We start from the raw sequence: 140,666 nt of genomic DNA on the forward strand, positions 1-140,666 counted from the left end.
CCAATGCAGGACAACAGATAGTACCAACTGCGGATGAGATTCTCGCGTGGACAAGAAGAAATGTAGATGCATTGTGTTCTATTATCTGTAGTGTTAGTGATTCTATCATGGCGTTAATTCAACATGTCACCATAGCGGAGGAGGCATGGACGGTCTTGAAAAATCAATACGAGACCACGAATCAGACATGGATTCAAAATCTGGAGACTCAACTCGTGAACGAGAAGTTGTCTGAGTCTGAAACGGCAGAGAAGTTCATCACCAGGGTGAAGAATCTGCACGATTAGATGACTGCGATTGGCATCACCATCACCAGCGAGAATCTAGCACGAAGGTGCATACGGATTCTCCCACCAAAGTACGACGGTCTTGTTACGGCACTGAATACGCAGAATAAAAATCCGCCCCTCAACTTTGAGGATTTCAGCATGATGCAGATGCATCAAAAGACGAGGACTGGAGAAGATTCGGCTTTCTGGACCGGATCAAAGAAAGGTAAGGGTAAGGACTCTAGTAACCCATCTTCTTATGATGATAAAAAGAGAGAGAAGAAGATCAAGTGCTTCTATTGCAACAAGGTAGGGCACAAGCAGAATGAGTGCTGAAAGAAGATTGCAGATGAGAAGAACAGAGTAAAGAAAGAGCCCGGCAACAGCGCGCAGGCAGTACTAGTAGAGGTGTTCGTCGCAATTGAGGAGATTTGCACAGAGGCAGTTCATGTACCTGTGGATGAACTGTGGATCATTGACAGTGGTGCATCGCACCACATGACCAGTCGGAAGGATTGGTATACCTCTCTACAGCCAGTAGGGAATGACATCCTAGTAGCAGTCGGCAATGATGCAAAATGTCCAGTAAAAGAAAAAGGTATGATTGCTCTCAAGTCAGATGGGGTTGTAAAACACTTGTCCGATGTTCTTTATGTGCCAGATATCAAGAGAAACTTGTTGTCCGTTTCTGCAATGACGGATCGGGACCTCAAAGTTCAATTCGATAAGAATGGTGCATAGATCCTGGATCTTCAAGGAAAGGTCATTGGTAAAGGTACACGGTGCAACAACATTTACAACTCTCAGCTTTCAGTGCTCGAGCGGATGTGAAGATCACTAAGCTGTGGCATGAGAGGTTGGTCATCTAAACCTTAGTTTTTTGAAGGAGATGCATAAAAGTGAAATGATTGCAGACCTACCAGAATGAAGCTTGCATGATGGGCAAGTAGCATCAGCAGCCCTTTCCTAAAGAGGCCAGTAGGGCAAAGGCTCCTCTAGAGCTCGTTCACATGGACCTCTGTGGAAAGATGGAGACGGAAGCTTTGGGTGGTTCCTACTACTTCATGACACTGATCGACAACTACAGTAGAAGGATATGGATATACTTCCTGAAGACTAAAGACGAGGCTTTTAGTAGGTTCAAGGAATGGCATGTAATGGTCGAGAAAGAAACGGGGAGGAAGGTGAAGAAGCTGAGATCAGACAGAGGTGGAGAGTTCACATCGACTGAATTCGAAAGTTACTGCAAAAGTCATGGGATCAAGAGGCAGAAACCCCTGCCACATACATCACATCAAAATGGAGTAGCAAAACGCAAGATGCGCATCATCTGTGAAATGGGCCGGAGTATGATGAAAGGGAAAGATTTGCCAAAGGCTTTCTGGGCTGAATCATGTAACACTGCAGTTTACATCCTCAGTCATAGCTACACGAATGTTGTGAATGGGATGACTCCACTGCAAGCCTTTTCTGGTAAGAAACCTTCAGCTGCACATTTCAGAGTTTTTGGATGTGACTGTTTTGTGCATGTCCCTGATGCTACCAAGACCAAACGGGAACCGAAGAGCCGGAAGTGTATTTTCTTGGGCTACAATGAAGAGGCGAAGGGTTATCGTCTCTATAACCCTGTTACCAAGAAGGTAATTGTAAGTCGCGATGTGGTCTTCTTAGAACAGCCGCATCAATTGGAGGAGGATGCTTCCTTCCCAGACAACCAGGACCAGGATATCCTTTCAGTACCACTACCAACAGCAAACCGAACTCCCCCAACAATGCTTGGGAGGATTCAAGACAAAGAAGATGAAGAAGAGCCTATAGAACCACAAGGGCAACGGCCATTCCCGAAGTGGGTAAAATAGCTTTTGGATGGCAGAGAACCTCCAGCCACTGAGGAGGAACCATCCGAACACCATCGGTCCAAGAGATTAGAGGAGCAAAGAAGGGCGCAAGAACACTTGGTCAACTATGGTTTGATGATAGAAGTGATCCGTGCTGATGAACCCAAGTGTCTTGAAGAGGCACAGGGCGATGATAGGTGGATGGAGGCTATGCAGTCGGAGTATGGCTCCATAATGAAGAACAACACTTGGGACCTTGTGGATCGACCACCAAAACGCAAGGTAATCGGAACCAAGTGGGTGTACAAGACCAAGGACAAGTCCGACGGCACGTTGGATAAGTACAAGGCTCGGCTCGTGGCAAAAGGATTTGCACAGGTACATGGTTTTGATTATCAAGATACTTTTGCTCCCACAGCTCGACTAATCACAATTCGCAGTGTTTTGGCTTTAACTGCCCAGGGAAGTTGGCCCGTGTTTCAGATGGATGTGAAATCCGCCTTTCTGAATGGAGATCTCAAGGAGGAGGTATACGTGGAACAACCACCAGGTTTTGAGAACAAGCCTATGTAGTTATCATGTGACAATCAGAGTTGCATGGTGATTGCAAAGAACTCGGTGTTCCACGCTCACACAAAACACATTGAGATTCAATATCACTTTGTACGCGAGCTCATCATGGATGGAGAGGTTGACTTGGTGTATTGTCCGACTACAGAGAATGCTGCGGACATCTTCATGAAGGCTCTTGGAAGAGACTTGCTTGAGAGGCATCTTCATCGACTTAGCATTGGGCCAAAAAAGTAAGTTCACTTGCAGGTGGACATTGAGGGGGGTGTTAGATATCAATGCTCCACTCTCGTGTAACTACGCGGGAACCAGCTAACTCTACTTGTAAGCCCCCCATATGAGGAGAAGGCATTTGAGTAGCTCGGTTATCCGGTAGGTCCTGGTTTGGACACCAGATGGGGGCCATGTGTGGCCTGATGCTTAGACGGCTTCAGATAAAGTTGGCACACTGCCAACTAGGCTACATGCAAGTGTGGGAAGGCATCCCTTGACTGACTGCACTGAGGGTAGATAGTGCATTTCCCGGGGCAACCCACTCTCGAGTTGCGGGGCCCATTTGGAGCCTCAGATGATCCCGGATGGCTCTGGGCCGAATGGATACCGTACGTTAGTTGCTCTGTTTTGCACACTGGTTCTATCATATGGTAGGTGGCCTATTTCGAGACTAACCCCCAGTCGACCGTTTTGGGCAGACTGGGTCGGTCACCCAATTGAGCCTAACCGACCACGACTGGTGGCTATATAAGAGCAAGCCCATGAAGCCCATTTCATCACTAGCTACAGCAACCCTGATTCCTTAGCATCCAGCCTCCGTCTTCTACTATTTCTAGCATGCCATTGAAGCTTCTTTCACAGGAGCGCATGGTTGGGAGGCAGTGCCATCTATTGTATCAGTTCTACAGTAATCAAATTTTTTATTCTCCATACTATCTTGTTTTCTCTCTTGCGTACAAGATCCTCTTATCTGTTGAGCACAGACGTTGTATTATTTTCTTACAATTTCGAGCACCTCCAAGTCATATCCCAAAACATTGAATGAATCAGCTAAAGAACTTGAGTGGTTTTTTTTCTCATAGAGACAAAAGGGAAAACAAGATTGTTTGCTTGCATGGCATATCTTGTAGAGTGATGAAGTTTAAATATACTATCGTCCCAACCAATGATGAGGTTATGGTGCTGGAGCTCTACTACCTTTGTATCCTTGCATGCCCAAGGCATTGATGCCAAAGGTGTCCCATCTGCTGTTCATCACTGTAGATGCCACTAAGTTTGTTGGTCATCTATAGTTCATAGAGATTCCCTTTGCGTTGGGTGAATGATTAGGGCACCTTTGGAATTTTGAATAGTGCATCTCCCTTTAAAGCACACAATGATATACCGGTGGTCGTTAGGGCTACTGATGGAAATTAGTTTGCGCTTCATCCTAAGGGCAAGCAAGACATTTTGAAAATGAATGCGTCTCCGACCAATGATATTAATGGTAATGTTTCCCATACCCAGTCCCTTTTGAATGTTAGCATCTCCCATTTCGACAAGTCATGGTTTGGGAAAATTCCTAGTCTGAGTCCCACATGAAAGACATGTGGTAGGTGTTCTTGAAGTCGATGAACCATTTGGTATGGTAATTGTCCTCTGCTCTACATGCATCATTCATGGTCATCACATCATCTTTAGCTTTAATTATGGTTTTGTCAACGTCCTATGGTGGCTTGACATTGGAAGTGCATGCATAGTGTCTAGAATGTCCACAGTTGAAACATTTAAGTGTTTTGAGTCACATTGCTTGGTGGGATTCCTCTCTCCAACATTAGAATTCTATTTTGGGGCATACTTCTTACTCCTACCCAAGAAGAAGGTCAACTCACCATCTTTATTTTTTTCTTCCAAAGTTCCTCCTCAAGAAATCAAGCACTGACCTCATCAAAGGTCATATTTTCCATGGCATTATCAATGGTAGTCACTAAACTCTAATACTCACTAGGCAAACTACTAAGCAATGTAGATGCCTGATTCTGTTCATTGATGGGAACCCCTATTGCTACTAGCTCATACAAGCAAAAATTCACATATTCAACTACCTATAGCAATACCCAAATGTATACAAATAATATGTGGCAAGTAAATTCTTTTTCTTTTAATATTGGTTTCCTTACTTCGCTACACCCCACATAGTTATGTGTTGAGAGCATACACATGGACCTCCATGGGATGAATAATGTGTTTCTTGGCTCTTTTTTGGTTTTCTTTATGCGTGATTGCTTTTGGTATCTCTTTGGTTTTGTATTCTATTTATCTTAGTGTAATTAAGTTGCTACCATTTTTATGAGATCTACTTTTCTTCTTTGAAAACAAGACCGCAACATGAGTACTACCTCTAATATAGTGGTACGCATGCTTTTGGATACAAATATATTTTTTGAGTGTGTTGGGCTATTAAAAGGTTGTTAACTTCCACAACAGTTACTAGTTCATATGTCAAACCAGAGATGTAGGAGAGGGTGTGAGGATTAGCATATGCTATCTATTCGAGCCATATGGACCCACGTGGTTGTAATATGAGAATGAGATAGGTACAAGAGAGTACAAGGGTTAGCCCTCCCCTCAAAAGGTGGAATATATTTAAGGCCAAAAGTTCAACTTTGGCCTTCATTGGAAATAGAAGCTCTCTCTTTCTCTACATTCTCTTCTTGCACTTGAGTCTTCTTGTTTCCTTGCTAGTTGCATTGCAATTACCACTGTCCCCCTTCACCATTCTCTCCCTCCTCTCATCCCCATTCCCCTCTCTCATTCCCCTTCCCCCTTCTCCCTTCTCTTCTCGTGGAATCACTCGAACACAATCCCATAGATGCTTGGGTGACACAAGTGCAAGGCACGAAGCTCCTACAAGGAGTTGTTTAGGAGTCGAGGCTCTGACGAAATTCTTTCAAGATCCCCACGACACATGAGTCACCGCTAGACTACACAAAGGTAGTTTTAGCCTCAATGTAAAAGCTTTGTAGAATAATCATAAAAAGCAGCCCAACTCAATTAACTTTACAACGAATTTACACATGGAAATTCACAAAGGAGAATCCACTTCCCTAGTATAGCACTACCTCTAATGGGTCAGCACTAATAAACTAACATAAGTAGCTTAAATACAAGATACAAGGAATAACAGCATGGCAAAACCACTATGGCCCTGCTTTCTTAAATTTTATATTTTTTGAAATAAGTAAAGTAATCTAGTTTGTGTTTGGTAAAAAGGAAATCTTGTAAGAGCCTGTGTAATATTTTCATGAGTATATGTAAGTTATGGAGTGATCTATCTAGTATGCATATGCGGTTTGAGCTTTGTTGTTTTCTTTTGGTATGCTCGTCCATATGTGATCTAGTTGTGTTTGATTTATTGTTGTAGTGTCCTTGAATTATATCTTGCATATTGAACGTATCCATTTGATTATTGCATTCCTTTTTGAGACATGTTAATATTACAGTCACCTATTAATATAATATTAATTTTATTTGGAACATTTAGAATCACATTTTGTAATAATGCAATGAACATCTTATTGTTTCTTGACGCGGTGGTCTGTCCGCCATTTGTATATGTTTAAAATTATGTATGTTTTATTTTATAACATTAATGAGCTATTGTTATTTCCATACCATAATGTGTAAATTTTCACATGTTTCAATATTGATGAATTTTTGTACCAACATGAAAGTGGAGTGATTACCTATACATTGTAAATTACCAAGAACATATGGATCACAATTTTTGGTTTCGGTTTGTGTAGGTAGATTTATGCATCTAGTCATGTTTTGTATGTCTTCCTTGTATTTTGGTAACAATCTAGTTTTCAAAGATTGTATGAATATAGCATGGTTTTAATTTCCCACTTTGGTTCGTTTGTTGCTCCCTGTGGGATCACTATGTGAAAACCCCATATAGAATGTGTGATCGCTCAAGGGGTATATAGGGTATATATATACTCCTTATACCCCTAAGTTATGTATATTTCTTGTAAATTTAGAAGAAAATTAAATCCCTTCTATTGATTGCATGTACTATCTTACATATTTCTTAGTGACCCGTGGGTGTTACTCTTTCCATTTCTTTGTGGAAATCTTTTTCTACAAAGAAAATACTCTTGTTTAAGTGGTTGAATCAAGTAAAGGCCATCAATATGAGAGTATTGTATATCCATGTCCATGTGTATGAATTCTCCTTGTGCTCAATCAATTGTTTTAACTGCAATTGGCTGGATAGGAAATTGTTGTCAAGTTGATATGCTTGTTCTTGATGCTTCCTTTATAATTTAAAACGTCAGTGTCTATTTATTTTTATGTTTTTGGTATATGCATCAATGTTGTTATTGTCATATGTGGTAATAGTCATAAAGTCTTCATTTGCACCATTTACTAACCCACTTGTTGTTTAATATTTCTTTAACATAACTCAACCAACATCTGTTCTTGGACCGTCTATTGCTTTAGTGTCTTCTAATATTTCAAGAGATTGATATGTGTTGTTTCTAAATTTATCGATTGCTTTAGGATACCTTTTGCCATGTTGATTTATATTTTGTTATGTTTATGCATGTCCAAGTTAGTATAGTATAGATGAGGGAAATTATGATTGTATGGTTGTTTACAAAAGCATTTTTTATTAAGGTATTGTATCAGTCTTCTATATGTGTGCATTTCCTCAAGGAGTTTAATGCTTCTATATATTCATTATAGTTTTGTCTCATTGTATTTTAAAGTTCATAGCATAGAGTTTTTGTCAGCCACAATATGTGTACACCACTATTTCTAATGTGTCTTTTTCTATGAGCCAGCAAAAATATGTGGATACTCTACTAAAGAATTTCATATGGCAAATTGCAAGATGCAGCCACTACCATGGAGCAGAGTTTGAAACTTACACAAGATCTAGAAAAGCCTATAGTCCATGATAAGTACTATTGGCAATGTATAGTGGTGCCATTTATGTTATAATTCTCTTTTCTTGTATAGGCCAACATTAAAACATGTAATTCGTACTTGGAAAAATTTTATTATAGAATGGAAGTAAACCCTAAACTATGAGGAGTAGGAGGTATGCCTTTCTTGTTCCTACTTACCCTATTGGATCCTTTTTTTAATCATGATATCATCAAATAGTTATATTTCTTCTATATGTATGGACTAAATTCTTTTAAAGAAATATTATTTTTGTATAAGGATTTATTTTTTATGGGAATAATCAATTTCTTATTTGGTATAAAGTTGTCAATTGTTTTCAATATAATGTGATATCATAATTGAAAAAATGATTTTTGTGTGTATGACGAAGGCTATCAAATTCTGTGTGCTCATGTATATTCATGTCTTCCATGTTATTGTCTTCCCCTATGAAATCATTGTAATAATATGTATATAGACTCCTATTTTTAGGAGTAATTTCTTTTTTATAATAGTAAGGTTCTTGCCATGTTATGGGTTTTAAGAGTTCATCGCTTTCATTGTTCTTGAAGGGATATTTTGATAACAATTGTTTGTGGTAATAATTCTCAAGGTCTTTTGTTACATTAAATTTAAAAATCTTATGATTTTGGCTTTGATCTTTTTTTTGTTATTCCTTCTTTATAGTCTATTCAGATGCAAATATGGCAAGGCAAGTATTATCTATGTTTTATCTTTTTATATATATTTCTATAATACTTTTGTGTGATATTTGTTGATTCACTATCTAGCTTGGTAATTAATCTTTTTTTGTTAAGAATACTCCATTGTCTTGTCTGCTCGTGTTAATAAATTGGGATTTCCTTGTCATTTTATGTAGTGATAAAGATAAAATAATGAAGCGTGCTACTTGTGCACTCACTTGTTATGCATGTAGATATCCATTTCCCATTTTTCTTAGTCTCTCTTATGCATTGGAGATATTTTGCATGCATGTTCTCATTATTTCTTGAAAATCTATTGTTATTGTGTTATCAAATTTTGTGATGTATGAAGTATAATATATTGTTGTTGAATATGGATCCATAATGAATTGTATGTCCATGTCTAATTCCCATAAGAAGCGTATTAAAAGTGTAGTGAAATGATCTTTTGGTTTTGAACGCTTTTGAAACAATGTTGGTTTTGTTATTCGTGATCATATGAACAATATGTATGTTGGTATATCTCTTTTAATATGGTTTATCCATTCTTCAAAATGTCATATTTGTTTCAAGATCAATAGAGTTAATTTTAGTAAGGATATTTTAATATATTTTATCATAAGACTTTTTAGTATTATCTTGTAGTGTTGTTAATAACATGCTCTCATGTACTAGAGGTCTATTACAATGAAATCTACAAAATTTATACATTCTTTTAATGAAAGTGTATTTGATTTGTATGTTTTAACAAATATTTTTAACCTATTACGTGCATATCAACAAAAGACATTAATTTATCATTCTTGTATCTACTATATATAGGTGCATTATCTAGCCACAAGATTCCATGTTCATGTTGGCTTCCTCTATCTTTTAGTTTTGTTTCCAAGCAATAATCCAAGACATTTCCTAGTAAAGTTTTGTCATGTGGTAATAAAGTTAGTAAATGTTGAAAGCTTGTGAATACAATATCATACACAAATTGTTGGGTTGTCTCTTATGAATTGCCTTACTTGAGTATTCTAAAGTTCTTACATGGTGGGAGTGTCCATTTTAGATGAATATTTATTTATTAAACTTCTCATTAGGGTCCTCAAAATCTTTTTGTCCATGATAAGGTAACAAAGGCTAACGAAGATGTCTTAATCGTCTCATCCAAGCAAATGACTCTTTTTTTTGCTTCTCTTTATGACCAGTCTAGAGAAGTTCAAAGTTTTAAACATCTATATATCCAATTCTAGATTTCAAAATGTTTTCAATATTGGTAATGTTCATGGTATCTTTCTCATGAAGAGGCTTATTTTTTCCCACTCCTTTTCATAGCCATACCCAAATAGATTGCATTATTGAATTAATTAGAACTATGATTGATTTGAAGAAAATATTTTGTATGTTTTGTGAAAATTTTAAGGATTTATGTATTAACTAATATCATGTTATGTCAACTTGGGGCTCTCATTTTGTCTTTTCAAACCAAAAAGAAGTGTAGGGATTTTTAGCTCTTAACTATATTTGTCTTTGTAAACCAAAGAAAAGTGTAGGGAAGGTTAACTCTTCACTATATTTGTCTGAAAACCAAATTGCAAACCAAAGAAAAGGGGATGGGGTTGAACTCCATGATCAACAAGTCAAACACTTGATCTATAAATGTGTGTAGGTTGGGCCAAAGACTATAGACTGGTTGGCTAGTCTACAGACTGAGTCAGGCAGGTTGAGCAAACTCCAATCTCATAAAAAGGGCCCCTAGGGAGGGAACTATCTATTCCATCAAGCAAGGACTCTAGTGCCTCAACTTGGACTACCATTGCTATAGTAGGGAGGTCCAAAAGGCCTTCACTTTGGGTTGCCTACATAATAGCAAGGGAGGACATAATTATGGGAGTCTTGTGCCTCACCGTTGGGCTTCCTACATAGTAGAAAGGAGGTCAAGGCTCAACACAATAGATACTGCCTTATAATAAGCTATCCAAGGGAGCAGCAAGAAGGTGTGTTTGTAGGGCACCATTACAAAACCCACAGAAGCTCTAGGGAAGCAATGCAAGTTGAAGTGTTTTAGAGGTGCCACAAGGGGTAAGAGAACAAATAGGGATCCACCTCTATGCAATGCCTTGCTAGTATTTGGTGGCACACTCTACCATACTTTGAATATGATTTGTTCCATCCTTGGACAAGAATATATTATTGCTTCTACTATATCTCTATATATAGCATTGCTTATTACCATTTACACCTCTATCTCTCTGTACACTAGCACATACCATGGAAATAAATCGGATTTGAAAATAATACTCTGTGATTTTTGAGCACTTTCTCTTTGGTTAGGTTTTTCTTTGGGGAGTGTTCGCATTAGCAAGCAACCTCCACCAGTGTTTTTTAACATGGTATCAAAGCCATAAGAGAGATTCACAAGTGTTGGGTAGGCAAGAAACTTGGGAAAGGAAGATCTTGGTTGAGCTTGTGGAAATTAGCTTCTACATTTGAAGAATGTGTTCCCTTGTAAGGAGGGAGATACAAGTTTTGGTAGGTGTATAAGACCTTCACATCCTTATCATGGTGGCTACTAATAGACTGATCTCTAGCTTTAGTTAGTCAAGTATGCTCGATGGAGCTAATTACCCATTGTGGAAGCTGAAGATCTAGAGGCACCATGTGGTTTGATGATTTGGGAAATTGCAACAGGAGGGGAGCTAAAGCCACAATCAACCACAACTCCAGTTTGAGTGGTGACATTGGCAGATCCCATTAGAGTGAGGGGTTGGGAATTGTGTGATGCAGAGGCTCTTGCCATAGTCATTGGCACGACTCCAAATTTAGTCCTTTTGAACATTTAGCTTCTAAAGATAGCATTTGGTGCATGGACCATTCTCAAAGACGTGCACAAGATGAATAACGATGTGAGGACTCTCGACCTTGAGAGAGAGTTGTATAGCATGCACATGGATGATGAGGACATAGTTTAGAAGCACATCACCAAGATGAAGTTTGTGAGGGATCAACTCTCTATGGTTGGTCAAAAGATGGATTCACCAAGGATGAATATACTTTTTCTTTGTATTGTCCCTAAGAGCTACAAAGGGTTTGTCACAACCATGATTGCATTGTAGTGGTCGACACTAATGACTTTTAAGAAGCTATTGCCTCTACTTTTGCAAGAAAAAGACTAGTAGTAGAAATATGAGATGACAAGCCTTGAATGTTAAAGCTAAGATCAAAGGCATAGGGATGGGAAATCTCATCAATGACAAGCCTGGCAACAACAAAAAGAGAAGCCAAAAGATTGATCATGATGATGAAGACTCTTTCTGAGAGCAAGAAGAAGAAGAAATACTTCTATTGCAGCCAACTTAGGCATTCCTAAAAGGATTATAGAAGGATAAGGCTGAAAGAAAGTGGACAAAGCAGTCTAATCAAAAGAGTCAAAATGGCCACAAATGTGGTAACAATAAAGTAGTTTTTCTTGGTGATAACTTTGAGTGTTGCTAAGGTGAAGTATGTAGCTCTCAATATTATATGTGTAATATTAAAAGGTGGTTTGAATCAACAACCTTCATGGAGGTGAAGAACAACAAAGAATACATAGAGTGCTCTAAGTGCAAGGCTATTATCATTTGCATGAAGACAGTTTCTTTGAAATGACATTAGGAGTCAAGGTAAAATGGAAGATTAGATACTAAAGAGAGTACTAAAGAATTATACAAGGAAACTATGAGTGACTCCATGATATATGTGGCTTGTTCTTAGAGTGAGCAAGCAAGTGGATGGTTATGTATATTCTCTATATATACATTTAGGCCTTAGAATGCATGGTATGGGCAAATTCTCTGCTTTATGTTTCTTAGGATTTGAGGGACTAGAAGATGAAAGTCATCCTAGAAGGTAGTGGGGGAAGACTTGGTATTTCTTTGAAGCTTGGATGTAGGTTGCTAGAACGTGGATATGTTGAACCTATTAAAACCTTGATGGTTGATATAGAGACATCTACGAGTGGAAGGAGTATGCTAAGACCAAAAGATTACGTACTTGAGAGATCATCATGAGCTCATGGCCTAGGATTTTTGGAATTACACTTGGCTTAGAGATCTGTATGGATCAACCATTGCAATCTCATTGCTTATATTGGCTACCTAGGTATGAATACTACCAGAGCGACCTCGAGAATAAAGTGCTTTTAAGACTCGAGGACGTCGTCCTCAGATTATGAGGGGAATACCTAGATGATGGTTGTAATAGATTTTCTCAAGATCAATGGTGTGTTTGTGATTGAATATGCTGATGCCATGGACTTGTGGTATTGCAAGGATTGCACCTTGCATACTAATATGGTTCAATTGCATGGGACCGGACCCAGAGGAGGAAGAGCTATGGGTTGAAAGACCGATGAACAAGGTGACTCTAACTCATTCTAGAGGGCTTCTTCATGGGAGTCAATGAAGCATCTACACTGATGTGTAGGGATCACCCCACGATGGGTTGATGAGAGGGGGTGTTGGAGTTTGGTAGGTTATCTCCCCATCTATGACCCCCCGAGAGCATGGAGGAGGTGCACCAAGAAGGTATTAGAGATGCCATCGGGGCAAATTTGAGAAGGTTTTCAAGGATTCCACCTGGTTATAATGTGGGTAGCATATACAATATCACTAGGCTACCATTGGATGTTGCAACAAGTAGTGAAATATTGTGCAACATCTTGGACCATTTGGAGCAAATTTGGTAGTCAGAACAAGAGAAAATAAAGGCACAATGGTCAAGACTACCAATGCTAGTAGGTAGACACCATGTCGGAACATATTTTATAGGTTGAAGTAGGCTGGAAAGAGTCTACAAATCGAGGAGCAAAAATGTGCAAGGTTGGAGCAGAGTGGATGTGTTTGAAATAGAAATATCATGTAAGAGTGAAGTTCTTGATCTAGGACCATTCTATAAACATCTGCAAATCAGGCCAGTCGCCAGTATCGTTGTCGCGACAATTTATAGACTTGGCTAGGCAAATCTGGTAGACTCCAAGCCTATTAAAAGGGCCCTCTGGGAGGGGGGCATTATCTATTTTATCAAGCAAGGACTTTGTTGCCTCAACCTAGGGTGGCACCATTATAGTAAGGAGGTCAAGAACTACGGCAAGAGGTCTTCACAATGGGCTACCTACATAGCAGCAAGGGAATATGGAATCACAAGAAATCTATGCTTTACAATTGGGCTACTACACAAAGTAAGGAGGTCAAGGTTTAACATAGTAAATATTGCCTTACAATAGGTTGTCCAAGGCAGTAGCACGAGTTTGTGTTTGTAGGGTTCTATTATGAAGCCCACAAAAGCTCTAGGAGAGAAATGCATGATAAAGTGCTTTGGAGGTGCCATGAGGAGGTAGGAGAATATATGTTGGGAGGTAGAGGGGTCCACATAAAGGCAGCACCCTATTGATATATAGTGGCACACCATGCCCATATTTTGTATATGATTTGGTCCATCCTTGGACAAGAATATATTATTATTCCCTCAGGCCTCTCTCTCTCTCTCTCTCTCTCTCTCTCTCTCTCTCTCTCTCTCTCTCTCTCTCTCCCTCTCCCTCTCTCTCTCTCTCCGTGAATACAATATTTTACTCCAAATTTTCTCTTCTCCAAAATCTCATATTGAAGACATGTACAACAATTGTAGAAACAATGATTCCAAATAGACAATGAGTGAGAAGAAGCTCTTGCTCCTCCTCATCTTAGAGCTCCCTCCTCCCCCTTGCTTCTCTCTGCTCATTCCTACCTCCATCTGCATGTCCCCTTAGCTTGCTTGCTCTTCGACTTTTTGCTTTCTCCCCGCCTTGCTTTTCTATTTCCCTACTTGCTTTTAAGAGCTCCGCCTCCTTCTTTCTTCCATGCTTGCTATTTTCTTGCTTTTGTTGTTGTTCTTGCTACGCTTTTTCTTCACTTTACTATTGCTAACCTACTACTTCTAGCTCCCCTACATGCTATTAAACTTCTTTGAACTCACCTCCTTCCTACTGCTTTCTCCTCCCCTCACTACTACTAGCTTTGCCTCCTCAACTCCTTGCTTTGTTTGTGTTTGACTATTGGGATGAGGTTTCTTCCAAGTACCTTTCAATTCTCCTAAGGCCATGAGCATAGTTCTCAAGGTTGACCTCTTGTCACTTGGCTCCAAGTGAAGTTTTCTTTTACCCTTTATATTGGGCTTTGGTCTTGTAGAGGAGGACAAACATGTCACTTCTCTCTTCATTATATTTCTCAATCTTCCACAAGTTTATCATTGACTTGTTGCCCCACAATTGGAGCCACTTTTGGTTTGATTATAAAGATCCCCCCTCTCTAGTTTGTCTTCTTGTACATCAGAGGTGACCATGTTTGATGGGATTCCATAAGGGGCATTGTGTCGGACGGCGGACCCTAACATTACACATGACCATATTATGCTTTAGTGTCCAGATGGCTCTCTTTTTTGGCAGAGTTCCAAGATTGTGAGCAGGCAAGGCTACTGTAGGATTTGCAAAACCTTTGGTCAGTTTGTGAGAGATTGCTAAAAGAAGAAGAAAAGACCCAAGAAGTCTTCTAGTGTGGCTCTTCCTTGTAGTGATCCTTAGTGCCTCTTACATGTCTAGCACCAGTGGCATATCTCACTTGCCCAGTATTAGCTATGCATACAACACCTACTCAACCTAATTGGGTTGTGATTAGAGTCCTTGTTCCTCCACTACCTTTAAATTAGGAGGTGCCTTATCTTACCTCAGATCCCACTCTGGTTGGGGTGAATGATATTCTAGTTTTAGTTGCAACTACTGTTGTTGGTCGCCCTGTTAACACTGTGGCTATTGATGCCCCAGATCTAGCCTCAAATGAGGCTAGTAAGGATAAATGGCTATTGATGTCACAGATCTAGCCTCAAATGAGGCTAGTAAGAATATTCCTTTAGATATTATTTCAAGTTCTGATATTCCATTTGAGTAGTCCCCTTCTACCTCAATTCTTTAGTCTCCCATCATGGATCAAGTGAAAGGATGTGGCTCCTGCCTCTTCATCTCCTTTGTAGGTAGGGATATTATGCACTCTAGTGCCATGTTTGGCTCAAAGGAACTCCTTCACTCCACTAGTTGATTTTGGAGAGATATAATTTATGTCCTCTACCTATAATGACATGGTTATTAGTTTCTCTATTTATAGGCCACCATCTTCCACATGATTGAGTGTGCTTTCCCAAGTGGATTTCCCTCCTCTACACTACTCAAGGAGATCTACACACATGTGGGATTTGTTTTTGCACTAGATTAGGCAAGATTTCCACCCTAGTTTCTCCCACCAATGAGGATTGTTAACTAGGATATCCGCCACCATAGGTAGTTGATTTGTAATTAGCTTCATCCAAATGTTACCGAAAAATACATTGAAATCCTTTTTATTCAAGAAACAAGCTAGAGGGTAGATATTGGTTAAATATTGCCATTGGCATTCTTTTTATTTAAGAACACAAACTAGATGCCAGAGATTACTCATGGTGCTTTTGTTGGTCTCCTGCTTTTGGCACTTGGGGTGGAACAAGCATTTTAGTTTCAGATTCCTTTCCCCCCCTTGTGGTCAGATGTGGAATCATTATATTCTCTAAAGCACATTGGACCATTTTGTTGATTTGAGGATGTAAGTTTGGTCTCCTCAATCTATGTGCCCCTATCAATAGAGGGGATCAGGTTTGAAAGGACTTCTCTCTTAGGGCCTTATTGTAGAGTCATGGATTATTCAAGGGGACTTCAACATGGTGGAGTTGCCTTCAATAAAAAGTGGCAAACAGAAGGTGCAATTCACTCATTGGGAGGCCTTCTTATTCCGATTCAATTGTTTTAATACTCTCATTGCTCTTATTCTTATGGTTAAATGAGAGGTTGCGGATGCCCATCCATGCGTAGATTGACAGATTTTATGTTGACAATTGGGCATTTAAAATAGAATGAATTGCACAAAGGGTTTCCACCTCTGATAATTTTTCAATGGTTCTTATGAATTTTAATCCTCATGTGGGGCTGCGCTCTGCCAATATCAAGATCTCAGATGCCTTGTACGTAGAGGAGGGATCACAGGATGTTTTGTGGGTTTAGGTTTCTCATTTGTACGGTGGAGTGTCATCTCCTTTGCATGTGGTAGTAGCCCTCTTTGGTGTTAGTGAATTTCATCATACTATTTCTAGCACTAGGAAAACGAGATTCTCAAATAGGAGATGGGCCTATGGAGTCCTATAGAGGGAAGAATAGAAAAGGCTTATGGATGCTTGGATTTAGGAGTGGCTTGCTATAGGAAGGGCTCAATAGTAATTTTGGTAGATCAGAGAGCAGAGTCTACAATTTCATGCACGGCAGTCCTTTTGGATTCTAAAAATTGCAAAGAGGATTAGTTATTGTATCGCCTTATTCATGCATTTGTTGGACTTCAGCTTCCAAAATATGGACACCACAAAATCAATAATAAATCACCACCCCTAACATTTGTAAGGAGGATCGGGTCCTAACGGACCCTGTGTCGCGTGTGATGTCCACTATTTTACTCATTCTCTTTTTTCCTTAAACAATTGATAAAATAGAAGGATTCAGCTTCAATTTTGAGTTAGTAGTTACTTGCTCCACGATGGAAAGACTCCTTACCGCAAATCTAGTTTTGTTTAGAAGTATTGTTCATCCTCATGCTTTGAGCCTTTGCTTGAGGAGAGGTGATAGGGGGAGGTTCACAAAAAACTTGTGCTCATGGATAGGGTAAATCTGGAGCAGTAGGACTTCAAGTGAAGATGACTGACATAGTATAAACAATAATACGGTAGCATATAATTGTCTATTCTTTGACTCTACACTTCAAAAGAGGAATCCAACAGAATTTTTGAATTGAACATGAGCATTCCTAGATTAAAAACAAGTGTGTGAGAATGTTTCAGCTATGGAAGGCCTATTGCCCATCTTGTGATCTCTCTTCCTAGGATTGGATAGAGGAGAGCCAATACCACTCCTACCACAAAGAAATACGAGAATTGGTACTAGTCGACCAAGAAACTTTCGGTGAGGCCTAGATGCATAGTTTAGAAAATGGAGCTTGGAAGTAGTGGGTGGGAAAAATGGGCGAGATATTTTGATACTTTTGTGATTCATGCTGCTAATCCTATTGATGCATCTCTATAAAGCAAATGAAGCTCCCAATGATATGACAATGGATGTGCTCAGTCTCATATTGGATACAACATAAGCTGCGGTAATTGGCGAAGAGATGGCAATAAGAACATCATTATTTAGAAGTTCTTTCACATCCATGTAGTAGAAGGCATGCTTATTTTCTATGTTTTAACTTTATCTCATATCAACATGTGCCAATCTCGTGCCAATTCGGTGTGATAATACTTGGAACAAGACAACTAGTTTTAAACTTGAACACTTTTTTGTGACCCTTGAATGCATAGTTAAAGCTCGATTGTTCACATTGCTGAAGCAATATATTTGCTTTCAATTTCTTTTTCTTTTTTTTTTTGGCAAGAAGAAGTCAATTCTATTAATGCTTGAAAAAAACATACAACCAGCTTCCAATAGGAGTTGTTGATGAAAATAAAGAAAAGAGTTGGTTGCCAGCTACAATAGCAACCATCCATTATCCGAATCTCATGGCTCATCACCTATAGAGAGTCCAAAACGGGAGCCGACAGCCATGTTGGTAGTCTATATGCCCAACGAATACCCCTCGTAGAAAGGGTGTAGAAAACTCCTACCGGCCAAGTCTGGCAGAAATGCTCTCGCCTTTCGATGGTCACTCTCGAGCTTGGAGTATCACGCTCCGAAATGGTGCGCAATGTGAAGATGATATCCTACCAAATGGCTACTAGAGTAGCTGTCGGAGGGATTGACTGGCCCCCCATTACCCTTCTACATCTAGCTCCCAGAGTAAGGCCTCTCACAACTAGCTTGCCCAAGAGGGCTCTGCTCTGCATCTCTGGGTTGATAATGCCAAGTCCCCCTAGCTTTCGTGTTGCGTGTGCCATTCGATCCCGACCAAAGGAAGTTATGTACTAGGCATCATAGCTACCCCATGCAGTCCCGATGAAAATACTAACATGAGGTGATGGACTAGGCTATGGCTAAGAGTACCTGGTTCACCACTAGTGCACGACCCACAAGCAATAGTTTGGTAGAGCTCCAGTATAAGAGCTTCCACCTGACACTCTCTAGGACCAGGCTGAACTGCTACTCCACCAAAATGTCAATGCAGCCTAGGTAATGAGCCGTCTCTCCTCTTGGGATCCAACAAAAGCCAAAATCAACTCCCCAACCTCGAACCTCTTGGATGTCCTTCGAGTCTATGAAGAAACCAATGGATTTCATCCAATTTATGTGAGCTCCAAAAGCCTCGCAATAAATGGCTAAGGCCCCTCTGACCCTCTCTAGGCTGGCCGCATCCACATATAGCGCTATGTCATCTGCGACCTCAGAATCAAGGAGCTCCTCCTCCTATCTGATTGGAAGCCACATCCCTGTAATACCAAGAGTCTGGGACCAACAAAGTTTGTCCTACTATTTCAACTGATTTGTACAAACCTTTCTTCAAGAAAAGATGAACGTGATAGTAGGAGTTGGATGATGCTCACAAGTCTTCTTACTCCACCTGAGATGCCTTCTGAGTCGATCATAACATATTAAACAATAAACCTTGTATAAGGGCAAGACCACCAAAGTTAGGTGTGCCGTCAATCACTAACAGAGCTAGGTGAGAACATTCTCACAAATCCATCGTCTGCTCAGGAGCAAGCAAACCATACACAATCCCACACTACCAGATATCGAAGCTGATTACTAGGGGGAGGTGGTATGCAAATCAAAGTAGCCTTCACGAATATATCGAATAGCATGTGAGCTATGCATAAAGATGTTCATCGCGATCACTTATGAAGGTAGACTCTCCCGTGAGCCACTGGCGCACAACCTTGGATGGCCTTCACACAGAGACCGGCCAGCAGCAACTTGGTCTCTATGTTTTCTCTCCAGCCTATGAGGTTCAAGCCAAGTGCCTCTCCACGTAGCAGCTCGCTAACAATCGAGATCTTCAGCTAGACACCGGCTCTCACAATGCCTATTAGCTCCTCTACCTTTAGCCCACCAGCTCACACGTGCATCATACGACCTCCAACTAGCCTATGTCCCATCTCTCCATCGTTCAGCTAGCCCGTGCCTACTCATCGACCAACTAGCCCTGAGATCCGTCAGCCTGTTCACTTTCGCTCGACATGCGGACCTGTACCAAAATGAAGAAGAATAAGAAGAATAATATATATATATATATCTCTCTCTCATATAAATGAATGAAAGAATTATTTTAAAAACAAAAAACTAAAGGAACTGCTCACATGCACACTCAGCTTAACTCCTTTTTCTAAAACTAAAAGTAAAACGTGTTGTTCAGCTCGCCGCTTTTTGTTTTCAGCCTATGTTCTATCATTCTAAACATGCCTGAGGCCCATACACAGTAAATAAAAGACTTCATATGTAAGATTGTGCATGCTTTTTTCATTGTGCATTAGCGAAGTTATTACATTGAGTGATAAAAGATTCCTTAGTTGTATAAAGGTGGGTAAATCTATGAAATTGGGAAGAAATGACTCTCGTATTTTGCCATATCCAAAATGTTTGAGTCACTGTGAGGCGTTTTTATAATGTGTGAACCACTATATTCAGGTTGTTGACGTTTATCATATATATCAACTTCTAATCCTACGACAAATCTAGAGAGTCTAAGTTTCTAAGAAAACACAAGAATCTCCTCTTGCACGAGGACAGATTCCTTCTCCAAAAGCACATGCATCTTTGTACATAAAGTCTTGAAAGTCGGGAACATTTGGTACAAATAAATCATCTATAAAGCGCCTGTCACGCGGACGTGAAATTATGGGACTTTTGATTTGCAACTCCTGTAATTTGCGCGTGACTACCTTGAGCCTCTCGGGCACGAGGGTCCGACCATGGGGCGGGACTTGGGGAATTAAAATTCCCTAGTGGGCCCTTGGAAATTGAGGGGACGGGATTCAAAAATTCAGTTGCAAAACAGACTGCAAGTCTTCATTACCCAAAATGAGTACATATTGATGCATTTAGCTACATTACATAAGTCTCTGTCTTTGTCAGTCAAAACTACTACATATAAACTACAATTACATAAGCACTACCAAACATCTTCAAGCTACATTTCTACGAGAAGTGACAAGAGGAATATAGCTAGGGGGAGCAAGAGGCACTGTGCTATCACTCGATTCGATTGGTGAGTCAATCAGAGCAGGCTCTTTGCCAAGACGCCTAGCACAAACCACTGGAGAGATCTCTACATCGATTGGTTCTGCCACCTCGTTTGCCCTTGTGTCTGCAACAACATCCATCAGATCAAGCGCTCCTGTGTCTACAGTAGCATCCATCGGTTTAAGCATGTCGATAGGTTATGGGGTCTTCACGCTGTCGAAGGAGAGAGGTGCAGAAAAATCAAAATATCTCCCAGTAGGCTTCAAGAGGCCCTTCACGTGCGAATCTACTCGAGGGATTCCAGGCATGTAGTCACTGGACAAGAAGATCGCCAAGACGTCACTAGCTATAACGGAGAAAGAAGAAACCATTGCCTTCCACAATGACTGAGCACGCTTGCTATCCATACTACGACCATAAAAAGTAATAACCCAAGACGCCACGAGATAATATTGCCCACTCTGTAGCATTCGAAGCACACACTTGCTAAAAGGAACACCAATCCTGCAGTGCATCTTGTATTTCCAGAACATAGAACAACGATCAATATATATTTAGGCTATTCAAGCAAACTCGATTCTTCACCTCATCTGCACCATATCTTACACACAACTCAACACCCGTCTGCATATCTTCCGCACTCACGTTCTTCTGGACACTCTTGAAATGTGGTAGACCAGCATCCTTCAAACAATAACCAATCATGCCGTAAAATGTATGCAAGATTGGACACTCCCCGCCATGATCCAGCAGACCATTTGCAAATGGAGATGATGCAAAGCCCCTCCTCTCTCCAATGAGCAAAGACCAGCCACACAACAGCTCGACAAGAAATTGCCAACATGCACTATCAGACCCTCGTCCACGTCTCCTCCCCCAATCCCGATAGTCATGCTCAGCTCCATCAGCTTCGAACCTTCCGCCTTCTTCTTATCCGAGCCTAGTGGCCTACTTCTGCCTCTCTTTCGAGGCTCCTCCCTACAGAAAACAAAACCACAAAAAAACACTCAGAACAGCGAAGACTTTACCTACGAAGACCGTTTTACAATGAAGACCTTACTTGCGATCGTCCACACCACCATCAATCTGTTCCGAATCCATCTCGCGCACCACGTCCCTCTTCCTCACTCTGCATTATCTGTCAGAGACATATTTGCTGATTTTCTTCTCGTTGTAATTCAATTACAGTGGGCAATCTTTCACTAGAGACAAATCATAGGCTCACCTCCTTAAAGAAGATGGTGATGTCCCGGCAACGGAACCATGAAACCAACCTCAAGACCAACAAGAGAGCGGTAAAGACAAGTGACCAGCCTCAAGACATCACACAAGAATATTTAGCAAGTAACCCCAACACAGACTGGGGGATTTAGAGTGCTCCTGCTCAATAACAAGGACACAGATTGGCCCCAAAACCTTGGCGCCTCTTTCAGTATTTCTTTTAATAATTGGAAAGTCCAACAAATAGATTACACAATGAACTCAATCTCACTTGCATTCAGTGCTCTTCCCACTCTCAGTAGGCATCACAATCCCAAACATTAGCCCTACTAGGCCCTACTCTCACACCCCAATGACAATGGGCATCCATTCTAGTGCAAATATCTGCATAAAAACTTGGGAGCTGTTACTAGCAACCCTTGCGGGGTCACACCACTCCCCAGACTGCCTCAACTGTCCACTGACTCACTAGAGTGTGCCCACAAGTCCCTCCAAAACTGAAGGCAATCACAAGGAGACCTCTGTGATCTCTTCACTACCAATCTGATAGACCTCCAAGTGCACGTACCCTCCTTCTGACCAACTCATAGACGCTCATCATACCCCATATCATGACTCTTGGTATTCACATCTCTTGAAGCCTCCAAATCAAGAGGGCTCATTGACTATGTGAAAAGCTTTCCGAAAGCCTACGAAGTAAGCATAGACTCTCTAGGATCTAGATCTCTCTTCCTCAATGACTGCCCATAAGGTGAAGATATGATCAAGGGTAGAATGATGTGGTCGAAAACCAACGTATCTTTGCTAGTGTGTGGCCTATCATGAGTGTGTGGTAGTTCTCTGTGTCCATAAGGTCCCCTTCTTTGTGTATCAGTACAATAGTAGTGGTGCTCCAAGCAGGAGGGGTGTGGTCTAGAGTTTAATCATCAATGGTCTTGTTGATATCTTTGTCTTGCCTACCCTCCAAGCTGGCTCACATGAGGTTAACACCAATCTTAGTGAACAAAGTTTGGGCATCTTCCATTGGGGTATCTTCCATTGTTAAGCCTCTTACCGAGACATTCAATGCCTTGTTGGTCCTTGTGGCTAGTGAAACCGGCCTTCAATAAATTAAAGGGTAGTTGAACTAGCAAATAACCAACCAACACTATTATATCTGCGATTCAGCAAACATGCAACTAGCAGATTGGAAGCTAGAGTGCCCGTGCACCAAGACAAAGACACAGATCGACCCCAAACCTTGGCGCCCCTTTCAGTATTTCTTTACTTAAGTGAGAGCCCCAGAATTCCATGCTACATAAAGGATACATTCTTTCTTACATCTGGCATTTTACATCTAATTAGGCATTCACATAGCCTGCATAGCCTTTATTGTTCACTGCTCTCACTAACCCTGGTAATAGGCCTCCATTCCTTTTCCAAAAAGCTTGCACACAGCCCGGAACTGTCACTAGTAACCACACTTGGCACACAATTCCCAATAGTCATCACTAGTGCCCAAAAAGCTAACTAGCTGCTCAAAGCAAAAAAAGAAAGCAAATAGGAGCTTTCTCCATGGTCTAGGACTGCCATGACCAATAGTAGTCACCCTATTAGCAGCATACATCCTAAGACGTCAAATTATTTCTTCCTAAAGAGAATTGGCATCACAACACAACGAACACTCTGGCAATTACACATGTACCATCCCTCTCTGGGTTCCAGGGATACTTTCCATCTCAAATATGGATTCCCAACCCTTGCCTATTCAGCAAAGAGGCTGTACCAAACATGTGCCATGCTTGAAAAACAATTGCCTATATGTGAACTATCGCCTCAAGGAACCAAGAAGTATGATTCTACAAGAAACAAGATACTTGCTAAAAAGTTTTGGCCTCATTCACTCATGCATCAGCCCTGTTGGGCTCTGCTTTCACAAGCATAACCAAAAGGCATCTGCATCAATGCACCCTTTTGTGAAACCCATTGCCTTACCAAACATGGTAGCAAGTAGCCCATTCCCAAAGCATAATCCTCTTCCAAGATGACCTAGTATTCATTCAAGGCATTGAAGACCTCGATGCCCAAAGTTGCTATTGGCAGCCACACTTGGCAACACAACTCCCACCATTGCTGTCAAACTAGTGCCTTCTCTTGACTACCCATTTTGACATGGCTAGAGAAGGGAGAAAACATGAGCTATTGCACATACCGACCCACTGACTCAGGTTTTTCGGAGCAGCTAGCTCGTGTGGAGAGAGATAGAGAAAGAGGCTCAATTGGGACTCAAATACCTAACTCACATAACAGCCCAACGTGTGCCTCAGCAGCCCGCACTTAGGTCCGCATACTAGCCCATGCCCCTTTTCCTTGGCTCAATGCACATCCCTTGGCCTAAGCTTGGCCCACGATTGGCCCAAGCTTAGGCGCTTCAATACGTATCTCAGGTCTGTACTCAGGCCTGTACATACTCCAACGCCTCTGCTCGACCAGCCTAGTGCTCAGCCTGCACCTCGTCCCTTCATCCTTTAGCCCACGGCTAAGACCCACATCTATCAGCCCATAAGCTCATGTGACGAGCACATGATCCCAAAATTCCTAACAAGAGATCCCTCCAACAAGCACATAGCTACCGTGATGCCGAACGCATGTTTGTCCTCAGCCTCCAAGCTAATGCATGCCATCTGACGTCCATCCATCCCACGACGTGCTCCACACCCTCGCCATCAGCCAGCCCAGGTGGTTCCAAGCCTCTCCTTACTTAATCCATCGATGCACGGAGGCTGGCTTGATGGATGCCACGAGGCATGCCCACGATTGTGTACCAATTCTACATTCTCATGGATGCCGGAAGATGTCTTGGATAGCCATGGGCTGTCATCCACATGCATCCCCTCCCATCATGGTGATAAGTGGCTGCCATATGATGCATCTGCATGCTCATCGCTTCTCCTCATGTGAGGGCCTTGCAGATGAGCAACTAAGCTATAGTGACGGCCATATGGTAAACCATTACCATCATCAATCTTTGTCTCGCTTCTCTTCAACCTTGATGCTTGCTTCAATGCGTTGTGGACTTGGCTTCAAGCTCCACGAATTCTAGCAATTTATGAAGTTACACATATTTCAAGGTGTGATATATGAATGTCTCATGCCTAGTTTTTGTACGAATGAACTCTAATTGGCATTACATCTGTTCTATCCATGTTTGGGCATAACGTGGCTAGTATTAAGTTAGTTATCTTAACCTAGGTTTATGTGACCTAATGTAGTTAGGACATGATGTACCTTTGGTATAGTTAGGGTAGTCTTAGGATTGAGACAACCAGGACACCCTATGCCTATATATAAGTGTAAGCCTTGAGGGTTGTCCGACCTCTAGCTCAGGGTTGATCCTTGTGAGGATCTACAATTGGGGGTTGACAAACCTACACCCTGTGTGTCCCTATGTGAATGTTCTAGATTTTGTCAATGTACAGGTAGCTTGTCGACAAGGATCAATGTAGTACCTTGAAGTTAGCAAATGCCAACCTTGTAAGGGTTGTCTCTTTTCGTATCAGCGCCTAATTTTTCTTCTTGCTTTTGGTCGGTTGCTTATTTGTCTCATTTTTATGCTTGTCGATGCAACCTGCTTTTGTTTTGTATGTAGAAATCATGGATGTTTGAATCAAGTGCGATTATGCTGGAAATTGCAAATTGAGTTGAGCTCATTGTTGCTACTCATCATCTGTAAAGCTTTCTTTCAAGTACATGGTTGACACGTATGATCACGTTCGATGCATACTGTTCGATATTAGTGTGGTACTAAATGAACTACAAAATCTTAGGTGTACGTCTGATGGTACGTTCAATACCCCAAAAAAAAGACAAAGATTTTAGAGTTTTGGAGTAGGTACTTGTACAAGCTTTAAAGATTGTACAAACATGTTATATAGGTGCTTAATGGAGATAGAGGGAGAGAGACGAAGATGCTTGATGCAGCTTGAGCCTCGTCACTTGTTGGAGATGGAGAGGGGAGAGTCGAGACTTAGAGTCAGAGGTAGATGCTTAGTGTGAGATCATAGTAAGGAGAGAGGGGGTTTATATGGAACCTTGCCATTTGGGAGGCCCAAAATCAGTTTGGCCAAATTCAACTTGATCTAGGGGGAGGGGCAAAAAGGGTACAAGATGATGATGTGGACACTGTGTTCACATGCATGGGTGTGCCTATGGGGCATTGTGCTGAGGTGGCAACCTGGTTCACATGTTGTGCATGACAAGGGATAACAGTGACTGCCAAGGGACTGCCACGTGGTAGTGTTGAGGTGGCAAGTGAGGTGGCAGTGCTGATGTGGTAGGTGAGGTGGCAGTGCTGATGTAGCTATGAGGATAAGGGTGCCACATGTCACAATTTTGACCACTCTTCTATGTGGTAACCCAATCAAGGGTTATCCTGACCCAAGGTTAAGGAAAGTTTACCAGGGCTAAAAGCTTACCTGCCATGTGGTAGAAGATGAAGCAAGGAGACTTTGTGAAGCTATGGCTAGCCGACGAGTTCACGACACATACTTTGTAAAGCTATGGCTGGGTTGACTCATCGAGGATGGCAATTGAAGATGCTATGGAGGTGGAAAGAGTCACGGGACAAGTCGTTGATGGCGACCTGTTAGAGAGGCTCTGTGTATTGAATGTTTATTGGCGGCGTTGTAGAAGGCTGTGTGCTTGCTGAGATCATTGATGGCACAAGAGATGTTGTAGTCCGAGCTCCTTGGGAGACGGAGATCCATGGGTGGAGAGGTCGGTCACGAGATGTCTATGTGCATTGATGGAGAGGCGAGCGTCGCTTAGTTGCATAGTTTCATTGAGAGCTACCTCATTTAGGAGCTTGCCATTGTAGTTGTTGGATGGAGACGCCAGTTTGCCAGCCGTATTGAGGATGTTGGAGCCACTTTAGTCGCCTTAGCAGGAGAGATAGTCAGCTGTAGCCCTGTGTCAATGGCACTATGTGTAGAGGTCATTGGAGCTGGTGGACAACCTGAGACATTGCAAGAGGCTATTGTTGGAGTAGCCTAGCTGGTAGGTGCTTGCAGTCGTGTAGTAAAGCTCATGAGATGGTCGTCAGTTGATGAAGAATCCGCTATGGCATTTGAGGTTAGCCATGGAAAAGAGCTGACAAACAGCTTAGGGCTCTTTGTTAACGAAGTCTTTTGAAGCTGGAGTTGGCCAACTATTGAGAATGCCACGTTAGAGAAGCAAGTTGATGCTGGCCAGTTGCTTGTTGAGTGCCAGGGCTCTACCTTCTCTGTTTAAGTCTTAGAAGCAAAAAATAGCAGAATCTCTCTCTCCCTCTCTCTCTTCTCAAAATTTATCTCTCATTCTCTAGAACAAGGATCTCTCTCAATCTACCTTTCTTTCTCTCCCTATCTCTTTCTGACACACAAAAAAAGAACAATGGGTGGAAAATCTCTTTCATCAACGGAATGAAAGGATGCTCACTCAATCGATCTCAATCTCTCGATCACTCACAAATCCACTTCTTGCATGCACATTAGCCTCTACATCGATGCTTTTGCCCAACACCTAAAACAAACAAAGAAAATGAATTATTTGATGTTTTTATATCGCTCGACGGTTGGTCTAGATCTAGTCAGAGTAGATTAGATCATCCATAGCGGAGAGAATTCCAAAGTAGTCAATCGAAGCCATGCCAAAAAATTCCTAAATAGTTCCTACTCGGATTCAATCCCTTTGCTCATGGTTTCATAGCATCACATTACCTGAAACCTAGCGTTCGACAGTTCAATGAGAACAGACTTTCAAGTGTTCATAGTCATTTACCAATTGATTGGTGGATAGATAGCACATGAATTAATTTCAGACACACATGCCATCATTGTAAATCCTATGTGGCCATTTTTCGGCATTGTGCACTTTATTCAAGCCTTGTAAAGCCTCTTGGCTATTCCCAACATCATTTGCCACAGGCCTTGTAACAGATTGGATTATATATTGCAGTTCTATCTTCACCAACAGTTCAGATTTCACTTTGATATAGTCAGTGTATTGCAGTTGATTTAGACAGTGATTTCACATACACTTTGAGTACATTTCTTGCACCATGTCTATGACTAGCAACCTCAATCTGGAGGTATCTTCTAAGCTAGACAACTCCAATTACGACAAATGGAAATACCAAATGGAGACCATTCTTGTACTTCAAGACAAATGGGAGTATGTCGATGAGTCTACACCTAGACCATTGCATATGCTAAGAAAGGCAAAGCAATTCAAGTTGAAACCACCAATTATGCTCTTATGACTACCATCATGGCTACATAATAGCCAGTGCACCCTTCAAAGATGCAGTTGACAAGCCAGAATGACAAACTACTATGAATGAAGAAATGGAAGCTTTGTACAAGAATAACACTTGGGAATTATGTGACCTTCCACCAGGCAAGAAGGCCATAGCAAACAAATGGGTATACAAAGTGAAGTACAATCTAGATGGAAGCATTGAAAGATACAAAGCCATACTTTTTGCAAAAGAATTTGCATAGTTGTACGGTCAAGATTATGATGAGACTTATGCTCCAGTAGCAAAGATGGATTCCATACGGTACTTGATATCACCAGCGACACTTAGCAGATGGAATGTGTACTAGCTCAATGTCAAGAATACTTTTCTTAATGGTTACCTAGACGAGGAAGTCTACATGCAATAACCAGCAGATTCTGTTGAACCAGAGAAAGAGAATCAGGTTTGCCATCTCAAGAAAAGTCTCTACGGCTTAAAGCAAGCACCCAAAAGTTGGTACAGCAGAATAGACAAGTATTTTGCTAATCTGGAATACATAAAGTCCAATGCAGATCATACTCTCTACTATAAAATTCAAGGGGAAGACATTACTATTGCACTTTTGTACGTAGATGATCTGATTGTGACCGGAAGCAATGATAGCTTAATCAAGAAATTGAAACAAGACTTATCTGCAGAGTTCGACATGAAAGATCTTGGACTTATGCACGATTGTCTTGGTATTGAGTTCTGGAGAGATTCAGGCAGCACCTTTATGAGTCAGTTGAAATATGTTGATAGTTTCCTGAAGAAGTTTCATATGGCAGATTGCAAGATTGCAGCCACTCCCATGGAACAGAGTTTGAAACTTACAAAAGATTCAAAAAAGCCTATAGTCAATGACAGGTACTATCGGCAGCCCATCAGATTTCTTATATATCTGACTATCACACGGCCAGATATTTGTTATGCAGTAAGCTCACTAGCACAGTTTATGGCAAATCCAAAACAGTCTCACTGGAATGCAGCCAAAAGAGTCTTGTGATACATTAGAGGTACAAGATATTTTTTTTTTTTTCATAAAAGGTACGAGACAATTTGGAATAGAATACAGACGAAGTCATTCAAGATTGCATGGATACTATGATAGTGACTATGTCGAAGATCATGAGACCAGGAGATCCACACAGGGATATGCATTTTTCCTTGGCCAAGGTGCTATAGCATGGTTGTCAAACAAATAGCCAACTGTTTCTTTGTCTTTGACTAAAGTAGAATATAGAGCACTGACTACAAGTGCATGTGAGGCTATATTGCTCAAAAAACTATTGTTAGAAACAGATTACTTTGATGAATCACAGCCAACAACAATATATTCTACAATTTCAACTAAATCTAGTGTACAGTTAGTCATTTGTGGTGTGCTTTGTAGCTGTGCCCTCTCTCCTCATCTCCACTCTTCTCCTCTCCCCTCTTCATATTTTGTCATGACATTTACAAACTTTCAGTTACTATTTTTTACTCTCTCTCTCTCCCCCCTCACTCTCTCTCTCCAATTCATCTCCCCCCTTCTCTCTATCTCTTTGCGCTTTCAGCCCTCTTTTCCATGCTATGCATCCAATTCGTTTTCTTTTTCGATCTCGGGCAGGCCTTATGAATGTTTCTCATCATTCAACTTGCTATACCCTCAAAATTTACAAAATTTCTTATTTTGAAAGGGAAAGGGCATGCTATTGGTCAATATTTGAATAATTACACTATAAGTAATTTGCTGTACTTAAGTAAACTAATGAGCTCCGAACCAACCATCTCTTTTTTAATGGATGTGTTTGATGGTGATCAACTGCTTCGGTATTGAAAGAAATGACCATGGTGGATGCAAAATCGAAGGACGATAACATCAAAATTCGTGTGATTGTGGTCGAGCTTAAAGGTCACAACCATATTACTTCCATATCATCAAAGACAGAACTTGCAAGCTCATGGAAGTAATGCCTTATTCATGTATTTATTCAACTGCATTTATAAAAAAGAATCATTTTTGTCTATCATAAATAATAAAAGCACTACCCTTGATATTTACAAAGAGGATCAGATTCGATGGACCGTCTCATGTCTAGAATGCTCCTAATTCGTTTGCTACCTCTTTTTAAAATTAAAAGTCTTCCAAATTAGCAATTATTGTGTGCCATAAAAAAATTAAAACTATAGACTCAATCTTTGGGATTGCGAGATGCTAATATACAAGAAGAAGTAGGTCATAGCTTGCAAAAGCTTGATAGATATATCACAACTACAATTTCTATGTTCAAATGGTAATGAGTAGCTACAATATTAAATTAGGAGAATTGTATATAGCTACATTGATGGCTCCCAAAAAATTCTCAAAATAGAACTATTTGTGTTTCTTCAAAGACATTCAAAATGTAAACATATTGTAGGGGAGGCTGGTCATGCGCTACTAGTTAATCAACACTAATTGAAAGGATTACTAACCCTTAAGACAACTAGAACTAGATAGAGCATGACACGTGGTTGAACCTGCCTAAGCAAAGTAGTATTCCCGTTTTTAACCGACTTCCGGACACCGTTTGATGAGGTGTCAAAATTTGGTTGGTGGGATCCCGTGGCGAGGGAAGACGCGTGACACGTAGGAAAATGGTGCACTCTGCAAACAAAAGAGTATTTCTTCTCTCGCCAGCAACCGCAGGACGCCGGATTCATCCGATACAAGAGAGCTCACGATCATCTTTAGAATCTCTGCGATAGCGCATGGAGAATGCTTGCGGCTCACACGTCCGATCAGCCTTCCTGCTGCTTCTCGTACTTTTATTCAGCTATGCTATCGAAGCGAACGACTTATATAAAGTAAGCCTCTCTTCGATCATTTGATGAGATGGAAAGTTTGGAAGCTCGCTGTTTGTGCTCGCTTACCGTGCCCGCTCTGTCGCGCTTTCAAAGTGTGATTGTAGTCTGAACGCGAAAGCTTATTTGGCTGGCAATGGCATGCGACAGCCCCTGGCCAATTTCCAATTCGGAATGGCCACTCTCAGACCTGGAGCCAGCTCTCAACGTTACAGCAAGGAGGAAGAGTGTAAAGGCACTTGGATCAGTTTGGGTCATCCTGCTCCAAGGGGAAGCTTTGGTGAGCCATGGCGCCGATGCCTAGGGTAGGGTTCCCAAGGCAAGCAACGGGTCAAGAGCACGATGATGAGTCCCCCTCGCCCCCTTGCTTGCATCACGATGCCATCAACCCAACATTCATCATCAGTACATTGCGTCAAAGCTGACCAGCAAATCTCGGCTTTGTATATCTCGGTTACCACTCAATCTTAATAAACCTGCTAAACACCTGTGACGCTTACCGAAGCCATTGTTTCGGGATCCCCGGGTATGGGCGTGGTGATCATCCGGTATCCCACATGTGCGTCGATCTTTGCGTGTTATTGGCTCAGCGACCGCCTCCATTTTTGGCTACTCCCGGATGTGCCATCAAAGGCACAACACCATGGTAGGTACAAGAAAATGTATTATCCAAAGACCAGGGATGCGCCGAAAAAGAAATCTGCTTCATCCTCCAATGCATCGAAAATCACTAGGAGGGCCTTGAAAAAAGGTGGCTTGTATGTCGATGATGAATGCATAGCGCCGATGTTGTCACTCCTTCGACATACCCTTAGTCGGATCGGCCAGACTCGGCTTACTCTCTTGATCCTGACTTGATTAGCAATGCCCTGTTCAACAATTGTCTAGTAAATCAGAGAGATCTTGAAAGACTTGTTTTCTTATAAAGCGTAGCTTTGCTTATGAAGTTCTTATTTTTTTCATTCTCTTCTACTCTTAGTTTTGTTTGTTATCAACTCCTTTTTTGCCTTGGCTCTTTTTTCTCTCAATTTCTCAGTCCCATTCATACCACCTAAGTAATCTGTGTTAGCTAACAATATGCATAGTAGTAGTATGCTTTATGTAGGTTAGACTTATTATATTGCTTTCACAATTTTCAAGAGCGTTTGGGAAGCTAGGAAAGTCCATAAACGGGATTCTTTGATTGGAGATTTGAAACCTTGCGATGACAAAATCTGGTTTTGAATCCTTGTGTTGCACTAAAAAGTTTGCTCTTTTCGTTTATAATTCTTCAGGACATGTTGTTACTGGTTATATTGCGGCTCTTCTTATCATTTTCTAAGGGAGCTTTCTTAAAAGGCACTAGGTTGCGACTTTCTCTTCTAAGGATTCATGTCTATTAAAAGCCATTTATTTATTTATATCATACACACAAGCACGCTCACACATATAGAAAGATCAACATCAAAAGATGTCATCAAAAGATAATGCAGATCGCGCACGCAGAGAATCAAATAACGATTGTAGCAGAGATTTCCGAAAGAAATGGAACTTAGCTAGGTAGGGATCACGAGACTATTATTTTTGTCTTTCCATAGAGTCCAAAACTATGCCTGATAGGGTGGGCCTCGAATAACTAGAAAAGCAAGCAGTAGGGAAATGTGCTCATAAAAGCTACTACAGCAAAACGTAGAAGTTACGAGTCAAGGGTAATGCTAGAATAGATGAGCCATGGACTCTCTCTGGGCCATACATCTGGGACAAGTAGTAGGAGCAATACGTTGACATACCAGTATCTTGCCAAACGAAAGGATGCCAAGTGTATTGCACCATAAGAAAACTTGTTAACGAAGCGGGAGTTTGGAAGCCCAAAGTTGCTGCAATCATTTTTGCCACCACGATGCACTACGAGTCATATACCAAATACGGTTTGCATGTGCTCAAATCAAAGGGGACGGCAACAAAACTTTTACAACTTAGCAACCGTTATACCAGCCAATACTGAGGGAGAGTAGCCAAAATCATCTGAATGAAGAGCCTAATCTTTGAGATGATGTGAGAGATTAAGACAAGGACTGAGTGAAAATCATGAAGCATCTGTGACAATGTATGCTTAAGGGATCTATAATACTGTCCCAAGCCAAATTGCCTGACTGCTGCTGCAGGAAAAGACATCACCATACCAGTTTCATGAAGCACATCTCCCACAGCGTGAATCCCTTTGGACCAAAGAAAATATGAGTGTTTGGGCTCCTGCATGGCCAAAGATTTGCAAACACCTTCGACCAATGCATGCTCGCTGCACGTAAATAGTTACTATCAAGAGCATCCCAACCATGCTATTTAAGATGAGACAAAACGTGCTTCTAGTAAAAATGGCTGAAGGCAGCAGTAGTCAAATGCAAATCCACACATGATGATGATCCATGGCTGATCACCTTGCATAAACTCAAGCATCATTTTCCCTTTGTGGGCCAGAATGTGTGAATATTAAGAATATTCAGTCCCCCATGCATCCTGGGTGAGCAAAGGTGCTCAAAGGAAAGTATTCTCAGGCCCTTTATAACCAAAATTTTTTCAAAGAACCCCCTTGGAAAAGGAGCGCGTAGTTGGGCCATGCTATTATCCTCACCCTTGCAAAATGATAGCCTTAATTGGGTGATCATGCTCTAAACTTGGTCGAAAAAATTAGCCATAAATTCATAAAATGCTAAATATCAAAATTATGCCTTGCCATTTTTTTTGATATGCTACATGACCCCATTTGGATTTGTCAATCAAAAGATATAGGTTGTCAAAATTTGGCAGGTTTTGGCAATGAACGTAGATTTTCCCAGAAAAAATGAATGCCAAGGGCGCCCAACTCACCTGTAAGTATATCCGCACCATGCATTTTATATACCAGATATCTCGAGGGGATCTCGAGGAGGTAGTACTGCTATATTGGAGGGATTTGGCACTTCTTTGTCCCAAATGAGCGCCTAATTTTCTAACATTCGGCTTAAAAAAAAAACAATGCATATGACCATGTTGGAACGTCAAAAATCCTTCAGGATAGTAGACATGAAACAAGTAATATCTTGCCTGGTAAACATCATCAGCGGCAAAAAGAGCTGTATATATGCAACTAAAAAGGGTTGGACATGTAATAGCCAAGTGGCTAACTTTTAATATTCCAACTTCTTTTTCAGCTTGGTAAAAACCCAATCTGTTTGCCAACGGTTAGTAACTGTCCACCCCAATGGATAACCAAGATGATGCATGAGGTGCATAGATGAAATAGGCCATAGAATGCTATGCCAGTCTTTTGCATGTAGTGGTAGAAACTTAGATTTTTGAAAGTTCACTTGCAAACCAGCTGCCAAAGCATACAATGATAAAGCACTCATGAGCTGAGCAAGATCCTTTTCTGTGCTCTTGGGAGTGAAGAAACAGTCATCAGCATATGTGCAATCATCGACCTCCCTCCATGCATCTCTAATCCATGCAAGCTCCTTGTAGCAACGAGGTGATCCATGTAAAGAAGCATGGGATGAGTAGCTATTGCATATAACAATGCACGGAGAGCCCCCCTTGGAAATACTGAACGTCGGAGAGTCTAATCATCAGTTAGATCTCGAGAAAGAATGCCAGCAGCTTTACTATCATGATATAGCCAATAACTGATAGCTGCATCATTTTCTCAAACCCACATAGTCTGATGAAATCCTATTGTACAGAGTCGAAAGCTTTAGCAATATCCACTTGTAACAAGAGAACATCTTCTTGAGTATACTTTGCATATTCTATCCCAACATAAGCATTAGCAATATTATCGGTAATATGTCTGCGGGGAATGAACCCATACTAGGCATCATGTAGGAAACCTTTGAAAGTCGACCACCATCTTAGCAACAAGCTTGTGGAGAACTGGCATAAGTGTAATGGGCCTCTAGTCAGCACAAGATTCACTCTGGTGTTTCTTAAGGAATAATTTGACCAACTCTTTTCTCCAACTAGCTAGCATTTACTGAGTTTCCCAGGTATAATTGATCGTATGTAACAATGTAGGTGAAAGGGCATCCCAATCCTCGAGAAAAAACTCTACAGTGAGTCCATTCTAGTACAAAGACTTCCATTTGCCACATGACCTTATTGCATCTGTCAACTCTCTTTCTTTGAAAGGTGCCTCAAGCTGCATGGCCTGTTCCATGTGGCATAATTGGACACACATGTCGAAGAATCTCTTCTTGTCGACAATACATCCTGTGATAGGAAATAAACATGCCCGAATCGTTTGGCATAGTGGCTCATACAGGCCTGGCTTAATTGTGCTCATGAGGTGGTCCAGTTACCATCAGCATTTTTAACCCGGCAAATGTTTTCACATTGTCTTTTATGACGTAGACTTTTGAAAAGTTCCTTAGACAAGCAGTCTTTATCTGGCTTTAGCTTCCCATTTTTCAAATTTCTTGTGATCATTGCATTGTAAAAGATGCCTAACCTGACATAGACGAGCACCCTCAATTGGAGATTAATCCTTCAAGGGACTGATTTCTTTCAAAACCTGACATATGTTTTTAGCCTTGGCAACATCTTCCTGAATATGGTGCATGTAGTTCTTCCCATATTCACAAATTACATAGTGCATATGAGTGATAAATGCAGGCCATGCATATTCAACATTTATCAGACTCTGCACTGAAAGAGGTGCAATGGCATTCCCAGCCATGTCGTTGTATGCCTCATGCTGCGAATAACTTATTTACAATAAGCAACCTTTGGTCAGGCAGCCTATCATTTTACAACTCATGAAATGATAGTTTTAACCAAAGTGGAGAATGATCTGAGTGTGGATATGCATAGTCCTTGGCAAGTGGCAAGTAGTTGCACGTACACACGCGTGACGCGCACGCACGCACACACACACACATGCGCGCAACAATATATTAAAACTAAGACTAGTCCATTGGTTCGTAACTTTGATAGTGATAGCTCTCTCTTTTTGGAGGATGAGGCATCCATAGTTGCATACATGTTTGTACTTATCGTCATGGACCATATAGAACGTATGGTATATGTGGCACGATTACAATTGTACCAAACCTAAGAACAAAATCAAAAGTCCTAAAATAGAAAATGTTTAAACTCCAGTCGCCTGAAATAGTTGATTGTACTACACTCTATATACTAAGAGAGGTTTTAGGATTTGAAATCATCCATATAAAAGCTTGTCAGCCATGCATTTTGATTTCTATTTGCTAAAATCTAAAAATCAAGACCTTGATTTTTAAAAAAAGGTACACAAAAGTTTTGCTGAAGATGTCCTTTGTTGTTAAACTCTCTTCTGTTAAATTCGTTCATAACTCTAGGGGACTCTTTATTCAAAAGAACCATTGGATTCCCATGAGCATTAATTGTGTTGTTTTTTTAGAAAACTTCTATTTTTTACTTATGAATTTGAGTTTATGCAATGATTGATCTCCTTTTAGACTTGTCCAATCGTTCTTTATAAGCTCAATTAGGTTACGAGGTTAATAGATGGCTTATGTGTCCTAGACGTTCCAAATTTAAAGATTTCATGTACAAAGATTCAAACTCTTTTGGTGTCCTTGTGAATTTTGTGAACTTAACTTTTTAGCTATTGTGGCTCATTAGATGCTAGTATTCTTATGGTTTAGAAGTTGCTATCTATGATAAATGAAAACATACCTCAAATTAACTCAAACATCGTTGATGTGGCTAAGTATGGAGTGATCACTTCCCAATTTTATAGGTTCTCTTATTTTTGGACAAGTAAGAGTGCTTTTATCCCTCAATTTAGTAATTTAATCCTCCGGAAGGGCTATAACACGAGCAGTAATGAAGAAACCCCCGTCCGTTCTATGTTGTAGTCGTTATATCCTTGAAATTTGGGCTTTGGTTTGTTTACGATGCTTTTTAGGATCCTTGAGCATAGAATTAGAATCCAAATTGGGGAATTCTCTTTTAGTTGTTAGATTTCTACTATTTTTGGAGGTCATATGGATTTAAGTACTGTTTTTAGGATCCTCTTTTTCTCTCCTTTGTTCTTTTGCTCATTTTTTAGAGAGATTTAATTTGTAAGATTGGATATATTTAATTTCATGAAGGTATATCTTGAAAGACATGTGATTGATAATCTTGACACACTATTCAGATAAGATCTTCATAGAGCATTGCTTTTTTGAGGCTTTATGAGAAGTGTGGCAGATTTTTGTCCAGAATTTTGTTTCAATAGCAGATGTGAGAAGTACGCTTGGCAAGGTCTCTGAGGTGGACTCTTGGTCAGATCGTGGTCATATAAACAATAGCTGTTGTTTCCATGCATACAATTCTGTGACTAAGTTTTAGGATAATAAGTGCAATGATTTTCTGAAGGGCAGGTTGGAAGGTCTCCAATGTTATGCCATCATTTAAATAGACCTGGATCAAGGCATGCCAGGGAATGGTCCTATATTTTCATTCCTCTGCTGAAAATGCCTGTTTGATGATTGATAATCTATACATATTTCCGTACAGACTCGTCAGTTTTTCACAAAAACTGTAAATGTAAGCAGTATGATTGCACAACAATCGGACTGAAAAGAAGCATAGTGTCGTTGATTATACTTTTGTATTTTTGTTTGATTAGATATTGGGTGTTGAAAAGGGTGCCAGTCAGCGGGATATCCAGAAGGCATTCCACAGGTTAGTTGATGTATGCCTGTATTTTCCTTGTTTAATGCGTAGCAGATTTTGAGTAAATCTAAAGAGGTGGTGTAATTTTTTCTGTTGTGTTATGCCATTCTGTGGTTGGAAACATATTCAAAGAGCTTACAGTTTTGTAGGATTTGACATAAAAGGGACAATGTAAATTGATAAGATTAGGGATAATGTGCTGAACTAATCACCTCAACACCTACGTGTACCCCTAGTATCTCACAAGAATAATTTGCATCATGGATTGAGTTTCTATCGATTTTACATTTGGCTCACTAAAGAGGCAATGAGACTGAAGCAGCAGATAAGACCTTTTTTTGGGCGGGGGGGGGGAGGTGAGAACAGGAGGTTGTATAAACGTGAAACACTATCTTTACAAGAAGGTAGGGGGAACTTAGACCTCTAGGAGGTCCAAACAAAGCAACGAACCAGTCATCACTAAGGATGAACTCCAGCAGCTCACACCTCGACTCAGAGGGAGAGCACATATCCAGCAGCACCAAATAAGCACTCCTATTGGGGTAGAGCATGTAAGATGCCACACAATGTGTAGTACATCGTGTTTACCTCTGATTGAGACTGGAGAAATTATAGTATCTCTTGTTTAACCTCTGATGGGAATATAGGAGATTGTAGCCTTCTGATAGGAGGCCAACAGCTTGCAAAAGTAGAAGAGAATCCATATGTATCCCCCAGAATACATTGTCTCCAGATAAGAGTTCCATTAGTTTATGCTTTTCAATCTTATGAGTGACTATCGTGAGATTGAAACTGCACTATGTTGTGTTTTTAGAGGATGAGTTTGGGAATCTTCCTGGATTCATCTAGGGATATAAAAACTCATGCAGTAGAATATCTTGACCTAGAGAGATTTAACTGCAGCAGATGCTAAAGTAAATGCAGATTTGTCTCCACCTGACTTCTACAGAAAGGGCATAGGGGGGGAATTTCTGACCACCTACTCAGCTTATCTCTGAGCTCATTCCATTGGAAACCACAGATAAGCCTTTTTAACAAATAATATAAAAAATTTGGAAGGTGATTTACATTGGATTGGTCTCTAATGAAACACCGGTGCCCAACAAGTATAATCGGGATATCCACAGATCCACATTGGTTTTCATGATGAACCTGATTGTCTCATAATAACAAGGATTTGGGAATCTAGTAAATTGCGTATTTCTACAAGGAGGGTCTGAAAATTTTGTCAAGACCTTCATTTGATATAGTTTCTCATCTCAAAGTAGGTTTAATGACAGCAGTGTTTCTGGAGAGAGGATTTTGAGTACCCGTACATATCAAACACTCCTATGGGAATCCTGAATATGTAAACATGTGGGCCTTTCTGTTGCCAAAACAAAAGGTCAATTGTGATTTGTGTATATTGAGATTGAAACTAGATGTCGTTGTAAAGGTGAGGGCTTGTTAGATATTGATATGAAACCAGCCTTCAGATAAACTAAAGGGCGGTAAATAAATATTGACCAGCAAGTACCATTATTTCCGCCACTTAGAAAATAATTTCAGTAACACAAAGAGAACACAGAATCCACAATGGGGAGCTAGATTGCTCATGCTCAGAAACCGGACACCCAATTGGCCCCAAACTTGGCGCCCCTTTCAGTATTTCTTTATTTCTTTATTCAGAAGGCAAAATTACAGCAAGGCTAAAGCCTTTGCACCTGTCCAAACACAGCCCGACTGAATCTCAACACTGTCAGGCACAAGCAACCTAGTCAATCCCTGGCTCAAAAAGGCATCTAAATCCAGTACATAATCCATGGCCAACAGTTTCAAAAATCCCATCAACACCTACAAGGGAGAATCTTTGAGAACGGAGAGAGGAAGATATGAGAGCAGGAGAGCAAGAGTGAGAGTGCAAGAGAGCAACACACAGCTGAATAGAAAAGGATAAGAAAGCTTACAAGATTGGGGTTTTTGTCTTAGTGACAAACCTAACCAACCCACGAACTGTGGTTAGGGGGGGAAATCTCTAAATGAGGGAAAAGTGGCCCTAACCCACTTATTAGTCATACATTGGTCACTGCCATGAACTATGGCTATAATTCTAACACCCCTTTACAGTGCGAATGTGATGATGTACGAGTAAATGATCAATCACCAAAAGGAGATAAGTTCAGGGCTCTGCGAAATGCCTCAAACTTCTCACGAGGAAGTGCTTTGGTGAATATGTCTACAACATTGTCATGTGTGGACACGTAGATCATCCCCGCAACTTCTCTCTGACATAGTGATATCGACCACAAAGGTGGGGACCTGCAATGAATGCATTAATAGATAGAGCATCGCAGATGCGAATAGATCCATTTCAGCCAATTAGCAACATCTTGAATAAGATAACATGTAAGATGTTTTGTGTCTTGATTGCATAGTTTCTCTAGGATTTGGCAAGTACCTTCTAGATTCTAGAGATGCTTGTAAGCACTATCATCTAACAAGATGGTGTTTTTTCCACTGTACTACGGCTGGATTGCCCAAAGGGTTGTCAATTTTTTGTAGAACACAGGTTCATTGACGGTGAATCACAAATCCTCGCTCTTTCACACAATCCTCCTATATGTACATTGCATGGAACCTATGCCATTGACATGGGAAGCATCTTTCCAACAATGCCAATGCCTTCTTCCTGATGCAACAGTTCCAAATAAACACATCAAATTGCAAAAACCACCACTCCACAAATTTTATAGAATCATGTCGTCCTTCCTTCCCCCTTCTTTGCCTCCGCCCTCCCGCATTGTCCATTCCCCCTCGCCCCACCTCCCCTTTTCCCTCCTTTCTTGACCAGCAGCAGGAGCATTCGCGTTTGTCAGAAGGAAGAGGATCTTGGTGGTGACCTTTGGTCTAGCCAGAGGGGCTCTATGGCAGCACCCTTGAAAGAATTATCCACTTCTCTCGTGGTGTTTCCACACTCTTCATATTTTGATAGAACATAGGTATTTTTTCATGCTTCGTGTGCGCAGATGTTAGGAACACACCACTAACAAGCCCAGTAGGGATGAGCATCTGTTAGAGTGAGTGGAGTGCTTTTGTATTGTGAAGCTTGGAATAAAGAATTGCCATCTTTTGTGTTTATCTTTCTCTGTCAAACTCCAATTATTGCATCATTCCAGCACATATCAGCTCCAGAACCCAAAGCAATGGGTAATAAACCTTCAAAGACATCAGTGGAGGCTGAAGTAGGTGGCATATCAAATTCAGCATGTGTATGAGCTGAATTTCAGAAAAAATCACATCTCTACTTACAAAGATCTTGCATGTAGTAGGATCATAGAGACGATATCCTTTGCATTCCACGCTATACCCAACAAAAATACATTTGAGTGCCTTGTCTTCCAGCTTATGACAAAACTCTTTGGGCACATGGGCATATGCAACACAACCAAAAACACGGAAATGATTCACTGAAGGCTTCTTTCCATACCAAGCTTCATATGGTGTCAGTTTTCAAAGCCTTCATGGGAGCACGATTCAAGACATAATTGGCACACATGAGACCTTCAAGCCAAAATTTGTGAGGCAATTTCTTGCTCGTAAGCATGCATCTATCCATCTCTATGAGAGTGCGATTTTTCCTCTCAGCAGAAGGATTCTGCTGAGGAGTAAGCCTCACTATAAGTTGATGATGAATGCCTTTTTCCAGCAAATAAGCCTTAAATGCATGAGAAATATACTCCCCTCCTCTATTTGTGCGGAGTGTCTGTACCTTGAGCCCTGTCTCATTTTCAACTTTGGCAACAAAATGTCAAAACACATCAGATTTTGCCTTTAGACCATACACCCAAGTGTATCTCGAATAGTCATTAATAAAGGAGACAAAATACAAGTAAACCCCCGGGCCCTAAGGCAGGAGTCCTCATGGGACCACATACATCACTGTGAATGAGCTGTAACTGATGGGGCAGCTCTTACTGCACCATCTTTCTTGAAGGGAAACCTATGCATCTTGCCAAGTATGCATCCTTCACATGTATGAGGTGGGGGTTACTCCAAAGGAGGTAAAGCATGGACCCTTTGAAACTTTTGAAGTGTCATCAAATTGCCAAAATTCACATGTGTCATATCTAGCATGCCATAACTCCGCATTCTGCATAGCAAAAGTGGGAGTAGAAACTGCAAGTGCATGATCTGGTCTTTTCTCAAAAACATCAAGCTGAAAAAGACCACTAAACAGTGTGTCAGATTGTCTCAAGGCATAATCATCTTCTCTGTGTCGAACTGTACTCTTGTCATCCTCAAAGACAACCTGAAATTCTCTTTTATTGAGAGAGGACATTGAAAGCAAATTTTTCTTGATTCTAGGCACATAAAGCACATCATGAATTCTGAAATTTGTGCCATCTGGGGCTGTAAGCACAATCTCACCAATACCAGGAATTGAATAAGAAGAATCATTTGTAGCGGGTGGTGGATGTAGAGAATCAAACTAACACTGCTTGGGAGTGATATGTTTGGTGGCACCACTATCACAATACCAATTATTCAATGTCTCATTGACATTGAAAGTGCATGCATCCTTAGAAGGGTCATAACTGCAAGTCAAAAAAGCATAATCATCCTCCTCAAAAGTGGCTGTAACATTTGGGACAGCCACACGACTATCATGACTGCAAGTCAAAAAGGAATGTTCCTCTTCCACCAAATTGGCTGTAGCATCACCTTCATGTGCATGAGAGGCTGATGTATCCGAGACAGCCATACCGGAATCTTTCTTTCTTCTCCTTGGCAAGCCTTTTCTTACATTCATCAATGTAAATGACAGGGCTTTTTGCAGTAATGACATCTACCCTTTTTCTTGGGCTTCTCTGCATCACTCTTAGCCTTTTGTGAAGGCTGTCCGGAATCAGCCTTATACTGATTTGCATGCTGATTTGTATGCTGCTTCCCTTTTGCCCTTGGCTTGAACTTTGAAAACATAGCATGTTCACCTGCCCACGTGGCCATATTTTTCCGTGTCTGCTCTTCCTGCAACAAAAGCCCTATCAACTCATTAAAGGTGAGATGGTTGCCACCCCCTCTCAAAGACAAGTTAAATGAGGTGTGAAAACCAAGGTAAGACTCAAGAAAGACAAGTTCAATGAGGTGTGAAAACCAAGGTAAGACTCAAGAAGAGAATTCAAAGTGGTAGTAACCATATTTGAATATGGAGTGATCTCATCAGTATTCAGCAATTGCTCTCGTAAATCTTGAAGTTTGGTGAGGTGCTGAGAGATCTCCTCCTCAACAAGGTCTAGGAAGAGGTAGAGGACAAGCACAGGGTGCAAGCACTACGTGCAGTTGCTGCTAGTTGTCGCTCCCACATAGGAGTAGAAGAGATGGGATTCTCGTGATGCACAAGCACTATCTGTGGTTTCTCTTCCTATTGAGAGGTTTATTATTCCGCATATTTCGTCATGTATGACCTCTAAGGCAGCTTGGGATATTCTTGAGAGGATGTTTGCAACCCGCAATGATGCAAGAGTTTCATTCCTGAAGAGAGACTTGACTCATACTCATATGGATGAGACTCCATAAAGAGTAATTGGTACCATCCAACTTATCCTCCTGTGTGAGGACACCAAAAACATCGTTGGGATTATTTCGGGCCATGAATGCCAAATAAATTGCAGCAAATTCAGACAATTAACTTCCCTTCCTGGGAGTAGAGATGCACAACACAAACCCCTTTCGGGATATAGATGCAAGCTGCAAAGAAATATCTGCCCACCACTGACAACTTGGTGTCAGCCAATCAGAGGCTAAAAAATGCAACAGCCCCAAAGCATATAAACCCAACACAAACTCGGCCAAATCTACCTGCAAAACACCTGTACGGATGAGCTGTACATAGTACGAATGTGAGCATGTATGACAGAGGTACAGATTGTGTACAGTGTTGGTGGCGCTGGTACGGAATCAACGAGCAAGTACGGATTGGAGCAGTGTACGGATACTAGTACGGAATGAACGACCAGAAGCAGTATGGCGTGTAGCGGGTATGCAGTTGTAGGGCCACTGTACGGTGAATTGGATGACGCTGTACGGGTACTAGGTACGCCAATTGTACTAGGTATGGCACAGGTACATATTGTGTATGGCGTTGGCGGCGTTGGTAGGAATCAGCGAGTAGGTACGGATTGGAGCAGTGTACGGATACCGTACACTGTACGGCATGTATGACTTGTACTACGCATACCAGTACGAAATGAACGACCAGAAGCAGTAGTAGCGGGTATGCAATTGTACGGCCACTGTACGGTGAGTTGGACGAAGCTGTACGGGTACTAGGTACGTCAATTGTACGGGCGAATCTGTCTGTACTATGTATGCCAGATCTGTTGCAGGGCAACACAAGTATGGTATGGACAGGAGTGGCGGCTACAGGCTGAGGGAGCTGGTCCGGGAGATGGTCCAGGATTTCAACTTGCTCTGATACCAAATGTGAGAACGGAGAGAGGAAGAGGTGAGAGCAAGAGAGCAAGAGTGAGAGTGCAAGAGAGCAACACACAGTTGAATAGAAAAGGGTAAGAAAGCTTACAAGATTGGGGGTTTTGTCTTGGTGACAAAACCTAACCAACCCACTAACTGTGGTTAGGGGAAAAAACCTCTAAGTGAGGGAAAAGTGCCCCTAACCCACTCATTAGTCATACATTGGTCACTGCCATGAATTATGGCTATAATTCCAACAAAATCACCCTCTTCTTTCCTGTCCAAGCATCAATCCCTCAGACACACAAAGTTTCCACACAGACTGGAGCTTTTACTAGTGGCCCAACTCAGCCACACAGTTCTCACAGTGTTACTATTGCCAAACCTTTGCTGTCTTCTTGGGATACTCTAGCTGACAAAGAAAAGGAGGTGACTCCCCATGCAACCTGTCTGATAGAGAATTTTGGAAGCAACTCTCTCGAGCTAACAACTGGCCTTGGATGAAAAATGATTTTTTCTAGAGGCTCCCTGACACAAAAACAAATTCGTTTTGGAACTTTTGGCAGTCCTTGCAGCTTTCAAACAACACACGGATTGCTGCGGCAGTCAAAAATGAGTAAGGTGATTTGTTAGAATACCCTAGCCCGTGACCTGCCTCTCTGCCTTCCTTTGGTTTAGAAAATTGCCTCCAAGTGAATTTTAACTCCTTTACTTGCTTCCCAAGCCAGCTTGCCAAACGTGGCCCACGGGGCCTTTTTTAGTAGTGGGATTTTTACCCTTCTCTTGCTCTTCATCTTCTTGCCTAGGCCCCTGGAATTAATACACTAGATTGAGGCAAAAGGTATTCATAGATCTAGAAAATTCACATCCCCGTGTCAGACCTCCTCTTGAAACCTTGGCAAGCCGACCTTGTTTTAAGACATCTGATCTCTCACCTTGCCCCATGCTTTGCATAACTCTGTACATGCCCATTTGGTTGCTCGCTAATAACATTAGGCATCAATCCTGCGATGGGCTTAGGGCTTCTTGCCTTTTCTGGTTCATCCCTACCATCAGCTTTTTCCTTTAACTTGCGCTTTGGGTATTCCCGTGCAATATGTCCCTCTTTTTTGTGATGAAAGCATTTGTTGGCATTCATTAAGGTCTTCTTTTTTCATGTGATAGCCAGTTAGAACCTGGCCTATCACGTTTCTTCCCTCTTTTGAAAGGAGCCTTGGAAACATTCCTTGGCTTCCTTGCTTTCTTAAAATTATCATTTTACTGCTCAGTCTTTCCAAGCAACAAAGCATCAACTATGGTTGCATTTTCAATGAACTGTGACATGTGGGTTGCTTTGGTCTTAGTGCAATAATCTCTAATTTCAAAATTGTCCACAGCTTGACCAGCCATTTCCTGGAACACTGAACCACCCCCAAATATCTTGGATGCACCGTCGACCCCCCCCTCCCCCCTTGCTTGGAGGAGTACCTGGTGCTATAGGATCGAGATGGGCCTCATCACATGTAACATAATCCCCAATGCCCTTCTCAACCAACAGATTGCAAATCAAAAAACTCCAAAGAGCCAACCGATCCTCTTGGGCAAGCAACTAAAAGACATCATTCAGATTTTGTAGTGTCATTTAAGCAAACAAATGTTCATGTGCTGTGAACACCCTACTCAAGTAACAAATATCATTGCCAAAGCCTATCGTAGGCTTCGGCAACAAAGAAATCTCAACAAAGTCCACGTGTTGTGAACACCCTACTGAAGAAACATATATCATTGCCAAAGCCTATACTAGTGCCCCTCAAATATACCAAAAAGATCCCGTGCTGGGGTATGTGCTACAATCTCAGAATTTCCCCTCAAAAACCAGCCAAAGCTTTGGTTCAACAAGGCATAAACCCCACTGAATGCTTGATTGTACCTGCAAAGGCAAACCCTAGTGGCACGAGGGCCAACAAACGCAAACAATGGAGAGGGAAAAGAACTCCCAATGCAAGGAGTAACAAAATTGAAAGTTTACAAAACCAAAACCCAAGCAAATTGTTAGAAATGACCCAACAGAGGGTACATGCAGCAGAAGACTTATAGTAATGCCCAGGAGCTCACACAGTGCGCAGTGTGTGTGGAATCACAAACTTCTTTACTTATGTGCATTCAATAGGTGTGCAGACTCATCAATAGACAATGAACCAAACCAGATAGAGAAACCACCAAAATATATATTTCCGTCCACAACTATGGACACAATACAAAAGAGACAGATCCAGAGTCCCACCAATGATGTGGTCCTCTGATCTTACCACAAGGTCCTTCTCCTATCTGCTGGCTATCTCTAGACTCGAGCCCGCGTGCTCCACCTCGAGCGTAAGTAGACTTTCCGTCTAGAATGATCCTCTCCACCTTGCTGTCTGGAAACCAGCCTAGATGGGCAGCCTCCTGCAAGCTAGGTCTGCAGCACAAGGTACTTCTTTCTCCTCCTGACTATAGGCCCAAAGGTAGCCCTGCTGCTGCTCCTTCTGCTGGTGGATTGGCTGCTCCATATGATGATGATCTCAGCAACCTTCTGCCCTAGAAGACAGTCTAGGTTCAGCCTCTCCCTGAGCTAAGTCTGTAGCTCCTCAGCACAGTTCACCTCCTGGTCATAGGCCCAACTGCTGCTGCTCTGCTGCTCCTTCCTGCTCCCTGAAGTGCTGCTAGGCTGGATGATGAAATGAGGCCTGAGCCTCTCCTTTTATAGGCCCTGAGGCCTGCTGTAGAAAACTGACCAGCCAGCTTCATATTGGCCGACCAGACTGGCCGACCAGTCTGCTGCTGGTCCAGCCCTTTAAGGGCTCACAAAACTAGGCCTTTATGGCCCACACTTTTAGGGTCCTTTGGCCCTCCATCCTAGGCAAGGGCCCAGCCCCTAGGTCAGCCCTATATAAGGCCTGGTTGGCTGCCTCAAAACAGCCCAACCAGCCTCTCTCCTGGCCGACCCATGTGCTGGTCTGTCCCGCCTTTGCTGCGCCACTCTGATCTGCCTACATGCAGGCTCATCTGTACACGCCTTGTCACGTGGCATTGCGCCACTGGTCCAGGCCCTATGCGCCCTATTGCGGGCCTTCCTCCAGGCTCCAGCCTGGCCTCAAGGCACGCCTCTGCTCCTGCTATGCTGCGCCATGTGCCAGGTCTGCTTGCAGGTCGTGTCCCTGCCTGTAGACACCTGCCATGTTAGACGCCTGTACCCCGGGATACCCCGCCATCTTGTGCTGCTCCAGATATGTCTCTTCCAGGCCAGATCTATGCCATGTATGCATCGCCATCTACCATGGTCTCGACGCCATGTGTTGCAGCCACTTTGTTGCGTCCAGGTACTTTCCTTTTTCTCTCTGATCTCTGCCCCCATGGCAGCCATCTTGCTGCCCATGTGGCCATCCCTCAGAACCCAGGTCCACCTCCCCCATGCTCTCCTCATATGGGGGCTTACAGATGGGGAGGTGACCTTTCCAACACAAATGGGCTGCAAAAGAGCTGCAGGATGAACTGAAAATGATCTCCTTTGAGTATGCTTGCCTTAGAAGGCAATAAATAACTGATTTTTCTCTGTTTTGAAAAAAAAAACAGCAAGTCCACAAGTGTATGGACTATGCAGCTAAAAGTTTAAAATTGGGCTGTCCTTGCACAGGACTACCTGAGACGGGTTCAAAATAGCAAGGAGTGATCTCGAGAAGCCCCAAAACAGTCCCAAGAGTGATGGAAAAGCTTCAAAACAGAAAAAGTGTCCTGGGAAACACCTCAAAAAGCATATCCAGCCCTCAAGAAACAAGCGTCCAGCCTAGAAATGAATGCTACGTTCGAAAAACAGCAACAAATCTCACAAAAAACAGTCCCTAGAGTGATTGAAAAGCTTCGAAACAGCAAAAGTGTCCTGGGAAACACCTGAAAAAGCATGTCCAGCCCTCAAAAAACAAGCGTCCAGCCTAGAAATGATTGCTACGTTCGAAAAGCAGCAACAAATCTCACAAAAAACAGGTTCAGCTGGCCGTTTTTTTCAAAAATAGGGCTAAAATGAGGTCACCCAGCTCAGGAGTCAGAACAAGCTGCTAAAGTGCTTAAAAAGAGGCGCTCAGCCTTGGACTCGCAATAGGAGGTAGTGGCTGGTCCAAACAAGGGCGAAATCAGCGAAGAGCCCTCCAAAAACTGGTCGCCTAAGTCCAGAGCAAAAGTAGAACTCCTCAGAAGTGGCACCCAAGCAAGAGGACTCTGTAGGAGGTGGCTGCCAGAAAAAACGAATTGTATTGGCCAAGTTCTTTGCGACAAAAGTGAAGTTTCGACAAAATCGATGCTAGAGGGTGTGGGAGGCACAAGGAGAGGTGAGGGGGTACCTGCTTTGATACCACATGTTGGAAATGGAAGCGAGAGAATGGAGCTGAAGTAAGCTGCAGCAACCACAATGAACTACAAGGCTAGGGTAGGCATAGAAATGAAACACTAGGATGAACCCTAATTGGGATCAAAAGATGCGTGGTGACTAACTCACCCACAAATCTCAACCTCTAACTGAGGTTAGGGGTAAAAGACCTTAATAAAGGGAAAAAGCACCCATAGCCCCTTAGTACATAGCATTGGCCACTACCCTTGCACTCAAGTTGGATTTTAAACGACTTTGTAGGAGTGATTCCTGTCGTCAAATTTTTTTAATTCCTCTCGAAGCATTCAGGAAAAAGAGTCTCCTATTCTCCTTCAAATCTATGATTTTACCACGCTTTACACGAAGATCGAGCTGGAAGACCTGAAGTTTAGAATCAAAAAGCTAGTGGCTGAAGTTTTCAAGCCGAGATTTGACAAAGATAGATGCAAAGTGCTAAAAGTTGAGAAAACAGCTTTATGCTTTGACTTTTTGTGGCTAAATAATAAAGATCATGACATCGGTTCTAAAAAGAAAAGATACACAAAGGTAGTAAGTGCTGAAGATGTTTGCTCTTGGATAGATTTGCTTTAGATAATGTTTACATCACAATAGGTGATTCTTTGTTTCAACAAATTATAGGAATCCCCATGGGCACAATTAGTGATTTACACATTATAAAAATGCCTTACAATGACTCAAACATTTCTGATTTGGCAAAATATGGAGTCATTTCTTCCCAATTCCGTAGATTTTCTCGCCTTTGTACAACTAAGAAGTCTTTTATAACTCAATGTAGTAATTTGATCACTTTACTATGACACAAGAGGTATAATCCAAGGAAAATAATGAAAAAAGTATGCACAATTTTAGATATGAAGTCTTTTATCTACGGTGTATCGGCCATAGGTATGTTTAGAATGATTGAACATAAGCTGAAAACAAAAAGCAGGGAGCTGAATAGCCCTGTTTGTTTGAGTATGCTTGTGCTTTCTAAGTTAGGAATGTAATTTTGCCGCTTTGTAGGAAGCGATACATAAGTGTAAAGGATCCATTTAGCTTTTTATGTTTTACATAAGAGAATGAGAGAGAGAGAGAGAGAGAGAGAGAGAGAGAGAGAGAGAGAATTCTAGTTTTTTGGAAGATTTTGTTTCTTGACTTGCTTGTGTATTTTTGCTTAGTCACTTCTTCCCTTCTTCTTCCTTTCTTGTTTTCTTTCCCTTTTGTTTATTTGCTGTATTTTAGTAAGCACTGGGTTTGTTCAAGAGACTCCGCGGGTCTTTAGAAACCCAGTATAGTTGCTTATGCTTGGGCATTGATGACAACATAAGTATTGCTTTGCTTGCTAAAAGTATGTCTTTCTTTTGTTTTTCATAAAAGTTTTTGTTTACCTCTTTTTTCTTCTCTTTCATTTTCTCTTTTATTTTCTGTGTAGGATTTTGGTCTTTAGAACAACAAAAAATCTAAATTTGTATGATTGGACTTATTCTAGTCTTACAAAGATATATATAAATATCTAAAAATTGTGCATACTTTTTTCATTATTTTTCTTGGATTATACCTCTTCAATATTTTTTAAAGAGAAAAGTGATATATTCCATTCAAAACGAATCATACAACAGGTGGGAGAGAAAGTACTCTATCCCTAGCCTCAACAATGTGGCAAAAAAGCCATGGTGGTGGTCTAAAATGCCACGACATCCCAAAAGGGGTCAAATGAAAAAATAATGAGCAGTCCCATGTCCTCATGAAGGATAGAAGTCTCTTACGAGCTGCCAAAGAGGTGCCTGTACACCGCTCCCACTGACTCCTGAGAGTGAAGATAATCTCCGCCCAAATGGAAGCGAGAGTGTCAGCCTTTGTGCATAAATGGCCCCCAAGGACAAAAGAACATTGTGAACACCATATCCGCCATAGAGTAATGCTGGAAATCACCTCCCAGGTTGACCCTGCAGGTGAAGTAGGCATGAAATCCTGAGCAGGTATAGGTACCAAAAGTAAATCCTGCGGCTCCATGATGCTGACGTCTGTGGGACCCCGTCTCTGGCGACGTTGCATGAAGAAACCGTGGTCTCCTGGCTCTGACTCAAAGAGAGCAAAGACTCCAGATCCTCTCCCCCAAAGGGCAGCACCCCATGTCATCAGAAGGGACTCGGATGTAACATATGAGAACATGAAAATACTTGTCCATACCACTCTAGAGCTGGGGCAGCTCCATAAACAATGCTTACTAGATTCCTCTGCAAGCTGACAACGCATACACAAGGAGGGTCTACCCATCTGCTGAAGCCAAGTACCCACAGGTATACCCCTATGTATAGTGAGCCAAAGAAAATAGGATACTTTCCTGGCTCTACTGATGCCCCAAAAGTGAGTCCAGTAGCTCAGCAAGAGCTATGCAGTAAGTCCCTGTGCGTGCCAATGCTGTGAGGCTGATGGTCGGTGATGAGAGTCTCTCTGCTAAAGCCTGTAACCTGCCCTCGTCGAGTACTGGAAAAAGGGAAGAGGACGGCCGCTTGCCATCGGAGCAGGCCACGTCCACTCACCTGGGTCCCAGTCGAGGTCCGCGAGAGGTCGACCCTGAAAAATCCAAAGTCTCCATCTAGGATCCTCTGCAATGGTCAACCTGGAAGGATTTGTGGCCCATTCCTTACCCAGGCAACCAATGACCCTGACCCTCTGCCAAAGGAGCTCCTGTTGATCCAGGGGCTGAGTGGGATACAATCTGTGAGAGGAGTCCGACTCAAAATAAGTAAACGGTGCCGGTCCTAAACGAGCTCCAATGCATAGCCCAGCCTCACTAAAACAACCTGACCAAGTAGAGATGGGATGAACATAGGCTGGATCTGTAAGCATATCCCTCCACTCCTGAGGAATAGCTCTCATGATGAGTAATCTGGTGGCAGCAATCTATCCAAGTGGCCCGTGTCTATCTCTGATCTCCTCCTCTGACATCTCCACACCTCCCCTGAACCAATCTCCGACTGTCACAACCCCCTGAGCATGCCATCTGGCCAAGGGAGTCCTAAGTTCTGTACCAGGGGAAGATCCCTGATACCGAACTAGGGGGTTATGATAAAGTGGCTGTCGAGCAATTTTCTTTCTGGAGGAGGGAACTGCTCTGATGAGGTGTTGTCGAAAATGATCCCATATCTGAATAAGCCTTTTCACAAGAGATGAGGAAGGCTAAGAATGCTGGTCCGTCAGGAAGATCCAACTGACTCTACGTGCCCACTGGCTTGCCGCTCTAGGGGTGCACTGGTGAATCCCATGCAGTAAGAACTGCTTCCACAGCTAATCTCCTGGAGTCAAACCTCTAACAAGAAGTTTGACTAAAAGGGCTCTGCTCTGCATCTCAGGATCAAGAACCCCAAGTCCTCCCTGCGAGGAGGGTAAAGTGATAATATCCCATGAAACCCTGGCCCTAGTGTCCTCAGAATCGTCGCCACCACTCCACAGAAAGTTCTGGAGCAATCTCCTCACCTGACGGATCGAGTCAGCATGAAAGCACCAACATGACGCAACGTACCACATAGTCGCTAGTAGAACCTGGTTGAGTACCAGCGCTCTTCCGGCCAAAGAGAGTCTAGCCGTACTCCAATAGGCTAGCTTTCTTCGGATACTCTCAAGAACTGGGGCAAACTGTTGCGTCGGGGACACCTCAATGCCAACCTGGAAGCCTAGATATCTCGTAGAGGTGCCTCTGGGAATCCAAACAAAGCTCTGTCTGCTGGGGTATCCTGCTGAGCTCCAGTCCAGATGCCTTTTGATTTGTTCCAATTGACAAGTCCCCCTGAGGCTAGGCAGAACTTGTCAATTGAATCCGCGGCAGTAGCGAGACTATACGCATCTCGTCTGACTGTCAGTGCCGTGTCGTCAGCAAACTCAGTGTCCAGATGCTCCTGCTCTTGCCGGATAGGTAGATGGAGGCCCAAAGTGCCATGACTGGTAGCCTGCATAAAGTATCCCATAGCCTCCGCTACGAAGAGGAAAAGGTAAGGTGCAAGCGGGCAACCCTGTCGTACCGATCTGGATAACTGAAAAGGCGGTCCTTTGCCTCCACAGACCACCATCCTGCTAGAAGAGTGAGAGTAAAGTGAGGAGACCCAGGAAATCCATCTATCACTGAAGCCTAGCCTCCTCATAGTGCCCTCCAAGAAACCCCAGTCCACCCTATCATAAGCCTTCTCAAAGTCGAGAAGAAGAACTGCAATCTCCTGCTGACTCTCCTTCGCCCAGTGAGTGGCCTCCCAAAAAGTAAAGATGTTATCCAAGATACTCCGATCTTGGACAAATCCTGTCTGAGTAGCTCTGATGATATCTGGCAGCATAGGCTTTAGGCGAAGAGCCAAGGTCTTCGCTAGGATCTTATAGGCTGTCCCTAGAAGTGTAATGGGTCTCCAATTACGTAGGACTGTCTTGTCTCCCCCTTTCGGGATGAGACAAATCATACCTGTGCATAATGTCTCGCCCAAAGATCCTGTATCGAGAGCCTCTGAAAAGGCAGAGAGTAGATGAGGCCCAATTGTATCCCAAAGAGCTCTGAAAAGAAGTGGCGACAAACCGTCCTCCCCCGGGCATCTTGGACAGCTCATGTAACGCGTCCGTGTTCTCCACGAGTGATCGTGGGCTATCCAAAACATGACTCATCTTGTCTGAGACCATCAGGGGGATATGGCTCCAAATCTCCCTCTGGCTCTGATCATCTCCTCAGTGATTGGATCGGCGGTGTAAAGGGTGGAATAGAAATAAGAAGTGATCTCAACAAGACGGTGAGGGTCCGTCTGAAGAGCACCGCCCTCATCCACAAGTCTACGAAGACTGTCCGAAGAGTATCTCTGACCCACTGCCTTGAAGAACTCTCTAGAGCATCTATCCCCGTTCTGAATCCAGAAAGTTTGCTGGGAGTAAAACCTGAACTGGGCCCTCCTGCCCTGAATCTCCTCTAGTCTCTCCTGAGCCTCCGAAAGCTGCCCTCTGATGAAAAGAGAATGAGGAAAACTTTGAATCAATCTCTGAAGTGTGGATACCTCCGCTCTTGCGTTCCGATCTCTGATTCTGAGCTTTCCCTTCTCCTCTTTTGCCCTCAACTAGCAGGCCATGTTGACTCTAGCCAAAGCCCCCTCTACCCACATCAACCAGCCTTGATCCACAGGAGTGTCCTCTGACAACCAAGCCTCTCTCAACCATTCCACGAACTCTGTGTCCTGAAAAACAAAATCTGGAACTCTCACTGAGCCTGTGCTCTCCAATCGAGAGGTAGGAAGAATTTGTAAAAGGACTGGAGCATGATCAGATAAAACATAACCTGGGCGGATCCCAATCTATCCTCCTCTGGCCTGGCCCCATTGGCCAATATAAAACCTGTCAAGTCTGACCAAAGAAAGAGAGCCATGGAAAACCCCGGACCAAGAGAACTGAAGACTGTCATGTCAGCCAAGTGACGAAAGTCATCCAATCAAGCTGCATCATGAAGTCCAGCATGCAAAACAAAACTATCCCACTCCACTCTCTCCCTATTAGAAAGGCCACCCTCTGTCTGACCCGCCTTGTCTTCAGAGAATCCAACCATGTTGAAATCTCCTCCAACAATCCAGGTGTCTGCCTGAGGAAGGGACTCTCTGAGCTGTCTCCAAAAAGCACGTCTACCTCTTCCATATTAACAAATTGATCAAATTGATACATTGAGTAATAAAAGATTCCTTTGTTGTACAAAGACAGGAAAACCTATGGAATTGGGAAGAAATGATTCCATATTTGGCCAAATAAGAAATGTTTGAGTTGATGTGAGGCATTTTTATAACGTGTAAACCACTATATTCAGGGTGTTGACACTTATCTTGTTGGAATGGTCACCACCCCATCTGTGAGCCCCCAAATGAGGAGTGCATCGGGGGGGTGAACCATAGGTGGAATGGCCTGCCACATGGACAGCATCTTGGCTGTCATGTGGGCAGGAAACTCATGGTGGAAAAGGGGCTGCCACATGGGCAGCACCTCACAGGAAAAGGGCTAAAGTGGCTGCCACATGGGCAGCACATGGGCTGCCATGTAAAGCGTGTGTACACGGGCTGCTGCAGGGCAGTGTATGGAAGGTGTGCAGGGTGTGCAAGGGTCCGGACAAGGGCTGAGCAGAGGCGGAACAGTAGCAGCATGGAGTGGCACTGTTGCAGCAGGTATTGGGCAGGTCTATGGCCTGCAGACAGGGCTGGCAGGTGGCGGGATAAGCAGTCCAAAAGGGCTGGGCCCTGCATGGAACAAAGGGCCCTGGATAGGCATCCAACCAGCCAACTATCTGGTTGGTTGTTAGCGCTGCTACAGACCAGCCAGTCAGCGCAATTAGGGCTGGCTGGTCGGTTGGTTCTAGAGGGCCTTGTGCCCTATATAAGGAGGGCCTTTGTGCCCTCATGTCTCATCACTTGGGAGCAGCAGTTCAGGGAGCAGAAAGAGCAGCAGAACAGCCACCTGTGGGCCTCTATCCAGGAGGATTCAAGTGGGCTGTAGAGCTGCAGACCTAGCTCGAGGTGCTGCCCACCTAGGCTGGTGCAAAGACAGCAAGGTGGAAGGGATCTGGATGGAAAGTCTACAGAAGCTCGAGATGGAGCACTCGGGCTCGAGTCTAGAGATAGCCAGCAGAAAGGAGGAGTACCTTGTGGTAAGATCAGAGGACCACACCATTGGTGGAACTCTGGATCTATCTCTCTTTTGTATTGTGTCCATAGCTTTGGACGGAAATATATTATTTTGTGATTTCTCTATCTGGTTGGTTCCTTGTCTATTGATGAGTGTGCACATAGTTTAAGAAGTTTGTGATTCCACACCCCACACCACAGTGTGTGAGCTCTTGGGTAATTCTATTAGTCTTCTGCTGTTCGTACCCTTTGTTGGGTCATTTCTAACATATCATATATGCCAACCTCTAATCCTATGGCAGATTGAGAGAGTCTAAGATCTTATCTACTCCTAAAATGCAGTTAAGTCCCAGTAGTCACGAGGATAGATTCCTTCTCCAAAAGCACAAGCGTCTTTGTACATAAAGTCTTGAAAGTTAGGCTAAAAAGACTACACAATTAGTGCCCATAGGGATTCCCATAATTTATTCGAATAAAGAATCGCCTATTGTAATGTAAATCTAAAAGAAAATCTATCCATGAGCAAACATCTTCAATGCTTACGACCTTTGTGTATCTTTTCTTTTTAGAATCAATGTCATAATGTTAATATTTAGCCAACAAAAGTCAAAACATAAAGCTATTTTCTCAACTTTTAGCACTTTGCATCAATCTTTGTCAAATCTAAGCCATTGGCTTTTTAATTCTAAACTTCAAATCTTCTAGTTTGATCTTTGTATAAAGCATAGTACAATCGTATTTCTTGAATGCTTCGAGAAGAATGAAAAAAATTTAACAATAGGAATTATTCCTATAGAGTCATTTAAAATCCAGCTTGATTGTGAAGGCACATCTGTCTCCTTTAATAACTCCCGCCAAAGTTCAATGTGACTTTCAAACCCCTCCAAAGACAAAAGAAAGCCTCTTGACTTTCGAACTTCAATAAAACACACACATGGTATTCCTAAAGAGGCATGGAGTGGCAACAATCCCTCTTACTCTCATTTGCATATGTTTGGATGTGAGGCATATGCACATGTGCCAAAAGAGCTTCGGAAGAAGCTAGATCCTAAGTCTAGGAAATTCATCTTTCTGGGTTATGGTGAAAGTGAAGAGTTGGGCTATCGTCTCTAAGATCCAGAAGCAAAGAATATGATACAAAGCCATGATGTGGTCAAGTGGGAGCAAAAGTCTCCTCAAAGTCAATACCTTGCTGCTGATCATAGCCTTGAGTAACAAGATGGGCTTTGTAACGGTCCACTGAATCATCATCTATCCATTTAATTTTATAAACCCAGTTAGTTCCAATGGCATTCTTGCCAAGAGGCAAGTCACACAACTTCCAAGTGTTATTCTGATGGATAGAATCCAATTCAGCTTACGTAGCCTTCAACCAACAATCATTCTGAAAGGCATCTTGATGACATAATGGCTCTTCATTGCATGCCGTAGTAGCAACCAATGCATAAGCAACAAAACTAGCATGCTCTTTCCGGACAGTTGCTCTAGTACAGGATGGCAAAGGAGTATCTTGTTCGCTGTCTTTTAATGTGTCAAGGAGCCAGCGGGGGACCTTTTTGGGCTCCCGGAATTCAGCTCTTTCCTGGTCAAGAGCCTTGTGCACATGGTCTTGATCAATTAGAGACATATGAGGCTAAATATCTCGCTGCACATGTGGCTGCAAATGACCAAACAGATGGAGGAACATGGACATAGGCTAAGCATTCTAATGTCCTCATGTGAGAAATGTGGGACTCACGACATGTCCAAGCCTCATAAGGTGTGATAGTCTGCAATGCCTTTGTGGGACATTTGTTCAAAATGTAATTAGCACACATGACGGCATCCAACAACAACTTGTTAGGCCAATGTTTGTCTTTCAACATGCACGTGGCCATCTCCATCACTGATGTATTCTATTGCTCAGACACGGGAGGTGTAACTTGCATGGGTCCACAAACATCACTATGAACCAGATAAAGCTTGCGTGAGACACCAACTCTTCCATCCTTGGGAAACGCATCATGGTGCATCTTACCAGGCAAGCATGGTTCACAAACATGCTTTGAAGGCATATGCATTTTGGGAAGATCAACAACCATACCATCCTTATATAACTTCCCCAAAGCCCCAAAGTTGAGGTGTCCAAACCCCTCATGCCACAAATGGGTATCTACCATGGTAGAATCAAGAGCAAAGGCATGTGCATCTGCAAGTGCAGCATTATCCAAACATCTGTCATAAGCATCAAGTCTATAAAGACTTCTAATCAATGTGCCAATCAAGACCATGGTAAAGGCATGTGTAGCATCATACACTGCACACCTAACGCCATAAAAAAGAACTTGATAGCCACATGTAGCTATAGCTGAAATAGAAATAAGGTTCTTGCGAATGTCTGGAACATAAAGCACATTTTTTAGAGTGACAATACCACCAGAGCTAGAAGTAAGAGCAACTTGCCCAATACCTTTCACAGTATATGATGCATTATTGGCACATGTGACACTGCCCTCCTTAGATGTATGCTCTAATGAGTCGACTACCTTCCTGTAGGAAGTGATGTGCTTGCTAGCACCACTATCAAAGAACCAGGCACCATGAACTTTTGAAACTGCCATACAGGCATCATGAACATCAAGATTATACTGACATGTAACCAAGAAAGCCCAATGCTGGTCTTGTGCAAAATGAGCTGACTCATGTCGATTTTTTGCACTAGAAGAACTAGATACTGCAAGACCATGCTCTTTCTTCTTCTTTTCAAATGCAATCCGCTTCCTGCATTCAGTAATTGTAAGAAAGAAGGAGAGCAAGAGTGAGCAAAGAGTGAGCTGCGTAGGTCACTCAAAAGGTGGACTGAATTAAGTGTAGTACAAAGAAGAGATGAGGGGTTTTATCTAAGTGACAAAACCCTATCTAATCACTAACCGTAGTTAGGGGAAAAAACCTCTAACAGGGAAAAGTGCCTCTAACCCCCTGATTACATTACATTGGCCACTGCCTAGATTATAATAATAATTCTAACACCCCCCTACAGTGCCAATGTGATGTACAAGGTAGTGATCAATCACCAAAAGGAGAAAAGTTTAGGGCACTGCAAAATGTCTCAAACTTCTCACGTGGAAGTGTGCAACATTGTCATGTGTTGACACATAGATCATATTGATCTCCCCTGCATGCAACTTCTCTCTGACATAATGATAATGAACCTCAATGTGCTTCGTGCGAGCATGAAACACATGATTCTTTGCCACTGCTATAGCACTCTGACTATCAGTGAGAATTGGAGAAGGGCCCTCCAATAAGAGACGAAGATCAGCGAACAAACGTCGCAGCCAAACACATTCAATTGTTGTTGTGAAAGTTGCCTTGTACTCAGCTTCACATGAGGAAGTAGCCACTGTAGATTGCTTCTTGCTTAGCCAAGAAATGCAAGCTTTGCACAAAAAGAAACAATTACCACTAGTGGACTGCCTGGTATCATAGTCTCCAGCCCAATCTGAATCACTGTAAGCATGCATCTGCAAGTCAACCCCCCGGGAAACATCAAGCCATAAGACTTTGTGCCTTGGAAATAACGGAAGATGCGTTTTACAACTTGCCAATGTGTTGTCTTTAGGCTGTGCATATATCTGCTCATGCATCCCTAGAATCCCATCTTTTCAGTTTTGTTGTGGGAGCCCCTGGAGCAGCACCTCCAACTACTTGTGCTGCATTTTGAACCCATCAAGGGTATTAGAAACAAGCTGAGGATCAGGCATAATCTCATCAATGTTGGCCAATTGCTCTTTCAAATCCTTCACATTAGGAAGATAGGCATCCATGTTACCACCCTCTTCAAGCTTCAAGTCCTTCAATTGCTTGCGGAGATAGGCAACCCTCGCCTCATTCCGCACCTGGCACAAGGATGCAACCTGATCCCATGCTTGCTTAGCTGTCTTGCAAGACCGGATATGAGGGATAATAACCCGTTTCACTGAAAGAGCAATCAAGGCATGTGCTTTGGCATCACGACCATCCCACTGAATCTGCTCCTGAGTAGGAGGCAAAGCATCTGTAGTAGTATATGCAGCTGCTCTAGAAGTAGCATGAGACCCATCACCTGAGGAACCTGAAGCGGTACCTGTATCACCAGAGGCGGTAGGTGTAGCACTAGAAGCTACATTACGTGTAGGCCTGACCTCAGAATGTGAAACAATATGCCATAAATTCTTGGCAGCCAAAAATGCCCCATCATGTATGACCACATGGGGTAATTGGTGCCATCAAGCTTGTCATCAGCCCCAAGCATTCCAAAAAGGTAATCTTTGTTGATAGCCATTGATGCAAATAGAGAAGTATATCACAATGGACAAAGGTAAAAAGGAGAGATACAACTCTCAACTGCAAGAACTAGTGACTGCACAAGCCTCTAAGGTTTTCAATTGCACAAATATCTTGGTGTCCCAAATAAGATGCTGAGTGGACAGCAAATATGTGGCTTCAAGAGTGCAAGAACCAGTCCCAAATGCTAAAACTGGTGACCTTCAATGCTCCAAAGTGTAGCAGCAAGGCCCAAACTCCAAAGTCGGTGGAAATAGTCACCCCAAAATGCTGTAGCAAGCTCCAAATGCCAAAGTTGGCTGATGTATGTACTCCAATAGCTGGCATGCTTCACGAGGCAGCACCAAATTGCTCTGAACTGAAGAGAAATGCAGAGAAACAGCTTCAAATGGATGGCACACACTTCAAGACAGTACGTACAACATTCAATGCGCATACAACCGGTCCGTACCTGCAATAAATGCTGCTGCACAGGTCCCGTACAAAGTGTGCGGACCACACGTGTGAACTGTCCTGCAATAAATGTGACTATACAGTCTTGAATGCCTCCATACACAGTTCGTACAGCTATTTATGACATGACAGCAGTCCGTACAGCATCTTAAATGCATCAGTCAGTTCATACAGCAATTAATGAGGCTGTACAGCTCACACGTGCGAGGCCTACAGTCCGTACAGAGTGTACGGACTTTCGTACAGACTTAAATGGCTTCACCAGGGCAGAAAAAGAGCCAAAAAATGCAGCAACAACTCGAAAAAGATGTTTTCCCATGATGAAAAGGCTGGCATCAATGCCTTGGGAAATGTGCCCACCAGCAAGTAAATGAGCTGAAATGAGGTTGGAACAGGTCACCAACAGCTTGGAGAAGCTGGAAATGGCTAGAGGATGGAACCCTGACCTGCTTTGATACCACTGTTGGCTTTGGCAGGCAATGGAAGCTCATAAATGAGAGGGAGAAAGCCAAAAACGAGCTGCTGTATTGAAAATGCTGCTACAATGAATGGTGTCTCAAGAGGGAGCCAATATGACAAAACCCTAGGGCTAAATGCCCTAACTGGACTAAGTATCTTAACTAAACTAGGTGGTACATGAACTAATTGTACCAACAGTCCTAACTAACTGTAAGTAGGCCTACAAGGCACATACGAAGGAATAAGTGGCACCTATGGATAGCCCATAGAATGGCCTACATTTTCAACAGAAATCCACTATACCCATTGGCTCCTCTTGGCATATTTTATATGAATTCCAAAGACTACTTCTAACAATCAATGGAGCTTGGAAACAAGCCATTCGATAAATAAATCTGGTTTGATCACTGGGACCTGAATTTTCTAGACCTGTGAATACCTTTAGCCTCTCATTGATTAGAATTGTAAAAAGGGCTAATCCAGTGTATTGATTCCATGGGCCTAGGCAAGGAGCTGAAGGGCAAGAGAAGGGTAAAAATCCCACTGCTAAAAAATAGCTTCATGGGCCACGTTCGGCAAGCTAGTTTGGGAAGCAAGCAAAAAAGCCAAACTTCACTCGGAGTGATACCAATGAAACCTCATTCAAGCAAATTCAACCTCTGCTTCTCCTATCCTGCGCTCAATTATTACACACTACCTGCAGATTTCAGCACACTCTCTGTCTGAGCTTCTCTCACAATCTCTGTATTCCTCTCTCTTCTCACTCTGCACAACATTAGGCCCGAGAGCTTGTTCTCTATTGTAGAAGGTTTCTTCTATGTAAGAGTCCTTGTACTTCTGTAACAAAGACTTTGAGATAATGGATTGGAGAGCTGTTGTGCTCTACGAATGAGCTTGTAATAGTAGTGTCAGTTTTCTAAGAGCTCTGTGCTTTGATCAATAAAGATGGATCAGTTTTCTAACAGCAGGGCAAGTCTCCGAAAACCTCTTGTAACAGCAGGGCAAGTCTCCGAAAACCTCTTGTAAGGGACAATAGAAGCTACTTCAATCTTATACTAGGTGCGATCACAAGAGCCAATGATCCTCACTCTCTATGTCAAGTTTTCCATCTTGGCTTTGCTTGTGTCAGATTTCAGTCACAATTTACCTGTAGTGTCTCTAATGTGTTGTATAGTTAGATCATCTTTTACAAGAAACAGTGTTCCCTGATTAGCTAACAAATCTATACAAGTATTAGAGCAGTTATGGATTTTGCAGGATGTTGATCATTAAGGCATCTTTTATACTAGTTGCCCAAGACTGGTGTGCTTATTTCTTTTCCCCAAAAATAATAATCACATGTATTTTATTTAAAAAAATATACTAAATCATAATGCTACTTAGGGTTGACTTTGATGTGCTTGGCTGCTTTGGTGGGCAGATTATCTTTACAGTACCATCCTGACAAAAATCCCTCAAAGAGCGCCCAAAATAAGTTTGCAGAAATAAACAATGGTATAGTCTTTACTCATGTCTCTTTTGTTGTCCTCTCTGCATGCTGCCTTTGCCTTTGCTATATGTAATGTGATGCAAAGCCTTTGGGTTATGGTTTTACTCAATTTTCATGGCTAATATATCAGCATGGTTGTTTGGAGCTTGATCCTTGTCCTCCTATCTTGATCTTTCATTGTCTGAATATAAGGTGAATTTTGTGCATTTTCCTTCAGGACAGGTGATGTTATTTTCAGTTTTCAAGGCCAATTGTATTGCAATGAAAATGTCACCCGCCAAGTATCCAAAAGTATCATTGGCTTTCAAAGTAAAATTTCCTGACTATAATGAACAGCATCCCACATTGTAGTATGTAAATGCTGTTTTTATGGATGAATAGGGTAGACTTGTATTGGAATGATTATAACAGTTGATTGTCAGTTTTGTGTCATTTTGTTTGGTACACGGTAGCATTCTCAAGTGGTTCATTAAACATGTGGCTGCCCTTTAGTTGAGTGGTCTATTAGGTATGTCTCGATAACACTACATTGTGTAGACATCTTGTTATGAGTCCCAATGGGATGCTGAAGAGTCTCCACCCAAGGAATGGTAAAAGACATGGAGCTAGCTGAAGGAAAAGGCAAGCAGTACAATGGGAGAATTTTGGTACATTCATTAGATCAGTAATACGTCCTGGATTTTTTTTTTGACAAGAACCCGAAGTCCTTGAGCTTGTATATGTTAGACTTTAGCAAGTATAGACCTCTTAAAATGTAGTGATGCAATCATAAGTCACTTGAAGGAACGAGGAGCATCTTCCCATATAAAAGCAGTGGCTACAGTGTCTGTTGTGTTTTTCTGTATATTTTGTGTGTGAATTGGTGTAACGATGGCATGGATGTATGACCTTTGGGGCGATGATGAGGTTGGAGCTTGGGTTCAAATATGGAAGCATATTGACAACAATATCTATTCTAATATACCATATAGGTTAGAAAGTGACTTTAACGTTTTAACCATGATAGATGCCCCATATCATGTTGAGAATGAGTCCTAGTGAGGACCTCTGAGATTGGCACATGCATTGTCTTAGTGAAACCTAAGAAGTGGGGAATCCCATCTGGAATTGAGGGGAGAAGAACACCGGCTTCTGGAAGGTTGGTTGGTGTGGTGGAAGGGTAATGTTATTATACAATAAGAAAAAGCTTTTTGTTCATGTGGATCTCACCATTATGTGGATGAGCCAAAAGAACAAACACAATGCACCCCTTATGTGGGAGATATTTTAAGCGAGATATATATTGATATAACATCTATGAGGGAGGGCATGTGGGATCAGTAATGATGCAGAGTAAGATAATACATTTTGTGAGGCAGTATCTATCGTTTCATGTTCTATCTGTGTATAGTTTCATGATAGAATTTTTTGATTGGCAACACACTAGCAAATTGGAAGCTAAAGAGATTTGAAGAGACTACCTTGAAGCTTTGTGCTAATAATAAAAATCCTTGTGGAATCTTGTTGCTTGAAAAGGATGTTATGAGCTAACAGCTTTGGGTCAATAAGTATTAAGCACACACATTCTATTGGGTCCCCGATACATTATGTCGTGCCAAACTTATCTTTGGATTAGCACACTAGGAGAGACTTGAAGACTAGCTCAGGAAGCCTGTAGAGGCTTGGGACTAGGCAGCCGATTCTCGGGTTGAGTTGCAAGGGCACATATGGATTAGGGTTCAAATTATGGTTTCTGCTATTTTGAGCGCATTGGGCTCGAGCCTATATAAGGAGTCTAAGGGTTCCATTTTTAGGGGCTCAAAATTAGAACAAGCTAAGCTCTTCCTTGTTGGCCTGGATCTTGGATTGTGTTGCAGACAATTGCTTGCTTCCTAGCATAATCCAAGACCCAGCAGCTGATCCAAGGCCATGGACGCCAGGCTGGTTGGGAGATGTGCTAGTCACTTAGGTTGTGGCTTGGAGGGGACGTCCTAGTTTCTCGAGTCTTTTCCGCACGGACGTCATGGTGAGCTAGCCTTGTTGTTTCTACGGTTGTTTTTTTTGTGCTTGTTTTGCAGGTCCGGATTTCAAGAGCATTGGGGTCATGCCACAAAGTGTGGCCAATCATAAGAGTGCGGCAGTTCCTAGTGTGCATGAGATCCCCTTTGTGTATTGGCACAATGGCGGTAGTATTCTAAGCAGGTGGGAAGCCGTGGCATACAGTGTGGTTGAACGCCTAAAATCGGAGCTGCCCATGCGCGAAATGTGATGGGAAGAGGCGGCTTCCCCTCAGATAGAAGCCCCTACCCAATGGTAGGATCTCCCCCTCGAAATGATCGGATCACCTCATCCATCCTGTGTGAGGAAAGCTCGCCTCTTGTTGGCGTGAGATCCGTTGGCGGCTCAGGTGTCGTCACATGGCCCAAGTCTCGCTCTTGTGTGAGGTGAGATCTCATGTCTCTGCACTCGTCATCGAACTAAGAGTTTTGAGGCATCTTCCAAGCTGGGACATGTGCTGCAGATCGAGTCCTGGGGAACAATCTAGTAGTAGTGTCCTGTACAAGTGAGACAAGGGTGTCTGAGGCCCGAGTGAGGTCTGCTTCCCAGAAGCTCAAGGGCCAAGTGACTCACGTAAACTAGATCAACAGCACGATCAAAATGGATTTGGACACGGGTTGGTGTGGGAGGGGATCTCCCTATGACTGGCGAGTAGTAGCCGAGACGCTAAAAGCTAGGTATAAGTGGGTGGGGCCAAGTGGGGAAGGAGGCTTAATAAATATGTGTATCCGTGATACAATGGCTAGGGGATAGTCCACTGTGCTTGTCCCCCACCATGTGGGAAACAAGTGATCACGTCAGATGATGGTCATTTCTGGTGGCTGTTATATATAATCAAGTCATGGACAGCCGCCAACTCAAGTAGATGTCGCCCATCTCGTGTTACATGTGGTGCATCTACCCAACGCCTCACTATCCCAAGCTTTGTTGGATGTAGTTTTGGTACTATGAGGGATTCAGATGCAATATCTAACAAGCCCACCTCTCTCTCTCCAATGCGTGCATTGAAGTCACCAAGGAGAAGGATGTCTCCCTATGCGGAGAACTCTGTGATGTCATTATATATTGTCTCATATGGGTTATGTCCCTATAGTGACCTCATGCACGTAGGATGATGTATTTGGAGGGAAATAATACACTACAATGAAGATTGGCTGTGCATCCAATAGCTGGACTTGTATCTACATATGTTGTGCATGCTCCTCTCTCTGTATCACCGATGTAAGCAGTCTCAGATGTTATTTGAAGGAAATGCTACTCCTCCAGAGCCTTGTATCCCGCTATCTCTCCTCATCTCTCTCCTATAGGCTGACTCCCAAGTGTATCCTGTCATTGTGGGCAGGCCCCTCTTTGATCTCTCTTGTGTCTCAGTGTAGATCATGTCTTTGTTGGTGTAGGTCTCTAAGAAACCCCTTGGGTCAGACCAGGGAGTGCCATTGCAATTCCACACTGCCATCAACAACCTATTTTGTGCTTGGATGTCACTTCCCCATCTCTATATGCAGCCCATATCCCTGCTTGTTGGGCTGCACGCGTACCATTCCCTCCCTCCGATGCTTCTGCTGTAGGAGTGTGAGCTCATTGTCTAAGTAAATCTTAGTTCCTTTTAGAGTTGCCCTCATGCTCATGATGGTGGACCTATACATCGTGGTCCGGAGTTTCACTACTAGTGGCCTTGTTGGTGTATCAGCCTTGCCCATGCTCCAAGCTGCTCACATGTGAGATTCCCCTTTGGTGATTTTCTGTGTAAATTCAGTGTGCTCACCTTGCATGGTGGCTTGCAAGGATGCCAAATCTTTTCTGAGTTTTTCATTCTCAGAATTCAGTTCTTTCATTGCCTTGTATGTCCCTTCCAAAGCTCCTTGCGTATGTTTCTTCTAGAGCTCCTTGCGTATCGCTAACCTATCGTAGTTCGTGAAGATGCAAGACATGGAATGGAATGGAAAGGAAAGGAAAAGCAAGACTAGGAAAGCATAATGGAAATGAAATAATGCGAGAAAGAAATATACAACTAAGCAAAGTACTTACATGATCAAGAAAGGCATGAGGCTTGATGAAAATGACAATGAAAGTACAATGCCTTTATAGGATAGGCACACACACTCAAGTGTCAAATGTGTATGGGATAAGTCCCATGGTGACACATGGCACTCTAGGATATAAAGTAGTATAGTACTACTCTAGAACACACTAAAAGTCACTCAAATTGACTCCATTTCCTAACACCCCCCCATGGATGAAAGGTGAGGGATTACTAGAATGGAACCAAGAACAGAACATGATAATGATGGTCATCAAAACTGTGCATGCTGGTTTAGAACTAGACATTGCTCCCACACAATCTCAGAGGCAAGTGAGCATGGCTCAGAGGCTAGTGAGCATAACATAGAAATCTCATCTAGCATGGCTCAGAGGCTCATCATGCATGGATGCATGATCAACTCAGAGATCTAGGAGGCCAATGCACCAACAAATAAACCTATCAAAGCCAAAAACACATGGCTTCCACAGTACATCCCCTCTGGCTCCAAAGACTAATGAGAAACATGGAGCCACACACCAAAAATATAAAAGAAATACATCATTTTAGGAGGACTATCCAAGGCAGAGGACCTTGATTGACTCAACACACATGATTTATTGCATTCATTTTTGGGAAACATCCCCAGGGCAGAGTAACCAAAATATATTATGCTTTAGAAAGCAAAATCATGATCTCCATCATCCTCTAGATGCGGGAGACAGACTGTAAGAGCATGATCCTGTGTCGGCGGTCATCTTTGTCTGCATCATCACTAGTGGCGGATGCCACCCAACTGGCATGGTCCTTCGATTGTTGTTGAGATAGCTTCTGGTAACACCTGTCCTCCGTATGACCAAACTTGTTGTAGTAAGTGCACTTGAATGGCTTGAATGTCTTTCCTCGTGCTAGTGGAGTCGATGACCCAGGTCTCCATTTGCTGGTGGAGGCAAGTGCCTGTGTAGTATCTTTTGAATAGGATGGAGATTCTTTGTTGCGATCCTCTGCAAGCAAAAGAGACACCATATCTTTGAATGTAGTCAATGCAATGCGAAGCACTTCAAGCGAAGCACTTCAAGGGCATTCTCAAAGCGAGAAATCCCTTTCATACTTGTCATCAAGACAAGCATTTCCTCGTCATCCGGGCAACGCTTCAAATTGAAGAGTTGTTGGACTAAAGATTGAATTTTTGCTATATGCGCACAGACTCTTCCATTTTCAGCTTATAAAATTGCATTTTCAGAAATACCTTGGAGGTGGTGATCTTGTTACCAAATATATTCTCAAGGCATGCCCAAATCTCCTTTGCCTTGGACTTGAAGTCGATGTGATGAATCAATGAATCATCTAGGCAAAGCCCGATGATTGCGATGGCCCTCGAATCGTGTTGCTTCCAAATCTTTCGTGTTTGAAGCTCCGTTGATGCCTCAAGTGCTTCATCATCTTCGATGGCATCCCAGACATTCTCCTTGATGAGAAGGAGTTGCACTTTTGTTTGCCATGTGGGAAATCCGTCCCCCTTGAATTTGTCCTCAAGGAAAGAGTTGGTGGAAAGTGAACCCATAAAGCTGGCAGCTAGGAGAGGGAAGAGTGATGGATAGAATGAAGGGCACAAGCGAGTTGAGGGAGAAATGGAGGGCTGAGGAAGAAATGGGAGAAATGGCGGGCAAAAGGGAAAAAAAAAAAGGCGGGCACAATGGAGATGTAGGAGAGGAAGAAATGGCGGGCAGAATACGGGCACCAACTTGCGGGCAGCAGCTCCAAGAGAATGTCAGGCAGAAGGAGCAAATGGTGGGTTGGAGCAGAGGTCAACGGTGAAGAGGATGGACAGCTCCACGTTTAGCTGGTTGACTATGTTGCCATTGAAGAGAGCAGAGGGTTTTGTTGGTAGGAGCTGGTTGACTATTTTGCCATTGAAGAGAGCAGAGGGTTTCGTTGTTGCACGGGGCTTCATCTTTTTGCTCCGTCGGCCATTATTTGACTTTCATGAATTACTTCATTTCCCCCACACAGCTCCCTAATTCCTGGGGTCAGCGGCCAATCCCAAAGTTATAACACAGAGAACGGGTTGGAGAGGTTGGATGACGGCAAAAAAGTTTCTGCTCTTGCACTCCACGCGTTGTATGCATGTAGAGGCTTCCCTTCCGTCAAGTGTACCTTCATGCATCAAGTATTTCAAAATTGTGGCATTTATCTTACTCTAGCACATAGAAATTCTGGTGATTCCAGAATTATACTTTGAATCTCACGAATATTGCATATAATGCTTTGTTTTTGGAAACATATGTGAGTGCTCGGAGTCATTTTCTGTCAGAGTATTTTCCAAGATCATAGTATCTTTCACATTACATACCCATCATAGAAGAGAAGATTTTATTGCAATATTTCCTTTACCTACACAGCCTGAATCTTTTCCTCAAATTTTAAATCACGAGTATCCAGATAATAAGTTCTGCTCATAGTATCATAACTCATGAGAAAATATACCTCTTGCTCTCCCAAATTTGGTCAGCGGAAGTTTATTTTGGGGGTTTTTAAAAATTGTTTCTCTGTGTTTCTGCTGAGGTGTCAAGTACATTATAGTTAGCAAGAAATATATCTCTTCTTTTTTGTTAGTTCTATTTGTGAATATCAAGAGGATAGTCTTGTGAGCGTTGCTAAAGCTTTGCACACTCAAGGACATTTTTCCCCCCTATATGATGCTGGCTTTCTAGACAGGTTGTGAGGATGCAGTTGCTGCTTTAACATGCCTCGTTGTGTTGTATGTGGCAGCATATGAAGTTTTGTCAGATGAGGAAAAACGAAAGAATTATGACCTATTTGGAGACGAGCAGGGACGTGCTCAGGGGTCGCAGGGTGGTGGAACCAGTGGTTGGTACAGTGGCTCTCATGACATGGGTGGACATAGAAACTCTCAGGGATGGACCCATTTCACAAATGACAATACTAGGTACAGGTTTGAAAAACATGCCCATGGATTTGGAGATGGGGGAGCTTCCTATACACAAGGAGGTTTTTTTAACTTTCCTTCTGGAAGTCGCCCGGGAAAGCCAGACCAATCATCGTCTTTTAGCTTTGGGGGGGATTCAAACATCTTCGGAAATATCTTTGATATCTTTTTTGGTTCAGCAAGAGGTGATCAGGGCCGAAGGCAACATTTTACAGGCTACAGCAGTGGCACTGGAAACACAAGGGGCAATCAAGGCCAAAGGCAAGATTTTACAGGTTACAGCAGTGGCACTGGAAACAAAAAGGGAAGCAGCAGCAATTCTAATCATGAGCAGTCTGCCCAATCTAGTATTGTTGCTGAGCAGCTTAATTACAAGAATTTCAAAAAGAAAGTGCTAGAACAGCTGTACACTTGGGCAATTTTGTTTTTCACTGATGCCTATATGGGGTCTCAAGAAAAGATACAATTATTGGAGCAAACAGCTACATGCCTTCGTGGCAGTATCAAGGTCCAGTCAAAAGTTTAAGAAGAAATATATGTATTTTTTTCCTACACAATTCCAACAAGAAATATTCTTTGTTTATTTTCCTTTGTTTTTCACTTTCAATACAAAGAACAACTGTGCACTATTATATACAAAAAGGAAAACAGAGCCTTGCCTCTTTCTTAAGGCTCTCTTTTCCCATAGCTGATGAGCTTTGAAGCCACACAACCTTGGCATTCAGGTCCTGCCCCGGGAAAAGCGTTTAAAGGTCACACCAATGAGGCCCACACTTGTATTACAGCCTTAAATGGCCTAGTTCTAACACACAGTCCTAAATTCGAGAACAATCCTAAGGCACTGCTGTATCCAGAAAAGTCCTATTTCTCTTAAATGTATTTAAGCCTCAAGAGCCTTGCATGTCTAAATCTTGTTAAATTGTTCCAACCTAACTCTTAAGGAATAAGCTTGCCTTGGCTCAAACCACATTATATCCTCTTCTTTTCTTTATTTCTTTTTACCACTCTCCATGTGTAAGTTTATCTACCTTGAGTAGTTTGACAGTAGTCAGGAAAACGTCACCGCCACACTTTTTGAGGTCGCTTCAGTGAACTCAATCGATCAGTTATACATTTTTCGAATCCTTTTTCTATAATCTTTTTTTGTTGTACCTCTTTTTCACATAGCTCAGGAAGGCCCATTGTCTAACCTAATATTTTTTAGAATTCACCTCCAATTCTCAAAAGACTAGGATTGCATTGAACTCAATCAAGAATCACTTTTACGCCTTCCAAACGTCTCTAGATTCTCTCATGCAGGTTCTTGGATAATACATAGATAGGTGAGGTTATGCCTCGAAACTCCGTTATGATTATTTGATTTTTACATGAGGAGGTATTTTTTTGAGGACATGCTCATGCAGGTGATAGCTGCAGCTGTTGTGTATCTGACATGGTGTAGTTTTGATACCCAACCTTCCCTCGGATGGTAAAACCTCTCTTTTGACCACTTAAATTGCTTTATCTAGTTGGGCATTAACAAATGCAACTTCGTCTGCCCCTAAAAAATAGTCTTGCAACCTTGGCAAGAAGTCAGCTATTGACTTAGCTCAACCTGATTAGGCACAAGAACAATCACCCAAAAAGGGGAAAATGTGCATGTATGGGAACATGGATGAGCAAGGGGAAAGGTCACTCCGCTTGCTTTAACTCACGTGATATGTAGAGCTTGTTAAAGAGCTGCATTGTTGCATTGTTTATGAGCTTATGATCAGCTCTTGAGCTTTGGTGATGACCAAGCTAACCTGCAGGCCTACCCATTTGAAGGATTTGTTAGACTCGACTATACACTCAAATGGGAATGTTCCCCCAAGTTCTCATTGGTAAACGGACACATACTTAAGGGACATAGATATGTTTTGTGCCAACAAGGAACCTTAGTGCTTGAGGACTCATTTTGGCCAATATCCAACCCTTAATATGTAGGGATTGAATGACACTCTTTATCTTAGATATTATATTTTGCCATCTATGTTTGGAACTTAAGATGGAGGTTTTGGTTTGAAGGATTAATGCCTACCATTTGGAGAAATGACCCCAAAATAGGACAAAAAACGTTGAAGAAATAATACCACCTTGGTTCAATTAATAGTGAAGGAAAGTTTAAAATGCCATTCTAAATAGAAAAATGCTTTTAGAAAATCCTGCTTATTGTGTCCTTCTAAGTCTTCACAAGACATTCTGTGGGGCTCTTGGACTATGTGTGTCACCATTTGGTACTTCTTTCAAGAAATAAAGTGTAATCTTTATTATAAATTGACTTCGGTCAAAGAATGTTGACTTTGGTTATTAAGAACAAGTTTTATTGTTTTACTTTTGCTTTGCATTGGTAAAAGAGAACTGTGGGACGCCCACAAGGGACTACGATTAGCCGAATGCATGCATTTTGCTAACCTCTAATGGGTTAAAGTGTTGGAATTTGTTTGTACAATGTGTAGGACCCAAGAGAGTGCAAAAAGGACCCAAGATTGGGAAAAAAAGCACAAAAAGCAGGTCTCACAAGGTTCTAAAGCAAGGAGAAGAGGGTGCGTCTTTAAAAAGAGGGGCCACAAGACTAATAAGGCGCCTAAAGCCTCCAATTTAGGAAGAAAAGCCTAAAAGCTTGGCTTTTATGTAAAAGTAGCTTTTAGAAAGAAGGCCCTAGCTTTTGGCTAGCCCAAGTTTATAAAAGAAAGGCCCTAGTGTGGTGTTTTGTCTTCTCTCCCCCACTTCTAGAGTTCTATCTATTGCTGCGAATCAACTATCTCTGCTCCCAGCTGAATTGCGATTTACTCAAGCTCTAAGATCTTGTATCATCTGCACGTGTGAGTGACTAGAGAGAGAGAGACACTACTGCGATTCCTGTTTCAGCCATGTGTACTAATTGCAAATTGACTCCAGAGCACCCAGAGCTGCTGCTATGAATTGATTCTGGAGTGCCCAACACTATTGCAATTTGGTATAGAAGCTTTTTCTGTGATGCAAATTGCTCAAAAGTGTCATAATAGCAGCAATTTTATTGCTAAATTATTTTCAAGTATCTTAAGGTTTGGTTCCAGTGGTATCAAAGTGCGGCTTTGCTACTTTCCTTGGTGGCGATGGTCCAGAGACTTCGAACCGCCTCAGTCAGGCGCATGATAGTTGCGTGGGATAGCAAGCGAGCTTGAAGCGGCCAAACGGGGCGAAATCCTTTGTATAAATTTTAGTATTTTGGCCCATACCCCGGACTAGTGGTTGAACCATACAACCAAGAGCAAGTTCTCTCTGACATAATCATAATGAACCTCAATGTGCTTTGTGCGAGCATGAAACACAGGATTCTTTGCCATTGCTATAGCACTCTGACTATTAGTGAGAATTGGAGAAGGACCCTCTAATAAGAGACAGAGATCAGCAAACAAACGACGGAGCCAAACACATTCAACTGTTGCTGTGAAAGCTGCCCTGTACTCAGCTTCACATGAGGAAGTAGCCTTTGTAGATTGCTTCTTGCTCAGCCAAGAAATGCAAGCTTTGCCCAAAAAGAAACAATTACCACTAGTGGACTGCCTGGTATTGTAGTCGCCAGCCCAATCTGAATCATTGTAAGCATGCATCTGCAAGTCACCCCCCTTGGGAAACATCAAGTCATAAGACTTTGTACCTTGTAAATAACGGAAGATGTGTTTTACAGCCTGCCAATGTGAAGTCTTTGGGCTGTGCATATATCTGCTCACCTGAGATATTGCATACTGAATATCGGGCCTAGTATTGCACAAATAGTGAGGCATCCAACAGCCTGGCTGTAAAGTGTGACATGGGAGGCTTACAATCATGCATGTTGAACCTATCTAAGAGCTTTTGCACATACTTGGATTGAGACATAACGATGCCACGCTTGTCTTGTATGAACTGGATCCCCAAATAGAAATTTAACATGCCCAAATTTGTCATGTCAAATTCAGCTGTCAAATTCAGCTTTCAACTCAGCTTTGAAATCTGTACTTATTTCCTCATTTGACCCTGTGAGCAGCATGTCATCTACATAAAGAATGATGACCAAAATATCCCCCCCATCCTTCTTGATGTAGAGGGTGCTTTCCGTGGGACTATTATGTAACCTCTTACTTGCTAGGAATGCATCAATCTTGGCATACCATGTATGTGGGGCTTGTTTCAGCCCATATAAGCTTTATTAAGCTTGCAAACTTGAAGTGCATTGCCAGAAAGTTCAAATTCAGGAGGTTGTTTGCATAGTTAGGGGAAACGGAAACGGGAAACGGAAACGGAAACGTTTCGGGATTTTTGAGAGGGGGTGAAATGGGAAAACACCATGTCATCAAGGGGGTTTACAAAAGGGGGTTTAGAGTAATGCATACACACATTTAGAGTGCTCTACCTTCAAAAAAAGTGCACAATAAGCTATAGCTCTACCTAGTACCATTAATATTGATTGTAACTTTGAAGATTCAAGTTTCATTGTTCAACCAATCACACAATGCAAATTTCAATTATGCAAGGTGGGGTACTTTATAAATCCTATAACAAGTTACAAAATGGAAAAATGATTCATGATTCATGATATTTAAGAAACCAATCATGATTCATAAATGGTAATTCAGCTTTCTAAGTCCAAATGTCATAGTAACAAAAAGAAAGCTGAAACCCAAAAAAGGCTACATCGAGGATGATATGATCAAATAATAAGCTCATCCTCATCCTCCTTTGCCTCCTCCTCCTCCTCCTCATCATTCTCCTCTACTGACAAATCATCATCATTAGGTGAGTGGGCATCATGTGGGCTATGAAATCCAATATATTTGTCATGCGTATACTCGTGTCTCATCTTGTTAAGCAAACGCAAGTTTGCATTAACAAAGACAAGATCATTGGCCCGTTGCGTTCGCAGACGATTTTTCTTCTTTGTGTGGATATGGGCAAAGCTACTCCACAAACGCTCACAAGAAGAGGAGGTGCAAGCTTGGCTTAGAATGTGGATGGCAAGCTTTTGCAACTCGGGGGAATCAGCTTCATAATCCTCCCACCATGTAACAGCCCCAACTCGAAATCTGAAATTCCAAAACTCATAAATTTCAGATTTCTAATTTTGTATTAAATAACAAATTACAAGTTCCTAAAATCTGAAAATTGAAATGAGTTAATATTACCTATCATGCTGTGCATCTAGCCATCCATACATGCCTTCCTTATTGCGATAATTGGCAAGCTGGTCTTTTATCCTCCGCCGTCCATCAGGAGTTGGCACCATCTTCTGAAGAGTGAGGTTCCAACCACGAACAACCTCTGCATGACTCTGTTGTGCACTTGCCTTGTGTTGAAACTCTGGGTCCAACACAAAGGCAGCTGCATGCATGGGAGAGTAATATTGATTCCATCTGCTCACAGCCAACTCTTCCAATTCTCTCAACCTTTGGGGATCCTTTTCTATTTTTCTGATTTTCTCAATCATCCGATCAATCCTCTCATACACCTTACCAAGAAAAGGCATATCTCCATCAGCTCGGTTAAGCAGCTTCACAATAGGCACACATAGATCAACAATGTGAGATGCATCAGCCCAAAATTCATCACTGCCTATGCACAAGTCATAACAATAAATTCCAAGAGCCTGCCTAGAAGTGGACCATGCATCCCACTTTGGGCTTGCCACAACTTGTTTCAGTGCAGGTCTCATTTCAAGGAGCCTGCGAAGCATCAAAAAGTTGTATGCAAATCTTGTCTCTGCATACTTCAAAAGCTCCTTGTTGGCAAATTTACAGTACAAAGCAAGAGAAAAATTATGTCGTGTGATGAAGTTAACCACCTCTTTTCCATTGTCAATAACATTCTTGACCCATGCTCCAATAATGCACCTGCTGCCTTATTGGTATTTTCCCCATCTGAAACAAGTTGCAAAACATTAGACGGCCCCACATATTCCACTACATATGCCCACATTTGCATCAATATAGGTGCTGTTTTTTGTTGCACTCCACACTCTATGGAGTGTATGTAGAGTGCAGAGCCCCTACAATATGCAAGGATACCCTCTAGTGAGTGACTTCGCACATCACTCCATCCATCTGCAACCAAACTTACCCCATACTTTACCCATTTCTCTTTCACAGGTTCAGTAGCTTGCTTAACTGCCACCACCTCATCCTCTAGAAGCTTGCCTCTCAAAGCATCAAATTTGGGAGGGGTATATGTGGATCCAAATGTTTTGATTTCTGACACCATCTCTTTGAAGTAGGGTGATCTAGCAACATTGAAGCTAATCCCATTGGAGTAAAAAAATCGGGCCACAGCTGCATCTACTTGTGCCTTCCTTTGCGGATGCCATGATGTGTAAAGACTGCCCTGCCTATGTGAAGTAGACCGAGATGTAGCAGGAATATCAGCAGGAGCTCCATGTGCACTCGCAGAAGAAGAAGCCATAGTAGCAGAGGGAAGAGGACTCTGAAATGCAGTGGCCTACTAAACACGTGCTGCATGAGCACTTGAAGAAGCTCTAACACCAGTGGAAGCCATTGTCTTTGCCCTTTTTGTAGTGGGCAATACTTCAACCTCTCTTTGCAGCCTTTCTTTCTGTTGTGGTGAGATTACGGAGCATAGCCCAATCCCCCCATCCTTAATGCCAAGAAGATGACATTTGACCCTATCAGGGTTCCCTCCTCACTCCAATCCACACCATCTGCATCTAAACTTGCGAGCTCCTCCTTTCTTGGAGTCATAATTGCCTACCAAATCAACTTGGCTCCACCAATAATCCGATTGGGTGAACTCCTTCTCTTGCTGAGGGACAACGCTTTGTGAAGCCATATCCATGAGCAAAAAGAGCACTTGTACAAGCTGCAATAGATCAAATTTCAAAGGGAAAAGCCAAGAATCAATGGTTGCAGCCAAAAAACAGCAAGATGTTTGTGGCAAGAGAAGCATAGAGAAAGGAAATGTGCTCACCAAAGCTGGGTGTCCAAAAGAGCAGCCACTCGTAGGGCTGGGAGAGAACCAGGCGGGCTAAGAAATCGTGGGGGAGAGCAGCAGGCAGGTGAGCATAAAAACGTGACGAAGAGAAGCAGGCACGCGGCGTTTTTTTTGGGTTCTGTCCCTGTTTTTAGGTCACGTCCGAAACGGCTGATGCATCTGATACAGCCATACCTGAATCCCTTTTCTTTTCTTTAGCTATGCGCTTCTTGCATTCCCCAAAATAATGAACTGGCTTCTTGCAGTAGTGACAAATACCCTTCTTTTTAGGCTTATCTGCATCGCCCTTAGCCTTATAAGAGGGCTATCCGGAATCAGCTTTATGCTGATGTGCGGGCTGATTGGCATGTTGCATTTGCTGCCCTTTTCATTTGGGCTTAAACTTAGAAAGCATGGCATGCTCGCCAGTCCGTGTTGCTATATTTCTTCTTGTTTGCTCTTCTTGCAACATAAGTCCTACCAACTTGTAAAAAGAGAGAGGATTGTTGTCCCCTCCCCCCTCAATGACAAATTCAGCGAGGTGCGGAAACCAAGATAAGACCTAGGAAGAGAATTGAGAGTAATGTATCAAATCAAGAATACCTCATGCACAAGAGGTACTTCTAACAAAGTTGGTTCGCATTTGTCTGCTAAAGCAGCATGCTTCACAAACTTTTCCAAGAAACTGTAGCTTCAGAATCCAATTGCCATATTCTGATTGCTGAGATCTAACAAGTACTTGAAATTGACATGACCATATCTCTTGTGCCATTTTGTAGATAGTGGCATCTATTGTGGTTGAGCTGACATGGCATGCTTATCTGGTACTGTAGCTAGCATTCTGTATAAGCGTCCTTCCTTGACACCTTTTGCTACTAGCTGACATCTTTTGGATTTATCTCTAATAGTGCATTCATCACCATCGAAGATGACTTTGTAATTGTGTTCCATCATTTGACCTACTGACAAAAGGTTCTTGCTGAGCTTCGAAACATAGAGCACATCTTTCACTAATCCTTTTGTACCAGTGAAATTGTTCATAGGGATAACATCTGTCCCTCGAACTGGATTCGATGTATTGTCTGCTGTGTAGATGACATTTTTCTGACCTTCTAATGGTTTCATCTCTGTGAACCAACATACTCTCTAAAATTTCCTAAGCTGCCTTTGAGGTCTTGCATGACCGAATGTGAGGAATAATGAACCTCTTGACAGAAAGGGAAATCATAGAAAGAGCTTGTGCATCCCTAGAATCCCAATGTTTTTACTCTGCTGTGGGAGCCATTGGAGCAGCAGCTGCTCCAATTACTTGTGCTGCATTTTGACCTCTATCCCTGCCTCCAGCTGTAGGCGTGACTGGTGTAGCCACAAAATCTGGCCTTGCCTCATCTCCATTGACATAATCCCAGAGATGTCTGCCAACCAAGATGTTGCGAACCATAAAACTCCACAAGGAGTAGTTGGTGCCATCCAACTTATCCTCCTGTGTGAGGACTCCAAACACCTCATTGGGGTTGTTCTGAGCCATTTTTGCCACAAAAACTCAAAAAACACAGCAAACTAGACACGTAAAATCCCTTCCTGGGATGTAAAACGCACAACTAGAGTCTGGCAAAGAAAATCTGCCCACAATGACAATTACTGTCATAGCCTATCAAAGGCTTGAAATGCACCACAATGCTCTGCAAATGCCCAAAATTTTGCAAAAGTGGCAAAAGTTTGCAATTTACTCACACTGAGTCCAGAACTGCTTGCAAATCTCCCAAACTGCCAAATTGCATCCAAAAGGGGAAAATCAACTAAAAGCCCAAAATTTTTGCAATTCTCTACAAAAAATGTAAAAGCCCCAAATGTGCTCCCAAAATGCAAGCCAAACAATGGCTCTCTGCACAAATGCCTGACAAAAAAACTCCTTCCAAGGTCCACCTGCAAAGAAAGCCCTTCAAACAAGCACCCTGATAGAATACTCTATGCAGGCACCCTGCTCGAAAGACGTGCAACAATCCATATAGTACGGACTGTACAGTTGTACAGAGCATGACAACAAGTTGTTTCTACACAGAATGGATTCTGTACTGTGTACGGACAAAATGTACTGGCTGTACGGCGTTTAGACATGTACGGAATGGCAGCGCTAATGCAGCAGGAGTACGGAATGCAGGGCGTATGGTAGTTCGCATGGGCGGTGCTGATAGGTATGGCTGTACGACTGACAGAGTTGTACGGAATGTCTAGTACGGAAGTACAGATGCCGCAGTACGGAATGGTGGGTACCGGAGTTGGTATGGACTGTGCAAACTTGTACGACAGCCTGCACGATTGCAGTACGGAAAGCAATGCTGGATTGGTACAGAACCGTACGGGTGTACGGATGGTGGCGTTGGAACATTATGGAATTGTACGAACGGGGTGGCAGCTGAAGGTCTCAGGCTGGAGATAAGAGGATAGGCAGGAAGTGCTTGCTCTGATACCACATGCGAGACGAAGAGGAGCAATGAGCAAGAGTGAGAGCAAACGTAAGTGTACTGAATAACTGAATGGAATGAGTGAGTACAAAATGAGAGTGAGGGGCTTTGTCTAAGTGAGAAAACCCTATCCTATCCATAAACTGTAGTTAGTGATTTGATTGTGGTTAGGGGGGAAAACCTCAATGAGGGAAAAGTGCCCCTAACCTACTTATTACAACACATTGGCCATTGCGTAGAATATAATAATAATTCTAACACATGGTTCTTCAGAAAGGAAGTAAATTTGGACACCAAGGCAAGAACACTCAATTTCATGGAAAGAAACAAAGAGCTTAAAATTTTGGCCAAAGGAAGAGGCAAGACAATTCCAGTTGTATCTGAGGTTTCTATTGCCAAGTCAATAAATCAGCTATTTCTGCGTACTTTGTTTTCGTACGAAAGAGAGAGGGTGAACCCCTAGTGGAAGTGAATCCTGTCGAGAGAGAAAAATTACAGTTTCTTTACTCTTTCAAAGATTGTTTTCTAGATTCTCTTTCAGGAGAGCTTCCTCTTGAGTGACCGGAAGATCATGTCATAGAGCTTCTTCCAAGAAGTGAGCCGCCGAATCGACCTCCTTATTGCGTGATTGCAGCACGGACTGAAGAAATCATGACATAGGTACAGGATCTATTTTCTAAGGGACTCATCAGACCCAGTTCCTCACCCTTCTGTTCACTTGTGCTCTTAGTTCAAAAGAAAGATGGCTCCTATCGTATGTGTGTGGATTAGAGAGCTCTTAACAAAAAGATGATCAAGAACAAGTTTCCGATCCCTTGCATAGATGATATCTTGGATACATTAAAAGGGGCCACGATCTTTAGTTGCATTGATTTGGAAAGTGGGTACCATCAGATAAGGATTCGTCCTTAGGATGTTCATAAGACAGCTTTTCGGACCACTTTCGGATTTTCTTGGTGATGCCCTTCAGGTTAACCAACGCACCAGCCAGTTTCAATCGCATGATGGACAGGATTTTCAGACCATACAGACATTTCGCAGGTACTTTCTTCAATGACATCCTGGTCTTTTCAAAGACAGAAGAAGAACATAAGGATCACTTGGCCATCGTGTTCTAGGAACTTCGAAATCACAAGCTTTTTGTAAATGGCAAGAAGAGTGAATTTTTCCTGGATGAGATTCACAACCTCAGGCACATTATCTCCAAAGAAGGGATTCGGAGGGATCCCACAAAGATAAAAGCTATACAAGAATGGCTAGAGCTTACCTCGGTACTTCCTCGGTCTTTACTCCTATTATAGATTAGACATTTTGCTGATTTAGAAGCCCCGTTACATGATCTGACCAAGAAATCTGTAGTCTTCAGATGGGGAGAGCGACAAAGAACAGCTTTTAATACCTTTAAAGAGAAGTTAGCAAACGAGCCGATTCTAGTTGCTCCTGATCTACACAAGCAGTTCGATGTGGATTGTGATGCATGTGGAGAATGTGTAGGAGCTGCCCTTCACCATGATGATCGAGTGATAGCTTATGAAAGCAGAAGGCTGCGTACTTGAAAATACTTTAGCAATAAAATCACTGCTATTATGACACTTTTGAGCAGTTTGCAACAGACAAAACAGCTTCTACTCCAAATTGCAGTAGTGCTGGGCACTCCAGAATCAATTTGCAGCAGCTCTGAGTGCTCTGGAGTCAATTCGCAATTAATACAGGTGACTGAAACAGGGATCACAGCAAGTTCTCTCTCTCTGGCCACTCACACATGTAGATGATACAAGATCTTGGAGCAAGAATTCAGCTTGGAGGAGAGAGAGTTGATTCTCAGCAATAGATAGAACTCTAGGAGTGGGGGAGAGAAGACAAAACACCACACTAGGCAGAAATAAGGGCTGGACCCCTGCGAAGGTCTTTATTGCAATAGAATAATCTTTGTACAATTGGCTCTTGTGAGAGCATGGAACTGAGTACGACTCTGAATACATCTGGGAAGCATGGGGCCTTTCTTTTATAGACTTGGCCTAGCAAAAGGCTAGGGCCTGCTTCCTAAAAGCTACGTTGACATAAAAGCCAAGCTTTTAGGCTTTTCTTCCTAAATTGGAGGCTTTAGGCATCTTTTTAGTCTTTTGGGTCCTCTTTTTAAAGAGGCGTCCCCTTGTCCTTGCTTTAGAGCCTGGTGGGACCTTCTTTTTGTGCTTTTCACCCCAATCTTTGGTTCTTTTTGCTTGGATCCTACACATTGCACATATAAATTCCAACACTTAAACCCATTAGAGGTTAGCAAAATGCATGCATTCCTAGTTCTTGGACTAATCCTAGTCCCTTGTGGACGTCCCCACAATTCTCTTTTACCAATGCAAAGCAAAAGTAAAATAGTAAAACTTATTCTTATTTAACCAAAGTCAACATTCTTTGACGGAAGTCAATTTCTAATAAAGATTATACTTTATTTCTTGAGAGAAGTACCAAATGGTGACATCCCCTCAGCTTCTAATCAATTGCCCTCAACTGAAAAGCTTCCTGATACAACTGCAAAACTTGAGGATATTCTGAAAAGAGGTCCTCATCTACCCACTTGGCATCAAGTGTTGAATAGTTCTTAAACTTGACAAGGTATTTGCAGATGACCTTGCCTTTGGGACCTTTCTTTTCTATGTGGTTGTTCTGATTGGAGGATCTCCTCCATCTCTTTCACCTTTGGTGGCTCTTCTTGTACTAGTTCCGTGGGCTTTGGTCCTTGGTACTTCTTGATAAGACTCACATGAAAAGCATTGTGAATCTTCCAAGTCTTGGGTAATTCTAGTCGATACGCGACTTCATTTATGGGCTCAGTAACCCGAAAAGACCCATAACATCTAGGAGACAGCTTTGGTACACTTTTTCCTTCCCTTTCATCTTTCTTATACATAACGTGAGTAACACTCAGTCTCCTTCTTGGAGATTCATCTCTCTCGTTCGCTTCTTTGCAGCCTTCTTTTGCTTTTGTTGAGATGTTTCAATTGCTATCTGAACCTAGGAAAAGTCAGTGTCCAAGTCTCAAACATACTGATCAGCTGCAAATATCTTGTCCTAAGTTCTAAGGATAGGTGGCAAACTCACTTTTTAATAAATGACTTCGAATGGGGCTTTTCCTGTGGAGCTGTGTATAGTATTATTGTATGCAAATTCCACAAGAGGAAGATACCTTTCCCATTTGGCTTTCTGTTCGGACACACAACACTTTAGAAGATGGCATTTTCACGTTGTTCGTCCGTCTGAGGGTGAAAGAAGATGAGAAATCCAACTTCATATCCATGTTATCAAACAATGCTCGCTAGAATAAACCAGTGTCACCAAAAAACGCGTTTTGGGGCACCGAAACGTGAAGAAACGTTTCTAGATGAACCGTTTCTGTGAAACGCCCGAAATGCGCAATTAGGGCAAAACGTTTCCTGTCCCAAAAACCGCCGCGACGAGTTTCTTGCAGATTTCGGCCGCCGTTTTCATTTTTTCGCTCCTCCTGCGTCGCTCCATTGCTTGCCTTGCTCCAGCGTCCTAGTGCCTACCATCTACAGTCTACTCTACCCTCTACTCCACCTTCTAAGTTCTACTCTCCTCTACTCTCTACTCTCTACTCTACCGTCGGGCCTCTACTCTACTCTACTCTACCCTCTACCCTCTACTTTCCTCTAGAGTCTACCCTCTACCCTCTACTCTACCCTACCCTTTACGCTACTCTACTCTACTCTACCCTCTACTCTACCCTCTACTCTCCTCTAGCCTCTACAATCTACTCTACTCTACTCTCTACTCCCATACCATGGCCTGAAGACGTGCCGGTGGACCGAGTGGAAGCACAAAACGGGATCTATGGCAGGATACCGTTTTTATAAAGAGATATGGCACATCTGGCACGAGGAGGTCAATATGCAAGTTTTGTGGTGACACTTTGATAGGATCTGCCCCTCGAGTTCGAGCACATTTTTTATGGATCGGAGGCCAGGGTAAGAGTGCTTGCCATGCCATTCCAGAGGGGATCTTCTTGGCATATGGAGGTACCTCATCCAAATTTGCTGAGATTCGATCCCTCCTCCATCCCGTGATCACAGATCAAGTTCTTCAAGCTAATGTGTTGGTTGAGCATAGAGGCAACCGTCACTCTCACATCATCCCAGTCAGATACCGGGAATGTGGAGTGTTCTCACTCGCAGCAAGAGGGGCATGGGTATACTCCATCTACATCGACATCACAAGGTCATGGGAGTGCCTCTACTCAGCCTCTACATGGCACCACTCCATCGGCATCCGTATCAGTTGGGCCGTCCGCTATGCCATAAGCTCTTCCACGGCCTCCTGCCAAGAGGCCGCGTGGTCCAGCAGCTATCACTCCGAGAGTTACTCCTATACAGGCTGCTTGGGCACCACGCTTGAAGCAAGAGGCTGCAATTGCAGAGGAGCAGTTTTTCTACGCTTGCAATATTCCCTTCAATGTTGCAAGGACTCCTGCCTACAAGAAGTTTTATCATGCACTTGTAGCTGCCGGTAGAGCAGGAGCATCATCCCTTACACCTGCTAGTTCTGAGACTCTCCGCACCACACGTTTGAAGAAGCAGGTGGGATTAATCAAGAAAGATATGGAGGGACTCAAGGAAGCTTGGAGTCGGTATGGATGCACCATAGTCTCCGATGGATGGAGTGACACGAAGAGGAGACACATGATTAATATCTTGGTCACTAGTTGTGTGGGAAGCATATTCTTGAGGGTGGTTGATGCCTCACATGCCGGCCTTCACATCACCGGAGAGTGGATATGGGGTCATATTGAGGCAGCCATCAAGGAGGTTGGTGAGGACAATGTGGTGCAAGTCATCACCGATAATGGCTCCAACTGCAAGAGAATGGGAATTCTTCTTGAGGAGAAGTATCCCAAGATAGTATGGACACCTTGTGCCTCACTCTCTTGATTTGATGATGGAGGATATTGGAAAGCTGCCTTGGGTGTCTAGTGCGGTTGAAAAAGCAATGCAGCTAGTGACTTATATCACTCGTAAGCCACATGCACTGGCCCTATTCAAAAGGGAGTGTAAGTGGGAGCTATTGAGACCCTCAAAGACACGCTTTGGCTACATCTTCCTGGTTCTTAGCAGGTATGTTTCATGAATCATGATTCAATTTTCATCATTCAAAGATCAATTCCTCAAATTATTCATTTTTTAAATTTGTTTAAACTTTATCATTTGTAGGTTGGTTAAGACCAAAGAGAGCCTTCGTCGCATGATGACCAGTTCAGATGGCTGGATTGGAGTGACTCGAGATTGCCTGCTGGACTGAATGTCGAGGGGATTGTATTTGACAATCAGTTTTGGCAGGAAGCCCTTTGCATTCAGATGTCCATAGAGCCCTTGTACTTTGTGCTTCGACTCTTTGACCATGAGGGTTGTACTATAGGCTTGCTATACGAGTTCATGTTGAAGCTTCGAAAAGCAACGAAGGATTGTCCTATTGAGATCCTCAACCAGAGCAGGTACATATAAGTTGAAACTTGTAAGTTTAATACTCAGTTCTCCTAGCTCTAGAGTCTAGCCTCTAACTTGATTCCTTTTGGTAAATTTTCAGAAAGGATGACATATTAGGAATTTAGAGGAAGAGATGGGATTGGTTTCATAGGCCAATCCACACTGTTACATATGCTCCATCCCTTGTGGAAGGAGCCTGCTAAATGGAATGATCAGGTGCTTGTGAACAGATGGACCCAATACTTGGAGAAAGTATGCGACTCATTGGTCCAAAATAGGTGAGGTAGCATGGCGTACAACTTTGCAGCCTGCTCACTACTATCTAAGTGCTTTCAACTTTGTATTTACTATTATCATTTATGGTTTATCTAATTATTTATATTGTCTTCTTCTGTATTGCAAATTGCAATAGCATTGAAGAGGACATAGTGGAGTTCCGCAATGACATGGGTCATTTCTCTCGTGCAATTGCCAAGGAAAGAGACAACAGGCTGTTGGCTCTTACTTAGTGGGAGAAATTTGGGATTTTGAATCCCTCATTGCAGAACTTAGCTCTCCGCATCCTTTCGCAAGATTGCACATCAGGTCCAGCTGAGAGGATATGGAGCATATATGCAGACATACACACCAGGAAGAGAAACAAGTAAGTTCTAACTTCTTATAGTTCTTATTTATAGTTCTTAAGTCGTGAGAATTGACTTCTTTATGCTTTGTAATTTGTAAACTATGTCAGGTTGAGCGTGGAGCAGCTCAATAGGTTGGTATATGTCAATGCCAACCTACATCTACTTGAGAAGTACAGGTTTGCAGATGGTACCGGTAGCATCGAGTGGAAGCCCAAGCAAGTCAATCCTGACAAGATCAAGCTAGAACCTACCGAGATGTCCATCATCCAGCACAGTCGAGAGAATGACGATGCTTACGAGTTCCTGCGACAGGATATGCTTCGATTTCGACGTCAGACACGTTCGATGGCTCAAGCTCGTGCACCACGAGTACGTGCTGCTACTGTTGCAGAGGATACAGGGACACCCCAGATTCGTGGTCATCATCGTCGAGCACGAGCCTCACGAGGGGGATCACATGGATCTGTTCTTGCATCGTCATCCCGAGGACGTTCAGGCAGAGATGAGCCAGAGGAGGAGGCGGCATTGGTAGATAGTGCGGACTCAGAGGACTCAGATCAGTTGCGAGTCCCTACTTGGTTCGAGGGTGGCACTTCCTCTTCCTCCACAGAGGATGTAGATCCATCTGCTGATTCCAGTGTTGATGATGACAGTGATGAGGCAGCAGATCTTGGAGAGGGCAGTGGTCCCTAGCTCTAGAGAGTCGAGACTAGACTCTAGAGTGTACTGTGTACACTGTAGTTGTTAGCAGCTGGCTTGCAGGCGACGGGCTTTGATTATGTATACAGTTTACTCCATACAGTTACCAGTATATCATTATGGCATGTTACATGTATGATGTAAACAGTAATACATAATACATTTTGTTATATTTTGAATCTTGAATCTTGAAATTTGATTCTGAAATTTGAATTATAAAGTTTATTGTTTGAACTATGGGCCATGGCATATGCTAGCAGCCATATGCACTTGCAAGTTGCAACTAATTAGTTAATAGTAATTTGTAAACTGGAAGATCTGTGTCTTTGTAAACCTCAATCTATAGGCTGCGTGATGCATCTTTTTACTCTTTCAACTGTGTAATATGTGTGTGCAATGTGCATTGTGTGCACAATATGGATATCTGAGAGCTCTTTTGAGAGGAGTCTGAGAGCTCTTTTGAGAGAGAGAGAGAGAGAGAGAATTTGAAGACAATTATTTATGAAGTATATTATATATATAACTTCTATAAAATAAGTATTTTTAGGCGTTTCTAGACGAAACGCCTGTAAAAATCTAGAAACGTTTCTAGAAACGTTTCTTGTGACACTGGAATAAACTAGTCATCCTGGGGTCTCGATCGTTGACAATCGACCTAGGCATTCCATGATGCTCGAAGTATCTGCGCTAGGAGCAATCTTGGCATGTGGTCTGCCTTAATGGTTTTTCTTACTGGAATGAAGTGGGCCTGCTTTCTGAACCTGTCAAATATGGTCCATATCCCATCATTCCCATATCGGATTTGGGAAGATCAAAGATGAAGTCCATAGCAATACTCTCCCATGGTCCCTGTGGTATGCGCAATGGCATAAGAAGTCTTGGGGTCTTGTGCCGATCATACTTTATCTTTTGACACGTGAGACATTTTGTTACAAACTTGTGTATATCCTTCCGTATTCCTGGCCAAAAGAAATATCTTTCAATGGCTTGTGTAGTAGAAAAGATACCTCGATGTCCCGCATAAGGAGGGGCATGACATTCTTCCAATACTTTCTCTCCCATATCGAGTCACACAAAGGTGACCATCCTTCATGAGGAAACCATCTTTCAATGAGCACTGACTAGATTGCCCTTGCTGAAAATTCCTCATAATTTCTCCAAAATCTGGATCTTGAAGATAGAGTTCTTTCATGGCCTCAAGATCCTTGTGATGAGCTACTAGCTACGGTAACATTGTTCACACGAGGCCTTCTAGATAATACATCTGCCACCATGTTCCTGTCTTCTAGAGTATAATCAATCTGAAAATGGAACATGGACAAGAAATTTGCCCACTTCATCTGCTTTTCGGAGATCTTTGTTTGGGTCAAGAAATACATGAGGCTCTGATGGTCGGTCTTGATTGTAAAGTCAGCTTCGAGAAGATAATGCTTCCAGATGGTTAAAGCATGAATGAATGCTAGTATCTCTTTTTTGTGCACACCCATAGATAACTCACTTTATAATTTCTCACACGTTTATGTTGTTCAATATATCGTAGCAAAGCTACCTTTGCTCACTAAACTCTTGCAATGGGTGTAATTTTTCTATATCAAGGCCTTTGTACACAGTTCAAAGCATTCTCTTATGGAGAGATTCAAAACGCATTGTCCAAAACTTGGCTTTCCAAGTGTCACGTGTATGAATCAACTTCAAGATGATCTTAGTAATTGATTCTGCTTTATCCGTTAGTTTTTGTGCTAGTAAAGCTTCCAAGGTGGAATTGTCCTGATTATCTTATTTGGGAGGCTTCACTCTTCTCAACTTATCCATTTGCCATGTCAACATGCTATATAGTAACTAGACGTAGATGCAGCCCACATTTGTGGAAAACTCTCCTTTTCTGCACTCTCCGATAGGTAGCTCACCATTTGGTAAGTGTCATCGTCACTCTCATTGTATGTCTCTCTAAGTGAGAGAGTAAGGAGGAGATATCTACGGTCCTCTCTTGTGGGTCAACACAATGATGAATCAATTGTGTTGTGCTCTCTGGATTTATCCCAATTGTGTCTTGTTTCTTGCGGTCTTTGGTAAAGGTCTCTTAAGTGGAAGAAACCTATCTGATTGGGTTCCAATTGACCTTTCAGCTATATGTTCAAAGAGGTGATCCCTATGTTGCTGGGACTCAAGTAGGAAGGTTGACACGCCTGCCTGATTAGGATGGGCTAGGAAAACTACTAGTGGTACAAATCCGCTCTTGAATATGTGATGGTGGCATCCTTGTATCTCATAGTACATGAATGCAAAGTGTTCACGTGACTCAAATCTCTTGCAAGTCACAAAAGGTGCTGATCCATCCCTTGAATACTTAATCAGTGAGACCACACTCAGAATTGCCCAATCAAGATCCTCAAGGCATGTGGGAGATGAATTTGGTTATAATTAGGGGAATCGATCAGATTCTCATCCGAGGTCTGTAGGCAATGATCTTTGTAGAAGCCGAGTTTTACTGAAAGCTCATGGGGTGCTAGCCACGTCCTGTACGTGTGGAGATATAGAAGATCCTCTCTGATGACGTGTCTACTTGTTGGTCTCGTGCTCATTCATACCTTGAATACGTAATCAATGAAACCACACTTACAACTTTGCCCAATGGAGATCCTCACGGCATGTGGGGGATGGATTTAGGTATACTTGGGGGAATCGATCAGATCTTCCTCCGAGGTCAGTGGGCAATGATCTCTGTAGAAGCTGAGCTTTACCAAAGCTCATGGGGTGCTAGCCACGTCGTGTATGTGTGGAGCTGTAGAAAGATCCTCTCTAATGACGTGTCTACATGTTGGTCCTATATTCGTCCTTCTGCTAGTTTGACATCCTTGAAGAGCAAGCTCAAGGTCATGTGTCTTATGATGGTCAATCAGTGTGGCCTCTTCTCAACACGGCTTCTAGTCGCATGAGCGTATACATATATCTCGGTAACCTCTCATTGAAGAGAGCTATACAATGTTGGTCTAGATAGTCAATGAATCGGTTCATGTCTCGGCATCCCTGTTACAAAAGACAATGGTACCTTCCTTACATCTCGTAAGGTTAGGGCATCTTAGTAGCACGTGCTCCCCTATCTCCACCTCCTATGTGTCACATAGGGTATAAAGTCTCAGCTTGCAGTGATGTTGGCCTCAATTTCTTGACTTGTCTCAATGTACATTCTGTGGCATGAAGAGTGTAGCTGGCCCATAGCTTACCCATACAATGTGTGATAGGTGGTATTGTGACATACTCTCAACCTTTGTTGAGGTAAGTGATGATCTGAAATGAGACATTTGTGTGTAGCTCACTGCAAACTCTGCTAGTATGTGATGCCATGTGGGGGTGCTTCTTTTCCCTATGTGCTCAAATTTGACCCACCATGGCCTCCTTGAAATCTACCCTCTGGAAATCCTTTACATATAGCACTGCTCATCTGACTTGCTGAAGTGGGCCTGGAAGCATTGTTTTTACTAACCTAGCTAGTGAGAAGATGTCCTTTGTTGGATCGGCATGGGGTTCTGGTTTCATGCTGAACTTAGGGCTGTGAGTGGCCCAATGGTGGTGTTAATGGTGGAGGGTGTAGGAAAGTCCTCTCATTAAAGAGCTTGACTAGGATTGGTGTGAGTACCTTCGTAAGGTCTGATTTTTAATGCTCTATTTGCATGTGCCTCATGATGAAGGCATGAATACCCTTCCTCATTCGTATTGCTCTTTTGCTAAGACTTGTCTTGTTTTGGCATCCTCAAACTTGATGCACAAGGATAGCTTGCCACTATGCAAAGTGGGCTTATAATGCTACTTGACAAGGTACAAAAAGAGAGAAACTTCTTGAATGTCTGCCTAGGCCCTTTTTTAAAAAGATAATCCTTTAAGGTAATGTCAGGCTTGCCGCTCATTTCATGTCTTTCAAAGGTTTGGTTGAGCTGTTTTTGTAAATCTGTTCTATAAGCAATGTCTATGATTGAGGTGAGTTTTGTGATTGCTTCTACAAGTAGGGGTTCAAACCCTTAGTTTGGAGCAGTCCATGGGGAGCGGAAGAGGCCCTCGGTCATGGAGGAGAGGGGGCATTAAGATAGACTAAAAGATGTTTCTTCCTGCAAGATCTCTGGAAAACTATTTAAAGAGTCTGCACAAAATAGCTAGGGCCACGCTTGTCAATTATGCATGCAATTCATGCATTGTGATATGATGAAGGCTATCTATCTTTGTCTTTGTGATATATTAACCATTGACAAATAGGTATGCTACCACGGTCATCTTTCTACAGCAGATCTCCCTATCTGTTTTGGCCAAAATCTGTGACTGGAGGTTGATTCTATCTGCCTTTTCCAAATGTAGGAAGGATCTTAGGGGCTACTGTCTATGATGGCTCATCAAATATACTAAGATGGATAGCCCTGTTAATATGGGTAATGCACGTCAAGGAGTCGTGGAAAAGTGACAGTACACCCTTTGATGGTGAGTCCAATATGCATCTGAATATGAAGTATATCTCTGACTTGATCTCATTGAGATGACATATGTGCATATCAGCTTGTCCCAGTATTTGGTCCTCATGTGGCCCTGAGTAGTGAGTCTCAATGCAGACTTGGTGGGCAGAGACCCTGGGGCCATATGCAAGTACATGTGCAGTAGGATTTAAGGGTGCTTGGTTCTATGATGTGGCCATCTTAATAGAACTCGAACTATGCCCCCAACATGGGTCGAATCCATGTCGTAGTCACCTCTAGCTGCAAGAGATCTGGTTTGATCAAATGCTATATGCCATGCTTGGAGAGCTTTTCCTGCACTCTGAAGTTGCTCTGATGTAATTCCAGGGCCATTTATGCATTGTCGTCATACTGTATCTCTTTGTACGACACATTTTATATATCCTGCCTTATACATTAATTCCTCTCTTTTTTTGGGCTTCTGCCTCAAGGTTATGAAATCCCTCTTATTGTTCTTGTTATCCGCCTCTTTTAGAGAGAGAGAGAGAGAGAGAGAGAGAGAGAGATTTGATGCATGTTTTGTGGTTGGGATCAGGTTGGATATGTCAACTGTGATACCCAGCAAGACTTATGCAAAGAACAGAAAGTGTGGCCCTTGAGGAGTTCAAAGCTACTTCTTTATTCTTTGAGGAACAATGGGAAAATCAGTGCGTTGGAGTACACTGGGGAGTGGTCGCCAAAAGATGTGAAGACTTACTGTAAGGAAGGTTTACCAAGATTTTCAAAGCACATAGGAAAGGAGGAGCTCGAGGTTGAATTAAGCAATGAAGAAAGTTTCCCACGGGCTGTTCTTTTAAGTAAAAAGAAAGAAACCGCTGCAACATGGAGGGCTCTTAGTGGGATTCTTTTTGGGAGGGTCCTATTCTATGATGCTCAGGTTTGTGTGTGTGTGTTTGTGAGAGAGAGAGAGAGAGAGAGAGAGAGAGAGAGAGTTAAGTTTGGCATGTGTCTTTTAGATGTAGTGGAAATAAAATTTGGGGGGAGGGTTTTAAATCTTCCCTTTTTTTTGGTGGAAGTTCTAACTTTCTTTTGGGGGGGGGGGCGGAGAGAAAGAAAGAAAGAAAGAAAAAAAGTTTATTAGAGAGAGAGAGAGAGAGAGAGAGAGAGAGAGAGAGAGAGAGAGAGATGAAGATACTTCTTCTTTTTTCGCAGGTTAATGATGGTTTTGAATCTACAGCAAAGAAATTGGGGGTGGATTCTTTTCCAGCTATTGTAGGTATATTTGCAAATGGTGAGACCTACGTTCTGAGCAGTGGTAGCAAACTAGAGCAAACTGGCTCCTCCATAGAAGGACTCAAGGCCCTAATTGAAGAGCTTGAAAAGAGAAGTAAATCTGCAGGGCCTAGGAAAGTAACCACAACAGCTGAGAGTGAGGTACTTTCATTGACAAAGAAAAACTTCAAATATGTTTGCAAGCATGACACACCTCTCTGCATTATCGCAGTGTTTAGATCCTCGAGTGGAAAAGAAAAAGCAAAACAAATATTGAAAGCGGTGAGTCATTCTTGTCAAAGTAGCCTTTTTTTGTGTTTTCTCTTTTACCTTCTCTCGATGTTTTGTCCAGACATGTTTTCATGCATTCAATATATTGCACTGTGTGTTTGAGGTGACAAACTATCCTCTTAAATATGGATGTGTGACACACTCATTCTACTAGATGGTAAACTTGTTGCATAGTCATTATATATTCTCAATAATTCTTATTATCTAGGTATCACTTGTTATTCCTTTGTACGATAGGGTCCTCAGTCCTATCAAAGGAGAAGTTAAAATTTCTATATATCCTACAAGATTAAGGGTTCTTCTTTGAGCTACAAGGCTTTCAGCCTTGTGTGTGGTGGATCAACACAATGAGGAGAAGAAGAGATGTCAGCATATATTGTATAGTGGGCTGGTCTCATGAGTGAACCCTTCATTGCCATCACAAAGGGAGCCTCATCTTTGCATGAGCAAGAATTAAGTGGTCGTTATGCCATGGAGGTGCTTCAAAGCTTCGTTATGGCACACAACACAAGGAAGCCCAACATCACATTTCTGTATTACAAATTCCTATTTTGGAATATTGTCAGCCCTTAAAAGATGGACACATGGACCTTAGTTAATTCTTTGTTAGGTGAGGAATATGTTATAATAGTAGTTAAGGGAAGATAGGCAACCTTGCACATGTGCCAACCCAGCCTTATGCTCCACCTAGGCCACACCCACGTGGCACTACAAGCGCCACATCATTATTGACACTGCTTGGGGTCTAATCAAGGGTTGGTACTTGCCCAAGGTTGAGTCTTGAGGTAGCATGCATGGTCTATGAAACCGGCCTTCAATAAATTAAGGGGCAGTAAAACTAACAAGTAATCATCCAACACTGTTATAATAACAATTCAACAAAAGTATAACCAGCAGATGGGGAGCTAGAGTGCCCCTGCACCAAGACAAAAACACAGATTGGCCCCAAACCTTTGCGCCCCTTTTTGTATTTCTTTAATTAAGTGAGAGGCCTAAGGCTTCATAAAGGATACATTCTTTCTTGCATCTGGGCATTTCACATCCCATTGGGCATCCAAATACCCTGCATAGCCTTATTGTTCACTCCTCTCACCAATCCCTACTCCAAGAAGTTTGCAAAGAGCCCGGAACTGTCACTAGTAACCACGCTTGGCCACGCAATTCCCCATAGCTGTCACTAGTGCCCAACTAACCTCCTATCTGCTCAAAGAAGAAAAGGAAAGCATACAAGAACTTTCTCCACTGTTTAGGACTGCTTGTTGGGCAAAATGCACCGTTTCTCATTTCCAAATGATGGGACAATTGGTGCATCCAGGAAGCTTTACCTTGTGCATAGTGATGTGTGTGGGCCGATTCGGACAGCATTTCTTGGGGGCTACCTTTACTTTTGTACCTTTGTGGATGACTACACCAGATTCACTTGGATATATGGCATGAAGGTGAAATCTGATGTGTTCTCATGCTTCAGACATTGGCTTGCCATGGTCGAGAATGAATCTGGGAACAAGCTCCTTACTCTACGCACTGACAGGGGGGGCTGGCATCACAACACAGCAAACACTATGGATGTGCCATCTACCTAGCAACCACTGCCTGCATGTGACATTCCCTAGAGAAACCAAAAACATGTTCCCACATGAACATGTTACCTGCCAAAGCCTGCAAATAGGATACACAATGAATTCGATCCCACTTGCATTCAGTGCTCTTCCCACTCTCAGTACGCATTAGAGTTCTAAACATTAGCCTTGCTAGGCCCTGCTCTCACACCCAAATGACCATAGGCATCTGTTTCAGTGCAAATACCTGTATAAAACCTGGGAGCTGTTACTAGCAGCCCAATGCAGGACCACACACTTCCCAAACAGCCACAAGTGTCCACTGGCTCACTGGTATACCCAAACCACGGGTGAAAGCATGACTTATCTGCCCACAATGCTCAGAAGCATATACTTGCTCTGCAAGCATTCACGGTGATCCACTCAGCCAACCTGGCCTCTCCAAACATAGCTCACAAGCTGAGCGAGATAAGACAACCAGCTTACCCTGGTCAATCAAGGAGCATCCAAACGAGCTCTTACACGAGCTTGAGCAATTCAGCCCCCAATTATGCATTGCCCTGTCTGTAAATCAGCTTAGCCTGCTCATACAACGGCAATGGCTGAGGAAAAGGGAGAGAAAGAGACAACAGAATGAGACCAGCCCCTTCGGAAAGCCATTCATGGCCCTTTGTACTAGGCCAGGCCCTCAAGCAGTGAAGCAGCCAGCCCTCAAGCCATTCCTGCGCTGGCTGCTCTTGGTACCAGCAGCCCACGGACAGGCAAAAAGGACGCCCAGCCTTCCGTACGGTCTTCCAAACAGCCTCTCAATGTCCCAAACTGCTGTGCGCAGTTCCCAAGGCAGTCCGTGCATCAAAAAACGTCAACAACAGCCAGTCCATGCTCCCTCTCCGCTTCCGTACGGCGCTTGCACTAAAATCAATTTTCCAGCCCTTTTCTCCACCATGAACCTTGCTAAATGCATTTAAGGATGGGAAAATGCCACGTGGCATTCCCCCCCCCCCCTTTCATTTGCCCCTTGCCCCCTCTAGTTGGACTTTTTAAAAGACCTAACCAATGAATTTGCCCCTTGCCCCCTCTGGTGGGACCTTTTTAAGAGCCAACCAATGGTCAACTTTGGATCCTAAGGTTCTTTGACCCCTCTTGGGACTAAACCTCTCATTTACCCCCAAGACACAATTCCCTAGGGGGAAAACTTGCACATCCACACCCCATGGCCTTGCCCCTTAGTTTTCGAGAGTCGTGCCCCATGCAAGTACAAACTCACGCCCACATGACAGTCTATATATTCTCTATTAGTGTAGACATAGGATAATGTCCTAGGAGTTATGGGACCTTGGCCTTATATATAGTGGAGGCATCACTCAATGCCATGGCCTGGTAATGTATGGTGGATGCCATTGCCTTCAGGCGAGTTGGCCACAAAGGAAGGAATGACATTCACGTCAGAGGTGGGGTCCAGCATGGATCTATATACGGGGAAGGGATCCGTTGATCCTTCTACCCAATCAATTCCTTATTTTTCCTTTGGGGGTATTCAAATTTTAGAATGAGGAATCCGAGCCTTTTAGGGAATTACATAGTTCTGGCCATTGTACACCCGTGTTTTGGTTGCTTGCCATCATCAGGTCACCAGTCCCCTTAACCTTCAACACTGGGCAGGCGTCAACCCCCATACTCATATGTATTGTGACTTTGTGGAGACCTGTGTTTTTGGTAAGAGTGACCTAGGTTTGGTCACTACGACTAGGCCTAGGTGAGGCCACCCTTCTCTCGAATATAAGGGAAGGGTGGCCATGTATAGTGGAAATTTTGGGCTTCTAAGCCATGTATAGTGGAAATTTTGTTTCAGGAGCAATTTTGTTTCTTGCTATCAGTAAATTTGATCTGTTGCAATATAAATTCGACTGTCTAGACAAGGTAGGCTAATGGAACAATTGGCTATATGGTGAACTGCCATGTGTAGGCATGCAGTCTAAGGTCTATCAATTGATAATCAAATTTCCATGGTGAATTGCCATGTGTAGGCATGCAATCTATACTCCATCAACCAATATTCAAATTTCCATGTGGATGCGAGAAGGTGGCTGTGACAAGTGGCAGGTATATGTTGGCTGGAACTTCCAAATGGCAGTGTTTTATGCCATGTGGGAATTGAGTTTACCTACTAGGTAGGGAATGTGGCCTAGTAAAGTTAAAAGGAGGGTTTCCAAATGGTGGTGACTTGCCTACCCTTAGCACATGTGTATGCAGATCCGTGATAAATGGCAGTTAATACAACCACCCACAGCCATTTGGTACACTTCAGTGTGCATTTATAACAAATGGCACGTGTACACACACATTTTATTTTATTTTTTTGGGGGTGGAATTTTTTATGCTTTATATTAGACAATAGCTTCCCCTAAAAGGGGGGCTGAAAAGTACATCAGCAGAAGATCTCACTATATGACAAGTATACATTATTATCTATGTAACGAGTTTACAGAAAATCAAAGAAAGATTGCTGCAGAGAGCATCGGAAGAAAGGGAAAAGGGAAAGGTTGGATCACCAAAGACTCTATGATTTCTATCCTTCCATAGAGTCCAAAGTGCCCAGTAACCAGTGTGACTAGAAAATGCATTTCGGGACATCGAAACGTGTGAAACGTGGTGACTAGGGCGAAACGTCTAGGCACAAAACGCGATGGGACGGGATGTTCTGCAGAACCAAACTGCTGAGAGAAATGATGTACACAAACAGAAGCAAGCTGTGACCGTGATGTAGTCCATGAACCATCAGGTAGAAGCACCTTGCAAATGTTTGTTTTTAATCTCTTTTTATGCAAGCTTTTAAAAAATTGTTTGGAAGAGCAGCCTTTATTTGTAAAAGCTCTTTGTCTTGCTTTAGTCTCCCATTTAGCCAGTTTCCTGTGATCATTGATGCAGGATCTCGCTCTGATACCAAATGTTAGAAACGAGAGATAGTGAGAGAGCAGGAAGCAAGAGAGCTGAACGTAGTGCTTGCAATAGAAGAAGTGACTAATACAAGAAGTGGGATGGGTTTTGTCTAAGTGACAAAACCTTATCCTTCACTAAGCGTAGTTAGTGAACTAACTGTGGTTAGGGGGAAAAACCTCTAAATGAGGGAAAAGTGCCCCTAACCTACTTATTACATTACATTGGTCATTGCTGAATTATAATAATAATTCTAACACTTAGGACGATTGGAAAAGTTTAGAAACCTTTTATTGAAGCTGGATGAATATGAACACTTAAGCAAACTCGAGAGTTTGCAAATGGACACCAAAGGCTTTGATGCCTATGTTCAAGAATTTCGATATTTTATAGCGAAATATTTGGAGTTTGGCCAGCAAGTACTTGCTTTTCGTGAGTGGTGTCTCAAGAGAGTACTACTAAAACAAGACTAGATGGAGGCTAGAATGCCCCTGCTCAATGAAATCAGGTACGAGACACCCACTAGCCCCAAATGCTTTGGCGCCCCTTTCGGCATCTATTTAATTCTTTGGAAAAAGTAATCTACTTTTACAACAAGGGCTCACCCTTGTGCTGTGCTTCCTACAATTCCTTTGGGTGAGCGAATGCTTGGCCTCAATTTGCATCCAATTCCCAACTGCACACATTAGTACCCAATTACCAGGAATGGCATCCCACACTGACTGTGCTCCATTGAAAGTGGCAATGCACAAAAAACAACTGCCAGATAGTGCTCAAAAGGCCTCGAGGCATAGAATTGCGACCGAACTCTCCCTCTGGCGCCAACCAGGAATACCTCTGTGACTTGGTATCTGTTCATAGCCTGTAGGGCCCAGAAAGAATCCCAAACAACAAAAATGCAAAGCAACAAGCTTCCAAGATAGCAAAAGCAAACCAAATGTGCAAAAGGAGGTAGGGGCAGATTTAGAGAAAGGGGGATAGACTAGCAGAAGAGAAGAGAGATAGGGGAAGAAGGGAGGAGAAGGGATAGGAGAGAGGGAATGAGGTAGGAAAGAGAGGGAGAGATTGAGAGGGAGTAGGGAGAGAGAGAGAGAGTGAGTGAGCGTAGGCAGGAAGGAGGAAGGGAGAGTAGATAGGATTGACATAATCCCCTTTAAAAGATAGATACCTCCTACGTTCATCCGCATACTTCTTCTGCTTGGCTTGGGCATCCTGCATATTTTTTTAAGCCAATTGCAGAAGGGCATCCATACTCTCCAAGTCATTTCTTGCTTGCTTATTTTTCACAGCCATGTCTGCAACTACAGATGGCATACCCACTGGGCATCCATACATAGCCTTGAACGGGCTCATGCCAATAGAGATGTGCTTGGTACTGTTGTAACAAAATTCAGCAAGTGCCAACCACTTATCCCAAGACTTCTGTGTGTCATGACAGAAATGCCTCAAACACTCCTCCAGCCATTTGTTCACCCTTTCTGACTATCCATCCGTCTCAGGGTGGTAAGCAGTGCTAGGTGTAAGAGAAGTACCCACTGCTGTAAATAATTCCTACCAAAAGTGACCCATAAATTTTGCATCTCTGTTGCTGACAATCTCCTGAGGGAAAACATGATGCTTAAAAACATGCTCGATGAACTGCCAAGCAACCTGTGATGCTGAATAACGGGTCTTAGTGGGTATGAAATGGGCCTGCTTTGTCATTCTGTCAACCACCACAAAAATGCTAGCCCATCCCCGCTCTGTGGAAGGCAACCCTATGATGAAATCCATAGCAATGTGAGTCCATTTGCCTTCTGGAATAGGTAATGGCTGCAAGAGACCTGCGGGTAACCGGCTGTCCACTTTATTTTGCTGGCAGGGCAAACAGTCACTGACAAATTTAACTACATCCTGCCACAAGCCATCCTAGATAAAGCTCTGTTTGACCTTTTCATATGTCTTAGTAACACCCGCATGTCTTGCCATAGGAGATGAGTGCATTTCCTGTAAGACCAGCAGTTGGTACTTTGAATATGGCACCAAATAAATTCTGTCCTTGCACCACAACAGCCCATTATGCAGCTTAAATTCAGCATGCCCCTGGCTCAATGGCCTCTGTAACTCCACAAATATGGAAGCTGCCTTAGAATCCTGCATGTATTCTTCATGAATACCATGAATCCACTCCTGGTAGATGGTAGAAATGGTAGACAAACTGCAAGCCCACATACGGGATAAGGCATCTGCAACCACGTTTTCTTTCCCTTTCTTGTACTCAATGTCGAAATCATAAGACTGAACCTTAGCCAGCCACCTCTTCTACTTCATTGACAAGTTGGGCTGCATAAGGAAATACCTGAGTGTCCTATGATTTGTCTTAATCTTGATTTTGCTACCGTACATGTAGTGGTGCCATTTTTCGAAAGCATGGAGGATAGCCAACATTTCCTGATCATACACATGATAATCTAGTTCCTTGGCATCCAATTTCCTGCTTTCAAAAGCAATTACCCCGTGTTCCTGTCTTAGCACAGCCCCTAATCCTTTGCCACTGGCATCTGCCTTCGCAATGAAAGTACGTGAAAAATCAGGGCATACCAACACATGAGCATGAGTGAGGGTGAATTTCAGGTCTTCAAAGCTGTGTTGTGCATCTGTAGACCACATAAAAGCATCCTTGGGGGCTGCTCTCTTGGCAAACTTGCGAATAAAGTGCTTGTAGAAGGAAGCAAGACCTAGAAATCCCCTCATCTGAGTAGGGTTGCGTGGCTGCGGCCAATCCTCAATGCATTTCACCTTTGCAGGATCCACTCGAATGCCATCCTTGCTCACAATGTGACCAAGATACTCAACCTCTTGTGCCATAAAAGTGTGTTTGCTGGATTTAGCATAAAGCTGATGCAACCTCAGACTTTCCAGCACTTGCTTGACATGTCTGATGTGCACCTGCTTATCCTTGCTGTAAATGAGGATGGGATGCAAAAGGAAAAGTGCTATGAGTGATGAAACTCTTCTGAAGTAAGTCCCTCACTTGAGTTGCCACTTCTTCCCGTTCTACCTTCGAGAGTCGGTATGGGGCCTTATTGATTGGCTTACTGCCAGGTTCCAGGACTATGGCATGATCTACATCTCTTCTCGGAGGCAACTGTGATGGCAAATCAGCAAACACATATGCAAACTCTGAGAGCAATCTCTGCATATCACAATCATCAACACGGGAAGTGCCACCCTCTTTAGTTATTGACACATTTAATGCATATATGACGCTGCCCCGCTTGAGCTCTCTGGCCAATTGCCTTGCTGAAATGACTTGCAATTTAGGAGCTGCAATACCATGCAATGTAACTGATCTATCCCTGTGGACAAAGCTGAGTGTTAAGGCATTGAAATCCATGCTGATTTTGCCCAGTGATTGCAACCAATCACAGCTCAGGACAACATCTATTAGGCCCATGTCAAGTGCCAAGAGATCACTAGCAAATGTATAGTCATCAGAGAACTTAATCCTTGCATCTTGGCAACAAGATCTACTGATCATATGCTGTCCATTGGCCACTTCTACTCTCAGCCCATGGTCTATCTCAGTAGCAAATCAGTCCCACCCTCTGTAAGGTCTTGCAGTTAAGTGGGTGCTACCGATGTCCACCAACACATGCACAATCCTGCCATTAATCATCCCTATTAATCTGATAGTATCAGCACTTTTGGCACCCATCAGGGCATGCATGGAAATAGTATTAAGTGTTGGATGGGCATCCCAATAAGCCTCATCCTCATTCACAGGAGCATTACCACCTGCATCTTCACGTGCATAAGAAGGTATCGCATCGTGATGCTCCACAGAAAAGAGTGTTGGCCTACGGCCTCTCATGCCACCAGTGGGCAGAATCTCATACGAATGCGAAGCATGAGTGTCATGCGCAGTAGCACCACCAGGATCAAAAGGAAAGTGAGTGCCCTTCGTGGCTCCAGTGTCAGGAGCCTCATTTGCATATGTATATTTGCCATCTCATCCTGAGATGTATCCAAAGAACCTGGGGCATCAAACAATTCCTCGTCATCTGAGAGGTCAATGATCATGCTGAGCTTGGCACTACCATTGTTGCACATCTTGCACACATTCCTGTGCTCAAGGGTCCATTTCTTGCCACATTTAAAACATAAGTTGGCCTTCTTTCTGCTGTCCATTATTGCCCGTGTATGCTGTTTTATCTCAGCCTGCTCATTTCCAGCAGTAGGCTTGCCTCCAGACTTGGCATTCAGAATACCCGTAAGCCCTGGCATACGGCATCTTACTACCCGAGACAGTAGGAAAGCGAGGAAATGGTGCTGCTGCACATTTCTTGTCAGTCCACTCAGCAAACTTAGGCTTCGACTCAGCGTCATACCCCGTAGCATGCGAGCTGCCCATGGCATTTCTGTGCTTGCCAGCATATTTAGGCTCGAATACTTCTGCAAGCTGAGCTGCCCTCTCAATTGTTTGAGGGTTATGTGCCTTCACATCTGCAGCGAGAGAAGAATTTAACCCATGGATGAAACGCAACAGCTTTCCCTTTTCAGATACGTCCTGCATAAACAGGGAAAGCCTCCAAAAGTGCTGCAAGTACTCTTGGACCGTACCGGTCTATTACAAGGCATAAAATTCAGCCAAGTATCGATCCAATACAAGTGGAGATACAAATGTAGTGACCATTAACTTCATATGCATACCTGCAAAAATGATGCACTCCTCCTCAGACTTGGGGTAGAAGCGAAAAGAGTCTTCCAGCTTCGTGAGCCACTCCTCCAACTCATTGGGAGTGCGAGTGTCCCCTTTAAACTTATGCACTGTGAGTTTGTCCTTGATATCCTTGGTTGCATAATTCTTGTGTGTGTAACCTTCTTGAGGTTCACATAATCGGAGAAGGGCATCTCAAGTTTTATGGCCTCAGGTAGGGCCCTGTATGAATGCAAAGAATCTGCCAACATGTCATCAAAAGTGTCTTGCTGCCCACCACCAATCCCCTGTTGCGTAGAAGCCGCTGCCATCTGATGCACTGGATGCGTTTGGCTATATGTGCTTGCTGGAGGAGCGATAGGTGCATGAACCCCGAGCTGGGTCTCTCTGCCAAATGCATCTCTTTGAAATGATGGCATACCAAAGGGATGAGAAGAGGACTGACCTCTCTCTCAGGGGTGTGGGCTGCCATATAAACCCAAGCCAACTCCAGGCACACTCGCTGGTGCGGTGAAAGGAGCACTAGCCGGATGCACACCAATGGGTCGGCCCAAAAGAGACGGCTCAGCCTGCATAGATGTAGAAAGCTGAGAGCCAAAAGATGGCTTGACATCTTGCAAGAAGGTCCTCTGTGGCATAGAAAATGCATCATCTATGTCCAGATAATCCCCAAGCTGGGGTACATGCAATGGTCCAGAAGATTGATGCTCATAGGCACGATGGGCATCTACCATAAAACCCTTGCGTGGAGCAGACAAAACATCCTGACTGTTTGAATGGTCCCCGAGCTGGGGTGCGGGCTGCTTACCCTTATCCTGCATAACAATGGCAGATGTGATCTGTTGACCAATCTTTCGTCCCATCTAGACAAGATCTGTATCCTGCATAGCCATGGCTGGGTAAGTTGCTGGCTGAACTCCTATCCTATTTGGCGGAAAGCACCCTGGAGCATAGAGGAAAGGGCATCCAAAAACTGCGTCTGTGCTGCCTGCACTTCCCAAGATGCAGGAGAGAGAGGCTGACTGGAAGGAACCTCTGCACCACCAGTGGATGCAACCACTGTGGCAAGCACTTGCTCATACTGAGCAGCCTCATCAGTGTCATGCGATAGATGGGACACGCTTCGGTGCCATGGTGACTAGCCTTGGAGAGAGGAGCTTGAATGTAGGCAAGGAGAAATGGATAACAAAACCCTGCTGTAATGAGCACTTGAGATAGTGTGTGGAAAACACGAAAATGTCGATGGAGAGGCTCAGAAGAAAGGTTGTCGAAGAAGCTTCGAAACGGAGCCAAAATGGCTCCAAACGGGCTCTGAAAGGCCCCTAAAAGAGGCTGAAAATGAACCGTTTACCCTCTTTTGTTGCTTCTTTTTTTTCCTTTCTACTTTTTTCTTTTTTTTGGGATCCCTAAGTCACCTAAGACAATTAGGACTCCTAACCTAATACTGGTAAGATAGTTAGTACAAGGACTTAGTCTAACCCAACCTAACCTACTAATTGAACCCTAGTTAGGTTAACCTAATTGACCAACTAACCTAACCCAACCAAACCTACCAACCTGAACTAACCTAGCTAACTAACCCTGACCAACTAATCCGACTAACCCGAGTCACACTAACCTAATAATTGCAAGAAGCGACAGTATGGTAGTGACGGGGGGGGCGACGGACGACGGTGGATGACGGCGCAGCACAGCGGGGGACGGGTGTCATGGCAACGCAGCAAGGGCGTGGCGAAGAAGATGGACGGGTAGCTCGGAGGTCACAGCCACAGCGGTCCACGCATAGAGCAATTCAAGCGGAGCCCAACAGAGGGGAGTGTCCCCGAAATGGTCGGAAGCTACTGGCAGCTTGGAGATCACGCTTATGGTGTACGGCAGAGCAAGGTTTGGTTGCGTGGTCTGATGGGACGGGCAGCTCGAGAGCGTGGCGACGGCCAGCTCAAGGGCAGGACTTCCGTCGATGACAGAGGTGTGGAGCTTCGGATTAGTTGTGGTAGAATCGTGGATCTGCTATTTACTCGTGGTCATCAGGCAAGTTGCTGTTTGCTTCTGGTCGGAGGGCTCTTGTTAGTTGTTTGCTCGTGGATTTGTTGTATGCCCGTGGGTTGGTGTGGAGCACTGGTTTTTCCAAATTGAAGCCTCTGACGCAAGCAACCTTAGTCAAGTCTGAACTCTTGACTCCTACATCTGTACTTTGCTAGACCATAGTTCTTCTCTCTGGCCAGATTCACCGCTTTGCCGTTCGCGTAGGAGCTGAAGTAAAAGGTGAAAGGGGAAGCAAAGGTGCCAGAGTCGGAGCTCTGATACCAATGTAGAAAAGGAGGTAGGGGCAGATTTAGAGAAAGGGGGATAGACTAGCAGAAGGGAAGAGAGATAGGGGAAGAAGGGAGGAGAAGGGGTAGGAGAGAGAGAGTGAGGTAGGAAAGAGAGGGAGAGATTGAGAGGGAGTAGGGGAGAGAGAGAGAGAGTGAGTGAGCGTAGGCGGGAAGGAGGAAGGGAGAGTAGATAGGATTAGATGTCACATCAAAAAGTACATAATAGGGGTGGATGGGGACTTATATAGTCCCTCCACATTAACCACCTAAAGGGCCTCTAGCTTGGCCTCTTTTTCCCCTTCATTACACCAAATTACCGTACCCGCTATCCATGGAAGAGGGGCGAGCTCTGCCCTTGCACCTATCCTGTGTCTAGGCCCCCAAGAGAGTACAGATGGCTTCCAGGGAGACTGAGAGCTGAGAAAGGAGAGAAGAGCAAGGCTCATGGGTGAAGAGGCCAGAACAGAAGAAAGAGCTGCTTTGCAAAGCAGAAAGTCCACCAGATGCCTGTAGCTGACCCGTACAGCTTCAGAGAACAGCCATGCTTCGAAATGCATGCCTCGAGATGCGTCAAGCAGCAAAACAGTTTCAAACCAGGTTTGTACAGCTGCCTTTAGTGTATGTACAGCATAAAATAACTCCGTACAGCCAACCTTTGAAGTCCATACAGCATGAAATAGATCTGTACAACAGTTGAGATGCGTAGAGGTAAAAACTGTGTGGAGCGGGGAGCCTTGAAAAACATGCCAAGCATTAACATTTGAAAAACGTGCAACTCTGTCCCGTAATGCTTGCAAGAGGAGAGAGGTGCATGGGGGGCTGCCACGTGGCCCCCTTATTAATGCTCTGACCCTCCTTACCAATGAAGCATTGGGTTTGCCCCCCCTCATTAATGCTCTAACCCCCTTTTACCAATGAAACATTGGTTTTCCTTGGGCCCAATCTTTAGACCCCTCTTTCTAGCTTTAGCCTAGCACTTGGGCCTAGTGGTTGCACTTGGAATTGAACTCTAGGGACTTCTAGGAAGTTAGCACTTCCTTTGGGCCAATTCCCTCCGGCCAGACTATCTTTGGGTTTGTCCACGGAGTTATTTGCACAAGAAATTCACGTCCCTGTGATAGTATCTTTTTTTATAAACATTCTTTTATTATTATAGAAAATAAAATTGGGTGGAGATTTTAATACTAAAAAATATCTTAGGGTCTTTAAAATTGAATAATTATGTGTATGTCATCGTTGGCTACAGCCTACTCAAAGTTATATACCTATGCAAGCTACATTTTAGGAGAACACATTACCTTTACCTTTATCTTTATACTACATTACTCTCTGGGCACACTTACGATAATTCATCATTGGATAGACCCAAAAAAAGATGATAAAACCCCCACATTCAACCATTTTAAGGAACTACCATTATCTTTGACATACAAAGAAGTTTCCATCCATATATAGAATCCTCAAAATAAAAATACCTATTTTGAGAAATAAATAATTGATTATAAGTATTTTTTTTCCCAAAAAAAAGGACTTCTATTAAGCACGAACAAAGCTCGCGTTAGCAAGCTCAATGTGGAAATACATCACGAACAAAGCTCGCGTTAGCAAGCTCAATGTGGAGATACATCATGCAAGCATGAAAAAGCTCATCAGAGCAAACAAGAAATAAACTAAGGCAGAGGCTGAAAGTGCAATCATCAAGCCTACTGTGGACTCCGAAAAAAAAAGGGGAGCCTATCCATTCCCTAAGGAAAGAGCCCCTGATGCTCGTGAGGTCACTTTTAGCTACTTGAGAACAAAAATAAGAGAAAATAGTAGTCAAAGCCTAGACATTTCTAAATTTTGGACTTTTCTATTCAAATAAGATTGTTTTGATCATATACCAATCGTCATAATTTCATAGATCCAAAAAAGTATGAAGTATGACCTTGTAAGAACCAAATTTCACAAAACCTAATGTTGCTGTTTTTGGGTGTTGTTTTGACTACCGGGATTTTAGGGTGGAGAAAAATGAATAAATTTTAATCCTAGGACACAATTATACCATAGAACTTTTTTTAGATAAAATTTGGATCATAAGAAAGCACATGATGAAGATAGGATATGAAAATTTACTGCATGTAGCTTGTGAAAATTTCTCAAACAAGGTGACTTATCTTAGGACAATTTTATGTCATGTTGCCAAACTAGAGCTAAGGTTGGGAACATACAAGACCTTCACAGATTCAGATGACACTTTGCAGGATATGACTCCAAATGCTTCTGTCAGTTCACAGCCGCCTCCTATTGCCCATGTTCAGCCTGATTTGTGGCTGCTTGATGATCATGCCATTGATCAGGAAGTTGATGAGGAGCAGGTTGTCATTAGACAGCAGAAAAGAGTTCTAAGGTGGTGATTGGATACTCTATGGGACAGCAAGCAAGCTAAGCCCTTGGCTGTTCGCACTAGAAACACACAAAAACAAATGCAGAACAATTTGCCTCATGTTGCTTTGATTGCTACTAGGAACTTCTCTGTCATAAGGATGCTTTTGATAGTAGAGAATGGATGGATGCCATGAAAGTTCCAAATGGCACATCCGAGTTGTGTGACTTGCAAGTAGACAAGCATGCTATAGGCATTATGTGGGTCTACAAATTGAAGCGGAAAGCTGATGGCAGTGTTGACCGCTACAAAGCTCGCATTGTTGCTAAATGCTATGCCTAACAACATGGCTTGACTTTGAGGAGACATTGCTCCCACTTCACTCATAACGACCATTCGTTGTGTTATTGCTCTGCATCTCATAGGCATTGGGAGGTCCATCAGTTGGACATTAAGACCGCTTTCCTTCATGGGGATTACGTCACTTAGCCTCCAGGTTTTGAAAATTGCAGGTTTTGAAACTAAGGTATGCTGGCTGAAAAAGGGCCTCTATGGTTTGAAGCAAGCGCTGCCAGCATGATACATTCCTTTTTGCTATGCCTTGGGTTTCATAATAGCCCTACTGTCTACATAGGTCACTCTTTATGGCCGGAATGGTGAATCAGAATTTCTGATTTTGATTCTTTATGTGGATGACATGCTTATCACTGGACGAAACACGCAGAAAATTGTAGATTTCAAGGCAGATTTGCAGAAACAATTTACAGTTCAGATATGGGCAGGTTGCACTACTATTTAGGCATCCAAATAGTAGTCAATACCTAACTTTGCAATTTAAAGTGATGGGGCTGACCATTTTGTGGAAAAGACCAAGAGAGGGGTTTTTTAACCCACCAACTGTTGGTCGCATAATCTCCATGACACTAAGTGCTTGGTTGCCACCCTAAAATATCTGGACCCAGTCAGTATTTTGAGGTTTACAGGCTACTCTATCATTTTATTTTGAATATTGCTCAGTTGGCTTGGTCGCTTACAATGCTCATACAGAAGTAGTAGCACATAGTTTATATATTTGTTTCGATTGTATTTTTTTCCAAAGAGAGTGGGGTTCAACAATGGAAGTGGTGTGGACGGTTGGTTTGATCTGGTCTTAGGGAGGTTGATGGATTTAATTGGAGACCTGTCTGTGGTTTGATAATAACTTTGGCTTCATGCTCACAATTCCGCATTATCTACACTCAAGTAGCTTAGCAAGATCATAGGGTTACAAACATCTTGGCCTTCTTGTCGTTTTGGGAAGATTGAATGTAAGAATGACTGTTAGTTCAGGTAACAAGTTGCCCTAAGATTGAATGCCTAAATTGCCCTACATCCAGATATGCAGGAAAGAGGGGGTTTTACTTTTTGACTATCATGAATTTAGAACTGACAGGAAATGTCCTTTCACAGGTGCTCACTGGCATGAAACCTTCAATGCACAGCAATACATGTTCATGTGCACAGTTAACAAGCATAAGTGCACTAGTTTTTACATGCACGTGTAAACACACAGGCATCCATACATCTACATATACATGTGTAATGCATGTGTACATGTTGTTTAATACTCAGGAGTTCTGGTTTGTCCTCGCAGGTTTCCCAGAAAACCTTGATACGAAGGGGGAAGAAATTGGATTCACAGAAGAACCCTGTCTCTTATTCTGTTCTTGATGCAAGTAAACAATCATTGTTCCTTCATGCATTTGATAAATCGGGCTTTAAGAGCAAAGACAATGTTTTAATTGCTTACAAGCCCAAGAAAGGGACATATGTCTCCTATGATGGACCTTTAAATTTAGAAGATGTGGAAAGCTTTGTTATAGGAGTTCTTGGTGGTGATTTCCAACTAGGAAACATCTTACAATATCCAGTGTTGGAATGAATCATATCGCCCTGTAATATAAATGCAGATATATCAGCCCTTCTCTGTCAAATTGAGGTTGCTGTCTTCAGGAAGTACTTGCCCACTTTTGCTAGCAAATTGCAAAATGCATCGCTATTTTTATTGTGGCTTTGTAAGCATATATGTAGCAATGATGAATTTAGGAATACTTGTTTGTGTTGTTTGAAACTGTATTCTGTCTCAGGCAGCCATAAGAAATCTGTTAGTGCTTTCGAAAGTTTTGGACAAAATTTGCCAAGCCAAGAAATGAGCATCTTCTTTGGTGAATTGAAACATTGCATTTTAAGCTATACCAAAATCGACACAGTTTCAGATGGGACTGATAACTTCCATTATCCTGTGTGAGACCAAGATAAGCGTTTTGTTTTCCCCAAACAGTGCTAGTTTGAGTTTAATTGCGCTGTGATAGACGACTGATTTTATCTTCTATGCAGTAGGAGTGCTTTGCGCTTAATTTTCACCAGAATTTGAAGAATCTTTAGATGATGTCTTATCACTGTGAAAAGAAGTTTAGATAGGCATGTAATCTCTCCTTTTATCAGGGGTTTATAAGTTAATGGGCTGCAAAACTTTGTATGAGGAGTGCTCCACTTGTTAACACTAGTCCTCTCCAACCAAATCAATCAAATGTGGGGGGATGATTTGGGAGTGCTCCATTTCTAAACACTAGGAGGAAGTTGCACCGTTATGAAACCTAAAAATTCTTACTTGTATAAAGATTCATGTGCACAACTATCTAAATGGCATTATAGCAAATGCTCATCAAGAATGAGTCTCACGCCAAAGACAAATGGTTGATAGGAGAAAAGTGTTTTGGAGTTGCCTTCAAAATCAAAGAACGATGTATTAGCTCCACCATGAAGCTTGAACGATGAAAGTGGCTAATGCTAAGATCAAGTTCTTGGGTAAGGTCTTTAGACTTGACCCTCAATTCATGCATATGGTTGACATTGTGCTCAAACAATGGCAACGAACCCGAAGAGGCTTTACCTCCCCAATGAGCCCATATGGGTTTTATTTTTTATTGGAGAGATCCCATGGATGCATTAGTGAACACCAAGAAAAGAGAGGAAGGTGGATGATTTAAATGGTTCTCAACAACATGGAAGTACTATTTGCAAGCATCTAGTCATGATGATCACGGCTAGCATTGTCACGGGGATGTGAGGGTTTTTCCAAGGCAAATTTGTACTCCATCTAGTGGGACATTTGCTTGTGGCAGTTTATTCGAGGTCCAAAATCTATTTTGATTGATTTGAGTATTTGCATGTTTTGCTCAAGCCCGTAGGAGATGGACATATGCATGATTTTGTCAGAAGCATACAAGGATCTTTCCCTCATGGCTTGTCCTAACGCCATTTTCCATCACCCTCTACATTATTAACGTCCATACCAACAAGACCTCCCCTATAATTAGAAAATTTAATATCTTCTTTCCTACCCATCTCAAACACTGAAGGACCTCACAAAGAAACCGCTTTCAAAGGGTTTTAAAAATCTTACAATAATCATATAAACATCGCTCATATGTTTTTACAATTTGCCTCTCTTAGATACTATATTTAAAAAGGTGGTTTTAACATGGATCTCTCTCTCTCTCTCTCTCTCGCTCTCTCTCTCTCTCTTCCTTGTGGCACCTTCAAAATGCTTCAGCCAGCATTCCTCAACCAGCCCTCACCTAGCTCTACTCTTGGCTAGCCTTTGTAGATTATCGCACCACTCAATCAGAAGCAAGTCGAACTAGGTTTTAGGTCATGCCGTTGTCAAGACAAGTTCATGTCTAGTAGAAGATCCAAGGGATATGGACTGCCCCTGCAAAGAATTTGGAGGTAACTGTGCACTTACACCCTCCTGGAATACCACTCTCCTACTATCCATAGTCCTGGGCTCTCTGAGCATAGCATCCTCTCTGAAATAGACATCATGGCTATGTATCAGCTCTCTAGTTGAAGGATCCCATAACTTGTAGTCCCTGTTGGACTCGCTGTATCCAAGGAAGATACACCTCCTCAACTTGGATCCAAACTGTGTGTGCATATCTCTGGAACCATGAGCATAAGCCTCGTAGCCAAACACATGTAAATGCTCATAACATGGTGCCCTGCTCATCAAGAACTCAAATGGCACTGTACCATCCAGAGATCTCCTGGGTGACCTGTTAAGCAAGTATGCAGCTGTCTTACATGTCTCAGCCCAATAGCATTCGGTAAGACCTGCATATCGTAGCATGCTACCAATCCTCCCAATAGAATCCGATTTATGCCTTCTATTAAGACATCGTGAGCAGAAAGATGAGGAGTGGTCAACACCCTCCTGATGCCAAGTGTATCACATAGGTGTTGGAATCTAGGAGAGGTAAACTCTGCATCACCATCAATCATCAAGCTCGATAGCTTCTTTCCTGACTGATTTTCAGCATTACCCAAGAAGCGCTGAAATGTATCATATACATAATGCTTATGACGAATTGGATATTCCCATATGTACTTTGTAGCAGCATCAATAAATGTCACAAAGTAAGAGGTGCCACCCATTGAAATGGTAGGCATAGGCCCACAAACTGCACTTTGAACCAATTGCAATGGCTCAACATACCTCTCACTGACTGTCTTCCTCACAAAAGAGGATCCTTACTGCTGACCATCATGACAATCATGACATAAAATCTGAGAGACATCCATAATAGGAATGTATCTCAATGTTGTAAGGGCTTCCATACCTGCAAACCCTGGCATCCATGCCTTGAAGCTCAACATGCTTCTTCTCCTTCTTCCTGTCATTCTTAACCTTGCTCTTCTTCTTGCATTTTCTTAGCCATTTTCAACAGTACTTTTTCATGTGGCCATACTTTCCACAATAGAAACATTTAACACAAGTCCGAGAACTAGACTTGCTCTTGGAATTCCCCCTTGAACATGACTTGTTTCTACCAATTGATCTACCTCTGGAGTGCGTATCAAGGCTATATTTCAGCCTGTCAGGGCATTTCAATCCATCATGCTGTAACATAACACTATCATGGTCATACATCCGGCATATACGAATATAGAACTCATATGCATGGTAGTCTACACCCTGTACACCATCTTGTACCTGCAAGTAGACTGACTTCGAGAGTGATGATTGAATGACAGAGTGTGCATGCTCATCCATGTCATCCCTATCACTCTGTTTAATGCTATTAGGCTTGACACCTTTGCATTGAATGGGCTTATGCTGCCTCTTTTGCACTAACACATCATAAATCTGATCTTTCCAATACTGAAACTTCGATCCATCCAACCTCTCAATATCAAAGAGGGCACTACCAGTTGTAGATGCCATATCTGTGGCACAATAGCTTACAACCAAAGAGCAGTACAGTGCAATAGGCAACCCAAATGACCAAAAAATATAGTGCTGTCCAGACCAATCAGGTCTCCAAATAAACTGGTTGATGGCTCAAAAGCACTCAGCCATAAAGAGGCATAAACAAGAATATATGCAGCCCAGTAACCTGCCAATGCCCGGCAATCCAAGTAAGCAATGCACTAAACCAAATGAGCAATGGCAGTAAGAGCCCAGCTCAACCGATGTTAGTAGGAGCCCAGCTCGAGCCCAGCTCAACTATCCATAAACATCAATGCAACATCCATCAATGCAAATCCATAGTCAAGTAAATCCCAATCACGACTGACTTGCATAGAACACCAAAACTAGATGGTGAACGAAATGATCATTCAATCAAAATGACTGCTACCAAGTGACATCATGAGAAATACTTCGGGCATACATCAAGTATCTTGCAAGTCAATGAGCACAAACCAGCTCAAACATGTATCCACTGTCATGCATAAAAGCATACCAAATGCCTGTCATAAGTCTGGCTATGTCCCTTGCAAAGGTCTCAATGCATACGCCACCAATGCATCACCTCAAGTGTGCAACCCTTTGGCATCAAAATCAAGCATTCACCACTTGCCAAATGTGCTAAGTGACTTGCCAAAATGACAATAATGCCCTTGGACTGAAGTGAGATCCCAATCACTTTTTGTAACTTAGTGTGAGTTCACAATTCACTGTTGTGCAAGAGAGATTCCTACTACAATACCTCACATCCACTTTGGGCAAGATAACACACTGTCTCTATTTTTGAACAGTGATATCTTTTCACTGAAAGACCGGATGCCAAAGCTATAAACAGAAAAGTTGTAGCTTGTAGAAAGATCTACAACTTGTCAGTTGACCTCAAGAGCCAAATCCTTGTGGATTCTCAGATAGCTTCCTGCACGTTGGTCACAAATAGACAGTAGACTGCAACTTTTTATGGTTTTGCAGAGGCTGTAACTCCTGCAGCGTATATTGGATCAACTTGCTTCCAAAAGAAAAGTTGTAGTATGTTTTGCGAAATACAACTTTCCAGTTCGGCACAAAGTGCAATTCTACACCAGGAAAGAGATATTCAGTCCTGAAAATGACTATTTTGCCATAAAAACAGCAACATCAACTGCCTTGTATGCTTGTTGCCCTTTATAGCACTCATTTGCTCCGGCAAAACAGCCCCAAAAACAGCCTCGACATATGCCAACTATAATGCCCAATCACTGACAATACATCCATCACGACTGCTCAATGAACTGACACAAACACCACCATACATATAGGTGTAAAACCGTCAAAATGTCCATTGAATCATTGTCAAAATGACCTCAAAGCATGTGTCCACAGTCAATCATGTGATCCCAAAAGCATCTTCACTGGCCTCTGACAAGAGAACTCCTAACCTGAGTCTCTGTCAGCCTACTGTCACTCGAGGAGACCTACACCCATCCCCGAGCCAAGCCAAAACCAATTGAAAGAAACCGACGCTATCTAATGCCCAGCACGGACAAGATGCAGCCAAATTATGTCCAAAAGGACCCAAATGCACGGGGAAACACGAGCTAACAAAGCTCAACTACAACCGAAAGAAGCTGCACAGTGCACAAGCACATATCCCACACAATGTCTACAAGGCGTACTTCTACAAAATGTCCTGCAAAGAGACCAAAATCAGCCAATGCTCAGCTCCAAGACCTCAAATGCAACACCGGCTATCTCCCAGGCATACAACTACATCAAACATGCAATCCACAGGCTCCCCAATAGCTCCTAGATGAGCTAGAGACAATGGCAAAGAACTATGCCAAGACTGGAACCTGCAAGTGCCAAGAATGGCTATGGTGCCAAAATAAGACCCAAATCTGTTGGGAGAAAACCTTGATGTGAGGTTATAGGTAGCACAATTGCAATGTTTCAGGAAGCCTGGCATCGACGGAATCACAATCAGAGGACTGTGCGAATTGTAATAAGCAAAACTGACACTCTTTCACCCAACAAAGGTACCCAGCACAGAGGCTTGATTTCCTCCCTCTTGCTCAAGTTTGAGGCTTATGGCCTCAATAGCCTTTGCCAAAGAGTAGATCCTGGTAAAAAATTGCTACTTGCAATCACTTATGAGCTCACAGTGAGCTCCCATAACCTCCACGACACACTCTGTAGCTTTCTGTTCACTCCACAACTGGTAACGTGACTAGATTTAGCCATTTCACCAAGAGAAGAGCCCTTTCCCACACTGTAGAAGCTCCCTTGAGCTTCTCCTTCTCTTGATGAAGCTCCCTCTCCGCCGATGGCTATGGAAGCTCTGCAGACCACAAGAAGCACGTCGACTCGAAGCTCGAAGCGCAACGTACGCCTGCATACACCACAGGCCCAAAGCCGTGGTGCTTTGATACCAGTTGTGGGAGAAGAGGGCACTTAGGAAGGGATAAGAGACACCGTATATTGTAGAGCAAAAGCTACTCCAGCTTATTCCTCTATCATATATATATGAGTATATATAGGCCTTGTACAAGTGGGTGGGCACACTGCCCTTTACCCCAACAACAACATGGACATGCATATTACATCAATGCAATGCAATCATTGGAGGTCACATACATCAAACCTATATGCATTTATGCCAATGCTCTTGAATAGAGGTGACCTTGATTTTGTATTAGAATGCCAATAGCTAGCACATAAAGAGATAGGCTATCTAAAGTTTTTCCTCAAGATTTAGCAAGGGTGCCTTAGCTTGGATAAGCACACTCAACATTCATGTCCTAAATGGTGCCTTAGCATGGATAAGCACACTCAACATTCATGTCCTATGCTCTAGTAGTACTTTGTAATATAGTTTGCACAAGATAAAGTAATGCTAGAAATAGAGCAAAGTAGGTCATTAGCACATATGAGCTTACTTAGAATTTCAAGTTCATGCAAAAGCGTTAAGGATCCAAAAAGCTCAATAGTAAGAAGTCCCAGGACTTCATGCCAAGAGATGGTGGGAAAAAGTTTGGCAATGGGTAGTAGAAGAACTGTTGGAAAATGAAGGAAAACAATAGTTATGGGGTTACTTAGATGCAACAACCTAAGTGACCTATGCCAAAGAGAATCAGTGCTTCTATTGTCATGTGCGGGGCCACAAGAAGCATGATTTAGGCACAAAGTATGGCATAGGGGATCAAATAAGAAATTGCCCCTAGTAAATAAATCAAAAGAATGATATATTTTAGGAAGTTGCAAGATGCTATTAAGGTAAAAAAATTAACATTAGCAATAGATACTTAATTAAGTTAAAGAGATTCTAAAACAAATGAAGCAATAGGGATTGTGGGGGTTAAAGGCCATTGTACCTTAAACTCAGTTACGTACAATACTCAAATACATATATATATGGATGACATAGCAGATTAGAGTGTCCTGCACCCACCAAAACTTGTGAGGCTCTCTCTTTTGGCTCTCCCTCTCTCTCATCTTCTTTTGTTCCCGCTTCCATTGTTGAGATCTCTCAACTGGTATCAGAGCGTGGGTGTTTTAGCTGAGCCCAAATGTGAGCCTGGAGCCCAAAGTCTGCTGATGTAGCTCTGTGGGAGGAATAAAAAGCTCTGTTGGGTGACTTTACTTGCATCCTGGTATGCAGAGACCTTACACAAACCTTTGGAAAGTTCTTTGAGTGGTTTTGGAGAAAAAAAGACATTTTTGGACTATTCCTTTCAATGGCTGAGAGTCTGGAATGAGATGTAGAGGCAACCATTGCCTACTTTTGGTGTCCATTGCACTTGAGGAGTTCGAAAACACCTTCATTCTTGTGTTTCAACATTTTTCTGCTAGTGTGTTGGAACTCAAGTTTGAAGCAACTGTTCTCAAATCTGTCACTTCTGGTGGACTCAGGAGGTCTTAAAACTTTTGTGTTTTCGGTGGAGATTTGGAGAAGCTTCAACTCTCTGAGGCACCGAATCGTCTGTTTCTATGTCAAAATCATGGGATCACATATCTTTGCACTTTTTGGGCTTTAGTGATCCCATAAAAGAAGTATAGGTCAATTGCAAGTGTAGACTCCCCGTTTTCCATTCATTGGTTGGGATTTTGGAGTTCCAACATAAGAGAGATATTTATAGATTGTCTTGCTAAGTCTGATTATATAGTGACACGCATGTTTTGAGGCATCTCAGGTTCTATTTTCACTAGTGATCATTGCCATGGGGCCGTGAATTCTTGGATATACCTCATGCAGATCACTCTGGTTACAGTTTGAGCTGTGCGCGCTCATTCGTGGTTTGCATTAAGTTGCAGTGGATGTGTTACAGGCCATTTAGATGTATTGTGATCCTTGTTGGATGCCCTGATAGGCCTAGACTGACTTGTGGGATGCTTTATTGATGGACGTTTAGCACAGAGATGCTATTTTATGCTGAAGGACAACTTTGACATATTGCAGTGGATGCACTCATAGTGCTATGCTCTCTTGGATGCCCATGGATGGTGTTTATGCTCGAGGCATTTGGCTCTTATTGCCATTAGGTTTGCCATTTTTTTGTCATTGCAGGTTGACATTTTCTTTTGGGCCAGGTTTGCTCATATGGATGCATAGTATATGCACATGAGTAAGAGCTTTGAGCCTTGAGTTTGGTGACACTATCCTTCATTAAGACATATATATTTGGGTGTACCAGGTACCTATGTGATTATCTCTTACAGAGGTACTAGAATTTGGGATTTTGTTTCATTTGCATCATGGCATATCTTCCATGTCTAAAAAGGCGTTTCTCAGCATTAAAAAGTTTGATGGAACAAACTTTTCTTTATGAAAAGAACAGATAAGGGATGTGCTTATTCAAAAGAAGCAGATTAAACCCTTGGTAGGGATTAAACCTAAGCCTACAGATATGTCTGAGGATGATTGGAATGAGTTGGATGCATTAGCAAAGTCTACTATTAGACTTCATCTTGCAGAGTCAGTTTATTTCAAAGTAGTAAATGAGCAGACTATAGAAGATTTGTGGAAGAAATTATGTGGCACTTATGAGAAGGAAACTGCCTCTAATAAAGTTTACCTCATGAAGAGGTTGTTTGAGCTACAGATGAAGGAAGGGGTCTCCATTGCTTTTCACTTGAATGAATTCCATATTATTTTCAGCTAGCTTCAAGCTAAGAAGATAAATTTTGATGCAGAGACTAAGGTAATATTTCTCTTGTGTTCATTGCCATCCTCATGGGATACCTTCTGTACAATGGTCAGTAACTCTGCACCTAGTGGAGTACTAAAGTTTGATGATGTTGTGGGTAGCTTGTTGGTCGAGGAGATTAGACGAAAGTCAATGGAAGGCAACAAGCAGGATGCAGCCTTAAATGTGTAAAGGGGAAGATCATAGTTTAGGGGGAAGTCCCAAGAAAGAGGGAAGTCTTATAGCAAATCCAGGGCATGGAATATTGAGTGTTACCATTGTGGCAACAAGGGCCACATGAAAAAGGATTGCTACAAGCTAAAAAGAGAGCAAAAAGATAAGAAAAAGAATGCAAATTGGGGTGCAAATAAGAAGGAAGAGAGTCCAAGGGACGACAAAGGAAAAATGAAGATCGAGGAGATCAATGCAATCACTGATAATAGTGACAATGACATTCTCTTCATATCTAGTCTACCTGTAGACTTGCTTACCACTTCAGATGATGCATATTCCTAGGATTGAATTTTGGATTCTGGTGCTTCATTCATGTTACTCCCCATAGGGAATGGTTCTCCACTTATGACAGTGGAAAAATAGGTTGTGTGCATCTTGGAAATAACTATGCATGTGACATAGTGGGAGTAGGTGATAAAGTTTTCTTTTGCAAATGGGTCTGCATTTGTTTTGAAAAATGTGAGACATGTTCCTAAGCTAACCAAGAGTCTTATTTTAGATGGTCAGCTAGATGATGTTGGTTTTCAGACCACCTTTGGTTTTTAGAGTTGGAAAATTCCAAAGGGCTCTATGGTCTTATCAAGAGGTGCCAAGTGTGGGACATTGTATCTCTTACATGTATCCGGGGTGTCTGATCATGTTGTTACAATAACCGATCAACCAAGTACTTCTTTGTGGCATATTCAGTTGGGCCACATGAGCCAGAATGGAATGAAACTCTTATGCCATTTGGGTTATGTACTGGATGTGAGCATTGTCTTTATGGGAAGCGTACTAAATCAACCCATACACTATTCTCCATAGAAAAAAATTCACCTTGCTAAGGGGGTAGCTTTCAAGGCCCGTTCTACTCTTCCCCTCCAAGTGTGCTCCCATCTGTCATTGGCCTTCTGGAAGCAATCATCATTATGTGCTAGGAGTTTGTCCACCATCCTCGTAGCTAGCTTATGAAGGGGTATTCCCAGCCCCCATTCCCACTCATCCTCTATGGAACCAATCAAACGACGAGGATTAGAGAGCCATTCATCTGGGATCCTACTCAATATCCCACTCACCAGACAACTCTCATCTTGGGATAGCATAAATTTAGCCCCAGCCTGTAAGGGAGATAGCCAATCACCCGTGAATGGGTCCCATATGTCCTCCCACCTTGCCCTTATTAAAAATGACCCACCTCCTCCCCATGACACTACAATTGCATTGCATAGCAAGGCTATGATGAGAAGATCATGTGGCATTATGTATTCCAATCCTTTGCTAACAAGCGATCATTCTTGGCCCTATAGAGTTCACTACTAGAAAAAATGGTGACTAAAGAAGATTAAAACCTCTACTTATGTACATGCATAGCTTCCCTTCTTGTTATAAAACCATAGAGTGCATGGTGGAGAACTCATCTCCCTCAGATCTTGAAGGACAAGGGTTAAGGAACTAATCTAGGAGAGTACGTGTTTAGGAGAAGAGTAGGAGTGGGGGGGGAAGAAGGTGTAAGAGCATAGGGGTTGGGGGAGAGAAAGGGGATTGGAGGAGAAGAGGGGGAGGTGTTGCAAGGTTAGAGGAAGGGGGAGTAGGAGATAAGGGTAGGACATGCTATTGGACATGAGAGTACAAGGGAGCATGGACACTGGAGAATTGAAAACAGTGCCCCAAAGAGTGCAGGGTTTATTCCCTCATAAGATATTTATACAAGTTGGAGATCTTCTCTCTCTGCATGTAGGAATTGTAGGACTTTCTCTCTCTACATGTAGGAATTACATCTATGATGCGCACATAGGAATGGCATGTAGAACTTGCATCTAGAACTTACATGTAGGATTCATGTGTAGGATGTGAATGTAGGAATTGCATCTAGAACTTGCATGTAGAATCACATGTAGGATGTGTATATAGGAATCACACATAGGATTCCTAGGAGAGATTTCTGAGAGATTATTCCTAGGCTCATGAAAGTACAAGCGGTGCTTTGCCACTACTCTACACAAATTATGTACTACCTGAGTCCATGTTCACATAGAGTTAACAACCTTTAATGATGCACAACAAGGGCTAGCTTAGGATCTTCCTTTCTTTTTTGCAAGAAAAAATGCGTTGTAAATTATACAATATCAACAAATATATATGACTACAAAAGAGAAACATATGACACAAAAGGTAGTGAATGAAACTAATGCCAACCAAAATGCATCTACCTAGTAGAAGAAAATAAGATGCATTTGAATAGCATGACCTTCTCTATGTATCATGAGAACTTGGCTGCAAAAATTGCACCAACATATCCGACATCCAGTGGGAAAATATCAAATATTGCTGATCATGCAAGTTTATGGAAGCCTCTTGAAAAAATAATAGGCATCCGCTAAGAAAGCATACTAATTTTCCATGAGTTGCTAGACCCAAGTGGTACTCTACTATAATTCCTCTCCTGTAATCCTCACATCCTATTTTAAAAAAACATAGTTGAGAAGGTAAACAAGGTCATCATTAAATTGAAATCTCTAGCAAGCCATAAAATCCAAAGTACTATTGCACATAGAACATCCCTTTTTACGTCTGAAATATCGTTGACATCAAGTAAGACATGAATTCTAGCCATCTTGAATGACAGTAGTGTAAGCTCTAACCACTTTCTAAGATTTTGATGTTGGAGGGAAAACCATAAATATGTAAAGATGTCCTCTCGGGTACTCGGACAACAACCTTTGTAAAATGCACCCAACCTCCTATTGGAAACTGTCAAGTTTACCTTCACTTTCATGATGAAATATTATCCACATCAAAGCCCCATGTTTGTAAAGAACTTTAATTTCCTAGATAAACTTAAAACATTGCCTCCACTAAGTGTGCCCTATTAATTGAAAATTGTGCTATTCTAGAGAGGACTATAAGGAGAAGGGATAATCCCTAGCGAGTCCTTAGCCCTAATCCTAAGAGGTAAAGAAGTACTTATTCATCATCTTGTTTGTTATACAAGTAGTGTACAACTACATATCTCCTCTCTCCCCTACTTTCTCAGAGCTTCCTCAACATGGTATCAAGGCCAGCCCCATGGTTCTTCATAATTTCTAGGGAAAGTATAAGCCCTTGCTTCTACCAAGGCACAAACCCTTGCTTCTATAAAGTTATAAGCCTCCCCATTGAGGCTTATCTCCTAGTTTGCAGTTGTTCTTGTACTCATCTTGTATATTAGAAAGAGAGATACATTTTTCTTTTTATAGCATCTTGATATGATGTTCCTAGCTCAATATACTTTAGTTTGAAGCATTCAGCTTCTTGAGTTCCCATGCATCCATCACTCAAATAGTCTAGTTGAGTAATTGCAAATTGTGGTTGAGTTACCCTCATCGTTAGTTTTCCCCTTGCCCTTATCCATCAGTTTGGGCTCAGGTACTCCCTCCTCCATTTTGACTTTACTCTTATTCTGGTCCTTTTATGTGACCCCCTCCACATCGATGTCATCCATCACCATGTCTTAGTGCTCTTCTGGAGGTTCCTCTGGCTCCCGTTTGGCATGGCAGTTCTTCGGCATCCTTTTCTATTGCCCCACGCTAGTGAGGAGCTTGTGCCTCTGCAATGCCACTCATGCAAGGATCAACCTAGCATTCTAAGACTCCCGACTCCTCATCGACTGTTGCCCAGAACTAGCTTTGATACCAAGTGTAAGGTGCCGGTTTCGCAAGATAGCCGAAATCCTAGGATCTCACCTTAGCCCCGAATGCAAGCCTCCAAATCCCGTCTCGAGTGCACCTCGCTATGAGTAAGAGGGGTCACAAACCTGAGTGATGCCCTGATGTCCTGTCACACTGAGCCCCAAGATTTTTGAGGGATTGGGAACCCTAGCAGAACTCCCTCATGGGCTGACTCCCCATCTAGCCAAGGACTAGCCTATATGACTAGGTCCTCGCAACCCAAATGTTGCACCAAGTTTCTAGAAGCCTATGAGGACCGAGCCGTTTGATCCAAATGCTTGAACACAAAGTACTCATCATGCTTGCACACTAGCATAGATTTTGTCCCAATCCAAGTCCAGATGCAAAAGTGATGACCAAAAACGTATGCAGTCCCCTCTTTCGCCGAGGTCGCGAGCTCGTCATGTCATGTGCGCCGCATCTTGCACCCAGGAACACAGGCACCTAGGCACCTACTTGGATGTTCACCCCAATCCCCCTCACTTTATCATGTGCTCAACCCACCTCGTGTGTGAGAGCCCTAGCACAAGATCACTAGAGAGAGCATGGACAATGAAAGCTTGTTTGTATTAGAAAATGGCACAATGCATTGGTCTCAAGCGCTATGGTTGAGGACAGCACCTCCCATATACTCTCCACCACCCAAAAAGAGTTGAAGTATACTTCAACGGTACAATGACTTAGACCACACTTATATTTACAACTCAACACACACTAATAACAACAAAGTTGCAATATTTACAAGGCATCGGGACCATCACTATCAACTACTGCCCTTGGTAACCCAACTACAACACACCCTCTAACCGAGCACACCTCACTAAGCTAGAGTTCTCACCTTAAGTGCAAACTCGGCGTTACCTTTTGTACCTATGGGGCCAGCTATCTTGTGTGTAAGAATGTATGTGACAGCTTAGTCGATCCCACTGGATGGGATCACCCGAGTCATCCTTTTGGAGCATGAGCCTTTGCTCCCCCTTTTTTTGGAGGAACAATTGGAAGACCCTTCTTCTGAGGACACAGACTCTTCTGGGTCACCATTTGACATTCCATCATCACTGCTCCGGCTTCTGTACTGTGGACTTTCCAAATCATACGGCTCCACCTCTAGAATCGTGTCTTCCTATGGCACCTGCACCTGAGCCTTGTGCACTTGCATCTTTGGCAGCTTCAGGACCGCTGCCCTCAACATGGTGCAACGGACCGTGTTCACCCTCGCATGTGCATGCATAGCCATCATCCGTGATGACTTAGTAGATTCGGCCTTTCTCGGGTAGTCTCACAGGTAATGATCCTACCTGCATTCATAATAGCCTCCTTTTGGCACTTTGGGAATTCATGCCATGTTGCCATCAAGTGTGACCTTTTCCCCGTTTCCCTTAGTGCCTAAGGAGTTGGATCCAAACTTGGACCAGTTACCGTTACTTACTTGGCCACTGCTTGGCCTTCCTGACAGCCCACCTCTGTGGTGCTGATTGTATCCGTTGTTCCTATTCCAGTGTCCACCACTATTTGGTGCCGACACACCCCTGATATCGATCAACCTCTCTGCGATCTCCAAGGCATGTGTGTAATCCTCGGGCTCCTATTTCTTTATTTCCCTTTAGACCTAGCTTTGAAGTCCATAGAGAAACCCATGGAGCTTGTCATATTCGTGCATCTCTAGTATCTGGAGCATGAGAATATGATAGCGGTTGATGTAGTTTGATAAGCCACAGTCTACGTGGCATAGGGCACGCCGCTTGTCACGAAGCTTGAACTTTTCATTGGCAGGTATAAAGTATGCCGTCAACTTCTCCTTCAATTCCTTAAAATCTCGAGCATTCCCCCTCACTTCTTCAAAGGCAAATCAAGTGCAAGCATCGCCTGCCAATTGATTGGTTGCCACCATGACATGTTCATCTTCTGGTACACTCGCCATGGTGAAGAAGTCCTCCATATCATGAATCCACTTTTGAGCAACCACCCAGTAACGTTGCCCGGTGTACTTGTCTGGCAACTATGGCTTGAACTTTCCACTGTCCACCACATTGTGTGGCACCGTCAGTGCTATTGGGTCCTTTGGTGCCTTCCCTTGGTTCATTATGGCAGTGTGCATCTCCACGAGCCATCAACTTGAGCTACCCTTGGAGCTTTCTTGTATTGCGGTCCCCTCCTCGATCAATACATTTGTTTAGGTATTCCCAACATCTATGTCAATGGACAAATGAATGACATCCCTCAAAGGGTAATGATTGACTCGTGGGCCACACACAACGTGATCACCCAAAAAACAACCAAACACCTAAATATTAGAACGACTAATTTAATAGATACAAGACTATGTTAAGATAGCATGGAATGTCTCATGCCAGATTGGGGAATGGACAGCAAAGATGCACATCTTGGTAGTCCCCATGGATTCGAATGAGAAAATATATGGAATCAAATGGTGGGACACGTATGTGATTGCAATGATGGGAAAGGGAGTGGATTCCTTGATCTTAGACATGCAGGGACACAGAGTCCAAGTGAAGTGTGTCAGATCAAGTGTATCACCCACCAAGGATGCCAAGAGTCTTCTCAATGATGGAAAAAGACCAGTGGTGGCTCAGAACTTAGGCACTCGAGTAATAAGTAAGGCTTCTCACAAACTGATAAGTGTAAAACAACTGAACAAGGAAGTCAAACAAGGTGCTAAAGTGCACTTACTGATGATACATATGGTGGAGCATGACCATGGCAAAGGTAGCATTCATTAATGCATCTAGGGCTAGTCAACGGGTGAGCCCAGAGAAATCCAATGGATTAGATATAATCTTGGAAAAATTTGGCAATGTGATGCCAAAAGAACTTCCTAAAGGATTGCCACCGCAGAGGCATGTCACCCATAGAATTGAGTTGATTCCAAGTAGCACACCACCAACAAAGGTGCCATACCAAATGAACGATGCACAACTAAAGGAGTTGAAGAGGCAACTCAGTGAGCTAGTTGAGAGTGGATTCATCAAACCAAGTAAATCACCATATGGGGCTCTAGTCTTGTTCGTGACAAAAAAAGATGGAAGTTCTAGATTATGTGTTGACTATAGAGCTCTCAACAAAATCACAATTAAGAACAAGTATCTAATGCCACTATTGGATGACTTGATGGATCACCTTGATTTTCAGCAAAATGATAGAACATCTGCAAAAGGTGTTTACCAAACATTGGGAGCACAACCTATTCACCAAGCATGAGAAGTGCGAGTTTGGGGTCAGTGAGATAGACTTCTTGGGGTTGGTGGTGGGAAAAGAATGGACCCATCCAAAATTGAGGCAGTTAAAGAATGGGAGTCGTTAAGAATAGTACGTGGAGTATGAAGCTTCTTGGGATTCCATAACTTCAATCGAAGATTCGTAAAAGAATACAGCTAAGTGGTAGCTCCTCTAAATGATCTACTACAAAAGGAGGAGAAGTTCGATTGGAATCATGAATGCAGTAAGGCATTTGGCAAGATGAAGAAGATCATGATCTCGTCCCTTATGTTGAAACTCTTAGAGTTTTGCAAGCCATTTGAAATTCACATAGATGCATCAGACCTTGCTCTGGGCTGGGTGCTCATGCAAGATGGGCACTCGGTGGATTATGAGTCTCGAAAATCGGATGCAACAGAGCATCGATGGATTACGCAATGGATGCTCACAAATTCTTATTCCTTATTTCCACATTCAGTAGCCTTCCATAATGAAACATATCCCTGTACTCATGGGTAGAGTCTCTTGATGGTAGACATTGATCAACCTCCACATTTTGATCATGCACACTTGTAGATAAGCGCTTAAGATAGTTTAAGTGATGTATAGCCATCACCCAATTGTATGGATCAGATTCCAATTTCTGATCATACAAATTTGAAGGTAAGAACATGAGGCCCTTTCATCTCTTATACATTTTAGAGATATATGCCACACTACATTTGTTATAAATCTAATTTCTTCCTCCTTCTAAGCCCGGTCTTTCCCATGCTTCATAGAAAACATAAAAACTTGATGGATGGTGCGATCCCATTTGACATATCGTAAGTTCTTACCACTAGTTTGAATCACTAGACCAATCCTCAAGACATCATTGGTCAGTTCAATTGTGCCCCATTGCTTGGATCCTATTGTTAAGAGTCAATACCTTAGTTGTATAGTCATTGTGTTCTCACACATGCACCTTACTAATATGATATTCTTAGTTTAGTTGCGTCATATGCACTAGAAAATTTCAAAAGATATATTATACATGCACCCTCTACTTATGAAATTCAAGAGGGGGTGTGTTAAGGACAATGTTTTTTTGGGAGATCTCCTTGAAAAAGTCTATTTTTTTCGATTGAAATTGAGAAATTTGAGTTGGGATTTGCGGTTGCCTTTAATTTTAAGAGATAGAATGTATCTATTTTATTTGAAAACTTGGGTATTTAGATGTTTAAATAAAAACTATTCACTCTGTAAAAGTAAAATCAATTAATTAGTCATGCCTATTCACTCTCTCATGCCCCCGTGATGAATTACCATATCGAAAATTAAACTCTGCTCTCTGGTTGCTGCCTCCTCTCTAGCCAGGGGGCCTCCACTCATCTAGCTCGCTCCCACCTCCTATCATCTAGCTCTCTAGCTTGCTCTACTCCTCCACTTTAGCTCACTCTCGCCTCCTCTCCTCTAGCTTTGTAGCCTGCTAGTTGTGGCCTCCTCCCCTCCTCTTTATAGCTGCGGTGGGTGCAAAACATTCTGAAGCGATAGTCGAATTCTCAAGACCTAGCCTCGGGCAATAGGCTAGTATTTCATTAATTATGCTTCACCTTACCTTTAGCCTATTTGCCCTCGAGCGGTGAACAAATTAATTGTAATTTTTCAATGTTATGGGGACCTATTTAGATTTTTTCTAAAAACACTTTTAATACTTGGAGTTCCAAAAAGTGTATTAGAGCATTGTTGTTAATTGCTAAAGTGGCTAAAAATTGACTTTTATAAGTCAAATCTTAGGGCTAGCCAATGGGCCAAGGGTATGATTGTATGGCTCTCATGGTGACACAAGAGTGCCATCATGGTGACACATGAGTGAGAGGCATGAAAAGGGAGCAATAATGAAGGTCCACTTTGAAAAGCCATAGTAATTGGGGGCAGTGGGGAGGTACAGAATCCAGAATCGAGATCGATCCCATAAGCAATCAAGTGGTCACAAACAAGGGAAGGAGGCCCGAGGGGGGTGGGGTTATTAGAATCGTCTCCACGTCCAAATGTATATTATAATAATTATATATGTATTCATACATACGTTGGTTTACCCTCACCTTCGTTTGGATGCGTTGGATTACCATCGATCCCAGTTTCTTCTTCTAAATTCCTTTCCTTCCTCCTCCGCCTCCTTCCTCCTGTGCTATGGATCTCCACCGCTACATCCTCCTCTGCCTCCTCCTCCTCCTCCTCCTCATCGCTTTGGCTACTCCTTCCCCAGCTCCCGGTGCAGCTCGCCAGGTATCTCCTTTTACTCTTCGCCTCCTCCCCTCCCCCTCCCTCCTCCTCGTCCTTTCTTCATCTCATGCACTGTTGCTCCCTCCTCCCTCTGCAGTCGTACATTGTTTACCTGGGTAGCCACACAGACGGGGTCCTCGATCCCTCCAGCGCCTTCACAGCTCACCAGCAGCTACTCGTCTCCCTCTGGGGCAGGTTCGCTTCCCCGCCTTAATTTACTTATAGATGCCTTCTTTCTTCCTGCTCATATTTTTGTTCATCTCGTAGCCTTCAGCTGGAATAACTCCCGTCATGCTAATTTCACCTAACAGAAACACACTCAAAAGTTGCTAGAGCAGTCATTCCTCAGCCAGATTAAGGTGCTTTAAACAACGGGAGTCCTCAACCGTTGAATGACTAAATTTCTTCAAGCTCATTGCATTGCACTCCGACGAAGTTGCAAACGGTTTCAGAGATAGAGCTGTCTTCTAACATTGGATTTGATACATACGCGTTTTTCCCTGTTCCCTTGCACTTAGAAGTTCGGAAAGAATGGGACTAGATCTTTAGCTAGAGGAATGTATGTTTCTCTGGGGTCATATATCTATCCAGCCGGAACTCTATTTGCGTTTTCTGAAGATATAGCTTGGGGAGGGAGACGAGAGAAAGCGATACCGAGAGGTAGATCACTTACGTGGACTTGCTCAAACTGAAATTTTCACGCTAAATTTTTTCTCTCTCTCCTGGGCAGCCATGAAGCAGCACAGCACTCACTTCTTTACAGTTACAAGCATTCCATCAACGGCTTCGCAGCCATGCTGGAGACTCATCACGTTTCTGCTCTCTCCGGTACTTTCTCTTCATCTTACGCGATCTAATTCGATGATGCAAGGTCTTACCGTGAAAGGCGAACGGACTGGAGTCTAGTTGCAGGTTGCCTACGTTGACTACATGTCCATTATTGCAGCAATGCCGGACGTGCTCTCGGTTTTTCCAAACAGAGTGCACAGCCTCCATACAACTCGTTCGTGGGAGTTTCTAGGCCTAGCACAAGAGTCGGGAGAGACGCCCGACTATTCTCTTTGGAAGAAAGCTAATTATGGACAAGATGTCATCATTGGATTGATGGATACAGGTAATACCGCTCATGAATAGTCATAGATGTATCACGAGGGATCCGTTTCCATGGTTGCAAGCTGAACAGAGAGCAGTGAGCAGCACGAGGAATCTGCCCATGTGTCATTTGGAAGCGAGGAATTGATAGGATGGGCCACTACGTCTCGCAGGAATCTGGCCTGAATCCGAGAGCTTCAAAGACGCTGGGATAGGTCCTATTCCTACAAGATGGAAAGGCATTTGCGAGAACGGAACAAACTTCACGTCGGCTAACTGCAACAGGTACGCATTTCTAGGTTGTGTTGGAGTTGGAGCCGTGGAAGAGTGTACAATCTTCACATGATACATCGATGCATTGTTCTATGATATAATATAGTATATATATGTTCTATGATAGACTATGAAGACTATGATATATCTATAGATGGAAGAACAGGTATGAACAATACAAACGCTTACTTGACATCGAAACTCTTTCACATTGATGCAATGTTGTACTCACCCATTCGTTGAATGCGTATTCCTAGGAAGCTGATAGGTGCGCGCTACTTCGTGAAAGGCTACGAGGCAGCGAACGGGCCATTGAATCTGACGTCTACGGGCGAATTCTTATCTGCGAGAGACAAAGAAGGCCATGGATCGCACACCTCCTCCACAGCAGGGGGTAGTGTAGTTCCCGACGTGAATATATTCGGGTTTGCCTACGGAACAGCCAAGGGAATGGCTCCGCTGTCTAGATTGGCGATGTACAAGGTGTGCTGGCCGAGCGGTTGCTATGATGCTGACATACTTGCAGCTTTTGATGCTGGCATTGAAGATGGCGTTGATGTCTTCTCTCTGTCACTGGGCTCAAGTCCGCCCCTTGCAGACTATTTTGCAGATGCCATTGCCATCGGGAGTTTCCATGCAGTGGCCAAGGGCAAGGTGGTTGTTTGCTCTGCCGGGAACGATGGCCCAAACCCTGCTACCGTCTCAAATGTGGCTCCTTGGATCCTCACGGTGGCCGCTAGCAGCATCGACAGAAAGTTCCCGGCTGCTGCTGCTCTTGGAGATAATACCACACACATCGTGGGTTACATTCAATTCTAGCTCCGCTTGCTGCAGAATCCAAATGGCGCATCTTTTATCTTCGCGATTGTGCTATTTCTTGACGTTGTTGATATGTGCATGGGTACAGGGCGCGAGCCTCTCAGAATACAAGCTGGAGCCGAGAATGTATCCCCTGGTATCAAGCATTCACGTGAAAGCTGCAGATGCAAATGTTTCGGCCAGGTATCTGACTGCCCAAAAACTTTCGGCTGAGTGAACGGAATTCGATTCATACGTTGATTGTCGTCGTTGTGGTTGATGGCGGCAGCGAGCGATGCTTCCCGGGCTCCTTAGATCCGGAGAAGACCAAGGGGAAAATCGTGGCGTGCTGGAGAGGAATCAACCCCCGCGTGGAGAAGGGGGCGGTGGTGAAAGAGGTAGGCGGGGCAGGCATGATCTTGCTCAACCAGCCCTCCGACGCCGACGAAATTGTCTCCGATCCGCACGTGCTCCCGGCAACGCAAGTCAATGCAGCAGATGCCTCTGCCATCGCCGCGTACATCAACGCAACTAGGTCAAGTAAAACCAAATCTCTTAATGGCAACCAGAGGTTCCTCATTCACTTTTCATTTACCTTGTCTCCAGCCTCCAATTGTGACTTGTCTTCCTGAATCTCGCATTTCTTCTTTCTTGCTTTCCACGTTCCCAATCTAGATCTGCTGCTTCGGCCTTCATCACATACCCTAGGACTGTTCTAAATGCAACACCAGCGCCCCAGATGGCGTCTTTCTCGTCTCAGGGTCCCAATACCCTTACTCCTGACATACTCAAGGTGATGCTCCGTTTCTGCCGTTCGCGTCAGTTTGACTGCTGATTTGCTAAAAACCGTATTGGAAGCTCCACTAACGGGGACGAAAGGTTTCACATAAAAATTGTGCCTTCTTTTCTTGATCTAATACAATTCCCTTTCTTACGCAAAAAAAAAGAATTACAGCTCAGAGGTTATGCCCGAACATAAAGAAGCCGCAATGGCAAATTCAGGAGCGCGATGAGCATAATAAAACTCATACAGATACAGATTGTGCATGTTGTGATCGTGTGGTATTCAATTCACTGCTGAAGTGCCAAGCATTATTTGACATGTTGCATCTCGTTCGCACTCGGAACCTGCAATCCTCTAACTAATATCGCCTAATCACGGACCTTGTGATTGGTTCTTCACAAGTTCACTGCTCATTGATTATTGATCCATTCCAATTTTCGTCTCTCTCGCAGCCTGACATCACCGCTCCTGGCCTAAACATCCTCGCAGCTTGGACTCTCGCTTCTCCTCCGACGGCCTCTGCAACTGACCACCGCGTCGTGAAATACAATGTCATCTCAGGCACTTCCATGTCCTGCCCTCACACGGCAGGCGTTGCTGCGCTTTTGCGAGCTCTTCATCCCAACTGGAGTGCATCTGCCATTAAATCCGCAATAATGACATCAGGTACACATCTCATGGTTCAGATTTGCCACTGGGGCCTGGGCCCCGCATCCCACGTGCTGCAGCCTGCAGAGTCCGTCTTGTGTCGCCATTCAATTGAATACGGCTGCAAAGCTGACGCTCCAACTAATTGAACTTCAACTTCCACTCACCTTGTGCCTACTTGCCTGCAGCTACGCACTACGATAATTTGAAAGAGGCGATCGTGAACGGCTCGCTAGATCCAGGGACCCCGTTCAACTACGGTGGTGGCCACATCAATCCTAACGCTGCCGCTGATCCCGGGTTGTTGTACGAGGCGTCCTCGCAGGATTACTTCCTCTTTCTGTGCAGCCTCCACTACAACCAATCCGCATTGAGCAACATCACGGGGATGAACAGCTCCACGTGCCCCAGCGATCCGCCCACAGTCGCGGATCTCAACTACCCATCCATCTCTCTCTCCAAGCTGACCGGGAAGAGAACAGTTATCCGAACAGTGACGAATGTGGGAGGTAGTAGTAGTTATGCAGTGGTGGTAAGGCCTCCACCGGGGATAGAAGTGAAGGTGATTCCATCGAAGCTAGTGTTCAAGTCTTCGGGGGAGAAGCATCAATTCAAGGTGGAGGTGATCGTGAAGAGAGAGTCAGAGGGGAAGTACGTATTCGGGCATTTCACGTGGACGGACGGCAAGCACCGCGTGAGGAGCCCCATTGCGGTGAACGCAACATCATAGCCCTCGGCTATCTATAACTCCATCCTCTTCATTGAAAGGCCAGAGAGAGGGCTCCATTAATTCTTTTGCAACTTGCTTGGTTGTAATAGCTTTATTATTGTCCCTCGTTCTTCATCAAAACGTGGAGGCCTCCCTTAGAGAATTTTCATCCCAAAATAGCACTCTTGCTTGTGTTACCAACCATGGCACTTCAACTTGTCCAACCTCCTTTTGCAATGCAAAATGCTAGTTGTGTTACCATCCCCTTACCCATACAGACATTCGAGAAGTCATGCGTGCACATAAAAATGTTTGTGATGTTGTTGTTACACGTTCTCTTCATCACTCACATGTATTCCATCCATGGCTCATTTCTCAAGTCTCACATACTCATCTCTAGATGTCTCCAAAACCTTTCATTTGTAGGGATTTACATTTTATTAGGGATGAGGCCATGCCAATAAGGAGGTATATTAAAATTATTGTTTTAATATCTTGACAAAAGTTGTTGCTTACTCGTACCCCTTTCAGTAAAGGATATAATCGTAAGGGCAAAGCATGGAGCAACACGTAATCCATAACCAAGGAATTTCTTTTCGCTAATGTGTAAATATTTAGTTTTCCCCACCAAAAAGTTCCTACTTTTATTACATAGAAAATAAAATTATGGCCAGCTACATGGGGCAAACTGCCTATGGCTAATGCCAGCCCAACTCAAACCCACACACGTCTTTACAAAACCATTGTGCGATTAGACAGATACATACCCACTAGGGGGCCCCTTTTGCTTACTAACTTTGTCATATCAGCCGACACACTCTTTGCCAAACTTCCCACAGTATTCTCACTAAACCCCATTCCAACACCCTTACTAAAGACCAAATGAGTTCTCACAACCCAAATTGACAATAGGCCACCAACTCAAATAAATGCATGCTTCCAAAGTAAATGACAGAACCTCAACATCACCCAAAACTACGAGCCTCATTACGAACACAAAAGCTCCACAAAACGTCCCCATCCAAAGACTCTCAACATCACCCAAAACTACTAGCATCATTATGAACATAAAACCTCTCCATCCAAAGACCAAAGGATTAGGGTTCAAATCCCTTTTCTTCTTGAGGATAAAATAGTTTTTCAAAGGATGCCTCCCGGGGCCCTCGGCAAGGTCAAGGGGATCAAAGTGCCTCAATCTTCATCCCAGACATCTTCTTGTGAGAGTGGTATATATAGGCTTAACCTGCCTCTAGGAAAAGAAAACCATTCACAAACCAATGGTTAACCTCATAAAACTGATACAAACCCTTTGTATTCCGTGGAAAACTATTTAGGCATTTTATTCCTTTTTGGTTGCATTCATATCGATATCGATAGTGTTGTTTGAACATTCGGGCCATACTTGCACATCTTACTTCATCAACCCCACCTTCCTAAACTATCAATCCATCAACCCCACCTTCCTAAACTGTCGAAGCAATGCATAGCCACAGGTAGACACTGGGCAACCCCATCCCGAGTGCATCGTTCCCGAGTGCATCGTATCTTCAACCCATCTCTCACACTGAGGACAAAAAGGATTGACTCAAGATTGACTTTTGACCACTTCCCCATCTCGCCTTTGAGAGGCAACCAGTTATGAGTAACCTTCCAAGCAAGGAAACTTGCCTTCCCCATCATACCTCCTTTCCAAATATCATGAACCTTTTCTTCCACCATTTGCTCGATCTTCTCAATTTTCACTTTTCATTCAACTTCGGAATCAGAAACTGCTCAACTATAAGGCTCCTATAGCGATCCCACATTCACTAATTACCTCTCCAAGCCATATATGGAACCCAATAATCGTCAACCTGCCCTTAGGGATACTGACCAATGCCTCATTCAATCAAGCAGCCACCCTATCAGATAGCCCATACTGATCTTTCAGAGATCACACAGATGTCCACTCCACTTTGCTTTGCTCCCACACTTGTATCTGAGTCCTTATGCCTTTCTTGTACATAGTCCTTGCACTATGCAGATCATCCCAAACCAACGCTTTCCCCTATGATGTAACGACACATCCCCACTAAATATCATCAAATAGGATGGCGTCCCCCCTAAGCCCCATTCTATCCTTCCACCTCATAAGATGACTACAATCTTTCCACTCCTCCATAATCCTAGCCACCAAGTCAGAATCGGTAACCTTTAATTGAAACCATGAACAAGTTTGTGATACCACTACATATCTTTCCAACTCCCACCACCTTTCCCTTTAGCACTTTCAATAAACCATTTACAACAATCAACCCATGGAGCATTACACTCAAAAATCCAAGGCGATCATTTGCCAATTAAGACCACATTCAACAAATCCACATCTAGGATACCCAAACCCCCTGTAGCCTTTGGGACTTTCATGGCATCCCATGGTATATATTACCCGTTTCGATGCTTCCTTTCTTCAGCCTAGATAAATGCCCTCAAGAGCTTCTCTACCTCCTACCAATAAATTTTTTTAAATTGCCACAACGTGGCCAAATATGTAGTGGCATCAGCTAATACATGCGTAATAATCAAGACCCTCGCATGCTACCCTGCACTACTCCATGCCAGATCCATATTTTAGCCCTCAATTTATCCAAACCAATCAAACCTCTATGTCAGAGTCACTCTAGTCTCGAAAGGAGATCCCAAGTACCTTACCACCGTGCCTCTATTTGCCCACGTCACTAGCCACGCATCTAACCATGCAAGCCTCATGCCTAAGTCTATCCTAAGTCCAAAAGTTTTAGGCCAACTGCATACTAAGCTAGAGGCAACACAAAACACCTGCAAAAGCTCACAAAATCTTTGAACACTAGCATGCTCCTCCCCAGTTAATGCTATCATATCATCAACAAAGAACTATGTGCAAAACTACAATCCTGTGCCACACCTCGAATAGACCATGTAGCCATCTCCTTCTTAAACATATTTGTCAATGGCACTGTGCAGATAGCAAACAAGTGCGGAGTCTTGAAAGGACACCCTTGTTTCACCTAGCGATAGAGGCATTGCCCAACTGTCGATGCATAGTCTAAAATTGTAGAGACATTCCAAATGTTTTTATAGATATCCCTTCCTTTAAGGAACCCACTTTGTTATCTATCCACAACCTTCATACAAATGCCTTTGATCCTAAGCTAATGCCTTAGCAATTAGCTTATAGGAAGTGTTAAGCATAGACATTGCCCTCCAATCTCGAACCTTAATTCTACTTTGCCTTTTCAAAAATAACTTGATTAACCCAACATTACCAACTTTAGACAACTGTCCTCTCGACATAGCCTCGTTGGCCATGGCAGTAAAATCACTCTTTCAGACATTCTAGAATGCCATAAAAAACTCAGTTGTTAACCCATCCGGGCCAAGACTTATCCTCCTCAAGGGACTTCAACATCTCCTACATTTCCTTCTCCAAAAACTAAGCTTCCAAACCTACTCTCTAACGGTTAGAAGCCCTTGCTTATGGATCACCTAACACTTCACTTATGCTCAAGTCCTAGGTTTCTGATAATATTAGAGAGTTCCTTCATGAATACATCATCTATATGCCAAAACTTTGTAACAAGATTATCGTGAATATCCTCTACCAGATGAATGGCCTTCATCAGGTGTTGCCTGAAAGAAAAACTTCATAGGACAATCACCAAGCGAGAGCCATGTTAGCCTACTTTGAATTTGAGCCTTTTTAGAATTCTCCAACTCCGCCACTTGCAATGAATCCTCAAACTCCACCAGTAATGTGGCCATAATTGAATCATGTGCACTCAAAAATCTCTCTCAGACTAGACCTACACCCTACCAACCATTCATTTAAAGTTCCCTTCGCCTTCCTTAGCCTCATCTCCTCATCTCCCATTCCTTGGAGACTAGCATAACCACCCTAATAGACTATCCCACCTTTGACATGGTTCCTCAAATTCCCTAGCAAATTGCTTCCAAACCCTCCTAACTTCATCACAAAAATCGTTCTTCTTCAGGAGACTCTTGTCAAATTTAAATGAAATATCAAATGACCTACTTCTAGGGAATGAAAAAGACCACTAAATTGGTGCACCTCACCACCCATAGGAGCAGACAGCCACCCATCCCTCCTCCAAAAACTAAAATATATCTAACCTACATGCTCTGTAAATTACCCCCCTTTCTTCGATTACTCCAAGTAAAGCCACTCAATCCCTCTGGATCTAGCTCCACAGCATTAATAAAACCCTTACTCAAATGCAAATCCTCCCAAACATCAAGCTCTTGACTCAACGTCCCCTAGCATCCAACAACCTATTCTCATTGGCCTAAGTCATGTTCCAATCTGACCCTAACACACATGTGTTACCTACCATCTTATTAAGTAACTCACCCCAACACCTACACAAAACCTACAAATCATTAGAGACATTAACACTCACCACATTTGGACAAAATTTGTCTCCAATATAGAAAAAATAACAACTTGACCTTCATCATCGCACAATATTTCTTTACTTCCCAACCACTTGTGAGTCAAAATTGCAACACCCTCCTTGCCACAAATCAGTGCATTAATAAAGCTAGCATAGCCTAGCTGCCTTATCAATAGCCAGACACCACTTTAGGACCATATTTAATCTCTTGAAGCAAACCACATGCTCCCCATTGATAAATATCTCAGAGCTGATAATCACCCGCTCTGTTTGACCTTATAACACCAACCTCTTACATTTCATGTTACCAGAGACAACCCTGACCTGCTACCCCCAGGATTCTTACTATGCATATGCCTTGTGAACATCTCATAAGAAATTGAATCGATTCTCTTTACTACCTGCATTCCTTGCCATTTTCTTGATCGGCTTCAACATCCCGAGGCTTATCAAGACCTCTCTTCCTTTAGTGGTTTCTTGGACACAAACCTCTCTTCTAATGACCTCTTCCTATTGTTAGCATCAGGAAGATCCTCTTCTGTATCTTCCATCACCACTTGACACTTTAAATCCTCCAAGTCCACAATTGACACGAATGTTCTGCAATCTCAGATTCTTGTTCAACCATGGACTTTAATTTTTCTTCAACTAGTTGGAGAGCAACCAACTTCTCCTTCAGCATAATACTTTCCACCTCTAGTTACTGTATCTTATTTTGCATAGTAAGCTGCTCAAATTTGATTGAAATGTTTTTTTATATATTTGTAAACCAGGCCTCCAACTTGGCCTCCATATGATCTTTCTAGTGTAGTCTCTCCTCGAACTCCATGTGACATATTCATTCCTAGAGGAGGATGCACAATAGCTTGGACATGAGGAACAGGAAACCTCATCAGCAAAACTTGTCTCCCCTTTGAAAACTAGTGCAATCCTTTCACTTGATGATCAGTCACATGTTTTGCAAGTTGTAGCCAAGTCTAAAGAGATAACCGAGAAAATGGACACATAAGAAACATTACACACTGAAAACAAAGATGTTGTAGAAGCTTTAATTATCACAACCAATGCCTTTGTGGTAGATGAAGTTAAGAAAATTCATGATGATATGGAATTATGGGATGAGATAATGTAGCCACTAGATGCATTGATTAATAGTATCAGTGAAGAAGCCCAAGTCCCTCTACCTATTGATGACGGAACCATGGAGATAGAGGAGAAACCAATTGTAAAACCGATGGACTACTCATATTCTAATGTGTTAACAAAGCAAGCCTCCAAATTCAATGATGGCTTTGAAAAGAATGACAATAGAGTAATGAAATCTGCTCAAGAAACAGTGAGCAAACCCTTTAAACCACTTTAATTTGTTTCCTTAGTTTATGTTATCTAATTTTGTAAGTTTGGCATAATTTATATAAAACATTTGCTTTGGGGTGTAGAAGATAGCAGTGTATGGAAACTATCAATAACTTGGTATTGCATCGAGCTCTATTGATAGTTAACCATACAATCTTGGACTGGTGAGATACAGCACTAGGAAGAGGGTCATCTTTATTCCAAACTATGAGAGGAAATGTGTTGATGAGGCTCTCATGGGTGTAGGTCAACAATTTTGTCCCAAAATTCCTAGCCACCAGGATGTGCCAAGTGTTAACTAGCCACCAAGATGTGCCAAGTGTTAACTAGCCATATTATTAACCCAGATTAGCATTTCAAAAATATGTTTAGCATAAGATCATTTTTAGGATCCAAAAGGGTACATATGAAACATTGTATATTTCAAAACACAACGACATTTTGCTTTTTCAAGGAAATTCCAGACTCCCAACTATCTTATCAACCTCTCTATAGCAAGCATCTCCCAGCTCTTGAGGCCAGTCTGCTGCACAATGGCAGACCTCTTCACACACTCAGATTACACACTACTTGCTTAACTCTGTCGACTTATATGCCCATAGTAACTCCTCCTTTTGCTAGGGGTCCTCTTCATCTTGGTCTTTGCAGTTTATACATCTTTGCACCTCTATCATGTCCTACCAAAAGAAACCTACATCATGAGCTTGACAAGTACCTTAAAGGAGCAAGAAAAACAATAGCCAGGGAAATTAATATTCATCATCTATGCCGATTCCAAGTAATAGACCCACCACCAAAGCATGTCCTCCTTGTAGCTGTTTTCCTCCTTCTCGGGGTCTGTTTCCTACAAGGATGCCATTCAACATCGTTTTTAGATAGAAAAAAAGCATTCCAAAATCTTTTAAGTGTGCCATAAATTCGCAGTAGGTGGATTGGTGTATAGCATTTTGGGGCTAGATTTTGTAATGGGCTCTTAGTTGTGTCTACACTGCACTTAAATAGGGAGAGAGTTCATTGAGTCTGACCTTCTCATTCTTCAGTCTCATGTTAGTTCTCTAATCTAAATCTTTCATCTCACATTAGTTGTCTAATCAAAATCTTTCGCCTCACATTAGTTTACTAATCGAAATCTTTTAGTCTCACATTAGTGATCTAATCAAAATCTTTCATCTCACATTACTTGTCAAATTGAAATCTTTCATCTCATTATTATCACCGTGCTGCCGTGGATCAAAGGACACTATCTAATCACATAACTAAGAAAACATTGCCCAAGTAAACACTAGAGAAGATTAACAATTCAATAAATTACACACAGATTACATAGATTATAATCTCAAAGACTCCTTTACTTCAAATTACATCTCAAGGACTCCTTATTGAGCTCCTTGATTGCAAGCTCGACCCTCCTTACTCCTTTCGAGAATGGGGCTGGTTCCTTCCTGCAGGGGCCCAGCCCTTCCCTTCATGCCGCTTCCTCTTTCCTTGATTTGAGCTTCCTGGTTGCAAGCTCGGTCCTTCTTGCTCCTTCCCTAAAGGGGGTGTTTCCTTCCTTCAGGCTCCTTTTCCTCGTAGTGAGGCTCGATCTTGGCCTTCTTCAATTTGAGCTCCTTTTCTTTAAGATCTTTTGCCCAAATGGTAAATTGAGTTGTAGCATCTACTTTCTCATCATAGATACCTGTAGTAGGTAGGCACATTTGATTTGTCCATGACCTGGGCAATGGCAAATAGCATTGTCTACATAGGGATTTTGTATGCATAAACACTCCAAAGCAAAAAACATGCACAAGGTGGTAGCACATAGGCCATCAGATATAGAAGTCATCTATGATGGGAGTATGGTAGACCATGCATTTTGAACCCTGCTGCATAGCAATATAGGCATCTGATTTAACTATTGTGGCCATCAATATCACGATCTTGCTCTGTACATGACTCCTTCATCTCCTCCACTTTTTGCTCACTCTGTGCAATAGCTTCATCTGAATCCCTCAGCATCTATTGAAGCAACGTAAATTGCTGAAAAACATCTTCATGGGCCATTTCCAAGATTTCCACTTTAGTTTAAAAATCTCTCACGACGACGGACTACTTTTCATAATTGTCGAAAGCCATGGCAAGCTCGTACAAACATCTATCATGATCTTCTTACAGGGCCTTGTAGCTTACTCGTTGGACTTCCAACAATGTTTCAAAAAAATAAACCCTCATCGTGGCTGCTGCAAATCGCTCCACCGTGGTAGCTGAAACTTGCTCCATCGTGGCTGCTCTATGCATCCTTCATGGCCTGGGGAGCAGCCTCATTGTCTTCTCCACCTTGGCTACTCTCTACCCTATCCTTCTTGGCCTTGAAGCTCTCTTGCAGCTCCTACATCACCTTTCTAGTTTCTGCACTCCCTTTTCAGCTCCTCTGTCATCTAGTCTTTTTCAACGTTCAATGTGCTCCGCATGTTGCAGAGCCATTTGTAAAGACCCTCCTTTTTGGCTCTCTGATCTTCAAGATCCTTTCGCATCTTTTCTAGCTCCTTGCTCACCATGTCCCCATCATTCTTTAACAATTGTTGAAATCCTTGACTGTGATGTTGTATGATTGATTAAAATGTGCGAATTGCCCTCCCTTTATCGATGACATAATTGGTTCCCATGCACCCATGTGGCATCTTGTTTTTGATCCTGAATGCTAGCCTACTGTAAGTTTCACTAGATTTGGTTTGTAGTTGTGCCAATGAAACAGTAGGGTCAATGACATTGTTGACTTGTGATCCTTGTGAGATGCACTGTTTGGTCCACTCATGAAGTCTATGGGAGACGTAGTTGCCTCTTGTATTTATTCCCTCATGTCAATCTACAGTGGCTATTATAGTACCGATTTTGAGATGAGTTTTGTGAAGCTCCACATTGTCAAGTGGAAACCAATTTGGGATTTTGGTGTATCATTTGTTTAAATGTTTCTCAGGACAAGGTTCCTCTAGAGTTGGAAACGCTAAGGTAGTTTCCGTTCTTGAATTGGTGAGGTAGATCTGCATAGGCTTCCCATTGTGAGTCACCATACCATATTTATCCTTTTGTGATTCTCTGCTTTGATATGTCATGATGAATTTAGTGACATATTCAATCATATTTGGTGTAGACATGTGGGCTTTACAACCTCTTAAGGAAGTCGCCCAATCCCTTGGACTTTAAAAATATGCATGCATTTTCTAAAACATCATACAATGAGACTTTGGGACATAGAAGATGTATTGTCCTTTCTGTTATTGGCGAGATTGGGCATTAGGGTGCTCTTGATACATTCATATGGTTGGTGACTCTACCTATAGTTGTCCCGACTCTTGGTCCTCTAGTGCTTGCAGTATCTTTACTTGGCATGTTGGATCCATTCCCTCACCATTGTCAATGTCTAGAGCCACCATCTTAGGTTATCTTTGTGCTAACCTCTTGGATGGTGATGCTCAAGCTTGTTTTTCTTTGGGTTGGTAACTCAGGGAGGGACATCAATGTTGAGGATGTGGGTTTTTGGTGCAGTGTCAAATTGACACTCGCTATGCTGATCTTTTGTGCATCCTATTGAGATGTCTTCAACTTGGCATTCGCATACATGGATTAGCTCCTATTTTCTTGATTTCTAATAATTCCTTGTGCAAACAAAGCCATGTGATTTTGAAAGTGTGAGCATGATCGTGGAGCATGCAAGCTCATCCAATTCCTTCCACTCTTCATCATCCTCCCAGTCCTCTGGCTTTATGCCTTTGCATTTCATAGGCTTTACTTGCTTCTTTTGCACCAGAACATTGTAGATTTGCTCCTTCCAATCGGAGAAGTTTGTGCCATCTAACTTCTCAATGTTAAACAATGCATTCTCTGATGCCAAAGCCATCACAATGGATGACAAAACAACCAGGATACACTGCACCAATGTACCAAACTCAAGCCCAAAAAATATCAATTGCAATGACAACAGCCACCCTGTCACTGCCACAAATACATGTTCTACTATAAGTGACCTCAGGGCATCCCAAAACTAGCCAATAGCTTTTGCATAGTAGCTTCGATGCAAAAGTGCAAATAGAAGAAATGTAGCTTGTAGGAAACTCTACAACTTCTCAGTTTACAATAGGTCCAAAATCCTTACATATATCCTTATATCTATTGTTGGAAACCACCACCTTCAAACTTTTACTATCGTAATAACAGTCTGTAATAGTTTTGGCATGTTTTGAACTGTCAATATCTTCCCAACCATAACTTGGTTGCCTTTGCTATAAACACCAAAGTTGTAGGCAACAATGATGGCTATGGGACACTTTTATTCCTTTCTTCTCAATTTTATTGCCACACATACACACACACACACACACACACACACACACACAACCACACACACGCGCACGTGCACGCGCATGCACATACACACACACACACACACACACACTTGCCTAGCTTAGCCAAGAAGGTGAAAAGAGGCTGGCCCCTCTCACTTGGGATTGTGACCCTTTTGATCTGGATATATTGAAAATATTGGGAACCTTTCTACCACAAGGCAAGAGAGAGTATTGAATAACTAATTTCCCTTTTGATAATGCTACAAGGAAGTGGTATTTATATGGGTAAAATGGTAATAGTGTCACGATAAAGGAAGAAGCACTAAATTGCTTAGTCCATGAATTCATTAGAGCTTTGGACTCGTAGAAATTAAGAGACCACCCTCACTCCATAAAGTTGTTACTAATACATCTTTCATTCAATGATTGTTGCTGAATATTGGTTTTGACAAGACACTCTCTCTCATCATAAAATGACTTGGTGAGTCTTTGGAGTAGTTAATGGATGAGGATAATATTGCGCCAATGGACCTCCTAAAAAATCACCTAAAATAATGAGAAATTTGTTTGTATACTCCAACCTTCCACTTGATGCTGGTCCTTTTTCTCCTTATAATTTGGGGTTGAAGTGCTTCTCAATTCCATAAACAACCTCTTCTAAGGTGTTGCACCACAGTTTTTGTGACTTGGAGGGATTGTCTAATGAGGACCGAGATGCAATCTTTTCAGATCATCTTGTCACAGCAACGGTCACTCCCAAGAATAATTTATCTTGCACTTACACCAGCCCCTTCTTCCCTCCTCGTGTGTTGGAGTCGGAGCTCATGTCTTATCACAATGAGACTTGGAAGCTCCATGACATGAACCTTATAGCCCCTTTTGCTTTGGATACCTAGTGATTCCTTACTGACTTGGTGGATTCCTAAAAGAAAGTCAAAGATGCAGCAAGGAGGGTAGCACAAAATTAGCTTTGTACATAATTATCCACTAGTGAACATCTTCCCTATGTCGGCCTTTGCCATGGGCAGGTGCACTTCACCCACGGTGGTGTTTGGAAGGTGTAAGAGCAGGATCTTCAAAACTGAGAGGAGAATACCTAAGTACCTGAATGACATTTTCAATGTTGGTTGCCCCTACTTAAAGTGTAGATGCATGGAGGAAAACATTGATTGTAAGGCTTAGCCATTGTGGTATCACCACGTGATCTGGTTTATTGCGAATAATCTACCATCATTTTTTCCTAACCATCCCTTGAAAGCATCATTCAATTCTTTTCTCATTTTGATGAAGTCCAATGATATGGTCCAATTCTGCAAAACTTCACTCAACTTTTATTACATGAGAGGGTTGAGTGCAGTGAAAAACCTAGAGAATAACTCGTAGGCCCCCATGCTACCACAACCATCTCTCGGCATTGTTTCCTATTCGGAGTTTATGTTGAGCTCACCACATGTGTAGCCATTGAGATCATTTGGCCCCACAATAAAGGCAAGGTTTGCTAGTCACATGGGTATTGCACGAGGATGTATGCATGGCAAATCAAGGTAGCAATAGACTTATTGACT

The 140,666-nt window shown here is 42.7% G+C and overlaps 3 protein-coding genes across 5 annotated transcripts; all 3 read left to right on the plus strand.

Moving 5' to 3' along the window:
* The first annotated feature begins 30,732 nt into the window (after positions 1-30,732).
* On the plus strand, positions 30,733-106,929 carry ATERDJ3A (DNAJ heat shock N-terminal domain-containing protein). Of its 3 annotated transcripts, none has more exons than XM_087400733.1 (8): positions 30,733-30,896; positions 37,504-37,559; positions 61,645-61,718; positions 68,543-69,228; positions 89,997-90,338; positions 90,614-90,955; positions 106,224-106,288; positions 106,473-106,610. In XM_087400733.1, exons 1-7 carry the CDS (start codon positions 30,801-30,803, stop codon positions 106,245-106,247), a joined length of 1,620 nt encoding a protein of 539 aa, XP_087256859.1. In that variant the 5' UTR covers positions 30,733-30,800; the 3' UTR covers positions 106,248-106,288; positions 106,473-106,610. The 3 variants fall into 3 exon arrangements, with proteins under 3 accessions (XP_087256859.1, XP_087256858.1, XP_087256856.1); XM_087400732.1 differs by lacking the exon at positions 106,224-106,288 and adding an exon at positions 94,551-94,626 and having other exon boundaries at positions 106,473-106,595; XM_087400730.1 differs by lacking the exon at positions 106,224-106,288 and having other exon boundaries at positions 106,473-106,929.
* Positions 79,059-85,076, plus strand: LOC147882934 (uncharacterized). Its single transcript, XM_087400213.1, has 6 exons — positions 79,059-79,186; positions 79,749-79,857; positions 82,531-82,784; positions 83,365-83,425; positions 84,147-84,280; positions 84,371-85,076. Exons 1-6 carry the CDS (start codon positions 79,059-79,061, stop codon positions 84,954-84,956), a joined length of 1,272 nt encoding a protein of 423 aa, XP_087256339.1. The 3' UTR covers positions 84,957-85,076.
* A 17,579-nt stretch (positions 106,930-124,508) lies between the features above and the next one.
* On the plus strand, positions 124,509-129,410 carry LOC147882935 (subtilisin-like protease SBT5.3). Its single transcript, XM_087400592.1, has 11 exons — positions 124,509-124,692; positions 124,787-124,884; positions 125,420-125,517; positions 125,636-125,803; positions 125,955-126,066; positions 126,312-126,852; positions 126,962-127,056; positions 127,142-127,387; positions 127,528-127,645; positions 128,089-128,302; positions 128,473-129,410. The coding sequence occupies exons 1-11, from the start codon at positions 124,597-124,599 to the stop codon at positions 129,012-129,014; spliced, it is 2,328 nt and encodes a 775-aa protein (XP_087256718.1). The 5' UTR covers positions 124,509-124,596; the 3' UTR covers positions 129,015-129,410.
* The last annotated feature ends 11,256 nt before the right edge of the window (positions 129,411-140,666 follow it).

This window comes from Dipteris shenzhenensis, chromosome 29 (assembly GCF_047967505.1).
Source record: "Dipteris shenzhenensis isolate YYH24624 ecotype China chromosome 29, Dip_SZ_1.0, whole genome shotgun sequence".
NCBI classification, from domain to species: domain Eukaryota; kingdom Viridiplantae; phylum Streptophyta; class Polypodiopsida; order Gleicheniales; family Dipteridaceae; genus Dipteris; species Dipteris shenzhenensis.

Excerpts from the sequence above, each read along its gene's own strand:
- ATERDJ3A (XM_087400730.1), top strand. The coding sequence starts at position 30,801 with ATGGAGAATGCTTGCGGCTCACACGTCCGATCAGCCTTCCTGCTGCTT. Across the intron at positions 30,897-37,503 it reads AAGCGAACGACTTATATAAA|ATATTGGGTGTTGAAAAGGG; the intron begins GTAAGCCTCTCT and ends TTGTTTGATTAG. Across the intron at positions 90,339-90,613 it reads TCCTATTCTATGATGCTCAG|GTTAATGATGGTTTTGAATC; the intron begins GTTTGTGTGTGT and ends CTTTTTTCGCAG.
- LOC147882934 (XM_087400213.1), top strand. The coding sequence starts at position 79,059 with ATGTTCATAAGACAGCTTTTCGGACCACTTTCGGATTTTCTTGGTGAT. Across the intron at positions 79,858-82,530 it reads TCAATTCGCAATTAATACAG|GCTGCTTGGGCACCACGCTT; the intron begins GTGACTGAAACA and ends ACTCCTATACAG. Across the intron at positions 84,281-84,370 it reads CACACCAGGAAGAGAAACAA|GTTGAGCGTGGAGCAGCTCA; the intron begins GTAAGTTCTAAC and ends AAACTATGTCAG.
- LOC147882935 (XM_087400592.1), top strand. The coding sequence starts at position 124,597 with ATGGATCTCCACCGCTACATCCTCCTCTGCCTCCTCCTCCTCCTCCTC. Across the intron at positions 124,885-125,419 it reads CTCGTCTCCCTCTGGGGCAG|CCATGAAGCAGCACAGCACT; the intron begins GTTCGCTTCCCC and ends TCTCCTGGGCAG. Across the intron at positions 127,646-128,088 it reads TTACTCCTGACATACTCAAG|CCTGACATCACCGCTCCTGG; the intron begins GTGATGCTCCGT and ends TCTCTCTCGCAG.